We start from the raw sequence: 144,179 nt of genomic DNA on the forward strand, positions 1-144,179 counted from the left end.
GTCCCTTTGGGTTTGAAATTGTCTCAATCTGGTGGACGAGCTTCACATCAGCAAAATTATATATATATACCTTCTGCTCAAGTATAACTACAATGCAGTCCCGTCGAAGCCGCACACTGCGCACAGCCGACCTGAAACAGAGCTCACCGATGCAGCGGCTCTGATGGTCATCCCAAATTATGACCTTGTTTCGAGGATATTGTGGGTTATCTCCATTTCCAACAAAGACTAGTATATTGCTTCTGAAGAGCATCTCAACAATTCCAATACCACCTCCATTATCAAAGTATCGCCGGAACATCTCACAGAAAGGGTCACAGCTATAGACACTAATGCCACAATCGGTGCCAATGGCAAAACAGCTACCATTTTGATTGAAGGAAATGCGGTACAGAGTCGAGATTGATTTATTGATGAAGCCATTGCTAGGGGATGAATTAAGGTGACTTTGCTTAGGATCATTATCTACCTGTTCAACAGCAGCTTGCTGTGGCTGAAGCTGTTGTTTGTGTTCTTCTTCTACTTGCTCTAAGTAAGGTTGAAGCATTGGTGGCAAAAACTTTGGACTAGTATTTGGGTGCTGAAATTGTGGGGGGAAAGGGGAAACAGTGGCCATGGACAGGGATTAGGAATAAGTTTTAGAGATGTATAAAGCTGAAGTTCAAAGCTAAATGGGTAATGATTTCTATCTGATATTAACCACCACGTAGACGATCATCAATCTGCATCAGAAAGACATAAAATATAAAACTAGATGTACTATTATTAAACGGATAAGATATGATACTACACTTGATCTTAGCCAAAAGGCCAAGGAAGATATAATAATTAACAAACATCAAAAGGAAAAAAAAGAATCTTCAAAGGGAAATGCTAAAATCAAAATGAGTTGTCTTCATTATAATGTGCTAAATACACAATTGGTTATCCCGACTGATTGGCACACAATATCCTGGTTAATCGGGAATTGGACACTTATCCTATGGTACTGGTGAATTTGTAATTGGAGAATTTCAGTCTAGTTCCATCAAGTCGCGAATCACAATCAAGTTATGCACTACACTCAGTTAACACTGATTCACTGACCTTTATGGAAGTGATACCAGAACATGAATTACATATAAAGTATTTACTTAAGGGATTCAAATAATTTTGCTCTACTAAATAATACTTAAAATATTGGGGGACAAAGACACAAATACTCCGTCTGCACAAGTGAACGTCGCAGGGCACTTTTTTCTTCTTTATTCTTTCTGCAACATTTACCCGTTTGGCCATAAGAATTATTCACTTTTTCCGGAATTTTTTTCACTTTTTTCAAAAATTAGTGTTTGGCCATGAAAATTCCAAATACAACTTCAAGTTGTATTTGGAATTTGAAAAACAAGAAAAACTTGTTTTTCACTTTTTTCACAACCAAAACAAGTACATTTCAACCAAAAAATACAATTTCAAAAACTATGGCCAACTCCAACTCCAACTCCAAAATTCCAAAAAAAGTGAAAAAGTTTTTGGTTTCTATGGCCAAACGCCTACTTATACCATTGCGCCCAGTGAACCGTACAATCCCTCAACATCATAAACAAAATGGAAAAGAAAACAACAAATACACTAACACTATAAAAATTAGACTAATTTGATGAATAGATAAACCATTCCAACGTTGGTCACAGACAACTAGACCAGGTCATAGACAATTATATGATTAGCAGGGACAAAGCCAGAATCCCAGATACGAGTTCGGCCAAACCTAGTAACTTTTGCTCAAACAGTGTATTTGTGCTAATAAATTCATTAAATATGTACAAATATTAGATTCACAACTCAGTTATTAGCACTTGAAGTCGTCATTCTAAAATACAGAACCCATAAAGTTGAAATCTTGACTCCACGTCTGATGATTATAAACTCATAAAGCTTCAGCGATAACTTTTTGATAATTATACAAAAATAAAACTGTACTGTGATGAACATAATCAAAGAAAAATAAAAAATAAAAAAAATAAAAATTTGCTAGAATTAAATTACACCCAATTTAATAAAGCCATTGATCTCAACAACAGTAATTTTTAAAAAAAAAATAGAGACTAAACTTATTAAGCTTCTTCACAATAACTTTTTGATTATACAACAATAAAACAGTACTAGGTTGTCAGAATAAAAATGAAATTAAGAAGAAAATAATAATCAAAATCAAAATAATTTTTTTTTTTGGCTAGAAATACGTGACACCCAATTTAATACAGCCACTGATCTCAACAAAATAAATAAAATTAAATAAAAATAGTTACTGAACTCATTAACCTTCTTCAGCAATAACTTTTTGATTATACAAAAATAATACAGTACTGGGTTGTCGACAAAAATTGAAGTTAAGAAAAAAAAATCATAAATTTCCAGTATCCTGCTCACTGTTGATGAACATAATACAAAAAAAAAAAAAAAAGAAGCTAGATTTACGTGAAACCCAATTTAATAAACCCATTGGAGTACAAAAAAAAAAAGGAACATGAATGATAGAGTAAATAGCTAATAATACTTACATTGAAGACAAAAGAAATACAAAGAGAGATATTAATGAAGGACTGAACCGTATGATATAAAGGATGATGGAGAAAAGGTTATTAATTAAAACTTAAAAAGGGGGATTTGGGGTTTTGCAAAGAGAAATTTTCAGTTGCATTTGGAGTAAAAAGCGGCTTTTTATTTTTATTTTTATTTTTATTTTTATTTTTATTTTATAAGAATATTTGGATTGGGAGTGTCTTCCCACACAAGCACTTTTTAATACTCCGGTACTTAAAATTAATTAAAATTGATTACTCCCTCCGGATCAGAAAAAGTATTCACTTAGTTTTTTTTTTTTTTTGGCTTATTAAATCAAGAAAGAATTAATCTTTTTTTTTTTCAGATTTGTCTCTATTAAGTGTTACTCATCAAATTCCAATACTTATTTAATTAGGGGTAACTTAGTCAAATTATCTATTTTTATCGAGAAATTAGTATTTTCTTAAGGGGTGTGCAAATGACTAAGTTGACTCTTTTTTTTATCTTGAGGGAGTAGTAAAGTATATGTCTTTTGACACACTCCCTTTCGTCTAATTTACATGATACATTTTGAATTTCGAGATTCAAACAAGTCTTTTTATGATTGTTTCATATATCTTTTAAATTGACAATCATTGTGATATATAGTAGAATACTTTTTACTAATTTTTAAATATGTAAATTTTATTTCAAAAAATTTGAAGATTCTATTAACCTGAATTCATTGTCAAAATTAATCTTTTGGCTCTCGAAATCTAAACTGTGCCACATAAATTGAGACAGAAAAAAGTTATTTAATAAGGGAAAATAGTTAAAATATGTCGTGATATTATCCGAAATTACGTACTTCATTCTCAGTTAGACTTTTGGTTCATAAATACTCTTACCATTAGCAAATTATTTCGTATTTACCCTTGTGGTTTAGTAAGTCGTTTCATATTTGCTCTTATAGTCTAATAGTGCTTCACATCAAATGAGTGAACTTTATATGTTCAATTTTTTCAGAAATCTGAATTCACTCTTAAACTTTTGATAATGATTTAAATTTACCTTAATATCTATTCAAATCAAGAATAAAGACGAGATTTTTTTCTGTAAGAATAGGGATAAAATTAGACAAATGAATTTAACAGGGCCAAAATTTCTCAATTCCAGAAAGAGACCAAAAAAATTAAACAAGATGTAATGTCATTTTTTAAATTTCTTTTGTGGAAATAAGTATTATTCCATTTCTTTTGTTGTTGGTATTTTGGAGATATTGACTATTGTTATTTGTGCCTCAACAATAATGTCGTTTACTTGAGGATAAAGGACCACTAAAGTGGAGTACAAGACAAGTCAGCTTTGATGCTTGACTTGGCCATATCGCAAACAAAATATCAGAAATCCAATGTTCATAGTATATACACTTGTGTGCACGAATGCAATGTAAACTGAATTTTTTTATCTCATTTAATTTTCCTTCGGAAAAAGAGTCAAAGATTTCTCTTTACTACTCAAACAAAAGGGACAAGACATAAGTACTCCTCAAATATACTCGAAGTTACAGGACACGCCTTTTCTTTATGGGTTCTATTATCCTCCAGAATTATTTTAAATTGTAATAAACACAAATCTAAGGGGTCGTTTGGTATAATGGATAAGCAAAAATAATTTTGTGATAAAAATTTAGTTTCATCTTATCCCACGTTTGGTTGGGATAAAATCACAGGATAACTAATCCCGGAATTAGTTATCCCGATATTAGAATGTTATTTTATCCCACAAAAAAGGTGGAATAACAATCCCGAGTTAACTAATCCCAGGATTAGTTATTCCGGGATAACTTGTTCCCCAACCATACGAGCCCTAAGTACTGACGTGACATAGAAAACAAAAGTGTTAAGAGGTAGTGAAATACACTCGCTGCCTAAATCTAAGGGTGGCAAATGGGCCGTGTAGGCTAATGTTAGGCAAGTCAAGATGGGTTGAATCAATAGATACGTAACGTCAATGCCCAACCCTGCCCAAAGCTCAATTGGGCTAAGGTGGATTGGTTCAAGATGGGCTAAACGTTGGGTCATAACTCAACCCACCCAACTTAACGAGTCCGGAGCCTAAAGGGTATAAAAATACACGGTATAAACCAAAAGGGTAGCCTTTTTAGTTACATACCAAAACGGGTATAACGTGGAGCAGTCCACGTTATACCCCAATTTTTTTTTTACACTGTCAGATGATCACAGAAAAAATAAAAATAAAAAATTAAAAGGTATAACGTGGACTGATCCACATTATACAAAATTATTTGTATAACGTGGATCAGTCCACGTTATACCATTAATATATATTTTTCTCCCCAACGTTTTACAAAATAGTTTGTAAGACGTTGCCTCTATTTAAATCATATTCGGCTGTGTTTTTAATAAAAAAAAAATTATTGATTTTTTTAATTTTTAAAGCATATAGTTAATTTCAGTGATTAACTGAAATAAATATTTTAACACATGCAATAATTAAATATGTGTTATATATGCGAACATAAATAAAAAATAAAACATAAGTTAAATAAACGTCACACATTAACTGAGTAGTAAATGTTAAATTACATACTAACTATTAAACGACACAAGACATGTTATATATTCTTGGAAGATTACATAAGGAAACAACGATCGTACAACTTAAGAAAAAACATAAAAACCAACAAGCAACAACAACTACTGATTTCTGTCGGGACAACGATTCTTGTTATGACCTGTTTGCTTGCACGTACTACACTTTCTAGTCATGCGAGCATGAGCTATATCTATTTCATTCCTCCTTCTAGTTGTAGTCCGCCCTCCTGAACCCAAAGTAAGTTTTGTTTGAAAAAATTTAGTGTTTGACTGTAAGGTTATTTTAGTCAACTTTATATGTCGAGAAAATTAGTCAGCCTTATTTTCAAAAATTGAAACCGCAGAAGTGAAATTGACATTCACAGCTACATTACCCCGGGATTTTTACGTTGAAATCTATTGCGTATCATCATATTATAAGTAAATAAAACTGAAAATTTCACGCCAATTTGGGGGAAAATTGAAATTGAATGGGATAAAAGGTGTTTTTTTTTAAAATCGGCTCAGCCCAACCGAGCAGTTTGTCCTCATAGATCTCGGAAAAATACCCAAAATCAAAAAAAAAAAAATCGCGTAAATCGGACGTCCGGGCGCAAAGTTATGACCATCTAAAGTTTGACCACTTTACAACTAGTTTTTCTCCCTATATTTTTTAGAATTATATTTATAATCAAAATAAAGTTATGTCTTGATAAAAAAATAACACGCTTAAATCAAAATCTTAAAAAATAAAACACTTAAACCTTAAACAAAACTTACTTCGGGTACCTTTTCAACCCCCTAAAATGACTATCTGAGCATCTACGTATCCTTGATGTATTGAGCCTACATTATTGTACGCAGAAAAAATATCAGGTTCTATATAAAATATTAACGTTTCGGAGTCTTTACACACGACTAATCGTTGGTCAAAATATGGAAAAAACACTAAGTTTTTTCAAACAAAACTTACTTCGGGCACCTTTTCAACCCCTAAAATGTCTATCCGAACGTCTACGTATCCTTGATGTATTGGGCCTACATTATTGTACGCGGAAAAAAATATCAGGTTCTATATAACATATTGACATTTCGGAGTTTTGACACACGACTAATCATTGGTCAAAGTATGGAAAAAACACTAAGTTTTTTCAAATAAAACTTACTTCGGGCACCTTTTCAACCTCTAAAATGACGATCTGAACGTCTACGTATCCTTGATGTATTGAGCCTACATTATTGTACGCAGAAAAAAATATCAGGTTCTATATAAAATATTGACGTTTCGGCGTCTTGACACACCACTAATCATTAGTCAAAGTATGAAAAAACACACTAAGTGTTGCAAAAAAAAAAAGTTTACCAAAATGTTTTTTTAGTGCTCACTATAGCGCAGTAAATACTGCTCTATGCAAAAAAAAAAAAAAAACTTTAGCGCAGTATTTTAGTGCGCTAAAGGTATTTTGGTTCAAAATGATTTTTTGGGGGCATTTTGGTTCCGGACTCCTATTTTGTAAAACGTTGGGGAGAAAAATATATATTAATGGTATAACGTGAACTGATTCACGTTATACAATATATGTTGTAAAACGTGGATCAGTCCACGTTATACCTTTTAATTTTTTTTTTCTGTGGTCATCTTGACAATGGAAAATAAAATTTGGGGTATAACGTGGACTGCTCCACGTTATACCCGTTTTGGTATCTAACTAAAAGGCTACCCCCTTTTGGTTTATACCGTGTATTTTTATACCCTTTAGGCTCCGGACTCCAACTTAACCCGCTTTTAAAACATTTTGACAAATTAAAAATATTGATATTCTTTTATTGCAAATATTCTCTCGCTCATGCTTTTCCAAATAAACGGCGTTTTGAAAATCAAATCTAAATATTTTTGGAAGTAGATAAATAAATTTTAAAAAATGAAAAAAAAATATTCAAAAATTAAATAATGATTAAAAATAAGTTTATCATATTTTTTAGCTTTTATACTTTTGAATGGAGGACAGTTGATGGGTTTGTTTGAGCTGATGATTTGTGATAGTCAACTTGGGTCAGCCCATCTTCAAAATCCCTCTAACCCAAATTCATTAAAGCTTGGGCGGGTCAAATGAGTTCGAGCAAGTTTTGTCACCCCTATTTAAATCTATTTCATTTTCTTCATTTTTATTTACTTGTTAATTTCAAAATATGATGGAAATATCACTTTATATTTAGAAAAATGAAAAGGATAATTGTTATTGTTATTATTTTTGTATGAACTTGAAAAACAATTTGAGGTGCTGAACGAATTCAAAGGATTGTTGAAGTTTTAAAGTTGAGATTCAAGTGCTAAACGCATTCCAGATCCTTAGTTGCTGGTGAGATTCAAAAATGGAGAAAGAATTTCGAATCCACCATTGTTGAACCTTGAAAAAGCTTGAAGAACAAAAAAATGGGTTTGTCGAAATTCTTGATTTTGACCAAATTGATTACTAGAGTCTGGTGATAATGTTGTTGTGAAGTTGTAGTTGAAATTTGAGCTTGATTATTGTGGAATTTTATTGAGTTTTTGTTGAATTTTGAGACCCAAAAATGAAGAAGATGAAGAACATTGCCCTTTTTTTAAGTTATTGAAAATCAGCTTTTTATAATGTTAATTAGTTACATGTATTAATTAGTCATAAAATTGTCCAATTAAAAAAGGACATGTGTCCACATTATTCAGAAATTTAGCTCATTTTTCATCTCTCACATGCCTGCAAGAGAGTGAGTACACTCTCTGTGGCACCTCAACATCGAAGGATGTATTTATTACACTTTAAAATAATTTAGGGGGATAATAAAACTCCCGTAGTAAAGTGTGCCCCGGAACTTTGAGTATAATTCAGAGGCGTGCTTATGCCTTATCCCCTATTCAAAAAGAATTATTTATACCCTTTATTATACTATTTGTCCATTACGGCCCCAACGCTATAGTATTGATGCAAAAATGCCTCTCCACTGTTAGGGTCATGGCAATACATTGCATATGGCCTAATATTTCGCTGAGGTGGATATCATGCGGCATGCTACTCACCTCAACTCCATTTTATCCACTCTTATACTAGTATGTATTTCTTATCTTCCACCTCCACCTTCAGCCAATCACCGGCACCATCACTTTCTTCTTCACTGCATCCTATTTCCCGACACCGTTATATCACTAGTCTTGACCACCATCAAACAACCATTCCTCCTCATTTTTTGTTTTCAATTCACTGCCTCCATTGACAATCATCTTGAACACAGTCCATTCCACCTTTAATTTACTAGCTTTAATAAATCTATCTTTTTACGTTTTATTACGGTAACTCAATTATCTAACTGGATATTGATCTTGTTCACCATATGACACCTTATAGGGAGCCATTTGAATATTAAGTGGTAGTTGTTATTGTAGGAAAATTCCATCAAAGAAAAATACTCGTTTTAATAACCTCCAAAGCCAATAGCGCACACTCTGAGGATACATCCTCTAGAATCTAGATAGTCAGCTCAGGTTCATTGTCAGTCTATGGGTGAAAGGTTGTGTTAAGCTCCACTTGGATACTAATAAGCTGATGCACGAACTGTCAAAAAATGAGGCATGAATGATGGAAGTAGGCAACCCATGTAATTGAACTGTTTCTCGAATGTAGAATTGTTCCATTTTTTTTTTTCAAAAAGTAAGTAATCTGAACCGGTAGGAAATTAAATGCTCAAACTTAGTCAACCTGTCCATTTTTTTGCGCGGATTGCCCTTCTTTTGGGGTGGTCTTTAAATTTTGCCTCTCATATTTGTGGTCTTTAAGTTTTGCCCTTCGCTTGGAACGGTGGGCGCATACCTGAGGTTCTGAGATCAATCCCCTTGCTCAGGCATAAAATAAAAAAATAATTTCGCAATGCAGAGCTGGAGGGCGTGTATGCTAGATCCGGCAAACACGCCTTAAGGAAAAACTAAAGTTATGTCGGATTCAGCATAACTAAAAGTCTGTCCCATAAGACAGAACTTTTCCTTAAGGCATAGTTTAGTTATGCCTTATGGGCAGACTTTTAGTTAAGGCATAACTAAAGTATACCCATAAGGCAAACTTTTAGCTATGCCTTAAGGAAAAGTTCCGCCTTATGGGGCATACTTTTAGTTATGTCTTATGGGACACACTTTTAGTTAAGGCATAACTAAAAGTATGTCCATAAGGCGGAACTTTTCCTTAAGGCATAGCTAAAAGTTTGCCTTGAAAAGTAAAATATATATATATATATATATATATATATATATATATATATATATATATATATATGCCTCAAGGCAAAGTCTGTCGGAGGGGCAGAGCAAAATTCAAATTCTGTCTTGCGAATTTTTTTAAATTTTTTTACTGAACGAGGATTCGAATCCGGAATCCTTGGATTTTAGGCGAAGGTCAAACATTAAATACCATCAATTTGAGGGGCAAAAAGTTAAAGACCACCCAAAAGAAGGGCAATTCTGTGAACTGCCCCAACCTGTCTACAATAACTCATACTACATCAGACTTTCTCAAAATTCCCAGTAAGCACATCACAAAGTCCATAATGATTCTTTCCCACTTTCATTTTGATATAACCATGTGTTGCATCAACTCACCCTGATTTTGATGTTCATACTTAACCTATTAGGACTTTAGGCATAGCACATTCCCAATTATGTCTTTCTTAATCTTCCTACACCAGTAATGTAGTTTCAAACCTTGGGACTTTTTTCTATCTTTGTGTCATCCCTAATTAACAGCTTGTTTAAAATCTCATAAGAGTTTTTTTATTATTATAAGATAAGTGAATATAAAATGACGGATAAAAAGTTCTTGTACTAGGCTTGATTTTTAAACATGTTGAAGACTTTTGACCAAACTTTGTGCACCGTTTGCAAGATTGGAGCACATAAATGCTGCCCTACTTGGCCAAGTTGAACTTGAAAATATAAGGGATTGTTCCAACGTCCATCAGGTAAAGGAAAATAATGAAATTTATAACTATCTTAATGTTTTTTTAATTTTATTTTATTGCCCGAATATTCAGGAGCTAGCCTTAGGAAAAAGTGGCACATCAAAACAAGTTTCATTTTTCGGTTGATTGAAGTATTGAACCATTGATTTCCTAAAATTGAAATCGAATTCAATAACTAAAGATTTTAAATATTTTAAACATCGAACCGATAGAATAATTGAACACTCAATTTTTTTTGGTACGGTAGATTTTCTAGGGTTTTATTTTTATTTTTATTTTTTATTTTCCATTCGGTGTCCAGTAATCGTACTGGAGCCCGACTATTTCCGAATTTGTACCGCATAGGACCCCATTCGGGATGAAGCGCTCGCTACCAAAAAAATTTCATACCCAAGGCCAGAACCAAAGACCCTGGTTAAGGAAATTTTTTGGTGCGAATTGCCCTTCTTCTTCTGGGGTGGTCTTTAATTTTTGCCCCTCAAATTGGTGGTCTTTAATTTTTGTCCTTCGCCTAATACTCTGAGGTTCTGGGTTTGAGTCCCAGCTCAGTAAAAAAAAAGGAATTTCACAAGACAGAATTAGGCAGAATTTGCCTTTAAAATTCTGCCTTAAGAGAGAGATTTGTCCAAAACTCTACCTTAAGGTAGAGTTTGAAACTCTGCCTGAATCATACAAAATTCTGCCTCATGCAAAACTCTGTCTTGGACACTACCTTAAGGACGAACGTTGCCTTCAAAATTCTGCCTTAAGAGAGAGTTTTGTCCGAAACTCTGCCTGAATCATACAAAATTCTGCCTCATGCAAAACTCTATCTTGCGAATCCAAACTCTGCCTTGCAATTTTTTTTGAAATTTTTGACTGAGCGGGGGTTCGAACTCGAAACCAAGGGCTTCTAACTAAGGACAAAATTAAAGACCACTAATTTAATGGGCAAAAATTAAAGACCACCCCAAAATAAGGGCATTGCTGCGAATTGCCCGGTTAAAGAAGGAGCAGCCCCATGTACCACATCCTTTGAATTCTTGGATTTAGCCCCAGAGATTAATAAGTATAAACAATTACAATTTTTAGAAAATATAATCACAGTTTGATTGTACAGTAATCAATATATATTATAAAGCTAAGCATAAATAAGGTGATGTGGCACCTCTTTATGACCGTCATTCCTATTTATCTTTTTTCTCCTTTTTTTAAAATTTCTCCTATTTTTCTACACCTATGTGCTATTAAAAAATAATTCAAAACTTATTTTTAAAAATAATTAAAAATAATTCTCAATCTACGTAACTCATTTTTTGCAATTACTCAATTTTAACTATTGTTTATTGCATTTCACTCTCTTTAGTAACCATTAAGACCATGATTACCATTTCATGAGTTATAAAAAAATCTCCATCTATTTGCATTCTCTAATTAAATAACACGTCCCCTCAACTTTCTTTTACCTAAGTTTTTATGGTTTAATCTTCTATAAATAACAATAATAACCATGGACGACGGAGTTGTAATGCTAAAGTTGTTGACTACTTTAGAAGGCTGAACTACTATTTCTAATGTCATAATATGGCAACCAAAGACTTCCTTCAAAAAATCATTTTTGTTCTTCGCTTACCACACGATACTTTGTCAGTCCTTTTAACAATATTGTATACGGTAAAAACCGGATACGAGACAAACCGGAGGAACGAAGCCGGAGGAAGGAATGAGAATATGGTGGCGGTACCGTTCGCCCTTGACCGGGGTAATGCTTGGACCGGAGCTGGGCATGAGCACCGACAGGCCCGCCTTCGACATCGTTAGAACATCCAAGCCCGATGACCCGAGCGTTCGTGGCCGTTAATCCGAGTAGCCGTTGGTCCGTGTGACCGGTGTACGCGGACCACGCGCTAGTAGCATCCTGCCATAGTCAACTACCTACCTTGCGTGTGTCAGGCGGCGCCGTCAGTCCAATCCCACCAAATCCGTCCAGAGCTGTCCTAGTTGCTATTATTTTACTAATTCCCATTGTATGAGGACTCATGGAGGTGACACTATAAATATGGCATATCCTCCTCCTTGAAGGGGGTTGGCTCCTTTTATTTTCCAAGAACACTTGTAGTAGAAGAATTCATATATACAATCTCCTTCATTATTTGATTCGGCCAAGGCCACCTGTTATTATTATTATTGCATTCCATCCATCAAGTATCATACATTGTTCATAAACATTTGTATTACTAGCCAACTATCATCATCAGCCGTTTTACTAAGGAGCTCTCAAATATTTATTATCTTTATCTAACACACATAAAAAACAAAGCACATATCCTATACCCATTTACAAATTTAATTGGTTATCCGAATCCGGGGTAAACAGTTTGGCGCCCACCGTGGGGCTAGGATAATAGTGGTCTTTGGCCTTGATTTCTACCATATTCATCAAAACCAAAAGCGTCCCTACCCATCTCTGTGAAAACGATCCAAATGGCTGACGTCGAACAATCCGGTCATGTCAATAATACCGAGATCGTGGCGGAAAACGAAGGAAGCGGACTGCGGGCATTGCCGAAACCCGCTGATCCGAACCCCGTTGATTCAAGGGAAGGACTCAACTGGCAAAATACCGTAGATCAAGAGAACGCCGCCCTACCGGCCACCGATCCTCTGAACACTCACCATTCCGTTACGTTGTCCCGGGATCGGGGCCGGAGAGAACCGGACGCACCAAACGACGGCATTAACTTACGTTTAATTTTTGAAATGCTGCAGGAACATAGGGCGGCAATCGCCGAGCAAGGATTAACAATTGCCCAACTGCAGAGCGGAAAGGGTGAAGCAAGGCCGGTAAAGGCAAAGGGTACAGTCGAAACCGGAAGAAACGAAGCACGAATGGTTGAGAGCGACGGCTCCGGAGCCGGCTCCTCAACTGAGGTCCTAAAGATGCTCGAAACCTTGGCGAAACAGGTGGATTCGACCAAAAAGAGGGTCGAGACATACAATTCTCGAGTGGACCAGATACCGGGGGCTCCACCTTTACTGAAGGGGCCGAATTCGAAAAGGTACATCCAAAGACCTTTTCCACCGAGTGCGGCCCCGAAACTAATCCCGAAGAGGTTCAAAATGCCTGACATACAGAAGTATGACGGCACCACGGACCCGCACGAGCACGTGACCTCATATACTTGTGCCATAAAAGGCAATGATATGGAAGAAGATGAGATCGAGTCGGTATTGCTGAAGAAATTTGGGGAAACTCTGTCGAAGGGAGGGTTGACGTGGTATAACCATCTACCCGAGCACTCGATCACTTCTTTCGAAATGTTTGCCGATACCTTCGTAAAGGCACATGCCGGTGCAGGCCCGTAAGGCCGATATCTTCCGGATAACTCAAAGGGACGATGAGCTACTACGGGAGTTCGTCACCCGGTTCCAGAGGGAACGGATGGAACTCCCCCCGGTGCTAGAAGAATGGGCCGCACAAGCTTTCACAAAAGGGCTCAACATGCTAAGTCCAGTTGCCTCGGCCAAGTTGAAAGAAAATTTGTTGGAATACGAGGCCGTGACATGGGCCGATGTCTTCGGGTAGAGGATGATCAGTTCGAGCTCTCCCCGATAAAGTTAAAAGTGGACAGAGGATTCGAGAAGTCGAGGAAAGGTTATGAAGCGAAGTATGAATCATCAAAAGAAAGGTTTCGGCCATACTCCCACTCAGAGAGACCAAATTTCAGGTCGGAAAGGTCAATGGAAAGCCCAAACCACCTCTCCGGTCGGGGTGGCAAGCGGGTCGAGCGCCCGTCAAACAGCCGGGGACTCTCTTTCAGAAGCGACGCCGGAAGCTCCACCAACAATAAGGGTCCACCAAAGATTTCGGAGTACAACTTCAACGTCAATACCTCGGGCCTTGTATCGGCCGTGTCCCGGATGTGCGATGGCTGAAACCACTAAGGTCAGACCCAGGACAGCGGGATCCGAGCGTGGTGTGTGAATATCACGGAACCCATGGTCACAAAACGGAGGATTGCCGCCAGTTGAGAGAAGAGGTAGCCCGGTTATTAAAGAACGGCCACCTCCGAGATCTATTGAGCGAGCGTGCCAAAAATCACTACAAAGAAAGGGAAGCTCATCGGAGGGTCGAACCGATTGAACACCAGCATACAATCAACATGATAGTTGGGGGTATTGACGTCCCTTGGGGACCGGTAATGAAACGGACCAAGGTCTCAATTGTTCGTGAAAAACGCATCCGAGACCATTCGACCAGGGCTCTATTTTCTTCGATGACGAAGACGCGGAAGGCACCGTTCAACCGCACAACGACGCACTGGTAATTTCTGTACTTGTCTTTAAAACTAAGGTTAAACGTATTTTGGTTGACCCAGGTAGCTCGGCCAACATCATCCGATGGAGGGTGGTCGAACTGCTAGGGTTGCTCGATAGGATTGTACCTGTTACATCCCGTATTTTTGAACGTCGGATTAATTGTAAGTTGAGGTGGGGCCCACACGTCAAGATTTTTTTGGGACATGTGACAAATTATATGAATCACATATGTGAAGTTAAACACAACTCAAGAAGGGCCCTTGGGCCAAATCAAAGTGGAAGTCCTCCAAACGAATATTTTTAAGAAAACGTTTTCGGGTGACCTGACTTTGGGGGGAAAAAACTGTATTATAAGTTTGGCATTTGGAAAAATACCAAGAAATAGAAGTTGTAGATAATTGAATTAGCTTTCCATCCATAGGTCGTGGGTTCCCTGGTGACGTCGGTACATGGAGATATGGACGTTTTAAGGTCGAAAGGTCAGTGGGCTAGGCCAACTTCGGGACCAACCGGATTGGCCCAAAAAAATAAAAAAATAAAAATCAAGCCCAAGGGAGAGGGGTGGCCGGCCATCTTATGGCCCAAGCCCACAATTTTAATAATTTTCCATGTGCCAAATTAATATAAGGGGCCATATATGCATCATTTATCCATTAGAAACTTCAAGAACTAAAACAAAACAAGAAGAGCAAAAAAAATGAAGAGCAATTTCGGCCATAGCTAGGGGAATTTCACCCCTCAAAATCTTCCTCCAAAAATTATTAGCTTGTGGTATTTCCACTAATTCAAGGGTCCTTTACAACTTGGTGTAGTTGTTTTGGAAGAAGGAGCACTTATTTCTTCAAGTTGACAACTTGTTCAAGTGAAGAAATTTGTAGAAAAAGGTAAGAATCAATTCCTTTTTCTTATGTTATGAAGGTTTGTTTATGTTGTAGTATGTAAAAATGAGTGGAAATTATGGAAATATGAAAGTTTGCAAAGTGGGTATGTATGTGTGTAGAAGGATGAACCAATTTTATTTGTTATGTTAATTGTGTTGTTGAAGCCTTGTAATGGAAATGGAAGGAAATGGTTCAAGTTGGTATGGAAAATTGTTGAAAATGGTTATAGGAAATTATGTGATTTTAATGTAGTTTTTATGAAATTATGGAAGTGAAGTTCTAAATGTGAATTATTATGTTAGTTGGTGGATTTGGAGGGATGTAAGTCCATAATAGCATGAAAGATTGGTTGTTAAGTTGTTATGGGAAGTTTTGTGATTTTATGGTAGATTTATGTAATTGTGAAAATGAAGTCGTTAAGATGTAAATTATGATTATGGTTGATGAAATTGGAAGATGGAAATATGTTATGAATATGTAGATTGAAGATTAGAAGTTTTGGATGGATTATGGTTTTGGTGGAAAGTTTGTATATCTTGTGAATATTTTGCGGAAATGATATGAAATGCTTCCGAATTGTGTTGTAATGATCTTGGTTAGTAATGAATACAAGAATGTTGATATTGATTTGAAAATATGAAGTTGGAATGAAAGTTATTGCACTATGTTGGAAAGAGGACTAGTTATGCTATATTGTGTTGTGTAGTGATTGTTGTTGTTGTTGGTGTTGTTGGTGTTGTTGTTGGGTTGTTGTTGAATTATTTTGGCCGAGTTAAATTCTCGGGGATACTATATGTATAGGGGAGATGCTGCCCAAATTTCCGTAGACAAGTATGAATTAAGATTGAATTCTTAAAGGCTTGAAGTTGATATTTGGTAATTGTGACCAATTGTAGATTTTGAAGGAAACAGGAATTGAATTTGAACTAGCGTAAAGGGCGAAAAAGGTATGTAAAGCTATCCCGATTCTTCTTTTGGCATGTCCTAGGTGTACTAGGATCGGATTTGAGCCTCGGAAAATATTCTGTTCATCGGAATCCGCATTTGAAAATATCCATTTTTCATTCAATGGAATTGAACCCTATAAGTATGTTTTGATAAAGACTTGTGTAAATTTCCGCAAATTGTCTAGAAAGTTATGAAATGTCCTTAGAACCTCTATAGGTGACCCCATAAGCTTAATATACGTAATTTGAGCCCACCGCTTCGTTGTCCCGAGGTGGGCCCACTATTTTCGATTTTACCCTTTTTGTGTGTTTATAACTTAATTTCAAGCGGTTCTAAAGGAAACGCCTTAACTACTCTTCTAACTACCAATGATACCTATTCTAAATACTTTATTGAATCTAGTTAAGGTATGATATTTTGTGTCTCATTTAGTCTCCCACTATTCCTGCTTTGCCTTTTATTGTACTATTGCCTTATTTTCGAACAATATAAAATGAAACGTTTTAACTATCCTTTTAACTACTAAGGAAAATTGTTTTAATGATTCCCTCGAGTCTGGTAAACTATTTTGGAATATGAAAATGATCCCAGAAGGATTATTCTTCCGTAACTCATTATGACATACGACATACACTTACTATGATTCTGTCCGATTTCACTGGTTTGATTTGTCATTCGATATGCCTCATTGAGTCTCTGGAAATATATGGTATTTTTATTGCATTTAGTTTCTCACTACTCCATTCGTGGATGCCTCAATGTTTCCCACACTGAGCCCGGGCCAGGATATGTTCTCAAGCGACTTCCACTGCATTGTTCGCCGTGCCTCGATGTGAGGGGGCAGGTATATATGTACATGGGTTGTGGAGTATGCTGCGCCATGTACACACATTCTGATATGATATGATCTGATATGGCCATCTGATATGATATGTTATGTTACGGGGTTATCCTCTATTCTGCTCCTTATGTGTTGTGGCACCAGCGTCGGGGGGTGACCACGTTCTGTTTGCCGAGTCCCTTGGCAGGGGTCGGATATGATATGGTATATGTTTCTGTACACACTCCTCATGTTTTGAAAATATGCATTTGATACTTCGGATGTTACACTCACTCCTCTGTAAGTTCTGTTTCGGTTATGATCTTGTTCCGTGATGGGACCAGGTACGACATATGTTTTCAGCGAATACTATTTATGCTATATGATCAGCATTTTGCTAATCTGGATATTCAGTTCATTTTCTGTATCTTCTGCTTCGATTATGACTTTGTTTACTACGTTCCGTGCTTTACATACTCAGTACATATTTCGTACTGACCCCCTTCCTCCGGGGGCTGCGTTTTCATGCCGCGCAGGTACAGACGACAGATTTGTTGACTGCCTGCCTAGGATATCTATTCTGCTATTTTGGGAGTGCTCTTTTGTCCAGAGCCTATATGTTGGTACAGTTTGCTGTTATTGTATATATATATGCTATTCAGGGGTATGACGGGGCCCTGTCCCGTCTTATGATTCTGTTATGTTCTGTAGAGGTCTGTAGACATACTTGTGTGGGTTCTGTATATGTTTTGGGTTGATATGATCTGTGAAAGCCTTATCGGCTTCCACGTACTATATCTGTTCATCTATGATAACTAGTAACGCCAACTGACTTTTATATTGATACATTCTGCTAATATGTTGATTTGGGTTATTGGGTACGTATGGGTGTCCAGCACGGACACTAGTCGCGGCCTACGGGGTTGGGTCGTGACAGTACCGGTGGCTCGGGTACTCAGCGGGTTCAATATGGCCAGTGAAACCACGAAGGGAGAAATCTCGTTGCCCGTGAACGTGGATGGCACCATTCAGCAAACAATTTTCTATGTGATCGAAGGGGACATGAAATATAATGCGTTATTGGGCAGGCCTTGGATACATAGTATGAAGGCAGTTCCCTCAACACTGCATCAGTTGCTGAAATTCCCCACTCCGGAGGGGGTGAAAACCATCCGGGGCGAGCAGCCCGCAGCAAAGAAAATGTTCGCAGTAGAAGAGGCGACTCCCCGGCCTAAGGAGCCGGCTCAGGAAGAGAAGGGTACAACCGGAGGAGAGGTCCCCCAATAGCAACTAAAGTATACTGGACCGGATCCAGTGCATGAAAAGGATGACTTCGGGATGCCCAGATCCTTTGTCATGCCGGATGACTCGGACGCGACCAAGTCAACCGTGGAGGAACTGGAGCAGATCATCTTGTTCGAGGTCTTACCGGACAGAAAGGTATACCTGGGCACGGGGCTTACCCCGAAGCTCAGGCGTAAGTTAATTGAATTTCTTCAAGCTAACGCCGATTGCTTTGCATGGTCACATATAGACATGACAGGTATATCACCGGTAATAGCGTCACTCAAACTCAGCTTCGACGGAAAATTTCCCCCGGTGAAGCAAAAAAGAAGGCCCATGTCAGAGCAAAAACACGCCTTCCTAAAGGACGAGGTAACAAAGCTTTTGAATATAGGTTCCATCCGGGAGGTGAAATACCCGGATTAGCTTGCTAACGTGGTGGTGGTGCCCAAAAAAGGTAATAAACTGTGAATGTGTGTCGATTATAAGGATTTAAACAAGGCATTCCCGAAGGATTCATTTCCATTTCCTCACATCGACAGAATGATCGATGCGACGGCCGGGCATGAAATGTTAAGTTTTCTCGATGCTTACTCCGGGTACAACCAAATCTGGATGCACCCGGAGGATCAAGAGAAAACATCCTTCATCACCCGTTATGAGACTTACTGTTATAACGTCATGCCTTTCGGATTAAAAAATGCCGGTGCAACTTACCAACGCCTAGTTAATGGGATGTTCGAAGAACAAATAGGGAAAACAATGGAAGTTTATGTTGACGATATGGTTGTTAAGTCCCTGGAAACAGAGGACCATTTAAAGCATTTGCAGGAAACTTTCGATGTACTCCGCAGATACAAATGAAACTCAACCCGGAGAAGTGTGCCTTCGGCGTAAGGTCCGGTAAATTTCTGGGGTTCATGGTGTCAAACCGGGGAATTGAAATCAACCCGAACAAGATCAAGGCCATCGAGGACATCGAGGTCGTGAACAACATAAAGGGGGTACAGAAGCTCACCGGGCGAATAGCGGCGCTGAGTCGCTTCATTTAGAGGTCCTCTGACAAGAGTCACCGTTTCTTCTCTTTGTTCAGAAAGAAGAACGACTTCGTTTGGACACCGGAGTGCCAAGAAGCCCTAAGGGAGTTGAAGAAGTATCTGTCCAGCCCTCCGTTGCTGCACACACCGAAGACCGATGAACCACTTTTTCTCTACCTAGCAGTCTCCGAAATGGCGGTAAGCGGCGTCTTGGTCCGAGAAGAATCAGGTACGCAATTCCCTATCTATTATGTAAGTAGAACTTTGGGGGATGCAGAGACCCGTTATCCCCATTTGGAAAAACTGGCACTAGCATTGGTAAGCGCTTCCAGAAAGCTCAAACCTTATTTTCAATGCCACCCCATATGTGTAGTAACCACTTACCCTTTAAAAAACATCATGCATAAACCTGAGTTATCCGGTAGATTAACAAAATGGGTTGTAGAAATTAGCGGTTACGATATCGAGTACAAGCCTCGGACGGCCATCAAATCCCAAATCTTGGCCGATTTTGTGGCAGACTTTACCCCGGCCATGGTCCCCGAGGTCGAGAAGGAACTTTTGCTGACCTCGGGGAAGATCACGGGCGTTTGGTCTCTACATACGGACGGGGCCTCGAATCTTAGGGGTTCCGGACTAGGGATTGTCCTTAGGACCCCGGCCGGGGAGGTCATCCGACAGTCCGTTAGAACTGCTAGATTGACTATCAATGAAGCCGAGTATGAGGCTATGATTGCAGGTTTGGAATTAGCTCGGAGCATGGGGGCCGAAACAATCGAGGCAAAGTGCGACTCGCTTTTGGTCGTGAACCAGGTGAACAGCGTATTCGAGGTAAAGGACGAACGGATGCAGCGATACCTCAAAAAAACCCAAGTGGTACTTCATCAATTTAAAGAATGGATCATGCAGCACGTACCGAGGGAGCAGAACAGCGAAGCTGATGCATTAGCAAACTTGGGATCCTCGGTCGAGGGGGAGGAAATCAGCGTCGGGGCAACGGTGCACTTATCGAATACGACCATAGAAACAGGGCACGCCGAAATAGATACAATGGGCTTGACCTGGGATTGGCGCAACAAGTACATCGACTACTTGCGTGATGGTAAGCTCCCAAAAGACCCGAAGGAGTCACGATCGCTACGGACCAAGGCTGCCCGCTTTTGCTTGGTGGACGGCCAACTGTATCGACGCTCTTTCCTCGGCCCTCTGGCTAAGTGTTTGGGCCCCGGTGAAACGGAATACGTGATAAGAGAGGTACACGAGGGAACCTGCGGCAACCACTCCGGTGCAGAAGCTTTGGTTCGAAAAATTGTCAGGGACGGTTATTACTGGAACCGGATGGACGAGGACACGAAAAGTTTTGTCCGAAAATGTGACGGGTGTCAGAAGCATACTCCGATGATTCACCAGCCCGGGGAGTTGCTGCATTCGGTCATCTCACCTTGGCCTTTCATGAAGTGGGGAATGGACATTGTGGGTCCATTACCTCGGGCACCAGGTAAGGCCCGTTTCATTTTGTTTATGACTGACTATTTCTCTAAGTGGGTTGAAGCGCAGGCCTTCGAAAAGATAAGAGAGAAGGAAGTCATCGACTTCATATGGGATCACATCATCTGCCGTTCCGGCATCCCCTCTGAGATAACCTGTGATAATGGCCCCCAGTTTGTGGGTGGCAAGGTCAACAGTTTCCTTGAGGGGTTGAAGATCAAGAAAATTGTGTCGACCCCGTATCACCCATGTGCAAACGGACAGGCAGAATCAACGATCAAAACAATAATCCAAAATCTGAGGAAGAGACTTGAAGCATCGAAACATAATTGGAGGGAGATACTCCCGGAGGTGTTGTGGGCTTACAGAACCACATCCAAGTCGAGCACGGGGGAAACCCCGTTCTCATTGGTTTACGGAGCCGAAGCCCTCATCCTCGTGGAGGTTGGCGAACCGACCCTCCGTTCCAGGTATAGCACCGAAGAGTCAAATGGGGAGGCCATGGCCGTGAAGCTCAACCTCACGGATGAACTGCGCGAAAGAGCGTCAGTCCGCATAGCGGCCCAAAAACAAAGGATGGAAAGATATTACAACCGAAGAGCCAACTTTCGGCACTTCCAAGTTAGGGATTTAGTACTCCGAAAAGTTACCTTGCACACCAAGAACCCCAACGAGGGAAAGCTAGGTCCGAATTGGGAAGGCCCGTACAAGATAACCGGTATAACGGGCAAAGGGTCATATCAGTTGGAGTCCATGAACGAGCAGCATCTGTGAAATAACTTGAATGTGGCCCACCTAAAGAGATACTACTGCTAAGGTATGGTCTCCCCGTATCCTATTGTTAACTTTTCTCTTTTTGCAGGAGAGCAAGAGCGAGACAAAATTAGAACCCAAATCTGAAAACACGTGTTGCACTCTTTTCCTTAGTATGGTTTTGTCCCAAAATGGGTTTTCCGACAAGGTTTTTAACGAGGCAACGAGTACAACGTGTTACTTGACAAATATGAAGGGCAGTACCCGGATACCCGGTGTCGCATCCTCCGATTGGGGACATGATAGCACTCACCCAACCTTGGAGATCGGATAAGTGCTAGGGGAGTACTATGCCACACCAAGGACGACACCGATTAAAACAAACAGAGAAGCTCAACATTTGCTACGGCAAACTAAGGCCCGGCCATATCCTCTGATGTAAGGACCAAACGATCATAATGAATTGTGTCCCATTCAACATTTGCTACGGCAAAACTAAGGCCCGGCCACCGGCCATAGCCTCCGATGTAAGGACCAAACGATCATAATGAATCGTGTCCCATCTTATATTTGCTACGACTAAGGAAGAAAGAGTTAAAATTCTCATGTGTACAAATATTTTGCAAACACAAGCTATCAAAAGTTGGGATAACAGCTCTCTGTTAAATATGCTTTGCCCAGTCGATAACCATCGTATCTCGACACTGTCTCATTCGCATACCCTACGACGGGTACCTTGGTCGAAATTCGGCAAAGGCAACGAGATCACTACGATCCAAACCAAAATTTGGTAAGCCACAGGCCCCGAAATATCAGATAAAACCGGCGGACACAATGAATTAACGACTATGAGTCGACCGGCCCTAGAACGGACCAACAACTATAGAAAAAACAGTAAACGAGCATTCAAACGAAGAAGCAAGAAAGATGCACTTTTCATTTATACAACGGATGTCCCTTACATCAAAAGAAAAACAAAGCCCTACAAAGGCAAAAAACAAAAACAAAAAGCAAGGCACAAGCCCTCATACTATCCGGCATGACTAGAGGTGGTTGAATGCTCAGACTCAGTTCGTTCGGAGTCGTCTGACTCGTACCCGAGGGCACGATTGGCCTCTTCCTCCATCCTCTTGGCCTCGAGTATCAGGGCCGGAAGATCCGAGAGACCATGCTCGGCTTGCTCGAGGGTGATCCGCCGAGACTTCCACTTCTCATACTCGGCAACAATAGCAGTATGAGCCTCGGCGACCTCAACACTTCTCCATGTTTCTTCCAAGTCGGTCTCAGCCTTGGCCAGTTTTGTTTCCAGATCAGCCCGGTCCCCCTCAAGGACACCTATCCTACCAGTGGTCGCATCCAGTTCGGCCTTAAGGGCATCGTTGGCAAAAGTCGCCCCCTCGATCTCGGTTCTTAGGCCTTGGCATATCCGAGATCGCTCATCGGCTTTCTCTTCGAACACCCTCCTGCGCTCGTTGGACAAAGAAGCCTCGGACTCGAGCTGATGGTTCCTCTCGGCCAGGGTTGTTGCATCAACATTCACTAAGTCCAGCTCCCCCCGGAGTTGAGAAACCGTGGTATCCAGCTCATCTAGCCTCGAAGAAAACTGGCTTTATCCCGGCTAAGGCCGATCTTCTCGGCCTCAAGGATCCGGTTATAGTCGGTCATGGCGGCCAGTTCGCTCTTCAAACGACAGTTTTCGTCCTTAGCCGCATCGAGCTCAGGACGGAGGTTGGCCAGCACTGCAGCCCGGTCCAACTCTTCCTCCTTCTCCTGAAGGAGATGCCGGTATTTCTCCGTTTCTCGGCCTTGGGCATCCAAGTGGCCTTAAAGATCATCTATCTCATGTTGGGCACGGATGAAAGCTTCATTAACCAGCACCACACTCTGCAGGTAAAACAAGTCAGAAGGCATAGGCGAAGTAAGGATAAAATCCACAGATAAATTGTACAAGGATGACAGAAGAGCTTACCCGGTTGCTTGCATGCATACCGTCGTTGATGAGGCACTGCCAAGTGAGCCCAGTCATTTTGCGCTTGTCCGAGTCAGAGACAAGGGGCCGCAAATAGCTCGTTACGCCTACCGGGCGTGACAGAAAGCTGCAGTCCTCGGGTACGGTGACTACGGCCGATCTGGTTCTCCTTGGCTCCACGCTCGGGGCCGGGAAGATATTCACCAAGCTATCCCTGGCCCCTGAATCGGAGATCCGGTTAGCCGGCCTTGTGGCCCGAGGAATAGGCAGATGACCAAAGCCCGCTGCTTCTCCGGTAGCGGGGGGGGGGTGCTCGAGAACATATCGTCAAAGTCATCCACCCGCAGAGCCGGGGTAGATGAACTTGGAGCAGCCTCAATATTTTTGGCAAAGGCGGAGTGCTCCACAATTGTAGCAGGCTCGTCCCTGACTCCGACCTAGGGGCTACCGAGCCCTTAGGCAACCCTGAAAAGACAAGGTGTTAGCAAAGATCAAAGGATGAAACGAACAAAGGAGAATGCATCAGAACAAAAATAGAAGGCTACCGTGATTTTAGGCGATCCATCGGCCACGAGACAGGTGAGCCCATGTCCGATCGTCGTAGGGATACTGGGCGAGGAGCACGGTGACCCAATCGTTCAGGTTCCGGATGACCGGAGGAACGTACCCGTTGGCTGGCAAAAGTAAGAAAGAAATGGTGAGAAAGCAGAATCAAAATTTTGACGAAGCAATACCGGTGCAAATTGTTCGAGACTTCGGGCTTACGCTTGTTATTCCACTTCTCCGGAAAAGGCATGTGCTCGGCCGGAATTATGTCCTCGGTCCTCACCCGGACGTATCGCTCCAACCATCCCCGGCCTCTATCTTCATCCAGTTTTTAGAAGAATTGATTCCGGCTCCGCTTGGCCAGTTTCATTACGCCACCTCGGAACAGCCTCGGGGAGTAAAGGCGTATCAGATGGGCCAATGTGAACTCCTCCCCGGCGTTGTTGGCCAACATCCGGAGGCACGCTACAACCCTCCAAAAGTTTGGGCCGATCTGGGCCAGTGTAACACCGTATACCCGGCACATGTCTAGAATGACCGGGTCCACCGGGGGGTCGAGTTTGAGAGTGAAGGGGTATGTATAAACATACATGGGCCCTTCACGATGGTCGGTAACGGATTCATCTGGTCCGGGGGCGAAAACCTGAACCGGATGGGTGTCCCACCCGCAATCGGCCGGGACTATGTCGAGCCTCTCCTCGGTGATAGACGAGGGATACCGCCTCACGTCATATCCTCTGTCCGAAACGGGGGAGGGCTTCTCGATCTCGAGGTCTTTGTTAAAATTGAATTTAGCCGGTATGATATCCGAGGCCGTGGGCTCGAATTTAATCGGAGTCGCAGGCTCGGCCCCCGGGGACGATACCGGTGGAGAATCATGAGAAGTGGATTCAGACATCGTTATAACATGAAAGAAGGAAGGCCCAAGAGAGGGATTTTGAGAAAGATAAGGAGACTAGTAGCGACTAAAAGAAGGGGAAGCAGATTTGGTTCTTTTGCACACTGAGTGAATCAATGAACAAGCTGCAGATCAGATGAGAAATCGATTGTGTGTGGTGCAGGTAGAAAAAACGCAGAATTGAAGTAGGGTTGAAGAGGATCTAGAGCGTGAAAATGGTAAAATGAAGGGGTAAAGGGCCTTATATAGGCATGGGAGAGAAACGGTTACCGAGGACGACCAATCAGATGGCGCCACGTGCCCCATCATTAATGCAAAGCGACTCGAAACGACGTGAAAAAGGCGGTTGACAGAAGTGGGCCACCAGGGTTGAGACACGTGGCTGATAAAGGGGCATGCGTTACGCGATCGTTCCCGCCAAAATGTGAAGACAACGTCGGGATGACAGAGCCACCGGTTTAGGAACTTATCCACTCCCCGTTACTCCGATATATCGGAGATCCGGGGAGTGTGGGGGCTATCTGTATACGGTAAAAACCGGATAGGAGACAAACCGGAGGAACGAAGCCGGAGGAAGGAATGAGAATATGGTGGCGGTACCGTTCGCCCTTGACCGGGGTAATGCTTGGACCAGAGCTGGGCATGAGCACCGACAGGCCCGCCTTCGACATCGTTAGAACGTCCAAGCCCGATGACCCGAGCGTTCGTGGCCGTTAGTCCGAGTAGCCGTTGGTCCGTGTGACCGGTGTATGCGGGCCACGCGCTAGTAGCGTCCTGCCATAGTCAACTACCTACCTTGCGTGTGTCAAGCGGCGTCGTCAGTCCAATCCCACCAAATCCGTGCAGAGCTGTCCTAGTTGCTATTATTTTACTAATTCCCATTGTATGAGGACTCATGGAGGTGACACTATAAATATGGCATATCCTCCTCCTTGAAGGGGGTTGGCTCCTTTTATTTTCCAAGAACACTTGTAGTAGAAGAATTCATATATACAATCTCCTTCATTATTTGATTCGGCCAAGGCCACCTGTTATTATTATTATTGCATTCCATCCATCAAGTATCATACATTGTTCATAAACATTTGTATTACTAGCCAACTATCATCATCAGCCGTTTTACTAAGGAACTCTCAAATATTTATTTTCTTTATCTAACACACATGAAGAACAAAGCACATATCCTATACCCATTTACAAATTTAATTGGTTATCCGAATCCAGGGTAAACAAATATAACTAAATAGATTAATTGATGTGTTATTTATGTTTTTTGGTAATTCATTGATGTGTTATTTGATTGATAATTATGTTTCTGTTGATGTTGTTCTCTCTCTCTCTCTTTTTTTTTCCTGCTTTAGGATCTGGAAGTGGCATTTTCTATTTTGATCTTCATGGGTATGAGTTTTCTGACAGTGAAAGCAAGTTTATTCAAGGTATTATAATTTCAGCCGCCTCTCATTATATTTTTGTATCACAATATTCCTATTTTATATTTCTTTTATTTCCTCCGCATTTTTTTTTGTGTGTGTATTGTTTTTTTGTGTGTGCGCGCGCGTGTGATCAATATAACTAATAGATTAATTCTTTTTATTTGTTTAGATGGTTAATATTTTATTTCGAATGTTTTCTTCTTTCTTCTTCATTTAGTTTATCATAACAATACACTTAACTATATTTTATAATACTTCAATTCTTATTTGTTGAGAGTTATTAATTTATCTCATGAAATAATCTAAAACTGATCTCATCAGATCAAAGGCCTCCCTCCCGTATGATTGAACCAATGAAGTAAGAAAATAAGAAAGCCTTGAGGAAGTAGTTGGGAGAGGAAGATAAGAACTTCTATGTTTTGACCAAAGATGTTGTGAATTAAACATATACGTGATTCAGTTACAAAACAAACCATACAAATCAACTTTTATACAAGAATTTTTGGAGAGAAAATGGAATAAAATCTAGAGGATTTTGAAAAATATTCAAATACAAAATGAAAGTTGTTTTACTAGAGAAAAAATGAAAGAGAGAGTGGGATTGTATGTCTCCCAAGAGGATTCTGCTTTCAAAATTAAGTGATGAAATGCACACTAGAAGCTATTCACAGAAAGAAACACATTTCTTGAAATTCAGTATAGATTTTGGAGAGCGAATAAGGGTTATTTCAAGAAAAAGTTATAAGAGAGAAATTAAAAGATATTTGTAAGAACATGACCATTTGATTCCAGAAGGTGAAAAACTACAAATTTTAGTACCTTAGAGGAATTAAAATAAATCAAAGAAAAATGACGAAGGAAAAATATAGCACTATATGTAATAATACATTTATGTATCACTTCTTGATAGTATACATTTCCATATTTAATGTCAATATTGATAAAATATTAACAATTATTTATTAACTTACTACTAATGATGATAATAATTCTTAGACCAAACTCCTCTTTTTCTATTTTCTTTGATATATTAAAGATGGGAGAATGGAAAGAGAAAAAAAAAATAGGTAATATAAAAAATACAGAAGAGAGCCTTTAGTAAAATTATTATTGTCTTTCTCGATTGCGTGAAGTGTAGATAACTTCACTAATTCCTAGGTAATCCTAGCTCTAGTCCATCATGCACTTAATATTTTCTCTCGGGCCCACAAAACTATGGAAGTAGTCACTTTTCTAGACAAAGTTCATAAGTAATATTGCCTCTCCACCAATTTATTCTATACTTTTCGTTTTTCGAGCCAAATGAGTTATTTTTTAGCGTAATTTTTTATATGTTTTTTAAATATTTTAAATTATTAATTATTGTGACTTATAGTGTTTTTTATTGAATTTTTAAATAAGTAAATTTTATTTTAAAAAATTAAAGATTCTAACTCTAAATATAATAATAAAATTAAAAAATTTGGCTCTCAAAAATAAAAAAGTGTCAAACAAATTGGGAGGGAGTACATTTTTAGATGATGAATAAAGAATCTAAACAAATCTGGTAAAAAGAATCCTAAACAAATATAAATACTTACCTTCCACAAAGAATCAAAAGAGTGAGGACTCTTTTATCATCCTCATTTATACATTTACTCAAACTCCAGCGTTGACAACTCTGCTCTTCCCATATATATATATACACACACAAAAGAAAATTAACAGATCTCAGCAGAATTATCCTTTGTCTTTCTCTTCTCAATCATTCTTCCAAAAGGGTATGTTCTTTTTTTCAAAGTTTGGTTCTTTTTAGTATTAGACACTATAATATGTTTCATGTTACAGTTGAAGTGATAACTTGTTTGATTTGGTTGTATATTGTGATATTTCTGCTAAATTTTGATGAAAAAAAAAGGGTATGTTCCTTTTCCACTTTGCAATTCACCAAAGTTGACTTAAATGTTCATTGTTTTGATTATATTATTTTTGGGTACAATTCAGATAACCCCATCTGTTTAAAGTTTGGTTCTTTTTAGTATTAGACACTTTATAATCTTTTTTTTTTTTTTTGACAATTGAAGTGATAACTTGTTTGATTTGGTTGTATATTGGGATTTTTCTGTTGAGCTTTTTGAATATGTAGGTAGTTGCTGAAAGGGTATTTTTTTTTAACTTGGCAAAAATAGCATGTTCACATTTTCAAGAATCTAAATAGTTTGTTTCTAGGTGTTCATCTTTTTTTTTATTATTTGTACTCTTGGGTACAATCCAGATAACCTCATATTTTTCAAAGTTTGGTTCTTTTTAGTATTAGACACTTTATAAACTGCTTCTTGTTACAGTTGAAGTGATAACTTATGTGATTTGGTTGTATGTTGGGATTTTTCTGTTAAATTTTGATTTTAAAAAAATGGGTATTTTGGATTTTGAATTTGTAGGTAGTTGCTGAAAGGGTATTTTTTGTTTCACTTGACTTAACATGTTCACATTTTCAAGAATCTAAACAGTCTGTTTCTATGGGTGTTTCATCTTTTTGATAATTATACTCTTGGGTACAATTTAGATAACACCATCTTTCTAAAGTTTGGTTCTTTTTAGTATTAGACACTTTATAATCTGTTTTTTTTTTTCACTTGGCAAAATACCATGTTCACATTTTCAAGAATCTAAATAGTCTGTTTCTGGGTGTTCATTTTTTTGTTTTTTTATTATTATACTCTTGGGTACAATTCAGATTACCCCATTTTTCAAAATTTGGTTCTTTTTAGTACTTCATAATCTGATTTTTTGTTACAGTTGAAGTGATAACTTGTTTGATTTGGTTGTATATTGGGAACTTTCCTGCTAAATTTTGATGAAAAAATGGGTATATTGAGATTGTAGGTAGTTGCTGAAAGAGTATGTTCTTTTTCCACTTTGCCATTCATCAATTTTGACTTATAATGTTCACTGTTTGAATATGTATATAATTTCACCTTATTTATATCAAGAATCTATAGTCTTTTTTCTTGGTGTTTATCTTTTTGATTATTGTACTCTTGGGTACAATTCATATAACCCTATCTTTTCAAAGTTTGGTTCTTTTTAGTATTAGATAGTACTTGATAATGTGTTTCATGTTACAGTGAAGTGATAAATTGTTTGATTTTGTAGGTAGTTGCTGAAAGGGTATTTTTTTTTTTCACTTGGCAAATTCCTCAATATTGACTTAACATGTTCACTGTTTTAATATGTATAATTTCACCCTTTCTTTTCAAGAATCTAAACAGTCTTTTTCTGGTTGTTTATCTTTTTGATTATTATACTCTTGGGTACAATTCAGATTACCCCATTTTTTTCAAAGTTTTGTTCTTTTTGGTATTAGACACTTTATAATCTGTTTTTCCTGTTACAGTTGAAGTGATGACTTGTTTGATTTGGTTGTATTTTGCTGGAAAAATGGTTATTCTGGATTTTGAATTTGCAGGTAGTTGCTGAAGTTTGGAGGTCCAATGGCGATTGGTATGAAGCAGATGTCTATGATAATAGCAACCCTTGGTGTTTTATCCTTTATATTTGGAGTTATTGCTGAAAACAAGAAGGTTAGTTGATAAAATCAGATATAGGGAACTCTTCTGAATCCTCTACTTACCCTTTTGTCTGTTATCTTATGCCTTATCTATTGACTCTGTGAATTTCATACATCATGTTTGCCTAGTTCTTTTGTGTGTGTGTATGTGTGTGTTTTTTCCTTTTTTTGCTAAATGGATTTGATGGCAGTTGGTGCATCTTTTAATGTATATACATATTTATCAAAAAAAATCTGTAGAACCGATCTTTCATGTTATGTTGTATTATATGTTCTTTATAACAGCATTTCGCTACATCAGCCAAAATATATCGGGACAAATAGAGAGGTTTGACTGTATATGGTTTGAGTCTTTAGACAGTGGTGCACCCATATATGCTGGGTTGTGAGATTGTATAACTGTGTCACCAATAATCAGTATCATTAAGCACACCATAAACTAAAATGAAGAATCAATCTAAGCGATTGAAGCTTCCTTGGCAACCTGATCTGCCCTGTCATGCTGGCCTCATGTTGGATGAAGCATTGGTCGTGATCCTTCTCAGTTGTCCTAAGTAGTTATTTAATAGAGGAGTGGTAGTTGGTGTATACCATGGCAGACTTTTTTTAGACATTGTCAGCATTGTGAAAGAAAGTTTATTTGTTGGTGATTAATGTTTTCTTTTTCATGGTTTTCTAGTTCAAAGGCTTACCTTTCAGACTATAGAGTGATGTGCTGATGCTTAATGGCTTCAATTACTTTTATTCAAACTATACAGTGATTAATAATTTACTACTTGTGCCTATGTTCCTGTTTGGATTTCGGAGAGGTAGATATGAAACTTATGATGTTTGTGGAGGTCTTCTGTTTTGTGTATTCCTATCGGACTTGATGATCTTTCCAAGAACTAACATGGAACAGTTTCATGATTTTCTCCTTAACTATATGTAGTGTGTCAGGCATTTTGGCAGTTTCCAAGTAATATAACACTTAATGGATTTGTAGATTGTGAAAAATATTCTGTGTGAAACAAAGATGATGCTATTCCTTCTTAATTTTTTGCGAGAATAGTGATGATACTTGAGCATCACTGATGAGTAGATGCACAATATCAGTTAAGTATGTTTTTTTTTGTGATACTTCCTCCTCTCTTATTTCCGATTTTTTTGGATATTTTTCTTGCAGCCTGCAGCTGGGACTGCAATATCAGGAAAAGGCATTGTTATTTGTAAATACAAGTCTGATCCTACTGTTGCCTTGGGCTATTTGTCTTTTGCTTTTCTTGCTGCGTCTTCCGTGGCCGGTTTCCTTTCCTTGTTTTATCCGTATCAAGGGAAGTCAATTCCACAAGCTGCTTTGTTGAGAAACACTGGTTTCGTCGTGTTCCTCAATATTGCACTGTAAGTACTCTTCAACTCGTCATTTTCATTCTGTTTTTCAATGTCTTCATTTACCTTTTTCTTAAGGGAAATCGACATAAATAGCCATCCAGCAAAATAATAGTCAGCAAATGTATATTTTTGTACACTAATGTATAAATATACATATTTCATACCTAATGTTGTATATTTTTTGTATATTTGGCTAGCAAATGTAATTATTTTTGGCCAACCCGCCAAATATGTTACTTGCCCTTTTCTTAGAGCCTGTTTGGATTGGCTTATTCTATTTTCTGAATCTCATTGTTCTTTTTCGGGATTGTGCTGTTAAATTCAAAGGGGCACAACTGGTTTAGCAGCAGCATTGTTGTTGTGGCCTACAATCTCCGAGCAACTTCACATTACGCGCAACATTCATCACAACTTGCAGACCGATTGCCCAACAGCTAAGACAGGTCTTCTAGGCGGTGGCGCCTTCTTGTCTCTCGACTCTGCGCTCTTCTGGTTGGTGGCGTTGATGTTAGCTGACAATGCTCGCGAGGATTATTTCCAAGAAGCGGATGTCAAGGGCGAGTTGAAAGCAAGTTATGCAGATGATGAAATTATCAAGAGCAGTGCTTAAGTGAAATATACTATTCTACTTTCTCTTTGTTATGCCGCTGTTGCAAAGTGAACTTTTAGCACAAGCTGTGTATAAACATGATTTCCTGCCTTTCTATGTATAAAATATCATTGTGGATTCATTAAGTTAAAAAAAAAATAGGCTTAATGTCTATGCGACCCCCTAAACTTGCCCCAATTTTTCATTTTTGGCACCTCAACTAAGTGTTCTTCCTATTGAATCCTTGAATTTGTCCTCAGGTGTGTCTATCAAACTCCCCGAATCTGATTTTTATGAGAAGCATAAATTAAATTGGGAAAATGAAGGTGGAGTAATATTTCAGACATGTGGTAATCTCGTCTCAGTTAATATCATGCCTTTGTTATGACAAGAGTGTGTTACATTTGCATTTATTCCCCAACCAGACTGATTAACATGATTTGTTGTTACTGTATCACAAAGTTAATCAAGGATGTGCTGGTTTCTACTGTTTCTGCTCTTCCATTGCCAACTTAATTAAGAGCTACTCTTTTTTTCCTTTCAATTGATGCTAATCTTAGTTAAAGATGGCACAATTAAATTAGAATATATATTAACATGTTTTACGTTGAAGATGGAAAACTATGTATGTCGAATTGTGTTTGATAGACACACTGGAGGACGAGTTCTGGTGTTTAATAGGAACAATACAAACACAATAGACACAACGGAGAACGAGTTAAGGGGTTCAATAAGAACAACACTTGGTGGATGTGCCAAAATGAAAAAAAAGAGGCAAGTTTAGATGGCCGCATATGCATTAAGTCAAAAAAAATACTATTGTTATGACTGGGTTCCATTTCATTTCTTGAAAAGGGTCAAAATTTGACCTCGAATTATGTGAAATGCTCTAAAAACGTCTCAGTTAATATCATGCCTTCGTTATTACAAGAGTGTGTCACATTTGCCTTTATTCACTAACCAGACTGATTAACATGGTCAAAATTGCGAAATGGTTCAAATATGTGCTCTAATAATAGTTGGGGAATCATGCCCTTGTCATTATAAAAATTAATAACAAAAATTGGTATGTATCTGCCGTTATTGATTAAAGAAACTGATTGACCCGGTTTGTTGTTATCGTGTCAAAAAGTTAATAATGGTAAATGGTCAAATTTGCTTCTGAAATATGCAGCACGCCCGATATAATTTCACAATTGGGGTCTGGGAAAAATGGGGTATCCAGACCTTACCCTATCCTTGTAGGATAGAGAGGCTTCTGAACTATGCGAATTGGTGATGAAATGCTCTCCAATAATAATTGGGATCAATCATGCTCTTGTTATTATAAAAATGTATTATAGTCGCCTTGATTGATTAAACGAATCGATCTAACATAATTTGTTGTCACTGTGTCAAAAAGTTAATAACGGGAAAATTGTCAAATTTGTGCAGAACTATGCAAAATGATCCAAATATGCTTTTCGTTAATAGTTGGGGTCAAGCATGCCTTGTTGTTACAAAAAAATGAATTATATCCGCATTAATTGATTAACGGATTGATCAGCTTGGTTATTGTCATTGTGTCAGAGTTAATAAAATGGTCAAATTTGTCCCCAAAACTATGTATAATGGTTTAAACACGTTATATGCTAATAGTTGGGGTCAATGTCGTTGCTTTGCTGTTACAAAAGTGGATTGTATTTTCCCTTTATTGATTAATGATTTTGATCAATACTTTTCTTTTATCACAAGTATCAAAAAGTTAAAGATGAATAGGCTGGTTGGTCAAATTTTTTTTTTTAAAAGTACTTCTTTTTTCAATAAGTGCTTATTTTAAAAAAAAGTGAGGTATTTGGCCAAGCTTTTGAGAGAAAATAAGTGTTTTTGAGGAGTAGCAGAAGCAGTTTTTCAGAAGCTAAAAAAAATAGTTTCTGCCCAAAAGCACTATTTTGAAAAGTAATTTTGAGAAAAATACACATAGAAGCACTTTTTAAAAGCTTGGTCAAACACTAATTGCTGTTCAAAAGTATTTTTTAAATTAATTGGCCAAACACAAACTGTTTTTAGCCAAAAGTACTTTTTTGAAAAGTACTTTTGAAAAAAGTATTTTTTAAAATAAACTGTTTTTAGAAGCTTGACCAAACAAACTAGAAAACATGGTAGACATTATCCATAAACTATGCAAAAAAGAGACAGAATTGAACCTAAAGGCAATGGAACGCATTGCAACTACACTAGCTTGATTATCACCTAAAAGCATACATAAATGATACACACTTGTGATCGAATGAAGTCCATATATACGAAAAAAATTGATAATTTGGAAGAATGTACTAAAAGGAAATGGAGCTTTCCCTCCTGAAACATTTGAGTCGTGTGGTTTATAAAAGGTTATTTAAAAAAAAAAAAAAAAAAAACTTTAGCAAATTTCTGATGTACAAAAAAAGAATTGCACTATGTTGACAATGTCATCTCTTGTGGACGAATAAATAATTTTGTTCTTGCATCATTTTTTACAGTATATTAAAAGGAAACATATATAAATGCCTCCATAGAAGCCTTTACAACCTGTTGAAGGTATGGATTCGTAGTCAATTAGACATCATCTAATTGCCTCTATTATCTAAAATTGATTAAGAAGGGGGGAAAAGTTTTATATTCCCCACTATTATGCCTTTAACTTGTTTCTAGAAGGACATAAAATTCTTCTCTCTTTGAAATTGAAATGGTCAATAATATTTGAGGAAATTTAAACTGGCAAATCATAGTAGACAATAAACTCCTAAACATTATTTCATTAAAGTTCAAATATATTATAGTTATTTCAAGTTTTTCCAACACGGAATGTAGCATAACCTTTTCGAAAAGGAAATTCGATAAGATGTAGACTGGTTCGTCAATATTTGCTTTCCTTTTGGAAAGATTTTGTCCATTAGTTTGTAAGCCGGGGATGGTAACAAACTAGAAATAGCAACTTGTTTCCAAATTTCAAATTTAGCAGGTACTATACCTTAGAAAAATTTCAAGTTGTGCCAGCAATATAAATTTTTTACAATGTGTCCTTTAGAAAAATTCAAGTTGTCCAAGTAGATTCTATTGGATCCCACCTGTCAGCAATTAAGAAGAAAAAAACAACATGCCAAGGATAGAAATCCTATCAAATGTACACTCACGTGCTATAGGTTTCAGTATTTGAAAATCATGACGGTATGATGAAGTAATTCTTTTAATTGTAAACTCACTTAGAAAAGGACTCCAGAATGATAAAATCTTACCAGCGTCCCATATACATTAGATTAATAAATATGTGATGAATATTTCTATACGATTTTTTTTAATTAAATCATAAGTAATTGATGTATTAGATATTTCATTAAATTATTTAATCATAATAAATTAATATAATCTAATACTCCATAAAAATCAAATGTAGATAAATATTATGTAAACAGAATTCTGGATCCATTGAAAAGTCAAACGCCATAGCACACAGAAATTGAGAGATTAAGAAAAAGAATATTTAGATATAGACAGTTGAAATTTCCAAATTGAATCAGATAGGCACAAAAGGAAGAAACCAAAATATCTTGAAAAAACTCAGAAGAGATAAATTAATTTGAGCTACACCTAAAGGGTGGGGGATTGTATGTCTAATTACCGTGCCCCAATTAGCGAGACACTTCAATTGGTATAAAATCTTTAACAGAAAAAAAATTAAAAAAAATTCAATCTTACCATCAAAATAATATTTATATAACCATACATTCTAGAGGCGAAGCCAGAATTTGAAATTTATAGGTTTGATTTTCTAATTATTTAAAGTTACTGGGTTCTAAATCAATAATTTGTATATATTCAATGAATTTTTTTAATAAAAATACAGAGTTTGGACCAAAGCTACTGAATTCGGCCGAACCCGCGCCTGATACATTCTTATCTAATTGAGATCATAATAAAAAAAATTAATACTAACATGTATCATATAGATTAGGACAGAAAGAATACAAACACCAGAAATACAATTTTAAAAACATTTCTATAAACCCAACTAAATATTCCTTGGTCTCTTTTATCTAATTTTAAAAAATAAAATACATCATATAAATTAGGATTAATAAAGGAATAGAAGCCATTCTTGACTATAATGCGAATTGCCCTTCTTTTGGTTTGATCTTTAAATTTTGCCCCTCATATTTGTGGTCTTTAAATTTTGCCCCTCATATTTGTGGTCTTTAAATTTTGCCATTTGGCTATAATCCATGGGTTTCGGGTTTGAACCCCCGCTCAGTCAAAAATTTAAAACAAATTCGCAAAGCAGAGTTTGAATTTCGTTATGCCCCCTCTGACACACTTTTAGTTATGTTTAATTAAAAGTCTGTCGGAGGGGGTAGACTTTGTCTTGAGGCATATATTTTTTATTTATTTTTTTACTTTTCAAGGTAAACTTTTAGTTATATCTTAACTAAAAGTGTGCCCCATAAGACATAACTAAAAGTATGCCCCGTAAGGCAAAACTTTTCCTTTAAGGCATAACTAAAAGTTTGCCTTATAAGGCAAAGTCTATGCCTTAAGAAAAAGATCTTGCTTTATGGGCATACTTTTGGTTATGTCTTAACTAAAGTCTGCCCCATAAGGCATAACTAAATAATGTCTTAAGGAAAAGTTCTGCCTTATGGGGCAAACTTTTAGTTATGCCGGATCCGGCATAACTTTAGTTTTTCCTTTAGGATTGTATGCCGGATCCGGCATACACGCCCCTAGCCCTGTCTTTGTGAAATTATTTTTTTATTTTATACCTGAGCGGGGGTTCGAACCCAGAACCTCAGGTATTCGCCACCTTTCCAAGCCAAAGGTAAACTTAAAGACCACAAATATGAAGGGTAAAATTTAAAGACCACAAATATGAGGGGCAAAATTTAAAAACCACCCCAAAAGAAGGGCAATCCGCGCAAAAAAATGTAATTTGTCGGGTTGCATCTTTGACCCGTTTCAGACGGCAAGGCCCAAATTATAATTAAGTGTCCAAATCGAATAATCCAATCTGAACACTACATCTCAAATCCTGGAAAAAACATTTCATTTTTTTTTTTTTAAATAAAAATAAAATGCATCATATGAATTGAGAAAAAATAACACACTTATCATTCTTGACTAAAATTCTCTAACCCGTTTAGACGGCAAGGCCCACATTAGAATAAAGTGCCCAAATTGAATAATCCAATCTCAAATCCTAGAAAAAGCATTTCTTTTCTTTTTTTCTTCAAATAATTTTAAAAAAAAAAAAACAAGAAATATTTCGCTGGTTTTTCTATAAGTATTTCCTTTTGCGTAGATCGAAAGGCAGCATTTCACAATCGTTGTAAAATGGCAGGAAAATCGAGACCAAAGCCATTAAATGTTTACTTTTATATTCCAAATATCATCGGTCAGTTATTTCTCTTTTCGAATTCCTTTTTTATATTTTTGAACACTCATTGGTATATATTCAGCTCGAAAAAAGTATTATACTTGTCGATTTTGTTTTATTTTTATGAAATTTGATATATTGGAGAACGAAAATGATGTACTAAGAAGGAGAACGTCGTTTTGTGTTTATTTATTTCTATGTTTAGGCCTTGATTTTTTTTTTTTTGGAGATGATATTTATCTTTTTGTTCTATTTTTAGTAATAATTTTTGAAGTTTTTAATTTTGTTGGTAACTTTTACTTGTTGGAGTATACTCCTTTCTCTTTCAATTTATGTGATACAGTTCGGATTTCGAGAGTTAAACATTGACTTATTTTACTTTTTATGTAGTTTCTGAATAAGTATATTATTTTTCAAGGAAAACTTAAAGATTGTATGTTAGAATTCACGGTTCAAAATAAAGAAGTTTGACTCTCGAAATTCGAAATGTATCGCATAAATTATTGGGATAGAGGGAGTATAACTTTTGTTAGAATAATATTGTGTAATAATATGACTAGGAAATAGTTAGTTGATATTTGGTGGGAGGTAGCAGGTACCTGGTTGAATAAGAGGTGCGTGCAAGCTGGGCATGACACCGTTGTCATAAAAAATGACTAAAAGATTCGGATAAAAATTACGAATAGCCAGTTTTTAGCCTTTGTAATTGAAAGAATAGTTACTTTCATGGAGTTTCAAATTTCACAGTTGAAACTCCGGGACATTATCATGGAATTTGAAACTCAATGGCAATGGCTATTTTCAATGGACGGGGTTGAAAAGTGGCTAGCCCGTGCTATTACTACAAAAAAGTCACCATTGTGATGCTACGTGCTAGTGTTTTTGTGTGGAATACAAAACTATTCGAATTTATTGGAACTGAAATTGGCTCTCGTTTTTCTTAAACACCTCACTTCCCTTTAGTGTTTAATTCTCGTTTTTTTTTTTTACACCTCAAGTGTGTTTGATTCTCATTTGTTTATGTCAGAGATCCTTTTGCTGCACTGCAAGTTCTTGTGCTCTACTGAAATTAGGGAATTAGTTAATTCTTCTTTCCAATGAGGCTTTGCGGTGGTCTTATTGATCCCTCTGTTCCTTTTTACTTGTCCCATATACTAAAAATAGATAATCCTTTTTATTTGGTCATTTTAGCAAATCAAGAGAGATTATCATTAAATAACTACATAACGTAAGTAGCCAAACTTAGATTTCCACAGCATAATTAATAAGGGTGATTTAGTTAAACAAACCCCTAATAAATAGTTTCTTAAGGGAGTGCCCAGTCAACAAGGGGCAAGTAAAAAGGAACAAAGGGAGTAAGAAGCTCTACCTTATGCATTTCTATAAATACCAAAGCTCCGATGTCAAGTACTTAACTTCCACTATTTCTTTCTTGGGATTACATTTTTCCTTTATTTTTCTTGCACTATGTTGATTGGGCCTTTTTCCGTTGACATCCTTGCGTAATTCGGCCATAATGGATTGCTTCATTTTTTGTGTTTTACTTTCAACTTACTTGATCCAGACTGTATAAATAGTTTTCTTCCTCTTAGATTCATAAATGTTTTGATAGTTTAATCATGCATTTTTATTTTTTTTTGAAATGTATTCAGTATTGTATTTTGATTTGACTGCTTTTGGTTTGAGATCAATGTCAACTTTAATAGAACTCAGAAAAATAACTTTGTACAATCAAATGCCACTTAAGTAACTCTTCAGATGTTAGAGTGGGATATAGATATGTCGTGCTGAATTGGTTGTTACATATGTTGTTGGATGCAGGGTACCTGAGGATTTTGATGAATATTGTTGCATTTGCTGTGTGCTTTGTGGACAAAAAGCTATTTTCCCTTCTGTATTTTGTTAGGTGGATTCCCTTTGTTTATGTCTTTTTTTGGAGTGTATGGAAGTGGGGTTGTTGGCTAATTGAGTTTTTTGTTTTCAGTTTCGTCTGTGATGCTTTGGATGGTTGGTTTGCTCGTAAGTTCAATCAAGGTAAGAGTTTTCCTTGTTTTATGTTTGATCAGGTACCAGTTTATTATTGCTAATGACAGGAGTCGAAATGTCAAAGTGTTCTAATTTCTGTCTCAATTCGGACTAGGTTTTGCAAATTTTTGGAAGTAAAACTTATATATTTGGGAACTCCATAAATAGTACTGCAAAATACACTACCTGTATTTAAGAAATTTAGGGAATAGTTAATGAAAAATAGCTGACTCTCAAAATAGTAATATTGTCATATAAAATGTACAAATGGGGTTTTGGATTTGGTAAACCCACCCTCATGGCCTCACCATCATCATGGTTGGAAGTGTGCTAAGATGTGAAGAACATATGGAAGCAAGTTGTATTTTGAGCAAATAGACCATTCCTCATTCCTTCGTTGGTTCTCTGCCAGGGAGAACGGTTTTAAGAAAGAAAAAAATCAGAAATGAAACAGTTATTAGTACTGCGCATATTCTTGTCTATTTTGGGAGGGTGGTTGTCTAATTTGAGATATATCTTTCACCAAAAAACCAACTATTCGTATGTTACCTTATATGAGACGGAACACTGCTGGAAGTCTTATAGGCCAAAAGGGAAGTATGCCTTGATTCAATGGGTCGGCTGGATAAATCTTCTTTATCAATTGGTATCCTGTTCAAGCCACCAACATCTTTTACTACACCTCTTAACTCCCATTACCGTCCTCTGTATTATTCTCCATTTTGCTTTCACTTTTTCTCCCTTCTATCTCTATTCCATATTGTTTTTCTTCCTCTAAAACCACAACTTTCTCTTTTCCCAACTTTGGTTTTTCTCCTTCGCTTTTAATACTAGTAGCTACATGGAGCGGGTGAAAGAATTTGCCAGTAAGGGACATGAGTCACAGGATAATATTGCCATAAGAGCTTTTGAACAGAGCTGCACTTACCTTAAATATCATCTGCAAGGAGGACATCAAATTTGCTAAGCAGTGTTATTCTGAAATTGGCAATGGCATAAAAAGAAATGTAGATCTTGATGGAGCAATAGTAGGAGTGTAGCCAAACCCTGTAATGAGTTTGGTTCTACAATACTAGGGGCTTGGCTTAGTGGAGGTGTTGCAGTCTCTCTATTTTTTTTATTTTTTTTTTATTTTGAATAAGGTAACATTTGTATACCATCCAAAAGTATCAGCATTTTTATGCTGATGTGAAACTTTACTGGTAAAGCCACCAAAAAAAGAATTGAATATAGATTATGTGTTAGGGCAGCGGTGAATAAAGGCAACCCTCCTTTATTTGAGATTAGAACCGGCTACACTTCTCGAAGCTCAGTTAGGCGGAAATGGAAATATTCCTTAGATTAAGTTATCAAATTAAGGTATCAACCAATGGATCTATTTAAGGCTATATATTGCTGGTTTTTTTTTTTAGAACAAACATGAATGTTTGACATTCTGTTTACATATTTAAGTGTAACCAAACACAGAACCAGAAGGATAGTATTATTGGACAGTTGCTATATGCATTAAAGAACTTCTATCTACTCCATTCCTGCCCTTCTCCTTCACAATTTACACACACACCTCTTTAAAGAGAAAGTATTCGTGGACACCCCTTTGACAACTAAAACCTAAGTATTAAATCGAAGTACCTGCTTGAAGACTTGTGAGTTCATTTCCTAACAGAATATTTTCTGGATCTTAAGTTATTGATTACCGGTAACGTGTGCTCCAAAATTTTATACAGATTAATAACTTCATAAAGAAAAAAGAAAGTTACGGACGATAATAGTGTCTAGTTGTGAGTTTTATTTCCTGTTTTCTGGCTTTATAAAACTGTATCTGTGTCATATGTAAGACCCGCCATTTATTTGATTGTCAATTTTTCTCTCTGGATTCAGCTTCGACATTTGGGGCTGTTTTGGACATGGTGACAGATAGGTAGTGCCACATTTCTAACCCTCACTCTAACCCCCCGCCCCAAAACCCTTGTGGTTGAACATTTATGCATCTGCTCTTACTTTCATATTAGGACTCAGTTGTGCTTTCTTGTTTATGTGGGCTGGTATGATTTTTCAGGGTTAGCACTGCCTGTCTGCTGGTTATTCTTTCACAGGTTTACAGGTAGTTTCATTACTCGTCTGCGTAAGCTATTGGATTTTTAAAAGTTTTGCTATATTTAAGATTTATTTTCTCCTGTGTCCTCTTGCTTTCAGGCCTGGTTTTATTTTCTTGTCATTGCTTGCTCTAGATATTTCCAGCCATTGGTTGCAAATGTATAGGTAATTAACTTTCCAATAACACAGATATCTTTTAAGCAAAGATCGATTATGCTTTGAGTTTTCTGTAATAATGTGTTTAGACTTCTGATTGATCATGTTTTCTCAACCAATAAAAAATTCTTGCAGTACCTTCTTAGTAGGAAAGACAAGTCATAAAGATGTCAAAGACAGCAGTAGCTGGCTATTCAGGCTTTACTATGGAAATAGGATGTTTATGGGCTACTGTTGCGTGTCATGTGAGGTAACTATATCAATTTTGGAAAGCTGCAAGATTCTTCATGTGCACAAAATTGTTATCTGATTTTAGTTTTTATTTGCCAGGTTCTTTATATTACATTGTTCCTTCTTGCAAGGAACGAGACTGACAGTCTTATTGATGTAAGACCTCAGCTACTATAATCTTTTATATCTTCTATTTCTGCTACCTCGTGTTAAAAAGCGGATTCACATTTTCTGCATCTCATATTTAGGTTCTTGTAAATACTGCAACGACAAGTTGGATTTATCTCGTCTATCTTGCTCTTCTTGTTTTTGGATGGGCAATCAAGCAATTTGTTAATGTCATACAGGTAGATAACTACTATCTATGCTAGTTTTTGACAGCCTATAGAGGAATTGTGCATATGTAATAGTATCTTATTTGCCTTGTGTAAAATGCTGTTATCAATATGACAATTGTTTTCTGGTTTCAGATGAAAACCGCAGCTGATGCTTGCGTGCTGTATGACATCAACAAAAAACAGTAGCACTGATGTAAACGTAAAACAAGAGGCTTCTGCAATAATGCTTTTCTGGATAGTGCATTTTGTTTTTCTGGATACTGCTTTTGTTCACACATTCCGGTGGTCCTTCCAGGTAGCAGCTTCTTTTGGTGATGGCTTGAATTGGAAAGAGTTTTCTGATGCATACATTCTGTAGGAAATGATCTAAGATTTTCGGCTAACAACTGCTTATGGCCTAAGGCCTAATCATGCGTCATTTCTCCCTCATGGTTGTGCCTAAAGTTGGATATGATTCTAACAGTTCCTTTACTGTCGATTTTTTTGGGGGTTTGTTTAGTTGGAATGTACATACTCTTTGGCGAATCATAGGGATTTTGATGTTTGTTCTCATATTGTTGACGAATAGCCATTGGATTTTGTCCCCTCTCGGTTCATTAACTTTGATTTCAGTTCCATGATCAATATTTGATATATTGTAGTTCCGGTCTTATTGCTCCAATTTAAGTTGTTCCTCTTTAATAACTTTATAATCATTCTTGAATTGAAAGAAGAAAAATAACGTAAAATTGAACTCCTAATTCATTGAGCATACATCTCTGTATCGTGTTCTTGCAAGTTCAATTCAAAGATTTGGACCTGTTTGGCCATGAGAATTTATCACTTTATTTGAAAATCAGCATTTTGGCCGTGAAAATTTCAAATACAGCTTACCTAAATCCCTGTTTCACTTTTTTTTTTTTAAGTACATTCAAACAACCAAATATTCTTTGCAAAAACTATAACCAAACACACCCCTATCTTCAACCCCAACTTCAAATTCCAAATAAAGTGAAAAATATTCGTTTGTTTTTCATGGCCAAATGCGTACTTAGTTTTCACCTCTCTTTTGAGAATAATTTTTCACTTGGGTATATTGCGCAATTTTAGGATTATTATGCAATGTTGAAACCTTTCACGTAAACAACCAACACACACCTTACAATACCCAGAGGCGGCTCAAAACTGTTAGGGGCCTAAAGCAAGCCTCAATGAGGGCCTTAACTTTTTTTTTTTTTTAGGGAAAAGGGTCAAATATACTCCTCTACTTTATTTTATTAATTAAATATACCTTTTGTTAGTAAAAGTTAATAAAAATACCCCGACGTCTTCAAATTTCACACTTATGCCCTTATTTGGATGGAAACCCCCAAATCCTCTCAAATTACCCAATTTCAAAAAAGAAAAAAAAATCTCAAATCTACGCAGGAAAAAGCTCAGATCTACGCTGGAAAAAAGCTCAGTTCGGATTTTTCGCTGTATTTACCTTGTATACAACGTTTTTTTCGCTTGTATTTGTCGTAGACATACTGGAATTTTTCAAATCTGATCGGAAATTTTTTCAGATCTATGTATACATACAGTGATACACTGGTATACAATATTTTTTGCGTTTTCGAAGATCTTTGTTGTATACAAATTAATACAGTGAATTTGAAGTGTATACAAATGAATACAGTCAATTTTATTTCTTGTATTCAGTATTTGAATGTATTCATTAATTTTTTGGTGTACCTATGTTGTATACAATGTTAATTTTTTGGTGTATCTGTGTTGTATGCCTTGTATTTGTTGTATACATACCGGAAAATATGATTTTGTTAATTTTTTGTGTGTATATATGTTTTTTGTATTCATTTGTTACTCGTCGTATTTATGAATACAACAAGTCAATTCATGAATACATATAGTCATTTTCATGAATACAGTGAAAAAACGGGGGGGAGGGGGAATTGTTGTATACAAATCAGAATTTGTATACACGCGCATGGAAGTTGATTGTTCCTATAAAATTTAATTAGTGAAACATATGCTATGTGGCTTGAGTTAAGCCCAAATCTTTGTCATTTATGTAGTTTGCCCAAAATAACTCATTAAAAAAAAACAGGCTTTACGCACATATTATGTGCGTAAAAGGACCAAATTGTAGTTTTACACTTAAGTCCTTTTACGGACAGAATCTGTGCGTAAAAGCTCTTAAATATACGGGGCCTCCTTCTTCCCCACCACTGGTCCCCCACGATCAAAAGGAAAAAAAAAATCAGCCATTAAAGGTGCATTTTCGAGGTCCCACGAAATCAAAAACATCGTTTTCTTGTTGATTTCCAACTCAAAAGTCAATATTTTTGGTATATTGAAGTCTAGGAACAAGTTTCTTTGCAATAAAGCGGCGTATAATGCAATTCAAAAACTCAAAATCAAAGCTTCAATTTAGGTATTTTACTGCGATTTTTTTATTACATTATTAACTTAAGCATTACTATTGTACAAAAAAAAACTTTTACGCACTTTTTTTTGTGCGCAAAATGGGCTGTTTCTACCCCTTTTTTTTTTTTTTTTTTAATTTGCTTGTTAATTTGTTAATTGTTTATTTAGTATTTGTTAATTGTTAGATTAGTTATTTCAATTGTTAGACTAGCTAATTATTTATTTAGTTTTTGTTAAGCCAATTGTTTATTTGTTAATAATTTGTTAATTATTTGATTAGTTAGTTAATCGTTTATTTTATGCTAATTGTTTGCTAGCTAATTGTTAATTTTTTGATTTGTTAATTATTAATCTTTATATCTTTAATTGTTAATTTATTTATTTGCTAATTAGAAATTGAAAATCCTTAGTTTAGGATTCAATCCTTTGTATAATTTCTCGGTAAAATATTACATAACTAATACTACGTATTAAAGATTAAAAAAAATGATTAATTTAAAATGCATAAAAAATATACCACTTTAATCCTTACTTCAGGTATTAATGATTAATTTAAAATTCCTAAAATAGATAGGACACCTCTATGGAGCCGGGGCCCTTCGACAACAGAGGGGTACTTTATCTACAGCGTGAGCATAGGTCCCAGTATGTATGGGATGCACCGGTATCTTCTCGTAGAGTGGTCCGTACCCGTTCGGGGGAGTCAGCATGGGATATTCTAGAGGCTATTCCCCTACATCATCGTGTCATAGATATACTGCGTCGGGGCAGTATCTACCGGTGCATCGAGGTTGGTTGGCTTGTGCACGATAGGGCTCTAGTGACGGCCATGATTGAGCGCTGGCGACCGGAGACCCATACATTTCATCTCCGCACTGCCGAGGCTACCATCACCCTGCAGGATGTCGAGGTGATTTATGGTCTACATATTGATGGATAGGCATTGTATAGAGTGGAGCCTCTACACCTGTCGTATCCCCGGAAATTGACTAGGCTCACTGGTTTCGTGCCTCATCAGAGGGATATGCGTGGACGAAGTCGGTTGTTGCGGTCCTCCCTCCATGCTTACTTGCGCCTCGTACATCTGCATCATTCGATTGGCGAGGCGACGCCTCAGGTTGATGTTGACCGACGTGCTCGCTTATATCTTCTCATTATATTCGGGGGCATCATGTTCCCGAACACGTCGGGTGCGGATACAAGCATGAGGTATCTGCTCTTTATTGAGGATCTAGACCAACTGGGATGTTACAGTTGGGGCGCCGCTGTCCTGGCTTACATGTACAGAGAATTTGATCGAGCCTCTATGGGCGAGAGGCTTGAGGTCGCTGCATTTAGCCCTCTTCTTTAGGTAATATATTTAAGTGTGTGTAATAAAACACTAAATATATTTTTCGAAATGACGACTGATAAATATTTTTTTTGATGACTATGACAAATATGGGTGTGGACTAGGTTGAGACCTTTTCAGCCCATAGCTGCTCACCCTCCCGATGACTATGTTGCTGAGGATATGCCATACACGCGGAGATGGTCGCGAGGCCGTACCAGAGGTGTGGAGACGCACCATGTCATTCTCCCGTTTAGGGATCAGTTAGACCGCATGACGGCGCCCGAGGTAAGTTTTTTTTATTTAACATTAGTTTGTTATTTTTGTTAGTCTTTTATTGCTAACTGGTTGAATTCCTTTTATAGGCTTCATATGGACGCCGTATGATCAGATTTTGGGTCAGCTGTCCACGTTTTGTAGGGCTGGTGAGCACATTTGGATGGCACGATGTCCATTGATCCATATAGACATCGTTGAGCATCACGCTCCCGACCGCCAGTTACGGCAGTTTGGGCATGTACATAACACACCCGCGACTACACGTTGGGAGCACACCCACTATACCAGGGACGAGCGTTCGATCGACAATGCAACATAACGGGCGCGTATGCACCAGGAAGTCGATGCATGGAACGCGAGGATGACGACTCTAGCGGCGGTCGGACATGACACTTCGGTCCATAAGTACATGACGTGGTACATGCATATCACTCGCTCCTTGATTGCCAACCCCTCAACGCCTCGTCCTGATGACCGAGGATATGCATCACTCTCAGGAGCGTATGAGGCACTGGTGAGTTTTATTAGTCTTAACCTTAATCCATCGTCTTATTATGTATTACTTTACAAATTTATTCAATTCTTAAAATTTGCAAATATATGTAGCTACGGATGACTCTGATGATACGCCATGAGAGCATTCCCCGTACGGAGTCCACCGACCCCGGGATAGCGGCATATGCAGCACGGATAGTTCAGCTTACCGACACTGGTATGACACGAGCACATGAGTGGCATCGTGTTGATGAGGATGTTCCAGAGCCTGCTCCAGAGCCTGTACCAGAGGGTGTTTCAGAGGGTGGTAGGGCTGATAGAGGGGGTCGGGCTGATAGAGATGGTCGGGCTGGCAGAGGTCTAGTAGATGAGCCTGACGATATAGCCCGTCAGCCTCCGTCGGCTACAGATATCCCGTCGACTTCTTCTTCCAGGGCATCGACTTCACAGAGACCTGGATATACGCCAGAGGTGTTCCCATATTATGATCCTTGGTCATCATTTCCACAACTGCCAGTTAGTGATCTACATATGGGAGACGGAGATGAGGACATAAACTTGGATATTATTTTCGATGACTACTTTCTTCATTCTACAGCCAGGCCTATGGCACCATCTGCATCTCCGGATCCGCGGGCCGCTCAAGAGCCCTCTCACATGCCATCTCAGGAGCCCGTCGACACACAGGTTTGTTTTTTTACAATAAAATAATGTATTAATTAATTATTTTATTAATCTAAACTAAATTATTTACATGTATTATAGGTTCATTCTCCTGCGCCTGTGGACCCGTCTCCTCTTGTTCAGATTGACCCGTCTCCACCTCCAGTTACAGCTCCGGATGGTGCTCAGGAGACCGTTGAGGAGCCAGCTAAGGAGCCCTCTGACCAGCCATCTCAAGAGGTCGTCGACACACAGGTTTATTTTTTTTTACAAAAAATAATTTATTAAATAATTATTTATATGTTATTTCATGTTTAGTTTATGAAACATTAAATTGTTTATATGTTATTTCAGGTTCATTCTTCTGCTCCTGTGGTCCAGTCTCCTTCGATTGAGTCATCTCCTGAGGCATCTAATGAGGCTACTCAGGTTTCGACCGCCGCCGTCTCCTACAGAAAGCATATTTTCACCCAGGGCCTGAAGAAGGGAAGAAAGGATGATCATGGCATAAATCATCTTGTCATTAAGAGGAGGAGAGAGGATCCCGATGATAGTGAGGGTGGTGGAGTTAGGAGGATCCTTAAGCCTTAGGAGATTGTGTATTTGTAAATAAAATGTACATTTTATGTTAATATTATATATATTTTTGGGCATTATTTTTTTAATGATAATTAATTATTTTAGTTTTTATTATCGATTAATAATAACTCGTGCGACGTCCTATATTAATTAGAACCCTATAAAATATGACAATTAAACTTAAAGATATCAAGTTTCCAAACTTACTTCGGAGCACTTTACAATCCCTAAAACGACAGTCCAAACATATATGTATACTTGATGTAACGAAACGACATTATTGTACGCTAAAAAAAATATTAAGTTCTATATAAAATATTTATATTCTGGTGTTTTGAAACGTGATTAATTTTCTATCAAAGTATGAAAAAAAAATTAATTTTCGATTTAATTTTCAAAGAATAAAGGCTGAAGCCTACTTTGGTTCTTGAAAAGTCTTGGGCTCCTCATGGACACATTACACTGTCAATGACAAATTGCGTGTGTTTAGTCAAATATGAGCACGTGCAAGCTTTAATAATTCCATTTTATTCTTGTTTAACATTGGCTTATTCTAACTATTTAGAAGCACGAGTTGGGGCCATTTTGGTCGTCAACAAACTAAAAAAAAAAAAGTGTGGGTCCTAACTAAATCAAGCAATATTAAAAAAATAAATTTCATATTAAAAAAACAAATAATGTAAAAAAAAATGCATCTCATATTAAAAAAACAAATAATATTTATGTAATTTTCAAAGTATCTCATTAAATCAATAATGATGGATTCATTGCCACATGCGTATCAATCCATTAGTGGGAGCAAATAAAATTATTGTACAACAACATACTTAAAATACTTATATATTAAAATAAGATAGAATTAATTACTTTCATAAATGTGAAAAGAGATTAATGTCATAAAAGAAAAAATAATATTAAATAGAGATCAAATAATTAATAAGGTAAATTAGTGAAATTATAATTCTAATTGATGTTTCCTTAAAAAACTATGCAAAAGAAAACATGACAAGTAAAATGAGTTAAACCAAAAATATTTACCAAAAATTAAAAAATAGTAGTTCTTCATTTAAATAGAAAATCAATTTTCTACTTTGTTTCATTTTAAACATGTAAAATTAATATAATAATTTGAATTAAAATTATCCAAATCAAAATTTGATAAAAAATAATAGGTATTGTTTAGGCCCAATCTACATACATTAACAATAGAATATTTTACACTTTTAAATTAATCGAATTAAAATTCAAAGTATCAACGGTTTCCTTTTGAATAAGTCTATTAGTAAATTTTTGTCAACTTTGTATTCGTAGCAAATACTAATTTAATAAAGTTTTGGATACGAAGCACAAACTACAATGTTATATTAATCGTGTTTTGAACAATATATATATATATATATATATATATATATATATATATATATATATATATATATATATATATATATATATATATACTTTACTACTATATAGAAGAGCCAGTTTATAAGCAAGATCGTCGTCCGTCCTTTGGTCCCATTTTTTTATTTAAGGGCAAAAAAATCCTTTGTGGTCCCACCCACTTTTTTATTTAAGGCCAAAAAAATGACATTTTATACTTTATATTACCAACTCTTTTAAAAAGTAGATAGAAATACTTTATTATATTTCTATTTTTCTACTATATAGAAGCATCGGTTTACCCATGCTTTGTCGTCAGTCACTCTTAAAAAAAAATGCTTCTATAAAAAAAGTGCTTCTATATAGTTAAAAAAAAAAAAAGAAATCCCACCCTCTCCAAACTCATTAAAAAAAAGATTGATCCCGTCCTCTCCAAACTCATAAAAAAAGTGGATCCCATATTAAAAAAAAAATAATGTCAAAAAAAAAATACGTGCACCCCATATATTAAAAAATCAAACAATATTCATGTAATTCCCAAAGCATCCCCATCAAGTCAATAATAGTGGATTCATTGTTACATGCGTATTAACCCATTAGTGGGAGCAAATGAAATTATTGCACACCAAAAAACATGGACCCCGTATTATTGTTTTTCTTCAAAAAGTTTAGTAGGCAAATACATACAATTTTCTTTCTTTTCTTATATTAGCCTGAGATCTAATCAAGATATATAATTGTTGTATTTGCTATTCCGCCATGTCATTTATTTGTTATGATTACTAAAATAAATATACTTAAAATATTTATATTTTAAAATAAGATAGAATTTAATTACTTTTTCATTTTTATTCTTACTCTAATAAATGTGAAAAGAGATTAATATCAAATGGAGATCAAATAATGAATAAGGTAAATTAGTCAAACTATAATTCTAATTCACGTTTCCTTAAAAAACCATGCAAAAAACAACATGACAAATAAAATAAACTAAACTGAGAATATTTACCAAAAATAAAAAAAATAGCATTTCTTCGTTTAAATAGAAAATAAATTTCTACTTTGTTTCGTTTCAAACATGTAAAATTAATTTAATAATTTGAATTAGAATTATCCAAATCAAAATTTGATAAAAAATAATAAGTATTTTACATTAATCAAATTAAAATTGAAAGTATCAATTGATGCTTAAATATTGCTATTGTTTTATCTCAAAGAGAAGAAAATAGTTTTCTTTTAAACAATTCTTCTCTTTTAAAAAGTATTAATAAATTTTCGTAGCAAACACGAATATAATAACGTTTTAGATACGGAGCACAAAACCCATGCTTCGTGTGTGTGTATATATATATATATATATATATATATATATATATATATATATATATATATATATATATATATATATAATCACTATCTAAATACAACTACATATACATAGATATATTATAATCTAAAGTGTTGGGCCCGTGCGCAGCACGGGCATAGACCATCTAGTTTTTTTATAAAAGCGGACCACACTTCCTTTCACCCCTTTGTCCCGCTACTGCATCTACGACACCATAACCCACAATCTTTGAACCTCTACATAAATAATACTTTAGCCATGTAGATATAAAGGAGTCTGGAACCAAAATAACCTCAAAAAAAAGGGTATGAGCAAAAATACCCCAGAAAAAAAAACGGGTACAAAAGTACCTTTAACGCATGAAAATCATGCATTAAAGGACTTAACGCAGATGAAGCTGTTAAGTCCTTTAACGCATGATTTTCATGCGTTAAAGGTGTCCCTTTTTTGTCAAATTTTTTGATAACCTTTAACGCATGATTTTCATGCGTTAAAGGTTTATCCTTTTTTTAAAAAAAAAATCTTTCTTTCTTTTCTTTCTTTCTTTCCTTCTTCCTTTCTTTCACACTTTTTTACATACTTTAGATATAGATTAATCATGCTTCGAGACTCCAAAACTTGAATATTTTATATAGAACCCTATTTATTTTTGTGCGATTAATAAGGTAGGCTCAACACATCAAGGATACACAAAACTTCGGATTGTCGTTTTAGTGGTTGAAAAGTGCTCGAAATCCATTTATGTTTGAAGACTTGTTGTCATTAACTTTAAGTTATTTATGTTTTAGGGTTACACATTACTTTTATATTAATGCGTAACTTTATTTTTAGTGATTATAATTTTATTTTTATAATCAATTAACAAAATATTAATTCATGATCAATTATTTAGGTGTTTTTTTTTTTTTTTGCTTTATACCCTTCAACCCCCAACTAATTGGAGTCTGCAACTTAAATAACCCAAAAAGTGAATTTGGGTACCAAAATAACCCATTAAAAAACCTTTTGCGCACTAATTTATTTGTAAGTTGGTGAAATTTTAAATGGTCATAAATTTGTGCTCGGATGTCCATTTGATGCGATTTTTTTTTATTTTGGGTATTTTTTCCAGATCTATGCGTCTGAACTGCCGCAAGGCTGTTCGGCCGCCCCAATTTTTTGAAAAACGTCAGTTATCCCATTCAATTTCAATTTTCCCCCAAATTAGTGTGCAATTTTCATTTATTTCTTTTTTAAATATAATGGCGAAAAATATATTTCAATTCCATAATCCCGTGATAATGATGTTTTCAATGTCAATTTCAAGTTTCCAAATTCAATTTAAGAAAACAAGTTAGATAGCATTAGTGAACATACAAAATAATAAAAAGTGTCTACATTGTTACTTTAACCAACTTGGCATGGTGGTAAAGCCTTTGGCTTTTGACTTTTTTTAATCTCATCCACCAGGGATCAAACCTCAGCAGGAGCGTTGAGAAGATATTATTAGTTAAAAAATGAACTAATTTATTTAACGATTGACATGGGATAAACAAGTAAATAACATGGGAAAAACAATTTCAGAAATAAATATATTAACAATGACATAATTAACAAATATTAACAATGCCATAATTAACAAATAATTAACGGAGATCCATGGAGGTGTCGTATTTGTAAATACTAAATTATTCATTATTCTTGAAATTAACTAAAAAAAATCTCTAATTAGAACTTACTTAACTAGGATAAGTTATGGAGGATTTAATTAGTTATTTTGAATAATCCATGATATTGTATTGTCGATTATAATTTACTTAACTCATCTAGTTAAAGTAATAACGAACAAAATTTTATATTAACTAACTAATCCTTCATCAAAAAATTATGTTAACTAACTAATCCTTTTCGGAAATTTTGTTAATGATGTTCAATCTAAAACTAAGGATTTAGCTTATCGTTTGTTATTCAGGATTTAGTTTATCGTTCGTTATTCGGGATTTAGTTTATTATTTGTTATTCAGGATTTAACTTATTGTTCGTTATTCGTTAATGGATTATTTTGGTACCCAAACCCACTTTTGAAGTTATTTACGTTGCGGACTCCAATTAGTTGGGTGTTGAAGGGTATAACGCAAAAATAAATAAAAAATTACACATAAATAATTGATCATGAATTGATATTTTGTTAATTGATTATAAAAATAAAGTTATAATCACTAAAAATAAAGTTACGCATTAATATAAAAATAATGTGTAACCCTAAAACATAAATAACTTAAAGCTAATGACAACAAGTCTTCAAACAAAAATGGATTTCGAGCACTTTTCAACCACTAAAACGACAATCCGAAATTTTGTGTATCCTTGATGTGTTGAGCCTACCTTATTAATCGCACAAAAATAAATAGGGTTCTATATAAAATATTCAAGTTTTGGAGTCTCGAAGCATGATTAATCTATGTCTAAAGTATGTCAAAAAGTGTGAAAGAAAGGAAGAAAGAAAGAAAGAAAGAAAGAAAGAAAGAAAGAAAAGAAAGAAAGATTTTTTTTTTTAAAAAAAAGGGATAAACCTTTAACGCATGAAAATTATGCGTTAAAGGTCATCAAAAAATTTGACAAAAAAAGGGACACCTTTAATGCATGAAAATCATGCGTTAAAGGACTTAACGGCTCCGTCTGCGTTAAGTCCTTTAACGCATGATTTTCATGCGTTAAAGGTACTTTTGTACCCGTTTTGTTTTTTTGGGGTATTTTGGTTCATACCTTTTTTTTGGGTTATTTTGGTTCCGGACTCGATATAAAGAGAGAGGATAGATTATATATTTTTTGTGCAACAGATAATGGTGTTTGAGACAAAAAAAAAAAACAAATGCATATTAAAAGGAGTGGATTGCAATTGAAAAATGGGGGAAAAAAAGGCAAAATGAAAAAAAAAAAAAAAGTGAAGGGTGGGTTGAAAACTGACAAAATAGTATGCGGAACCGAAACCAAATTGAATTTTAATTAATTTTTCTTCGATCGGTTTCGGATTTTAAAAAAATTATTACTTATGGGAATTTGAGTTTGAGTGTTTACCACTTTTAAGCTTTCTCAGGTTTCGAATTTAAAAAATTATTACTTATGGGAGTTGGAGTTTGAGTGTTTATCACTTTCAACCTTTCTTACTATCTATTTGTATTAAAATATAAAATGACTCATTCTCAATCTTTAGGTTATGAACATGTATTTATGTACTTTTAAATATTGTGTTTTCAAAGTTTTATCGTGACTTATATATATATTTTTTTAAAGAGATCTAGCATGATTACTTCTCATTCTCTATAATATTTGTTCTTTGTCGCCATTCAAATATAACTATTCGATTATGTTAATTAGCTTATATGACGCAACCGAATAACCAAACCGGAAAAACAGAGCCGAAAAGAGAAAAGCCGAAACAAACCAAACTTATTTTGGTTTGAATTGGGTTGTACTTTTTAGAAACCGAATACCGAAAAACTGAAACCAAATAATGAACTGAAAAAGCGAATGCACACCCCTAAATTGGTGTATGGAGGATTGAAAACTTTGCTGTTAAGGGCTTCACCTGCCCCACCCTGTTTGCCACGCTACTTGCCATCTAGGCTGCTTTTCCAAACATCATCAAACCCCTCCATAGGCAAACATGAGTTAAAAATAGGGAGTAGGAAGAGTGATATACCAAAGGATAGTGAATGCTACCCAGTCCATTTCATAGCAAAAACTACCACTAAAAAATACATCACCTAAAATATTGAAGATAAACAAATGAAACGCCAGATTCCGGTTAATACAGGCTAAAACCCAAAAATTGGCTGATGATAATAGCAAGGCCTAAACCAATTGCAATAAGGGAAGAAGCCCAAGTAAGCTTCTCAGTAATTCTAGGTATCCTATCCTTCAATGCCTGACTACATGAGCCTATAAACACAGTATAGCTTCCCATCGCCATAACAGTTCCAACCAAAAACATACCCAAGAAGGCTGCACCAGCCAACCGAGAAGGCAAAGCAAGCGCCGGAAGGATAATCAACAGTGCATCAGGTTGTAGCCCGTGGACAATGCCAGTCGCAAAAGTTGCAAATCCCACTTTCTTTTTCTTCCCGATAACCGGAATATCAATGCCTTCACCATTTTCCAGGGCAAAGGCTGAATGAACTTCAGACGCTTCCTTAATTCCCATTGCTCCAATAACAAGAAGGGTGAAGCCTACCACCCTTGTTCCCCATGTACGAATAACTTCAATGTGGAGTCGGTCCTTTAAGAGCAGAAACAACAGGCCAAAAATCAACTGTCCAGCATCATGACCACAGCCCCAGAGGGCTCCCACTGCTGCACTCTCCATCCTTGTGCGGCCTATTGATAAAGGAGCCAAAGCAGCAAGATGGTCAGGACCTGATAGGGTGTGTAGGCAACCAGCAAAGAAACCAGTCCATGCACTGCTTAGTAGTTCGTTACGAACAAATCGACTCCCCAGTGCTGCTGCAGCCGGCCCTCCAGCATTAGCAAAACTAGCAAAAGCTGGTGAAACAATGACCGGATGGATGAGCATAAGAAACACGGCTGACAGAAGAACTATGGTACTTGCAGAAAGGACCTGAATGGAATCATATAAAACACAAGATATGCTGAGGAAAAAAAAAACTGAGTGTCATGTAGAAGCAAATTGTAATGCATGGACCATCAATGGCCTTTACTAGTCAGTGACCTCAATGTATGCTATGCAGCTGAATAATTAATTGAAAAACTATATACAGTCAGACCTCTCTATAATAGTCATCCTCTATAACAACATTTCACTAAAACAACCATGCTCTTTTTTGGAATTGATCTTTCATGTTATGTCATATTATATGTTCTCTATAACATCATTCTCTATAGTAGCCAAAATATATTAGAACAAAACGATGCCGTCATAGAGAAGTTTGACTGTACTAAAAATTGCTATGTTACACCACGGCAAGGTGAACCTCTCTGTAAACCCCGGGCCCAACTTCCTAGTGGTTATCCGACAGGTTTGACAAATGTGTTTGCTGATTATGCTAAAAGCTCTCTAATATTGGCATCATCTTGATGTCAATATTGCAGTTTCATAGAGTTGTTAACTGTTTCTAACTTTCATATAAACGAAGAAGGTGTGTTTCTATTGGAACAGAAGGCCGTTGAACATAAACTATTTCCATATAGAGATGAATAGCTACTCGTAAATCAATCAATACTCTCATAAGATAAGAACACCATCCAATAAATTATTGAAGAGACAGCAACTTCGTTCTTTTCTATAAGCAACTATCCAATCCTCAATGCTACGATATTTGAGATTATCTTTCTTCTTTTATATTACCGAAGATTATTTTTCTTCTCGCTTTCAATGTTGAGAAACAGTCTGAAAAAAGCTATGCTACATATCCATTTCTACAAATCATTCAAGTGACATTCTTCTATCAAAAAAACCGTCACGTTGTTGCAACTTGAAGGTCTAGTAATTTAACACGTCGACATACATATCTCCAAGTATTCTATTTAAAACTTATTGAGGTAAACTTGCAAAATATGTTCCATGACTTTTGATTTGGTATTATCCTCTTTTTTGCTATTGTTTTACAAATAATTTGATCGGTTTTATTTGGACAATGGTATAGATTGAGTTCTTGACATTCTGTAAGCTAAGACCTTAAGATTGACATATTTGGAAAGAATATCTCTGTTTTACTGTTTCAAATAGTAGAACAAAATTTCATAGAGTAAATATAAACGGCAAACAAGTAGAGGAATAATTCGGTAAACTTTTCATTGTTTTTCATTATTTAAGAATAAAATTCCAATGTTGAATTTATTGCTAGTTGCTGCACCTTTACAGTACTTCTTTACAACTTAATCTGGCAAAAGGATATAAGCCAAAGTCAGATGCTTTATGTGATCAATATATGGAAAGTTAAAAGAGTATGAGCCCGTTTGCATTGGCTTATAAGTTGCTTATAAGCTGTTTTCAGTTTTTTTGAGTGTTTGGCTGGCCAACTTAAAGTCATTTTGTGATTAAAATAAGCTCAAAAAAATAATTGGGCCCATTTGACTTAGCTTATCTAAAGCAGCTTATAAACTGAAAATAGCTTATAAGTCAAAAAAATAAGTTAGACTATTTTTTTTTAGCTTATAAGCTGTTTGCAGCTTATAGGCATAAACCCATCCAAACCGGCTCTATGTCCAAAATGCTAATTTGTTCTTCTATTTATACTACATCAGAAAATGTTTCCATGGTAAAACTCAAGAATTAAAGCATTCAAAGACAATCCAATCATTTGGTTTGTATTGCAAAAAGACTATAGGATCTTTACACAAATAGCCTTCCGGATTCATCGTTTACTTTTCCTAACCCGTATACATAAATTATACATGAATTATACATACATTATTCATTCGCCGACCATTTTGAAATATACCTTGTTTTGGTGAGATATCTTTTCTGCAATCTGCTTGAGAAAATGGGTCTTGTCAGACCCGGATCCATATGTTAAACCCGGAAATGCAAACGGGTTTTTCTCACACCCATTTTGGGTTTTAGATGAAGAAGATGATGAATCACTGAGGCACTTGAATGAGAGCGAATTGACACGACGCGAAGGGAGTTTAAAATCAACGTGGCGAATTCTAGTGGGAAGAAGAGAATGAGAGGGCTGCCGGAGTTTACAAGGAAATGGAGTTGTTGAATACATAAGTTTCTCCATAACAATGCCTGCTTGATTTATGGGCTTTAACTCTTCTTCTCCCCCTATCTCTAGTTTTACAGATTTTGCAGGAGAGATGGGAGAGACAAAGTTAGTTGTTTGAGTTAGGTAAGAGGATAAGTTAGCTACTCCTATTTTGAATTTTCGAATCCTTTTTTTTTTTTTTGTTTGGTTTTACATTTTGCTTCATTTGTATTATATTTTTATTTATATTTTGTTGTATTATTTTCCTTGCAATCTTGCGTCTGCTACGTTTCTTTTGAGTCGAGTATCTATCGAAAACAGTCTCTCTAACCCACAAAGGTAAATGTAAGGTCTGCTTACATCTCATCCTTCTCCTAAGACTCAATTTGTGGAATTACAAGGAGTATGTTGTCGTTGGTTTGGTTTTAGATTTTAGAAACTTTAATTATGTAGTTTAATTTTATTTTATTTAAAAATTGAAGAGAATAATCAAATTAAATCAAACTGATAAATTATGTAATATATTAATTTTTATATTATTTACCTTTTCATTAGAATGAAGTTGATTAAACAAATCGATATTTGTTAGGTTTGGTTAGATTCGGTTTTAAATTTTAGAAAATCAATAATATTTGCTATAATTTAAATTTTATTTAAAAAACAACTGAATCTAGGCAAAAGAATAGGGGATCTTTACGTAAATAGCCGTCCAGATTCACTGCTTACTTTTTCTAGTCGATATACGTAAATTATATACTGATTATACATATTTATGCAAATAATATACGTGAATTATACATATATTATATATCCGCCGACTATTTTAATTTAAGTGGTTGGGTGGGTGACTATTTAGGTTTATTTTATTTTATTTTTTTAATGAGACAAATCATGAAGGGAGCTTAAGTGGGAGTTTAGAAGGAAATGGAGTGGTTGAATAGATGAGTTTCTCCATAACAATGACTGCTTGTTTTATTATTCTTTTTCACTCTTATTATTTTCTCCTTCCCTCTGTGTAGTTTTACAGATTTTGTAGGAGAGAGAGAGAGAGCAATGGGAGTGGAGAGAGACAAAGTTGGTTGTTTGAGTTGGTAAGAGAATAAGTTGGCTATTTTGAAATTTCAAATTCATATTTTATTGGTTTGGTTTTACATTTAGAAAATTATCAATATTTATTTTGATTACATTTACTTAAAATGAAGATAAAAATCATATAGCAACAGACAATTTTTATTTTATATATAATAGTATTAATTTTATAAATAGTTTTAAATATTTTACGTACGTTTTCATTTAAAAAATTGATTAAACAAACCAATATGACTTCTGAAACCCCTTTCACGTGGTTTATATTCACATAGGGCACTCATAAGAAGAAGAATTTCAACTCCCTAAAACACGTGTAATTGAGAGAGTCAATCACTTTTTGCCTAGTTTGATTTGATTTTAAATTTTAAAAAATAAATAAGATTTGATTATTTTTATTTTACTAAAAAATATCGAGCCAATATATATATATATATTGTTAACACAATTAAATATTTTATATACCTTTTCATCGAAATTTTATTTGTTTCATTAATTTTATTTCTATTATGGGTCATTAAGTTGTTCATAAGGTCCAAGTATGATAAGGTTTCAAATTTCTAAATTACAAACCAAATACGGTAATTCTATACAGAAATAATTTACTACCCCGAATAGATTTGCTTCCATCTCATCCCGGGTTAGTCAATCTTGGTTGTTGATGATCCGACCCGAAGTAAATTCAAAACCCTAGCGACCTTATAGTCACTAAAACCCTCACTAAAACCCCGCCCTCCGTTTTCAGTACGTTAACACACACTCTCTCTTAGCTCCTCTCCAAACGCAGTGGAAAATGACGCTTGGAGAAAGGCAAGGAGATGAGAAAAATGACTCCAAATACTGTGGTGTTGAAACGGAGTTCAATGATGATATCCCTCAACTTCTCTCCCTCAATATTCACGGTGGTTTCGACTTCGTCGTCGCCCCATTGGTTAGTAACCCTAAACCAGCTCGGACTATTAACTTTATATTTAACTCTATTTGGATATTGTTCGATATTATTGATTTTATTTGAAATTGTGATTAATGGTGACCAATTAGCCTGGGATTGCCCATTTTGCTATATGTGAATGATCAGTATGTCGCCGACTGTGACATGAATGGTGTTATTTATTGGTCACTGTCGCTCAGGCTGTTGTCATGACATTTCCCTTTTAAATATTACGACTTGCTTATTCTAGTTGAATATGATTGGGTAGACCTGATTTTGAGGAATGGAAGAATTCACGGGGGGCTTCGACTTCATTGTCATACCATTGGTTAGTAAGCCCGTAATCCTAAACCCCAAACCCTACACATAGTTTTTCATTTCAGTGTAATACAAGTCTATGTTCTTTTATTTTGATCAATAAAAGAAACACACATTTACCATGAATTCTTTTCAACCCATTTGTTTTTCCTTTTAATTTTTTTTTTTGGACTTAGAGAGCCTGTTTGGAGTGGCTTATTTTAGGTGCTTTTAAGGCAAAATAGCTTTTAAGTACTTTTCTAGTGTTTGGGTAAGATAAAAAAGTGCTTTGAAGCACTGTGTAATTAATGATGACCAATCAACTTCTCTCTGTCTACATTCACTGTGGATTCGACTTCGTTGTCGCACCATTGGTTAGTAAACCGTAATCCTAAACCCTCAACATACGTTTCATTTCACTGTAATAGAAGTCTCTATTCGTTTATTTTGATCATTAATGAAAACACACATTTACGAAGAATTCATTAGCCCATTTATTTCTCTTTAATTTTTGTTTAGCTTAATCAGTTACTCCCTGTCCGCTTTTTTTTTTTTGGTAAAGTAATAAAATTCATTAGTAAAACATCAAGAAGATGCAAGGTTACAGATGGGAAAAGCTGGCAGGCTTGGCAAAACCTGTAGAACAATCTAAAGATATCCTATCTCTACTGAACTAGAGAAAAGGAGCTGATAAAATCTAGAAAGTTACCCACATTGTTTACAGGGGCAAAAAAATGCCAACTAAAAAGACTAACTAAACACCTAGACTTTAGAGAGCAAATAGGAGTTGAGATTCCTTCAAAGCATCTGTTGTTTCTCTCCTTCCATAGGGTCCAAAAAATTACTGCTGGGATCATTCTCCAAATTCTTTTAATGGATTTGTCAACTCTCCAGAGTATCCAGCTAGCATATGCATCTTTGATGTTGAAGGGCATTACCCATTGTAGACCAAGCATAGAGTAGAAGAAAAACCAGAGGCTAGCTGCTGCAGGGCAGTGCAAAAATAGATGGTTGACACTTTCATTGGTCTGCTTGCACATGGTACACATGTTAACAACTATTACACCTCTCCTTCTAAGATTGTCTTGTGTTAGGCATGCTTCCTTCAGTGCAGTCCAAGTGAAGCAAGTAACTCTGAGAGGCTGTCTGGTTCTCCATACAAGCTTCCAAGGCCAAACCTCTAAAAGGCTATTTTGAGAGCACCAGTTGTTGTAACATTCCTTCACAGTGAAAATCTTTTCCTTAGAATTGCCCCAGAGTATTCTGTCCTGAAAATCTGCCACCAAAGTACTTTGTCCCAAACTTTCTAATAGAGAAAGAAAATCATCAACTTCCCAATCCTGTAAGTTTCTCCTTAAAATTGGTGTCCAACAGTTGTTAACTCTATATTGAGCTAATGTTGCTTCTTTGTTAGAAGCTATCAGAAATAGTGAGGGAAATAAATCTTTTACTAAAGTGTCCCCAAGCCATTTGTCCTGCCAAAATCTGATCTTGAGCCCATTTCCAGCCTTGAATGAGACAGCCTGGAAGAATTCCTCTTGGAGACTACTGATGTGTTTCCATACTCCAACACCATGTGGTTCATTGCTTTTCTTTGCAGTCCAGTGGTCTTGAATACCATATTTAGCTTTGATGATTTCCTTCCAGTACCCTGCCTCATTTTGACCATATCTCCAAAGCCACTTCATGAGTAGGCTGTTGTTATGAAACTTAAGATTTCTAATCCCCAGCCCCCCTTGGCCTTTGGGTTGAATAACTGATTGCCATTTGACCAAAGAGAATTTATGAGTAACACTGTTACCTTCCCATAGGAATTTCCTTCTAAGCCTGTCAATTTGCTTTAGAACTGAGGTTGGCATAGGGAAGAGTGACATAAAGTAAGTGGGAATGCTGTCTAGGACACTTTTGATGAGGGTGAGCCTGCCACCCAATGAGAGATATTGCATCTTCCAAGTGGCTAGTCTTTTCTCCATTCTTTCAATGACCCCACTCCATATCCCAGATGATTTGAATTTAGCACCCAAAGGAAGTCCCAAATAGGTGGTGGGAAAGGAGCCTGTTTTGCAGCTAAGAATATCAGCAAGAGCTTCTAGGTTGGTCACTTCATTCACTGGATATATAGTGCTCTTACGCATGTTGATATGAAGTCCAGAGATGGCCTCAAAGATCATGAGGGTAGTGTTGAGATTAGAGACCTGCTGACAATCAGCTCCACAAAATATAAGGGTGTCATCTGCATAGAGTAGATGAGAGACTGAGACTGAGGTGGAAGGATTTCTGCCCACTTGGAACCCTTGAATCCATTGAAGTTCTTTGGCCTTTGCTAACAGCTGAGATAATCCTTCCATCGCAATGATAAAGAGGAAAGGGGACAATGGATCCCCCTGCCTGAGTCCCTTTTGAGAAGAGAAAAACCCAACTGGACTTCTGTTCACCAGAATTGAAAACTTCACTGTCGAAATACAGAAATAAATCCACCTTATCCACCTTTCCCCGAAACCCATTTGCTTCAAAATGTTGACTAAATAAGCCCAGTTAAGCTGATCAAAAGCTTTCTCAATATCTAATTTGCATAGGATCCCAGTCTCACCACTTTTAATTTTCCAGTCTAGCACTTCATTGGCAATCATAGATGCATCAGTGATCTGTCTATTCTTCAGAAAAGCACTCTGTTGTCCAGAAACTAAGGAATCCACCACTTTTCCGAGCCTCTTAGCTAAAATTTTGGCCAGCAATTTGTAGACACTGCCTATAAGATTTATAGGCCTATAATCTCTAAGCTCTGCGGCCCCTTTCTTCTTTGGGATAAGAGCAATGAAAGAGGCATTGCATGATCTCACCATTTGGCAGTTCTGATGAAAGAAATTAAAAGCTGCTAGCAGGTCTGCTTTGATGAAGTTCCATGATTTTTGAAAGAAAGCCATAGTGAAACCATCAGGGCCTGGAGCTTTGTCAGGGGCACAAGTCATGAGAGCTTCTAAAATCTCCATTTCGGTGAAAGGAAGTTCAAGGTCCTCTTTATCCACTGTGTTGAGACTTGACAGACCTTCAAAGACAGCTGAGGGTCTCCAAGATTCAGTTTCTTTGTAAATTTGTTGATAGTACTCCAGAATACCATCCTTGATCCTTCCTTTGTCTTCAATTACTTCATCCCCTATTTTGAGTCTGTCAATGGTATTGCCCTTTCTATGAGAGTTGGCCATTCTTTGGAAAAACTTTGTATTCTTATCCCCCTCTTTCAACCATAAACATCTTGATTTTTGTCTCCATGAGATCTCTTCAGCGGTTGTTATTTGCTGAATTTCAAGTTTGAGATTCAATGTCTGACCTTTCTCTTCTGTAGAGAGAGCTCTGAGCTCAGCTAACTGGTCCAGCTTCCAAAGTTCTTTGAGTGCCTTGTTCCTTTGAGTCTCGATTGTTCCATAGACCTCCGTATTCCATTTAGTAATGTCTTTCTTGAGATTCCTTAGTTTCTGCATTAGCACAAAGTCTGGGGTGCCTAATACAGTGTAAGAAATCCACCATCCTTCTATCATGTCCATGAAACCCTCAGCTTGAAGCCACATGTTTTCAAATTTGAAATAAGAAGGTGTGGTCTCCCAATCTCCACTTTCCAGGATAATTGGTTTATGATCAGAAAAAACTCTAGGCAAGGGGTACTGTTTGATAGTATTGAACATCTCGCTCCATTCTGTTGAGATAAGGAACCTGTCAATTCTAGAGGCTTGGAGAGACTCCTCCCCTCTTGACCAGGTAAATTGTGCTCCCTGAAGTGGAGGGTCAATCAAATCCAGGTCTAGAATAGTGTTGGAGAAGCCCAGCATCGCCCTTGATCTTCTAACGCAGTTCAATCTTTCCCCCACAAATCTGCACACATTGAAATCCCCTCCTATGACCCATAGGTCAGACCACAATCCCCTGATAGATGCTAACTCGAGCCAAAGATCCTCCCTTTCTGGATTGGTATGAGGGCCATAAACACTAGTAAAAACCCATTTGAAATCCTCAGCAAGACTTTCGAATCTACATGATAAAGAAAAGGCTCCTGCTTCAAAATCAACACATTTCCAAGCTCTTTTGTCCCACATTATTAATATCCCACCTTTGGTACCAATTGCTTTGACTTCTGCCCAAGAGATCCATCTGTTTCCCCAAATTTGCCTGATTAGAGATGGATTCCATGTCTCTATTTTGGTTTCCTGCAGGCAAATAATATCAACTCCCCACTTGTGAATAAGAGATTTCAAAGTGCTTCTCTTGTCTTTATTGTTGAGACCCTGCACATTCCAGCTGAGTGTTTTAACTCTCATCTGGAATGAGCCTTTTGAGACCTGCCCCTCTCTTTCTTCCCACTCCCGTCCTGGAGACCCCAATCCAATCTTTTAAGTTCAGTAACTGCTTTGCTTTTCCCTTTCTTTAATTCTCCTGTTTTATTTTTTTGCTCAAGAATCTGCACTTTTCTTTTTTCCTCCATTCTCAGAATAATTCCCAGAAGTTCGTGTTCAAACCCAGCAACATTTACCCCCAACACTTTGCAAGCCTTCATCATTGTCAACTTCGTCCATTTTGAGGTTTCCACCACATCAGGGATATCAACAGTTTGAATTTGTGGATCATGCCAAGGCAAAGGAAGAAAACTGTTGTAGGACTGAGATGAGATACCAGAGTCAGATTCATTTGAAACTGACAGTGCTGAGAATATCGGTTTGGGTATATGTGGGTCCATCGAGTGCCCTGCGTGAACCGCTTCATCATCTGCTTCAGGCTCGGACAGTGTCCCCTCCATGAGTTCTAAATCCCTGAGACTAGAAGCTTGAATTTCTAGTTCAAAAGGATCAAAAGAGAATGAAGCATTCAAGGAAGATGAAGCTCTGAAGCAGCATGGGTCCAGCTTTGGTACAGATGATCTCCACACTTGCTTCTTTTTGTGTTGCTTGAAGTGTTTGCTTGTAAGTGGGCCTTTAGTGTAGTAACCGTTGTTCAAAGCTAATGAAGTTCTCCCTTTGTAGTGTTTCTTACTACCCTGACTATTAGAAGAGAATAAGGCCGGCCCATTTGTGTTTAAATCCTTCGAATTCCTTCTTTTCTCCACAGGTTCTTCCACACGTGTGTCACGTGAATCATTAATGGTATTAGCACGTGGAGCTGAGAGAGAATTTGATCCCATCTTATTACCAACCTCGGGCAAACCAGTTGAAGGACTAGCATGTAAAGAAAAAGACCGGATTTCCTTAATTATTGGCAATTCGAAGATCCTATCATCAAATTCAAAATTCAAACTTGCCGGAAACTTCATAGCTGATTTTTTGACGCAGATGCGAGCCCAGATCAGGTGGGTTCTGTTCTTCGTATCTTCATCAACACCGACATAACCCCCGCAACGAGCCCCTATATGTTCAAAAGTATCCATTGACCAAGCATTTAGAGGGATTCCAAAAACTTTCAACCATATGTTTTCCGAGCAGTTACCAGATTGCAATGAGAAAATGTCATGCGACCACCAAGATAAAGAAAGATGTCTTCCGTTCCAGAACCAATTCCCTGCCTTTACCCTTATTGCCTCTTGCCTGGAAGGAAGCTCAAAGAGGAACTGATTGTGGTCTAAAGGTATGACTTTGATGCCAGCAGTAACTCTCCATCTACTAATGAACCATTTCTGAATAGTTTCGGGATTGGGACTGTGATGAAATGGATCATTGAAGGTGCCAACCAAGCTTCTGTGCAAAGGATGTTTTCCATTCAATTCTCCTTTGTTGGTTCCTTGACTTATATCTGGCCATCTGTCAATGCTAGCAGCTGCACGATAAGATTTTGTCAATGGGGGAGGAGGAAGCAGTGGCTCTGCTTCGCTGAATTCTTTCAGAAATTGAAGGATTTTCTTTGCAATATCTGACCATCCACTGTTGAGGCTGATCTCAGGGATTATCACTGCTGCTTTAGATGAACCATGCCAAACCTCTATGCGAACAAATCTACCATAAACATTGAAATTTTGGTAAACTCTGAAAAGATTGTGTTGTTGTTTTCTACCCCACCTTCTATATAGTCGACCAGTGCCTTTTGATGCTTGAATAAGCGCTTCGCACACCCATCTCAGGTTCTGAATATCCATATTGATCTTGCTTGTATATCTCTTACCCCTTTCTATTAATGAAAACCAGTTATAATATTTATCCACTGTATTCCTGAGTTCAAAGGATTTATCCCCACTGATGAAAAAAAGGTGTGAGCCCTGCATGTTTCTAATGAAAGTCACTGAAACTGAAGGAGTTTTATGTTGATTGATGTGGTCGCCGTCACTGTCAGATTTCACCGGTGATTCTGCCGACAGCAACTCAGGTCGCCGGAGTTTTTTTTTTTTTTTTTTCTCCGGCACTGACAGGTCGCCGGAAAAATTATCCGGCACTATCAGAGGTCGCTGATGTCGACAGAGGGTAGATCTGAAAAGATTTGGAGGAGAGAGAAAGCAAAAGAACTAGAAAAAGCTGTAGATGGAGACTATGGAGGAGAGAGAAAAAGCTGTAGATGGAGGCTATGGAGGAGAGAGAGAGCTGGAGTCATGCTGGAGTGAGGGCTGTGATGGTGGTCTGAGGAGAGAGAATCAGATCTGGATCTATTTTGCTTACCTGGGAATCTGTGTCTGGGAGCATTTTTTTTAGAAAGAGAATTTTTTGGAGTAGTCCCTCTCTAATTAGGTTCTGAATAGATTATCCTTCCCATTTGCTTCTCTCATACTTACACCTCCATGGGCAGAATAATGGTACCTAAAAAATTCTGGTTCTCATTTCTTGGTGATCCTGTGGGATGGCATCAATCATTCGTTTCTTTTTGCAGTTTTCTCAATTGGGTATGTTAAAAAACTTGAACTTTTTTGGCTGTACAATCAGAAAATTGCTATAGATCTTGGGATAGTAATTTCTTTGTTATAAAATGCAGTTTCTTTTCTTCAGAAGTTGTGAAGATGTTGTTCAGAACTCCCTGTCCGCTTTTACTTGTTCACTATACTAAAAATGCATGTCTATTTTTACTTGTCCAGTTTAGCAAACCAAGACAGAATTTATCATTTAGTTCCTAATTTACCCTTGTTATTAACCATAATCATTTCCCAAAACATTGAGTTGATTATACTCAACTCCTCTCTGTCAGCATTCACGGTGGTTTCCACTTTGTTGTCGCACCTTTGGTTAGTAATCCCTAATCAAAAGCAATTGGCACTATAAACTTTTTTTTTAACTGTACTTGGAGATTGATGATACAATTGATTTAAGGCTTAATACATTTGCAACTCCTTAGTAGGTAGTTGAACATTGTCCTAGTTACCCTTTCGTATTAGTAGTCGTAGTATTATTCTTGTAGTTTCTTGTCCATCGATTTTATCATATTAATATGTGGTGGTTACGACCCCTTTTTTGGAACAGTTTTATCATGCTTTGTTTTTAGTATTTTGCCATTGCTTTGAGTTGCTTGTCCTTGTGCTGAGTGTCTACTGGAAATAACCTCTCTACCTCCTAAGGTATAGATAAGGTCCACGTACGCTCTACCCTCCCCAGACCCCACTCTGTGAGATTTCATTGGGTATGTTGTTGTTGTTGTTAAACAACAACAACAACAACAACAACAACAACAACAACCCAGTGAAATCCCACATCGTGGGGTTTGGGGAGGGTAGAGTGTACGCAGACCTTACTCCTACCAAGGTAGGACGGCTGTTTCCGAAAGACCCTCGGTTCAATAAAAGCATAAAAAGAAGTCAGATAAGGTTAAGAGAGTCAAAGCGATATGAAATGAAATATTGCAAGCGACACAGATAACACAGGATAATCAAAGCACAGGAAATAACAGATAATAGCAGAAATCTGAGCAGAAGAAATTATATTGCGATAATGCGACTACTAATAAGAACGGAAAACGAGACTATCTACTAGCCTTCTACCCTAATTTGGGTCCTCCAAACCCTCCTATCTACTAGCCTTCTACCCTAATTTGTTGTTGTTAAAGTTGCCAACAAATTTCAATTAGACGCTAAAACTACGACATGTTCCAATTGAGCACCTGAACATATGATAAAGTGTTCCTGTTAGACACTTTCAATTCAAATTTTGATTTTTTTTTTGTGCGTGGACTCAAATGCCTATTACGTAGATACGTTAACCACTTAAAATATGTCACCTCCTTTAATTATACGCATTTGCCTCGATAAACCGTAAAAACACGGACATTTTCTAATTGAGGCTGATGTGTATTATTAAAGGAGATTGACATATTTTATGTGGATAAATCAACTATCTAATAGACGTTTGAGAACATGCGCAAATTTTTTAAAAAAATTTGAACTGAAAGTGTCTAATAGGACACTTTATCATGTGTTCAGGTGCTCAATTGGAACAAGCCATAGTTTGAGTGTCTAAATGAACTTTGCTGTCAACTTTAAGGGGCTAATGTATTAAGCCTTGATTTAATTTGCAAATGTGATTAATGGTGACCAATTAGCCAGTCACATACGGGCCTGGATTGCCCATTTTGCTATGTGTGAATGGTCAGTATGTCACCGACAGTAACATGAATGGTGTTATCTAGCCCCTTTTTTGGGTGAACTGTGATCTTTGTCACTTTCGCTCGGGCTGTTGACATTTCCTTTTCAATGATAGGACTTTTGTTTTCAAACTGAATAATTATTGGCTAGACATGTGATTTTGAGAAATGGAAGAACTTAACAGTTGCAATTTACTAAGCTAATGGCAAAGGTCCTGTCATCTTTTGTAAGAATAATTTGAGGAATAGTCTAACTCCATTTTTTGGCTTGGTAATTCAAGTCATCTAGTCCAGCAAAGCAGAAAATAACCACTATTGACTTCTCGACATGGGTTTTGGAAGGGGTGGGGTTTGATAAGAATAAATTTTTGGGTTAGACAGGAGAAATTAGTAGCTAACATCGACCTTTGTATGCCAAAAACATTCGACATTATCCATTGTTTGACTTGCTATGTGGTTGTGTAGCAACAGATGATTCACATCCTCTGGTAATTGACATAAATACCAGCTGGCATAGCTTATCCGTTTTTTATAATTTTCAGCTATATATTATAGTCCCTGTTGCAATTGACCAGGTGAATAGATAAACCTTCCCAGCTGCTCTAGGAACCATATTGTTATGTATGGGAACATGTGTCTTCTCTTCTGAGTAGTATTGAGAAAGTCCGGTCTCCTTCTACACTAATTCATGGCATACCTGTATTTTGCAACAATTATGCTCTTCCACAAACATACTGGCACATTATTATTTACCTTCTTAAAAAAAACACAAACACACTGGCACATATTTTCACGTTAACCTACCTAAGGATATATGAGCTTAGATGGTGCTAAATGGTCAATGAAGATCCATATAGTCGATCTCAACTTGCTTGGGATCGAGGCTTTTTAGTTGTTGTTGTACTTATCTAACAATGTATTATCGAGCTAGTGCGGGTTACCTCTTCTGTGTGGTTTGCGAGCCATTGCACAGGAGCTGGGTTTACCCTGTGCGCCCGAAGGGTAGCGGCTGCGGGTTCCCATGTCATCAAAAATAAAATAAAATATGTCACTCGTTAAAGTGTCTTATACTAAAGTGATGTCGAGTGGTAAAGCGGTATATAAGGCTTGGACTGCTATAGTTAGGGAAGCCTTAGTCTATGAAATGGAAATAGCGTTCTATAAATTTCATTTTAAGCAATATAGCTTTGCTTAATCCTTGATTTTTGATGCAGATGGATCCTGCTTATAGGCCTAGCTTACTGGTGAGTAGCAATGGTGGATCTGGGGTGCTTCCATTTGCTGGGTCGGACTTGGTGCTAAGCCCTTCCCAATGGAGTAGTCATGTAGTTGGTAGAGCTTCTTTCTGTTCATTCTTAGATTTAATTTATATTTGTTGAGCTGAGTGTTGTATATTATTTTGCACGGCGAGTGTCTTCCCAATCCTCCCTATCGGTTTGAAACCCTTAATAGGATTCCCCTTGTTAGTCTCTTAATGTTTAATTTACACATTTACTGTTTGTTTTTCATGTGAAGTATTGACACATTTTTCATTGCACTGCAAAAAAAAAAAAAAAAGGGAACAAGTTTATTCTCTTTGGGTCTTCTCCTCAGTAAATTAGTTGCAGACTGGGTCCTTTTTATCTAATTGGGGAGATCATAGTCAAATTGGATCATTACATGGATCCTGAGCAGATAGGTGAAAGAATCCAATTTTTGTTTTGTGATGCTAATATGTTTGTTGTTGAGAGGATTTACATTGTAATATCCACGGTTGACCTATCATTGTAAAACAAATTGTTTGTTAGTTGTCACCCAGATAGTCCTTACCATAAAATCTATTCATGAAGGTCTAAAATAGTGATTGATTTATTAGTGGATCATTCTTCACATTCATCTCAATTTTATTATTTCCTGGCACATGTGATCTAGGTAAAATTAGCTCATGGCTTGACTTGGATTCTGAAGATGAGATTCTTCGGAGGGATTCTGAGATTACTTTAAAACAAGAAATAGCTTGGGCTTCTCACCTTTCACTGCAGGTGAGACTTTTGCAACATTCTATGTTGTGCCACATGAATGGAAAGTGATCTGCGAACATTTTCCGTTCTCATTATGTTTATTATCTCCAGATTTTTATAGTTTCTTGCAGTTTAGTGTTTATATATGCATCTGTGGCTCTGTCTTTTCTTCCTACAGTATACATGGTTGACACCCACTTTATGCCCAATTCAATACAAGTCCTTTGTACTTATCCAACATACAAAAGTGTGTTTCATTCACATAAAAGTGTATCGACATGAACAAGAATATCGGATAAACTTCTAATAACAACTTTCCCTTTCTACAGCAAAATGTCTTTAGGGATGTAAGAAATGTGCTGCTATGATTTGTTTCTCTCCATCAGATTCTTCTTAGCTGCCTTAAATGTTGTTGAAAGTTTGACCAAAAGCACCATGTTGATTTGACATGACAATATACCAATGGTGTGAAGATGGTATGCGGATTTTGTCAAATCTGATCTTAGGCTTTGACTTTGAGTCATAGATTAAGAAGACGGAGGACAGCAAGCAAGAACCTCATGCTACTGTTTCTCTTACTTCTTCTCTGTCTATTACTTGCTCTTTTTCCTGTATGTGATATGAAAGAATGTCGTTGAGACTAATTTGTTTAGTCTTTTGAAAGCAAGGTGTATTGCCAATTTGTTTAGTTGGACCAAATTGGTCCCTGTAGGTAAGGCAAAACAACTTTTGGATTTTACTAGCTCATTAGTTTTGGCTTAGATAGTTGTTGTACAGCCAGCCAGTCTTTTTTTGTAAGCTCAAATGCTATATCTTGTAATTCTTGCATCTTCTTGATGCCTTTGATTAATACCACTTCATCCAAAAAAAAAAAAAAAAAAGAATGTCGCTGAGACTAGTTAGGCTGAAAGCGAGCATGTTTATAACCAGTGAAATTAAAAGAAGATTTTAACACTTTGGATATATATATATACACATTATAGAGAGAGAGAGAGAGGTTGCACTTGGAGACCAGGGGTTAAATCCTAACCGAGACAAAACACACTAGATGATTTCTTCTTATCTGCCTAAGCCTTGTTGGACAGAGTTACTCGGTACTCGTGCTGGTGGGAAGTAGTAGGTAGCTGGTAGAGTAGTCAAGGTGTGTGCAAGCTGGTCTGGACACCGCCATTATGCCCTTAAACTCATTGTCTATACATTTGCTTTAATTAGCCACTAGATTTTCCTTGGGCAGACGCCTGCTAAAGATAACTCAAATTCTAGCATTATTTGTTTATTTGTGAAGGCCAACAACTCCTCGGGCAGACAACTGCTAGAGATAACTTGAGTTCTTGCATTATTGTTTACTCCCTCTGTTCACTTTTACTTGTCCACTATACTAAAAATAGATTTTCACTTTTACTTGTCACTTTTAGCATATTAAGAGAAGACAATTTCTTTTTTCCTGTTTTACCCATAGTATTAATTACTCATTTTAAATCATTGTTCAAGTTCATTAAAACTATGCGCCAATTAATATGGGTATTATGGTAAATTATGCACTTCATTTATTATTTCTTAAGGGGTGTGCAAAGTTCATAGTGGACAAGTAAAAGTGAACGGATGGAGTATTTGTCAAGGCCTATCGATGGGTGTGGCCTAACTGTGGATGAAGCTAGAATAAAGACCTCGTAAGGCTAGTGTCTAAATACTACCCAACCTTGGTGGATAGAATTAAATGGTATGTGTAGGTATCTTATGGAACAGTTGAGGCATGCAAGTTGATCCGAACGCCTCTTTTATGGTATATGAAAAAAGAGTACTAGCTGTGGATGCTTTTGTTGGGTTGGCACCTTTTGCATGCCTCTCCATATTTGCCTCCATCAAAGAATGCGGAAAAATGGGGAGGGCATTGATTGTGTAACAGTGTTATCAAAGGCGCGCTTAAGCCCTGAAGCAAGGCTCAATACGTGTTGAGCGCTTCTCCTCGCTTAATGTGCGCTTTACTGTAGTCATAAAGGCTTTAAGACTTACTTTTCCTTGCCAATGAGAATATCCTGAAGAAGCGACACTAAACAATTGATATTTTACTTTTATTTTAGATTTTTTTCAATATCTTTGTCCATATATTTGTAATTCATGCTTATAATTATTAGTCTTGGGACTAAACATATATCTTTGTATATATTCTCCACGTGCGCCTTTTTTTTTCTTCAAAAAGCCCACTCTTTATTTGCTCTTAAAGCCCCAACGGACCTTAGAGCTTTTTTGCGCTTTTCGCTTTTGATAACACTGTTGTGTAAATGCAGTTACTTCTCTTTTGGCCCTCGCTAGTGTGTGTGCAACCTTTATTTTCTTGAATTAAGCAACATTATTGTTCATTGCTTACACATTTTCTGTTCCTGCAGGCCTGTCTTCTTCCTGCTCCCAAGGGAGTGACCTGTGCTAACTATGCTAGATGTGTGAATCAAATTTTACAGAATCTAAGCAATATGCAGGTGTTAATCTTGTCTATGTTTTGGTTTGGTTATTTTTCCTCTGTTTTTTGTTCACATTAAAATCTCGTTCCTGCATTATTTATTTTCTGTTTCATATTCTCACTCTAATTTTATGTGGCTTGAAGTTATGGCTAAGAATTCCATTGGAGAAATCTGATGATGATGATGATGATGATGGAGATAGAAGTCCTAACTCTATGGTGAGTAATTGCTGCATGATTGCTTAGTGAAGATCTATAACTTTATTTTCCCGTTGCTGTCAGACTGGTCATTATTGAATACTCGGTGCCAATGTCAAATGTTATAACATTCATCAAAAGTTTAATGGTCAATTTTGGTGGACCATATGGAGAGAATTTAATGGAATTGAGAATGATTTCATATATTTGAGGAGTAACCTCTTATCCCTTATTTCTTTTTGGTGCAACCATGAGATTCCTGTTGGTATAGAAGATTGGGTGTCATTTGTAGAAAATTATATCTTTTTGTAAGATTTGTTTCTTTTATATACTTCTTTTTCACGGGTATTTTTGGCCTATTGTTATTAAATTTTTACTTGATAAAAATGATCAATTTGGTGGCATTTTCTGTGCTACACTTGGATCCTTCTGGTTGAGTCATTGACCATTGGGCTGTCCTAGTAGAAGTGAATGGAGTGCCTATCACTTTGTATTGGCTGCATTTAGTTTTAAGTCTAGTTATTAATTATTGGACCTGATTAAACTCCCGAAAGCTTCTCTTTTTAAATTTTTCATTAATGTTACCTGAGCTATGACACAATGATCAAATTTAATAGGTAAGTTCAAAACTAGTACTTTAGTTTGATGATGGATTTCTTTATACCAAGCAGGGTGAAGAACATAGAGATTCATGGGAAATGTGGAACTCATTCCGTACTCTCGGTGAACACCACAGTCAGCTCTCAGTTGCACTTGATGTTCTGTACGTATGTAAATTTTTGAAGTGCAGTTATTTTAAATTTAATGGATTCTAGGTGATAAACTTTGAGGAGAATTCTTTGTCGTGGTTATGTCAGAATACTTACATGCGGTTTACTTGCTGTGTAGATCCTCATTACCCTCTATGAATTCACTTGCGCGGTGGTTTGGGGAGCCTGTTAGAGCTGCTATAATTAACTCCAATGTAAGAAATGCTAGGGGTTGCCCCCTTTTTCCCCTGAGTGCTTGATACTCCTTTTGTTCTAAGTAAGAAAATGTTACTGTGCTGATTTGCCAGACTTTTCTTACCAACGCCCGTGGCTACCCTTGTCTGTCAAAACGGCACCAAAATCTAGTGACGGGGTTTTTTAACAACTCAATTCAGGTAGCACATTCTCCTCCTCATCTCTATTTTATGGAGTTCTCCATTAACACATGCTGAGTTATCTGTTGAATTATTGTCTGCATTTGACTCTTCTACGAACTAATTGTCTTGTTGGATAAATCATGTGATGTTCATCGTTTTTGGGATCTTACCACGAACTTTCTCTTGCAAATGTCTCCTGCAGATAGTGATTTCGGGACAACAAATGCAGAATCTCCCCACGGGAACTTCAGGGTCAAATTCTCATAGTAATAATCAAAGTGAAGGTGTTGAAGGTATGACATTGAACTGGATCTGAGATTTATTTTGATAACCAGAAAGTCACAATAATATATTTTAAGCTGCCTTAGTTTCTCCCCGATCTTTTGGTATGTTCTAGTTGGCGGTTTCTATTTCCATTGTAACCGGTAATACGCATGATATGTTAGTTATCCATAAAACCACCATTTTGATTGTCTAGCCTGGCTAAAGTGCAACAAAAGATGACCTGTATCCTCTACATATTCCATGAAACACTAATTCACACATTCACCTCCATCTCCTTTAATTACTTGCCATTAATCTTCGGTGCTTTGGTGCCACACAATTTTTCTCCACCGCTCTCGTCTCCTTCTCTTAACTCTATATAATTGTATCTCACCATAAAAGATTTCGTCCCTATCTATTTCAAACCATGCAGTCTTCCTCCATTCCCCCATCAGGCAAAATTCTTCAATCTTGTCCTATTTGTGTCTGTGGCCTTACAAAATTTGTATCCTTCGTGAACCCCTTGCTATCCATATAAAACAATCGACGAGACGACGACCACAGCCACTTTCTCGATCACCAGAGCATGCGCCTACTGGAATGCAAGCATTAGGTTATCTATTCCTTTATGTCCAGTCTTGTTGTTGGCAAGCTTGCTTTAGTTTGTATTAACATTGTTCAGGCATGCAGCGACATCCGCTAAGGTCATACCTGGACTACATTGCTTATTTGTACCAGAAGATGGATCCACTTCCTGATCAAGAACGTTTTGAGGTAGTGTATCTCCTGTGCGTTGGGGGGTGTTGTCAACCTGGTGGTTCATTTCTATTAAGTCTCAATGACACTCCCACTTTTTTCTTATTCAGCTTGGTTATAGAGATTACTTGCAGTCTCCCTTACAGGTGCGTGTTTTATTTTCTATCTTCACAATTTTCTTCTACAAGTATATGGTAGTTGAATTTTCGTTTTATTGATTTCTTTCCTTCAGCCTCTCATGGACAATTTGGAGGCCCAAACTTATGAAACATTTGAGAAAGACACGACCAAGTACATACAGGTACGTGCAAGCTGATTGTCAATTATAGCAGTAAAACTCAAACTAAACTTAGTCAGGGGCTTGTTTGTAGTTGCTATAGTTTAGAATGTTCTGAAGTACTAAGCAATGTGGATTTTATTAAAAAAATTAAAAAACTGAGATACTTCTGGAATTGTAATATGCTTGCTGTGTGCTCCTTTCTGTTGAAAAGAAAAATGTCCATTACAATTTAATCTGTAATCATCTATTGTTCCTTTTGGGAGAAACAAGAGGCTGCCCCATTAAGGAGGTGTACAGATGTGGACAACACGGTGTCAGCACTTTGGTTTTAAATATCACCTACTGAATAGCACGAGAGCTGACTCTTTCATTGTGCTTGTTCTCTTAGCTTTTCCTCAAATTTTTCTTGTGAGGCTGTTTGAGGAATCTCTTAAATTTATCCAAATGCAGACTGCAATTCAGATGCTTGCTCAACTTGGAGTTAGAAACTATGAATTGATCTGATAATGGGCAACATCCTTCTAAACTGTACCTTATAATCCTACTAAAGCAAAGGTTTATTTAAATTCGCTATCCTAATAATTCATTCTTTTGCGTTTTGAAGACACTGAGTGATGGTTGCCCTTTCTCTATCTTGCATCCTTAACCTGTAAAAGCCAAAGAGTACAACAAATTTTTCCTATCTGAACAAGAAAACAGTAGGCTATTTTCCGGGTTTGGTATTAAATGTTTGCCTGATTCATCATATAGTTGAAAACTATAGCTGCCTGATTGCATTACTTTTCATATTTTTATGATCCTTCTCAAAGACATACTTGAATATACACACATGATATACCTTATTTTTCTCTCTTTCACTGAATTCCTTTACCTAGTCCTTTAATTATTCACAATTTCCTTTCCCTACATGATGAGGAAGAGTCAATGGTTTAATTAGTATTGTGCCTCAACTATATTGCTTTACTAGTATAATTGTATTCCCTGATCACTGTTGATTCCTATTCTGGCAGTATCAAAAAGCGGTTGCGAAAGCTTTAGTGGACAGGGTTCCAGATGAAAAGGCATCTACAATCACTTCTGTAAGGGTTTTCTCTTGAGAATTATCTTTCTTGCTTTTGATGTTAACTTATTCTCATTTAAACAGCTCGAGATGTTGTCTTGAGTTTACTTTTAGTTGCATCCTCAGGTGCTAATGCGACTTCTTGAAATGCTTGTTGCAGGTTTTGATGGTTGTTGGAGCTGGACGTGGACCTCTTGTCAGAGCTTCACTGCAGGTTTAAATATCTTCCTGTAGAGAATGTCAAAACAAGGAAGAAAATGGAGGATATGCATTTGACCTATGCCAATATATCATCTTATGTTTTTTATTTACCGTGTCGCTGACAGGCTGCTGAAGAAACTGGCCGCAAGCTGAGAGTTTATGCTGTCGAGAAAAATCCGAATGCGATCGTCACCCTACATGTAATCAATTCACCGTTGTCTTTTGTGATTTAGTTTCATGAACTTTTGATGCATGGCTATTGTTGGTATTCCTTTTCTTTAGTCTAGAATGTGTTTAGTTCTCATGAACCTCAGTAGCTTTTCTAAGCTAGCTGAAAAAGGAAAATACGGAAATAGCTGAATTTTAAAATTTTGGGCTTTTAAGATGCTAATTTGAGTTATATTTAAATTATCTGAGGATAATGGAAGAAAATATTGAAGTAATAGTCAGAATAATATTCAAGAGAAAACATCAAATCAAAATTTGAAAGTTGAATAATTTAATGAATGGGGTCAAACATGTTGAGATGTCCCAAAATGTAAAGTTTGTTAAGAGACATTACATATATGATATACCTGATGGTTATAAAAATGTTGCATATACCTGATATGTGTAATTGGAGAAAATCATAATTCGCATATTAGAAAAAAATTAATTTCTTGCAGCTAAACCTGCAAGGTTTGAGTTGGCCTCTTTGGCCATGTATACAATTCTATGTAAGCCCATATCAAATCTCGTTTTCACATATTGGAAAAATTCTGATTTCTTGCAGCTAAACCTGCTAGGTTTGAGTTGGCCTCTTTGGCCATATATACAATTCTATGTAAGCCCATATCAAATTTATCAAAAGCTCAAAGATATGTCCTTATCTTCTTTCTTACTGGAGTAGACTGTACTCCACTTGGTCTTCTAACAAAAAAGCGAGGACTCTGCTTGAATTAAGAATTTTACTAGTTGGTGGTCCTGGGACAGTCTAGACTGGATTAAGGAATAACTAGTTGAACTGGACTGAATCCACAGAAGTTTCCTTAGTTCTGTGCAGTGACATCACTTATAGAGTCGGGGTCTTTATTGACCTCAAATTTGATGGAAAATCCAAATTGTCAATTGATGTTTTCATTCTCTTTCCATAAACCCTTTGTTGGAAGATTTGGCAGCCAACTGACTTCTACTTTACTATTTTAGCTGACTCTCACTAACTTTTTCTTTACTTTTTTGGTGAATGCTATTTATTTGAGACAGAGCTTACTAAAGATTGAGGGCTGGGAAAAAATTGTCACCATAGTTTCAAGTGACATGCGCTGCTGGGATGCTCCGGAGAAAGCTGACATTTTGGTATTAAACTGACTCTTCAGATGAAGAAACAAACCATTTTACTCAAAAAATATAATCTTTGATCTTTCATTTGCAAATTGTCATTTGAATTCCTCTCATCATTTATTTTTAACTAATACAGGTTAGTGAATTACTTGGGTCATTTGGTGACAATGAGCTGTCACCCGAGTGTCTTGATGGTGCTCAAAGATTCCTGAAAGAAGACGGAATTTCAATCCCATCATCGTATGTATTCAGATACCTATAGTCCTTTGCTTTTCATGTTCAAGGATATACACTGGTTTTACATGACCCACAGAGTTCTGTCTCTGGTGGTGAAGATTAAATATGAGTAGGGGTTAATGTCTGCTCATTTGCAAGCATCTGCTGTAGAAATGTACAAATTAGTTCACATGTCTGATAATATTAGATTTGTGTGGTTTTGCTTGAACTAATCTGGGGAGGTACAGTGATTCCAAGAGTACTGAATTACCTTTTTGTGACATAATCACATAAAATTGGAACTTGTCTCCTTGAGAAATGATCTCTTTCTTCTCACTTTTCCCGGTAGTTTCAATCTTTTATATCTCCTTGGCTGCAAATTTCGCTGTCGATCTAAAAATGGAATATTTTCCTATATACCTAGAAACTTCCACTAGTCTGCCGTGATATTAAATTACTTTGCTTATCTCAGGTATACAAGTTTTTTCCAGCCTGTGACTGCTTCGAAATTATACAATGATGTAAGCCCCTGTCTTTTTTTTATATTATATGGGTTCATTGACCTCACCTTAAGTTTGCATTTTCTCTTTATCTATTTTATCTGTTACATGGATTTATCTATTATCACAGATCAAATCTCACAAAGATCTTGTGCACTTCGAAACTGCTTATGTTGTCAAGCTCCACCGTGTAGCGAGGCTTACTTCTCCTCAACCGGTAAGTTCATTTACGTAACAAGCATCCTGATTTAAGTCCTATAAGTTTTCAGAATTGAGATCAGAAAATAAGTTTATACACTGTTGTAACAATTAAGCATTGCAAAGTGTTCCAACACTCATAAGAGTTGCTTGTACTGCTGACCCTAGGGAATAAAGAATCATAAGGTTATCTTTGTTATCTCCCTTGAAAATATTGCAACTGGGATTGGGAAAAGACAAAAAGAGCTTAGTACAGAAACATAATGAAATTTGTACAAATAATTTAATCTACTCCATTTGTTGCACGAACTACAAAGTCAGTGACATGAATCAGACATATCACCCCTCTTTTCCACAAGAGCAGGAAAGAAAAGAACGCAAATTAATGATGTATGTAAATCTCTTGAGTTAATAAGTAAAAGTGATTTTGGAATGTGATGCATTCCATTTTCAACCTCACTGTTGTAAATCGCATCATATGACACACTGCTTCTTGCACTAGAATTTGAAGAAGGAAAATCACACAAAAAATGAATAGAATGAAAAAGGAAAGAAAGCATAGGTTCCATTGGTATTCCTTGATGCAATTTATTCTCGTATGTCATTTTGGAGGAGCTATTATTGTAACTTACATTCGGTTATTCTATGTTTTGTCAGGTCTTTACATTCAATCATCCAGAGGACTCAACTAAGAAAAGCAATCATCGGTATAAGAAGCTACGATTTGAGATACCCGCTGACACTGGATCAGCCCTGGTTCATGGTATTTGTCATACTCATACTAATTTCACGTGCTTTACTTTTTATGTAAGTGCCATAAATATGATGAATGGTATTTGTAGTTACTAGTTAGCTACAGATTCAGAAATTTGTGATGAAGCGTGACAAAGACGCACTTCCCATCGTGAAAATGTTGCTGGATAATATAGTCCAACTAATGCCTTAGTCTTTAGTGAAGGATGGTGTAAAGATAGATACACTAAAGAAAATGGGGACATTTTAGAGATACTTATTGAACCCAGTCTAACATCAATCCAAAACATTACGTCCTATGTTACTAGTTTCACAATAGACTCAACTGTTGAACCATAGTTTTATTAATCTTTGTGCGCTGGGCTAGTGGTTTAACCTTTTCGTCGGCGCATACGACATATATTATCTTGGATGGATAGCCGGGCACATCTGCATTTCAACTCTGGTTGTGTTTCCTGGTTCTGCCCCTACAATAAATCTGTTTGTGCCACTGTGTTCTATTTATTCAACAGTTTCCAATATACCTTTTGACCTGACCCCAGTAAGACCTCTTTTAAGAAATTATAAGCATTGATTTTGTGCTAAATAAAATTGAAATAGATATAGAACCAAAGTTGATGAATGTATAGTGAAAAATCCTTTTTATTCATTTGATTTGGATAAGCACGAATATGCCGTAACATCTAGCAATTAAAGGTCTTTTTGTGCTCCTGTGAGTTCATCTTTTTCTTCTCCCAAAACTCTGCCGGGACTGTAAGATTAGTGTTGGATACAGGCATATGTGAATGTTTTCTGCGATGTGGATTGGGTTCAACCCTCTTGATCTAAACAGGTCCATTTCATTTATCCAAATGGAGCCAAATGAATTTTTATAGCTGTCCCAAACTAGCTTGGGGTTGCATAATGGTTTTGACAAGTTGGGGTTGGTTTCACCAGTACCTCGTTTAGAAGGAATATGTTACTTATGCTCAATTGTTTCCCTGTCTGTTTTTCCTATAAGTGAGAAGAAGTCGTTCATCCTTGTGACTTCATTTTATTGATGCCAATGACAATCTATCTAGGAGCATATAGAAAAAAGGGTTTCTCTTTTAGTGTTTAATGCTGTCAAGTGTCAAGTATATCATCTAGTTTAAATCCAGCATGTGGAACTCATCTTATTCCCATGAGGGTGAGCAAGGAGTACATAGTTCTGGGGAATATTTTGAACTGATTTGATGTTAGATTGTTCGTTTTACCAATGCTCGGCTTACTAAAGCTTTATACAAGAATAGTTTCTGTTTACTCCTCGACTTCTCATTGATTTTACCTATGAATAACAGGATTTGCAGGCTATTTTGATTCTGTACTTTACAAGGACGTTCATCTCGGTATTGAACCATCAACAGCAACTCCGAACATGTTCAGCTGGTATGCTAATATTTTATTCTGGGTTCTGTTTTCTAGGGGCTTGTAGAAGCATTTGTCCTATCTTCTTTTAATTGTCTAACCTTGGTGTAGATAGAGAGTAACTCTCTTTCTTATAACACATCAGTTTGGTTAGCCCAACTAGTTACCAACAAAATCATTAGGAGACCTTGATCAAAAGTGATATTTGCGTATTCAAACACCATTTTATAACTATATTTTTGGTCGTGGACTAAAGAGTATTCTTACTCCTTATCAGGTTCCCTATATTTTTCCCATTGCGAACACCTATGTGTGTTCAACCGGGCATTCCTCTAGAAGTTCACATTTGGCGTTGTTGTGGTACTTCAAAGGTAATTACTTCCATGCATGTTTGTATATTATTCCATTCTGGCATTCTGTATCACCTAGAGTAATGATTTTGATAATAAAAACATGGAGCAATTTGGATAAATATAAAAATGAAATTCAAATGAAATGAGTACAAACCGTGAAAAAAAACATTCATATCACAACAAAGACATTGTTAGATTTGTGTTTCTTTAATTTCAAAAATGATTTTGTATAATTTCGGGCAGAAGCGAGAATTTTCCATGTGATGATTGAAGCATCATATGTTGTAGAAGCAAATTCCCTTGTTCCCTCTGAAAAAAAAAAACAGAGTCCATGTCCATAATACGAGTCTCCATACTCAAAACTGAAGAACCCAGATAGTAAAAGTTTACCTAAGTATGAATGTGCTCCCAACTTCATTGATATTTGTTGAATGCCAATCTGTGAACTTTTTGCTTGATGAAAAATAGGTTTGGTACGAGTGGGGCGTGACTTCTCCCAGCTCATCTCCTATACACAACTGCAATGGTCGCTCATACTGGGTTGGCTTGTAAGGTTTTTCTTCATGTGGTCTGGGCTTCCGAGACAGCATGGTGTAATGTTGATTTTTAATTGAATTACAAGTCTTAATGTTACTTGTTAATGGCATAATCATGCCTCCAAATCGCTGATCTCGCAAAAGCTGCTGGAGATGCCAACAGGTGCTCAGCACCCAAATCAATTCTGTGCTCTTCATGAATTAAAGTTCAGTAGAAATTTTGTAGAGTTAGGTTCAGATACCTTAAACCATTGTTGTCAAATAATCTTTTCCTTTTCTTTTGGATGTATTTTGGGTCGTCCGATATGTGATCTTTCTTGTGTAAAATCCTACCGTTGCTCTACACTTGTAATAGCGAGATCAGTGACCGAATGATGGTGATTTGGAGGTGGGGAGGGTGGAGAGAAATCAACGTGGAATGTCACATATGAAACTTGTTTTACGTTTTGGGAAAGTAATTTTTCTTATTTTTAAGGAACTTGTTTTTAAAAATATTTTTTCTTCGTAACGTACTTTCAACAGTATTACCTTGATACTGTTTCCTTTAATAAGTACTTTCTCCGTTTCAATTTATATGAATTCATTTGACTGGGCATGACATTTAAGAAAGAGGGAAGATTTTTGAAACTTGTGGTTCAAATTAAGTCTTGAAAATTTGTGTGGCTGCAAATCATTCATAAAGTGAATTTGTTTTCAAATTAGAAAAGAGGTCATTCATTTTGGTACAGACTAAAAAAAGAAAATATGTTCAAACAAATTGAAATAGAGGGTTAGTGATTTGATATATAAATAAATTGTGGTTAGTGATTTTACGACATCTACGTGAGTAATATGATATATATAAACCGTGGATGTTTCTTTAATATGTTGTGTTCTAGAACAAGTAGCATAAGTCAACTATACTTGATTATACATAGAAGGAACTTATAATGCCATTGACATAGTAAATAAGAGAAGGGATTCAGTAAAGCAACATTGGTCGCCGAATACTTGTTGGACCTTTGTGAGAACATTTAAGTGTGTGGACACAAAAAATCCACTCAATATCCAAGTAGGCAATAAGAGAGGAAGTAGAATAGTCCAGTCACCATACTATAACAATTGCGAAGGTAGAATTTTCATTAAGAGGGTCCATCAAGCAAAGAGGATTCAAATGAACCCCCTCCATCCCTCTAGCTCCACCTTTATATGTAAGATACTTTCTAGAAGAGGATATATTAGTAAGGCTGAATAGCCAAATATACACCCGTAGTTGCACCAAATTGTGTTCCTCGACGCCAATTTGGCTATTAGTAACTGTATAATGTGAAGATGTTTATACCGACATAGTTAAAAGACATATCCTGTCGTGTAAAGTACTTGAAATAAAGTATCGACGAGCTTTTTGGGGAGATCAGTGTGTATCTAAAGGTCGAAGTACCTAAATTAAGGTAAATATTGTTATAAAATAAAACTATGAAGTAAATACACAGAAGAAATATGTAGAGAGATTTCAGATTATATTACTTCTGCTCTTTCAACATTGTATCTGTGCATCCTATTTATAGGAGCAACATACAAATGAGATATTTTGGGATATTTTGGGATATTTGGGATATTTGGGATATTTTGGATATTTTGGGATATTTCCAAATTAATGGATATCCACCAAGTTGGGATATTTACAACACTCCCCCTTGGATGTCCATTAATAGATGATGTACCTCGTTAAAACCTTATTAAAAAAAAAAAAAATCCCTGTGGGAAAAAGTCCTAATGAAGGAAAAAGAGTGTACATATCTAGAAATACGCTTTGAGAGCTGTCTCATTAAAAACCTTACCAAGAAAACCCAATGGGACAAAACTTGGTTAAGGAAAAAAGAGTACAACGCGTATTTCACTCCCCCTGACGAAGACCAAGATTCAGATGTCGGAGTCTTCGTATTCCAATCTTGAATATCATCTTCTCAAGAGTTGAAGTTGACAAAGATTTAGTGAACAAATCTGCAGGATTGTCACTTGAACGGATTTGTTGCACATCAATATCACCATTCTTCTGGAGATCATGTGTGAAAAATAACTTTGGTGAAATGTGCTTTGTTCTATCTCCTTTTATGAAACCTCCTTTTAATTGAGCCATGCATGCAGCATTATCTTCATATAATACTGTGGGTATTTTTGTATCACACTTCAAGCCACATCTTTCTTTGATGAAATGTATCACTGATCTCAACCACACACATTCTCTACTTGCTTCATGAATAGCGATTATCTCAGCATGATTTGAAGAAGTAGCAACAATGGACTGCTTGGTCGATCACCATGATATAGCAGTACCTCCGCATGTAAACAGATAGCCCGTTTGAGATCGAGCTTTATGTGGATCAGATAAATAACCTGCATCTGCATAACCAACAAGATCTGTACTACCTTTGTTAGTATAAAACAGACCCATATCGCTAGTTCCCTTCAGATATCGCAATATATGCTTAATCCCATTCCAATGCCTCCGTGTAGGAGAAGAGCTATATCTTGCTAGCAAATTAACAGAAAATGCTATGTCAGGTCTTGTAGCATTAGCAAGATACATAAGTGCACCTATTGCGCTAAGATATGGTACTTCAGGACCAAGTAGCTCTTCGTTTTCTTCCTGAGGTCGGAACGGATCTTTGCTCACTTCAAGTGAGCGAACAACCATAGGAGTACTTAAATGATGCGAATTGTCCATGTAAAACTGATTTAAAACTTTCTCAGTATAGGCAGATTGATGGATAAATATCCCTTTTGCGAAATGTTCAATTTGCAGACCAAGACAGAGTTTTGTCTTTCCGAGATCTTTCATCTCAAATTCTTTCTTCAAATATTCAATCGCCTTTTGGAGCTCTTCTGGAGTTCCAATGAGGTTTATGTCATCAACATAAACAGCAAGTATTATGAACCCTGATTTTGTTTTCTTAATAAAAATACATGGACAAATGGCATCATTTATATATCCTTCATTTATCAAGTACTCACTTAGGCGATTATACCACATACGCCCTGATTGTTTTAAACCATCTAATGATCTTTGTAATTTGATTGAATACATTTCCCGAGACTTTAAACCAAATGCTTCAGGCATTTTATATCCTTCAGGAATTTTCATATAAATTTCATCAAGTAAGCCACATAGGCCGTGACAGCATCCATCAGTATAAATAATGTGACATCTTCTGTTGTTTGGACTGCTGGCCCAATAAACATTACGTCTACCAAGATGCATCATTTTACTTGGTAATTATTCTACGTCAACATGCCTTAAGAGACGTAGAAATCAAATCCTCACAACCTTATACAATATTGCGCGCTATATTGTATATTGTCGAGAAGATATCATGTTGTATCGGTTCGCAATTCGACATAACTTACTGAGATCTCATCACTTCATTATTTTCAGGTACCTGAACCTCCCATAAGGTTTATGAAGTGTTATGTCGTAGCTCTTCAAGAGCACATTGCCTCCTTATTATGATCATTTGTTCCTCCCTTTTTCAAGGATTATTATATTTGGAACCGATTGGTCTACCATGCTCCATGCACGTTGTAGACTTTGTCCTTCAGGGACATTAAGAGCATATTTTGCAGATGAAATATGAAATAGTTGGGTCAGGAGGCATCCAATGCCAAACCAACTTCGATATAAACCAGCATTATCAAGATGATTGTCTTGATTACATATTCTGAAAATTGTGCTTCCAACTCAATTATTTTGAGCAAGCAACTTTGTAAATGTCAAACTGCCAGTTGACAATAAACATACATGTGACCGTCTCATAGATGCATCTATTTAAGACATCACATTGCAGGTGAAGGGGCCCACACTCACCTTTTATATTTTTCAGAATTTTGGGGATTCAGTCCCAACATTAGCTGGTGTAATCAACTTATCATGAGAACAAGCAACACAAACAAATTCTTGAAGAATCTTCTAGTTCTTCAATATGTTTTTAATACTCAATTAGCACATCAGATTTAAATCAGGACGATCAAAATGGTCTTGTCAACTGATAAAATTATCTGTACCCGTAAACTTCAAGTTTACTATGAAGAGTGCTATTTCTTTTAATAAACTTCTGGTTTACTGTTGCATGAAATTTTATGTCAAAACTTCTGGTTTATTGTGACATGCGATCTCATCATGCTCGGGTAACGCTTTTACACACGCGACCCTACCCGTAATAAGTTGGAGATATTCAATCTTCCAATCATCTGTAGTCTCAATATGATGACCATTTTTCTCGCTAGTAAACTTCAGGTTTACTATAATTTATTTTCCGATTGAAATAATTATGATCTGAGATGAATGGTACTATCATATATAAGCTCTTCGAGAGACATTAATTTGTTCACCATAATCATATATTATTTGGACACTGCTAGTGTCATGATACTTGTAAATAAATAATTAGCTCTTCTGGAGCCTTTGATCATTAATTTCTATTACCAAAAATTGTATTAATATTTCCCCTTTTTCTACGCAAGTAAGAAAAGTATTTCTCATCTTTGAATATAGCATGGGTTGTTCCACTATCAATTACACAAATATCTTCATGATTGGTCATTGATCCAAATAATATTTGAGGATTTTCCATATATTCTTCAAAACGAAAGAATAGGCAAAGTAAACACCGAAGTAGATATTTTGATTAGACAAAGTATTACACACACTTTATTACATATATATGGAAACATAACCACAATAGCTAATACAAACGACATGTATGAAATATCTAAGTTAATACAGATCCATCACCGATCAGATGATCTATTTTTCCTTCAGGGAATTCAAAGAAATCTGCCACATCTAGATGCATAGGTTCAACATTATCTTCAGAAATAAAATTTGCTTCGGCATCCTTTTCTGCCCTTTTGAGGGAGGCTTGATATAACTCAACAAGGTGCTTTGGCGTACGACAGGTACGTGACCAGTGCCCTTTTCCTCCACATCGGAAGCAATTATTTTCTGAATTTTTCTTTTGCACAACTACATGATTTTCATCCTTCCTTTTACACTGCTGGTGGTCAAGGGCATTATATGGTGCAAAACGAGAATCATGATTAAAATCCCTTCCTCGATCACGACCATGACCATGACCACGACTGGGGCCACGACCTCTTCCACGCCTAGAATGGCGAAAATTTGCCTCATTCACTTCAGGGAATGGGGCAGTACCAGTGGGTCGGCTTTCATGATTTTTCATCAGTAATTCATTATGTTGTTCGGCCACTAGAAGATGTGAGATTAAATCAGAATATTTTTTGAACTTCATCTCTCGGTATTGCTGCTGCAGGAGCATACTCGAGGCAGGAAAAGTGGAGAATGTTTTCTCCAGCATATCAAGATCAGTAATATTTTCACCACATAATTTCAATTGAGAAATAATTTTAAACATAGTAGAATTGTATGCCTTAACAGATTTAAAATCTTGGAACCTTAAATGGAGCCAATCAAAACGTGCTTGTGGAAGTATGACCATCTTCAGGTGATCATATCTATCTTTCAGATCATTCCACAGCGTAAGAGGATTTTTAACCGTGAGATATTCCATTTTTAAATTCTCATCAAGATGATGGCGGAGGAATATCATTGCCTTAGCACGGTTTTGGTTTGATGCCTCATTTTTATCTTTGATGGTGTCTTCCAGACCCATCGCATTAAGGTGAATCTCGGCATCAAGAATCCAAGACATATAGCTATTGCCAGATATATCTAAGGCTACAAATTCACGTCTAGAAAGATTTGCCATTAGTAATGGAAAACAAAGAAATCAATACCTTCGAGGCTTGTAAAGTATTTGCTCAAGATGACAGAGTCTCGTGCTGATAACGTGTTATAAAATAAAACTATGAAGTAAATACACAGAAGAAATATGTAGAGAGAATATGTAGAGAGATTTCAGATTATATTACTTCTGCTCTTTCAACATTGTATCTGTGCATCCTATTTATAGGAGCAACATACAAATGAGATATTTTGGGATATTTTGGGATATTTGGGATATTTGGGATATTTTGGATATTTTGGGATATTTCCAAATTAATGGATATCCACCAAGTTGGGATATTTACAACAAATATATTATTTTCATGGAGACAAATTATTTTCTTTACAAAGAAGAAAGAGCAACCTCAAATTCTTAAACTTATTTGACAACTATATGAAGCATATATTTTATCTTAAGAGTTAGCAAGTACATATGAACGAGTTCGCCTCAATCAATCTCTCTAAGTTCCTACTATTACTATTACTAAATAGCACTTTTGATATTCAATTATAGAAATAATTCCATTTTAAACAAGTAGCACGGGGTGAGTAGACGTAGAGGCTCCTATGGAGATCCAGGGGCGGAGATACAACCGTAGTTACGAATTTGACTGAACTAAATTATTAGCACTTAAAGTCGTTCTAAAATTTAAAATCTTGAACACATAAAGTTGAAATTCTATTCCAATTGAACCCCTTCCTTTAGCCTAACTCCGCCATGCACTCTTAAGGACAAATTAATTTTCATTATTGTAGAAATAATTTCCAGACATATGAAGTGAAGTGATTCTCGAGTGGAATCACGAAGACAGTTGTCAAAAACAACATATTCAGTTTAATTTCGTATGTGGGGTCTGGAGAGGATAGAATGTACGCAAACCTTACTCCTACCTTGTGGTAGTAGAGACTAGAGAGGCTGTGTTTCCAAAGACCCTCGACTCAAGACTCAAGTAACACATATCAAAGCAGTTTAAAAAATAAAATACATAAGTAAAGCAAACATAACAAATAATAGAGAAATAAATACATAGCATTCACAAAAATGGAACAGTAACAACAACAAAATAATGTAATAACCAAAGCAAAGAGACATCGGGTAGTAACAGAAATTGAGGGACAAAACGAGACTAGTACTATGCTACTCGTATGCAAGGAGACAATACTCAACTATCTATTAACCTTCTATCCTAATCCTCGACCTCTATATCCTCGGTAAACTAAAAAAATGACATGTCGTATCTAATCACCTCTCCTAAAGAGAGATGGGAAGTCTAAGTTCTGTTTATGTTAGGTTCTTAGCAAGTTGCACGAAAAAAGAATCAATATGTCGTAATTATAGCCAGCTTGAGGACCTCCTCTTTGGACCTTCTTAGAAGATGTAAAAGAGACAAAACGCTCATTGATTATGACGATAATGACTGTAGATTGTTTCTACAGAGTCCATCCCTATTAATTTGTGTTCCCTAGAAATCTATGTTCATCTTTGGACATGTTAAAAAGAAACACCATAAGCTGGCGCCTGGCGGTATCTTTATTCTTTTGTGCTGTAATAATTATAATGGAAATATATATATAAATATATGCCATGTTGGTTTCAAAGTAAAAATTACATAGTTTTTGCTCAAATTCTATATATTCATAAAATCTCACTAAATATTCATAAATATTTGACTGTGAATCCAGTTATTATTATATATTAACTTGAGGTCGATATAGAAACCCATAAAATTTTAAATTAGATCTGCCTTTGTATATGCATCATTTATATTTGTATAATTTATAAACAAGATAACTTATTAAAATAAACAAACTATTATCATCATGGATATATCCGACAGTCTGCATGTTGCGTGTGAACCAACGTGGCATATTTTACTCTCGTGTATGTACGCAATTTCTTGAAATTTTACTTCCTCTTTCCTAATTTTTGTGTGGCATAATATAAGTGAATATAAATTTTCATAAAAAGGAAATGAACTTTTGACATAAGTTGATATGCATAAAAATATCTTATTAAGATTTAAGAGTAAAACGAAAACGAAAACATAAATATTACTAGCAATTTCCAGTTATGTAAAATTAAAATGTCAAATCTTGTAAGTATATCTTATAAACTTTAACTGAAAAGTTCTCAAAAAATAATTCTGGAAATCTCTTTAGCTGAGAAGTGTCTTAGACACTTTTCTGTAAAGAAAATATAATTTTTTGTGACACAAATTTTACTCCAAAATTATTTCTCTAGAAAGAGTATCTAAACACCAAATTAAAAATTCTGCATCTCTCAGAGTTGAAAATCTCAACCAATTAATGAATTGGCTTTCTCTGATAAAGTAACTGCAGAGCTTAAGATGATAAAATCTTGTCTTGCTCTGACATGTATTTGCTATCCATTTGGATTGAGCTGGCTGATAATTTATAATACGATGCACTGAATATTGTTCTTTGGACAAGGTATGGGACAGTTTATGGGATGGCTAATCGAGCTTTTCGTCAATACCCATCGGCCCTTCAAGGCATACGTGCTACTGATGAGGGGGCAGTGGATCCTAAGGAGTACGAAGCTATGATGCGGCAAGTTGCCCGGCCCAGCTAACACTTAATGCCTTGGAAGCCAGGATGTTGGGTATGCAGGACCAAATAGACAGCTTACTCAATTCCGGGGCATTTCCGATACCCCCGTATCTTGGGGATGCTCGTAGGTCATAGCCCCCCAACCCCACCTCCCCACATTGCCAAGGTAGACGACATAGGTCACGGGCTAACGTAAATCATGCTCTTGTCGGTAAGTCTAGTGGGGAGGATACAGATCATGTCTCTAACACCCAACATTGACCTTTTTGATTCGTGTACTTTTAGATTCTAATTTTGCCATGTTTTGTTGGATATGTATATGATGTTTAAGTGTTTGAATATAGTTTTAATTCGAATTAGAAGTACTTTGAAGGTGAATTTGATTGTAGAATGTAGTTTATTGTTGTTTGAATATGAAGTTTAAGCGTTTGAATGTAGAATGTGTAAGTGTTTGAACATAGTTTATGGTTTGTTATGTTGCCTTGTTGCCTTGTTGATGAATTGGATGCGTTGGATGTTGTAGAATGTTGATTTCGTATTTTGGCAGGTGGACTGCTCTAAATGCAGCCAAATGCTGAAACAAAATAATCCAGATTTTCGACCTCAGATATTGCTAATTGTTTCCCTCATGAGGTCGAAATTGTACCCAAAAAAATACAATTTTGACCTCATGTGATCGAAATTTAGCAATAATGTTACCAGATTTCGACCACACGTGGTCGAAATTCTGGGTAGCATTTCCAATTCCGACCACATGAGGTCGAAATCTGACAACAATATTACTAAATTTTGACCACATGCGATCGAAATTGTGTAAATAATTTTTTTATTTTATATTTAGATTTATTTTTGATCTCATGTGGTCGAAAACATTAAATAATATTTAAAGATAAATATTTTTTTCGACCCCATGTGATCGAAAACAGTTTCTCTCTTAATTTAGGTAGAATTTTTTTTCGACCTCATGAGGTCGAAAAAAATTTCGACCAAGGTATTAGCGATCTGCGCGTGTGGTCGATATATTGGATGTTTCGACCTCGTGTGGTCGAAATTTTTGATCGAAAATTCCTATTTTTTAGTAGTGTAATTTGCAGATAATCTGACATTTTCCTTTTTTGGTGGATTTGATAAAGAAGTTAGACGAGGGAATACTTTCTAATGGAACTAAAATTTTAAATATATGAATGATGCACAAAGGATAAATTTTAAATTTAAATGATGCTTCACAGTTTATTTTAGGTAAATTCTATACCGGAATATTTATGAAAGTTTAATTAGGGGCTATGTAATTAAGGGCAAGTTAGGATAAGTCGCCTTATAGGTTAAGCTCCCAAGGGGGGACAAAACCGTGAGACTCAAACGTCCTGAGGTAACCTAAAGAAGAGAAAAAAGCGAACAATACCTTGATGGTTGGACAGGGCCGTCCAATAAAATTGAGGGCTTAAAGTCAAACTTTAAAGAAAGGCCTTAATTTATTTTTTTTATAGAGAAAGATGGTCATATATAGTTTTATTTAAAGTCTACTTTTGTAGTTTTTTTTTTAGATGCGAAACCATTAATTACTATTTTATAATCGTCAAGAACAATGAAAAGTCAACTGACAATATAACTAATCAATCACGCGGCTAAAAAAATTTCTTCTCTTTTTTTTCCTTTATAAATATTGTGCACTCCCTCTGTCTCAATTTTTGTGACAATTTGACTTTCAAGAGTCTAACTTCTTTATTTTTATCGTGAATTCAGACAAACAATCTTTACGTTTTTTGAAAAATAATTTACGTATTTAGAAACTACATAAAAGTACCACAAGTTACAATAATTTTTTAAACAAATTAGCATAAAACTTAATAAAAAATGGGGCCTCAAAGCCATTGTCTTAGTGGCTTTGGCCTTAGACCAGCCCTGTGGTTGGATCTTGATCATTTTTTTTCGCGGATTGCCCTTCTTTTAGGGTAGACTTTAAATTTTGCCCCTCATATTTGTGGTCTTTAAATTTTGCCCCCCATATTGCCGGTCTTTAATTTTTGCCCTTCGCGTTGCAATCCTGAGCTTCGCGCAGAAATCATGAGGTTCTGGGTTCGAACTCCCGCTCAAGCATAAATTAGAAAAAAAAATCACAAGGCAAGGTTTGGGTCGCGTGTATGCCGGACTCGACATACACTTGTTAAGGAATAACCAATGTTATGCCGGACCCGGTATACTCATGCCTTATGGGAAGACTTGGCATAAGTATGTCGGGTCCAACATAACTTTGGTTATTCCTTAACAAGTGTATGTCGGGTCCAGCATACTTATGGATAGACTTTTAGTTAGGCCTTAACTAAAAGTCTTTTCCTAGTTATGCCTTATAAGGCGGAACTTATAGTTATGCCGGGTCTGGCATAACTTTAGTTATTCCTTAAGGAAAAGTTCCGCCTTATGAGGCATACTTTTAGTTATGTATTATGGGGCGCACTTTTAGTTAAAGCATAACTAAAAGTTTACCTTAAAAAGTAAAAATAAATAAATATATGCCTCAAGGCAAAGCCTGCCCCCCATCGGCAGACTTTTGGTTAAACATAACTAAAATTCTTCCGGTGGGGGCATAGCGAAATTTAAACTATGCTTTGCGATTTTTTTAAAATTTTTTGACTGAGTGGGGGTTCGAACCTGGAACCCATGGGTTTTAGCCAAAGGGCAAAATTTAAAGATTACAAATATGAGGGGCAAAATTTAAAGACCACCCCAAAAGAATGGCAATTCTGCGAATTGCCCGATCTTGATTGCAACATGAGGTATCAAAGTGAGTACTTGTACTATGGTGGAGATAACCTTAGTGAGGACGTTGAATTCTTAATGAAGGGGGTGACTATAGCAGCCCATAGTCCATTGGTGCAGGGGTGGCTCAAGCATATTTGTGGCCTAAAGCCACTACTGATGAGAGACCTCAGATTTTGTTTAAAACGACTTAAACGTTAAGAGAGCATTTAAACTCTATTTTCCTAACGTTTATTTCTCCAATAATCTTTTTAGGGGTTGTATTATAATTTTAATTTATAAAAATTTTGAATAACCAGATTTATATTGTTGACATATTTACGTTATTGTAACACCTCGTACCTTTAACTTAAGCTTTGACCATGACCCTAGACTTAGAAAACCAGATAAAGAATGTGGCAATTAGAATTTCCTCTTCAGTTGTAAGATGGCGGTTTACGCCCATGAACAGTGACCGTATTTCAGTATACGACCCGTATTTCAAGTCGTAAACTGGTATTTCTGAGCATTCTGGAATTTGACATTTGGAGGCTACATTGTTAAACAAGGACCATATTTCAAAACGTATTTGGAATTTGGGAAAACTTCCTTGATGAAAGTTGTAGAGCTTTGAAATACATTTCCAACGGTATATTATGGGGGTCAAACGGACATCTGTGCAAAGAGTTATGACCATTTTACTGAAGAGACGCAGTGCAGTCCATAAGGAATACGGACCGTATTTCAAAATACGGCCCATATTTCAAAATACGGCCTGTATTTTGCTGGACGTAAAATTCAATTTTCCAGAACAGTATGTATTCGTCCATATCAGTTCAAATCATTATTTTTCATTCCTTCAAGCCCTAGAACGACCTCCTACCCTCCTCCATCATCAAGAACACCAAGGTAAACCTACTCTTAATTATTTCAAGTCAATTCTAACATATACTCTAATAATCTAAACAAGAAATCATCATTCTTAACTAGGGTTTTCAAGAAAACCCATCTTAAGGTTCAAGAATTCAAGATTTTGAAAATCTTCTTCAAAGCTCAAGTCTTTGATTAAAGGTTTGGAGCGACTAAGGTATGTAGAGTTACTATCTACGTGTGGGAACATCATTGTTCTTCCCCACACCTCATAATCCAGAAAATTATGATTCTCTACTAAAACTAGGGTTTCAATACCATGCTCATGATAATCCTAGGTCCATGTCCATGATTATATTATGTATGAATTGTTATAATTCCATCATTGAGTTCTTAATATTTCTTTATGATTATTAAGAATCCGTCCTAATCCATGAAAACCCATATCTTGTATTCCATGGGTTCTTGCATGCATGTTTTTAAATAAAATGATTATTTCATGAATATCTTACATACATACTAAATACAAGTTATTTCATGAAACCATATTTACAAGTTATTTCATGAAACCATGTTTACAAGTTATTTCGTGAAATCATGATTACAAGACAAGTACAAGTTAATTCACGAAAATCATGGGCTTCTTAGCCAACCGTATTATGTTCATGTTTTTGTGAGTTGCACGAATTACCGAGAAGGCTCAGATAGCCTGAAACTACGTAGCCACCGTAGGACAAGGATCGCTCCGCCCAGATAGAACGATACCTTAATTTTACACTGAATGGATCCATCAGGCACGTTACCACCTTATACCCTGGCAAGGTATGAGGGCTCTGCTGGTCCGGCAAGGTACCAGACTCCACGTACCCACGTGGTGATATCACATGTCGGTTTATGAAATGCTCTCCCTACTTATTATGTTTTGCTTATATCATATTTATATATGTACCCATGCTCATGCTCATGTTCATGTCCAGGTTTTCAGTTTCAGTTCTTATTATGTTATTCCATGTCCCATGTTATTTCTTTCAGTTGTTTTCCATACTAGTACATTCAATGTGCTGACGTCCCCTTTTATTGCCCGGGGGCCTGCATTTCACGATGCAGGTACTGATATACAGGACGACACATCTGCTCAGTAGGACAACATTCGTATCAGCTTATTGATGAGCCCCATCTCATTCGGGGTTTAGTTAACTTTTGTTTTATGATTAGTTATGCATCTTAGGTATGCTGAGGGGCCTTGTACCAGTAAGTATGTTTTCCAGTCAGACTCATGATAGAGGTTTCATAGACTAGACAAGTCAGTTATGTTATGTCAAACATTCGGAGTCGTATAGCCATTTTGGCTCATTCATGTTATTTCCGCACTCATGTTTAAACAAGTATTTTTATTAAGTATTATGACTTACTACGTTTTATAAAGGCTCATCATGCATTCACATTATATTCCGCTCATGTTATGCCTCATGATGATTCAGCAAGCCATGTGGTTCGCTCGGTCACATGCAGTAAGGCACCGAGTGCCGTGTTTCGCCTAGGCTATGGTTCGGGGCGTGACAGTTATAATATAATAAATGATTGAAAAGATAATATACCATCATAAAGTGAAAATAACAAAAATAATAAAAATAACAAATATTAAAAAATAAAACGAAAATTATAATAATAGAATGATCCAAAAATTTGATGAGTTGATTGCTAAATTTTTTTTTTTGGTGCTTTAGTAACTCTTCCCAATGCTTGAAACACGAGGAAAAAAGAGAAAAGAGAGCGCACTATATATATTTTATCAATATAGTACTCTTAAGTTATGATTTTTCAGAAAATGTATATAACTTATCATATGCACTTGAACTGGGAAAGGCAATAAAAGAGAATATAAAAGTGCATAAATATTATATGAGAGATAGAGTCTAGACTCTTCACTAACAAATAGAGAGTGAATAATGTAAAAGTATAATTTACTATTCTAAATGTGTTCTGATTGAAAAAATGGTAAGGAATGCAATAAAATAATTTCACTTATAAGATTTTTTATTCACAGGCAAATGGTTTGGAATTGTGATTCATATTTACCAAAGTTTTACACATACAAAGTTTGGAAGAGTGATTCATATTTATAAAATGTTTACTTAAATTGTCACACACATAAAAATTATTTTCCCTTTTATATTTAAAAATTAACCTATGTAGCTTATTAGTAAGGGGAAAGGACACAAATGACTGCTGGGCCATAAATAATCTCATGCGCTGACCCATCCATTCCCAAATCCAAAAGTTAGCCCATAAACTATTCCCATCCGGTAGCCAAAATCTGTAGCAAGCCTTTTGTGGAGACTAAAAGTCGCCACAAAAGATTTAAAAAGTCGCCACTAAAGGCTGGCCGGTCCAACAGCCCAATAGTTTTTTTTTTGTCAGACTTTTTGGCGACTAAAAGTCGCCACGAAAGGGCTGCTACAGAAAAATCAGGCTTTTTAGTGGCAATTAAAAAGGTCGCCACTAAAGGTTAAATATCCCAAAACATGTATAATATGTGTATATTTAGTAAGAAATATCCCAAAAAACTCTGAGGCGATTTTTGTATATAATATGTATCGTTTGTGTATAAAAATATGTATCAGTACCTATCTGTAATATATAGAAACTGTATAAAATATGAATCACTAAGGTATGTATCATTTTTGTATATAATATGTATCATTTGTGTATATAATGTGTATTATAGAATAGAAAATTGTATCATTTTTGTATATAATATGTATCATTTTTGTATAGAAAGTGTATATATAATTCCAGCATGTGTATATAAACTATATTAGTCTTGTATAGAAAGTGTATCATACGTATAAAAAATGTATCATAGAAACCGTATCATTGTGGTATATAATATGTATCATTATTGTATATGTTAAAAATAAATATCATATCATTATTGTATAATATGTGTCTAATAAATGTATAATTAACGTATAATTTATGTAAGATTAATTCCAGCATATGTCTATAAAATGTATAATTCTTGTATATAAGGTGTATAATTCCAACATATGTATATATGTTGTAGCAGCCCTTTAGTGGCGACTTAGTCGCCACAAAAAGTCTTTTTTTTTAAGCGATGGGCTGTTGAGCCGGCCAGCCTTGGCATTATTTTGGGCCGACCGGCCATTTTTTGGCATTAATTTGGGCCGACCGGACACCTAGTGGGATTAAGCCCAACAATAGTTAAATGTGAGATTAGTTTGGCTGAGTGGACACACAGTGTCCTTTTCCCTATTAGTAATTAAGAAAAATGGGCCCCCAAATGTAGGGGCCCAAAGCACAAGTTTTAGGGACTTCACGCTGAAGTCGGCCTTGTATTGGTGGCTGAACTTGAAAGGTGATTATTATGCAATTTATCTTAGACAAATTCCATGTTGGAATGATGAGAGAAGAAAGTTAATATATATTATATTAAAAGTGTGAAGGGCTTTAGAAATGTTGATTGGATTTTTTGCCCTTCATTAAATGGCTCCGCAATAGATAATATAGTCATTTACTAATTAGATAGAAACCCTAATATTTAACACTTTGAAATCAATTAAAACTTACCTTATTAAAAATAATTAAAAAACATCTTATTAAATCATTCCTTATTTGACATAGGTAGAAACCCTAATATTTAACGCTTTGAAATCAATTAAAACTTACCATGTATAAAATTTTCCACCGCCTATTGCTCTTCTATATATAGAGTTCATTGGCATATTGCATTCTCATCTTAGTTAGTGACGCATGGTCCTAATGTCTTCTTCCTTTTTGTATATATATATTTCTTCTCATTCTTATATGTGTAGGATGCTTATTCATTTATGCATATGATCAAATTAATTGAATATAAGATGCAACTTTATTTCTTTGGGTTTCGATTTAATTAGTTTTTTCCTTGTAATGTGATTTATTAAAGTTGTTAATTGTTCTTTAATGTTGCAAATGATCGTGATCTTCTTTGGTTCCTCATTAAAGTTGTTAATTGATCTTTAATGTTGCAGATGATCATATTTTTCTTTGGTCCCTCTTTTATATTACTATTGCAGGTAATATAATCTCTTTACCGAAAATTCATTACATTGTATTATATTTTTTCCTTTCGTAAGTCTAAAAGTTCTTCAATTATGTAATTCACAACACAGTGTTGTTCTTGTACAAAGATGATGTTTAGAAAGATCTGTAATCTACTTTATTTTGTGTTTATATTTTATTTTTCTTAAAAGACTTAATAATACCTTAGATAAAATTGTAATATTTAGACCTTTACCTAATAATTAAGACCTGAAATTAACTAAAGCTTTGCTCATTTAGAATTATGTAGTAGGAATATGTCTATTTTTTAGACTTGCAATATTTAGACCTTTACCTAATAATTAAGACTTGGAATGCACTAAAGCTTTGCTCATTTAGAATAATGTTAGTAGGAATTTGTCTAATAATTAATATTTCAGATCGATTAAATCTTTGTCCACTTTAGATTAGTATTACTAGCAGTTCAATCGCAAATAAATACCTAATGACTGTGGAGTTTGAGTCGCAATCTAAAATTGAATTTAAGACATATATATGTTCGTCTTTTTTACCCTTTGTAAGAACACTAATAATATATATTTTCTGCAAAAATAAAAGATAACCATTATTTTTGGCAAATAGAAGCTGATGTAGGAGTCCTTTCTTTGTTCTAACTCTAATTATAGTATATTTTTGAAAAAATAAAGAACTTCCTTTATTTTTGGCAAAATAAAACCCGATGTATGAGTCCTTACTTTGTTCTAACACTAATAATATATATTTTTTGAGAAATAAAGACTGAAAATTATGGCAAACTTTTACCTTCGTCTGTATCCTAATTCGTTTATATTCAAATTCATTCCGAGGAGTTTTTGACTCCTATCCTAATTTTTTTTTTTTTGGAGAGCAATGATATTTTTCAATTTGTATGGAATTTAAATTCCTTCATGAATTCACAGAGAAAAAGAATAAATCTAATACTTTTATAAAGAAGCTATTTTTCCACATTATTTATCATAAATTGCTTTGCGATTATTGGAAATAAATTGCGACTGTCAACATTTTGATAGGTATTACAACGACTCATATCTATCATTGTATTCACTTTAATTAAATGCTCTCTGATCCATAAATCTTTTGATTTTTTTTTGTTTGGAAAATGCAATTTTTTTAAGTAAATTTTTTAATTTTCTTACCAGGGTGGAGTTGTGAGTTTTTGCATTGAATTGTGATTACAGCGTGTATTTTCTATTAAACAGTTTATCTGAATACACAATTACATTAAGCATTACATACACGAATTTTTTTCAAAAATTAAGGCAAACTCTTTGATGCCAAGGATGGATAAATCATAGAGTGTTTTCTTCTTTTTTCAACTGCTTAGTTTTCATGTGATTGTGGTGTATTTTTAACAATGAGGTGTTGGAAGGTTTGAGTCAATTAATACATGGATTGAAGCCTGAAGGTATAGTTGCTTTGATTTCACTATTATTTTTACTCTTCTAGCTTTTTCGTTTTTGGTATTTAATTTTTGTGTTAAAAGTTTGGATTGTTAGTGTATGAGTAACTTCCTACAACGAAGTATGTTGGTTAATTAATATATATGCAAATCTCCTTTAGGTAAAACTGCTTAAGTTTTTGTTTTGCTTTTGATTCAGAACACTTTCAAGTCATTAATGTATTTTTTGAAGTAATAAAAACTTTTTTTTGTATTTAGTTACATTTTCTGTAAAATTATATATTTACATCTTTACTTAAAAACGAAGTGGCAAAAGAGAACACGCTAAAATATTGTAAGTACATATTAGGTGCCCGAAATATGGCAACATGACCTATATGTGTCACATATTTTATTAAATATATTCACCTATGAAAATCAAGATTAGAAGTCCTTTAGTGAAATATCATTGCCTTTTAAAACAACAACAATAACAACATATCCGGTGTAATCCCACAAGTGTGATCTGGGGAGGATAGTCATTAACTAATCTTTCACTTAAAATAACCTTCTAAGCTTTATAACATTTCCCCTAATATATGAAATAAACATTTTTAATTAACTTTCTATAATTTTGGACTTCTTCCATACCAGTCAAGGACTCCTTTTTCTCAGCCCACTTTCAATTCTTCTTAGATTTAGGATTCCTTTCCCTTATCATATGATATTTTACTATTTTAACATAGTTGGATTTCGAACTTTTTCAAATTTATTAGGATAAGAAAACTCCACTGTAAATTAAATTTTGTATATTATTGATTTTAATAGTTGCCTCATTAAATAGAATATATAATGACAGTTACATATTTTTCTATTCAAACTTTCTGCAGATATTTTATATATTAAATTATTTGCGGAAAAATTCACTCAACATTAGTCATTTTAGACTTTACGTTATCACTTATTCGTTTCTTTTTTAGGCAATTACGAATTTCTTCATTCCAAATCTCTAAGGAAGAAAAAATATTTTTCAAAACATGGACCACAATACACACACTGTGGTCCATATGTTTTGGCTACCTATAACTTTTTAATCATTCTGGCCATCTAAAATTATGAGTATTAAGAATATTCTTAAAAGCCAATCTACCCAAAAAAAAATAAAAAAAATTAGCACCTTAAATGAATTAAGATTTTATTTTATAAAAGCTATAATTTCTTTTGTGATTTTCCATTTTGTATTCGAGGTTGATTTGAGGAAAATGCACCCATCAATCATATTATTGAGAAACTTGAATGTTAAAATGCTTATGTAATATTACAAATATGGTAGAAAACCATTTTCACGACGACGTTATACATCCAAAATAATAATAGGCCAATCAGTCTCCAAACACGTGTTGAACCTCAAGATTCAACTTTAGCCTATAAAGGATTCCATTTAAAATTCATTTAAAATGATTTTTAATATGTTTGTGATATGAAACGATAATAAATAAAGCATATTGGCAAACAATTTCAGAAATTGAGTTATTTTTGCCGCAAGGTGACTTTTATATATGAACAATTATATGTTACATTTGAAATAACACATATTTTTGCCATTTAAATGAATATAATGTTGCATATTCAATTGTTATGTTATATATGTAGACGATCTTTTATATTGACGTGATAGACACGTGCAACGCACATACGCTAAAACTAGTGTCTATATAAAAGCGAATTCAAAATTCTAACTTCAAACGCTTTTTGGGTTAAACTCTTTAGGGGACATAATAGTAAGGCTCCAAAGCCTTAAGGTGACCCACATATGTCAGATCAAAGCCAACAATGTTGAATCTAAATGTAATTTTTACTTAACACAGCTTACTATGTTACATATTTATGGAACATAACTATGCTTTTTAATAATTAAGTTTAGTAACTATAATATTATATTTTTACAACTTATAGCTACCCAATTTTCTACCAATTAACTTACCACTCCCTACACCCCTATTTTTTAGCTGCACACTTTCTCTCTCTCCCCTTTTCCTAAATATACACGTTTCTAACTCCCCATCTCCCCTAATTTCGTGCTTTTCAAATCAGTTTCTGATTTCTTTCACTTCCTTTTTTTACTTTGTATTAACTGCTCATTAATTTCAACCTTTTACCCCCAAAATTCAACTCTATTTCCTAAAATATGTAAGATTCTCTGTTATCTTTGCGTTTTAAACGACGAATATATATTTGAATTCATCTGTTGAAATATCGAATTCAAGTTGAGTTCATAATTGAGGTAACAACGTTTTCACCGCAACTTTTTATTTTATTTTATTTTTCTGAAATTTTGAAAAATATATGAAAAATATATCTGAACAGAAACCAGAATAAGTAATATTGAACATATTAATCAAAATATAATTAAAAAATATAGCCAAAATATAGTCATAATTGAGTTCATAATTGAGGTAGCAACGTTTTCACTGCAACTTTTTTTTTTCTGAAATTTTTCTAAATATATGAAAAATATATCTTAAATATAGTCAACAGAAACCAGAATAAGTAATATTGAACATAATAATCAAAATACAATTAAAAATATAGCCAAAATATATATATATATGAAAAACAACTAAAAAGTTCAGAAAAATAAAAAAAAATAAAAAAGTTGCAATTACACGGTGAAATGTGTAATTCAGTTGATGAACAAATCAAGCTTTGCATGATTTATGGAACATTAAAAAGAGATTTTTTTAGTTATATTTTTGGAAAAAATATGAAGAGAGTTTTTGAATTCAAATTTTATGTGAATGATTAGATGTTGAATGAGATATGTGATTAGATATGGAAGAGAATAAGATTTGCGTGATTTATGGAACATTAAAAACAGATTTCTGTTTAGTTTGAAAAAGTTTTTTTTTCCTTAAATAGAGGCATTATTTGCTCAACAGTTCCGTGTATTTAGTCTATATTTTGGCTATATTTATGCGACGCGTCCAGGACCTAAATATAGGAAAAACCAGTTACGAATTGTAAATAATGAACTTGTAGTTATAGCTTGTTAGAAGCAGCTAAAAGATAGCTATTTGTGAAAATTTTACAATCTAAATTGTGATAATTGCGCATCTAGTTTTAATTATTATCAATAAATCATTAAAGTTTACGGTTAGTGGTCACTACTAGAAATAGAGGTTTTCTTACCGATGTTGAGTGCGAAATTTGTATTATAAAATATGATTTTTCTCACCTCATTCTCATCGAACCAATACTATTTTTTTCTTACTGATTCTATCAAAATATATGTGAGAATAACCACTAAACATTTATCAGTAGAAAATTTCAGTAGGAAAATAATGATATTTAAGTAGTGGGTGCCTTGTGGAAATCTTCGATTCAATAAGTGCAAATTCAAATTTAACTTTCCGGCCTGCTTTCATGCATCCCCTTTCCTGATCTCCCAATATAAAAGATTTTTTAAAACAAAAAAAATTATTGTTGGTCATAAAGAAAAAATATATGGTCAAAATGGATTTGACCAGGACATGCACCACTAGGTCCAACTACACGTCACATAAGATAAAAGGCAAAACCAATGAACTTAGAAGGTACACCAGCTGTATCTCTGTTCTCTTGAGTTGTACACATCTTCCACAGTGTGGTAAAGTGATACAATGTCATGACAATGGTACATAGTGAGGTTAGTTGGTCCTAGGTTGTTCATGAATTATATGTGTACTTTCCTAATAATTGGTCCTACATTGCAAGACTTTAATCTTGTCTAGTAATTGGGACCAACCAAAACACAATAAGCTAATCAATAAAAACGTTAAAGTTGCTTGTTCTAGTGAAATAGTAGTATGTACTACTTTAATTTTACAGGTGTGATTAGGAGTACTTCTGGTTTAGCACAAACATAAGTTTATCACTTTATTCACTCGATATTTTTTAAAGACGGTTTCAGTCAGTTGGGTGCATTTCAACTATTTTGTCGAATACCTATTATCTTCCCCTCAACACATATGTCGAGTAACTCTACTTACTAATAGATGCAGAGGCAGAGTAGAAATTACAAGTTTAGCAGAATCCAGTAACTTTTGATCCCAATCCTGTATTTGTCTTCAAATCTTGATCCACCTCTGCGCGCTAAAACTTAGACAAATCGCTTAGTTTGTCACCCCACTTGACTTATGACTAGGAAAAGGGCAAGAAAATAATATGAATTGAAAAGTATCATATAGTTCATATTGATCATTTGAGTTTTCAAAACTATAAACCGCAATAACTTCTTTTTTAGTCGTTAACAGAAAGAGATGTTTCCGTAAGAAGCAAACCTTGAGGCTAGAGCTATGAGTTTTTTCTTTAACTAATCATTTCTATCTTGTGGACGCCCTAAGGGAAGGAAAAAAGTCTTAGGGTACGAAAGGCAAAAAAGTAAAATAATATATATCATCAATCGATGTAATATCAGAGTTAAGTGATGACTATATACCAAACAATCATAGTTAAGTAAGTCAAGGCGAATATAAGGTTACATGGAATGGGTCCGACCTTTATGTTTTTATCATATGCCACTTCGGATTGGGATGAGATTTCTCAACTCCTAAGTCTTTATATGACTTGGGCAATTCTCATCCCTTTGAGCTAGCTTTCGGGATGTGAGTTAGCCCTAAGATCCATTCAACATGGTATCAGAGTCAGACCTCTGATGTTGGGCCCCCAAGATAGATTGTTCACGCTCTAGTCCGAACAGTGTCCGGGCGTTGCGTGTGTGTGTGGGGGGGGGGGGGGGGGGGGGGGGAGGATCCCACATCGGAGATGGATGGGTTCATTAGACTCTTTATTATGGCTTGGTCAACCCCCACCCTTTGAGCTTAGCTTTTGGAGTGTGAGTTTGGCCCAAGATCCATTTTATCAGAATCTATTACTACACTTTTGAAATTATAATTCAGAATCTAATACTTTGTTAAATATTTTGATAATTTTCACATATAATTCATACGTGGATAATGGATTCGATATAAACATTAGGTATGAGTAGATTTTTCCAGACGCAAGTAAGATGTGTAGAAAGTACTAACTAGAAACCACGGGATTAGCAAGTGGTTAGAAACTGCTAGCTACATGTGATAATGCTTTTATATCTCAAATTAAGAAATTAAGATGTTAGGAGAATGCATACCCTTACTTAAATAAGAGTTACTAATAAAGCGTCCTTTCATTTATGTAAAATTGGGATTATGTACTATGCCTGTAAAACTCTAGTGAGATACCATTACACTATCGCTTTCTGACTTGTGCTACCTGACTTTGATTTTGAGTTTCATTCGCGTATTTATAGTAATTGATAATTACATAAAAATGATATTTAATATGATATATTACATTTAAACATACGCTGATAATATAACAAATCTATACAAAATTAGTGTATATAAGTTGAATTCATCTTGATTTATCAAGTGAGTTTCACATGATCATGACACCACAATGGCGCACATATGAGATCATGTAACTTCCCAAAACCAACTAGAAGTGAAACTTATGTAATTACTTTCTTTTTCAACACATATTCCATTACTCACAAAAAAGAGAAAGAATTGAATTATAGTAACTAAACGAATCATTTGATTAGGTAAACTCCAAAAGGAAACGACTCACTGCTGATGGAGCAAAAAGATATTTTGTTACAAAGTAGGACCCTCATATCTCAATCACTAATATAAGGAAGACAAAAGCCATATGGTATCATATACATATAGCCCACCACCGGTGATAATTGTGGTGGAGTGGTAAATACTCCTTCGTCTTTAACTAGAGGCTTGGATTTGAGCTTTACTGGGTACCAAGTCGCTTTTGTTATGGAGCGCTTTATTCCCCAATGTGGAACTTCCCGACGCGAATATAAATTTAGAGGGACCCCAAAACGGATATTAGATACTGAATGAAAAACTAAAAAATATATACATAGCCCACTGGTTTTGTAGAATTACGTGTTATAATTAATAATTAGCTGGAATAAGAAAAAGCCACCACTGCATGCTCTTGAATCTGATCATTAATTAACAGATCAAGAAATTCAAAACCCAACTTGTGTAATTCTTATAAGTTTCATCAGAAACCTCCAAAATCTTGGCTGTGTTTTATGCATAGAGCCAAAGGTAATACCATAATGGCACATGGGTGCCTACAATTTCTCCATTTTGTGAGTATATATGTTAACACCAAAATAATTAATAAAAGTATGGAAAATTCTACTTTTGGATAATTTTTTATGTGATGGTATGATTTTGATTTGGTCTCCCTCATCACTCTTAGAACACTTGGGCATCCATGTACTGCAAACAATTAAAAAGTAGTGTACTAGTATTCTTAATTGATAGCAGAGTTAATAAAAAAATTATCATATTCTAAGTAACTTTGATGAATTAGCCCTTTATTTATTATCTTCCCAAAACCACATAAAACTACACATTACAAATTTTGCAATTAACTTAACCTTAAAACTGCAGTATAGTAATAAGAGCGCATCATGTGATATGTAGGTAATTAGATACACGTCACGAGTTTGAACCCTATCACAAAAAAAAAAAAAAAAAAAAAAAAACTTGTATTTATTTAAATGGAGGATTGATAGAGGAGCGAGCCCGTTTGTCCACCGAATTTTGGATCATGTGTCAACCTGACCTTGGAATTATTCTTGGCTATAAAAGAATTGCAACTAACCTGGCCCGGTGTATAACTCCTCATTCCCAATCCTAACGAAGAACTTGAATTTGCAATACCTTGTAGGAAGAGAGTTTAAATTTTATACACTAACAATATAAAATGAATAAAAATTTCTTAAATGTAAGTTATATATAAGTTAAATCCATGGATGATAAATGACATCAAATCTTTTGAGACTATACCTAGAGAGGAGGGTTAAGCCTCAAAAGTGACAAAATTGTAATTTCACTCCGAATAACTAAAACTAGCTTGTTTAGTATAAAATGAAAGGTTAAGTATGTTAAACAAAAGTGAAAAAATTTGTAATTGCACTTAGAATAACTAAAACTAACTTGTTTTGAGTAAATGAAGGTTAACTATATATGTTACATGATAAAATAAGAACAAAATAAGAAAATCCAGCAGTACATATGGATTGAGACTGAACACCAAAATAAAAAAAACAAAAAAAAACCGTAACCTCATTAAATTAGGATAAATAACAATATCTCACCACTATAAATACCTCCATCCATTCTCAAATATTGCACTCACCATTTCAACAACAAAACCAATTGTTGAAGTCAAGAAAACATTATTTTTAAAAAAAAAAAAATGGCTTCCAAGAAGGTTTTCTCTACTCTTGCTCTTTTCCTTTCCCTTAACCTAATTTTCTTCACATTTGTCTCAAGTTGTGGTACTTGCCCTAAACCAAAACCACCCCCAAAGCCAAAGCCATCATGCCCTCCACCACCATATGTTCCAACAAAGGAAACTTGCCCTATTGATACCTTAAAGTTAGGTGTTTGTGCCAATGTTCTTGGATTAGTTAATGTTGTTGTTGGTTCACCACCAGTGAAACCTTGTTGTAGCCTTATTTCTGGACTTGCTGATGTTGAAGCTGCTCTTTGTCTTTGCACTGCTATTAAGGCTAATGTTTTGGGAATTAACCTTAATGTTCCTATCTCATTGAGCTTGCTTCTTAATGTTTGCTCCAAGAAAGTCCCCTCTGGGTTCCAGTGCCCTAGCTAATTAATTAGTTGAAATATTTACTTTAAAATTTCAGTTTCCTTTTTCATTGTTTGTATTATGCTGGAGGGATATTTTTTTTTTTGGTTTTGGGAGCTCGAATATCCCTGATTCTGGAAGGCACATGAGTCTGAACGCTGGGGGATGAGGGCTACATTTAAATGGAATTTGTGGGGTGTGTTTAATTGTATTGGTAAGTGTCTCATTTACCAATTGAAGTTGCTTATTGTTGAGAATATTGTATGCAAGTTTATGTTGTTGGAAAAAAATAATTCCAGTTTCTATTCTGCATATCATATTGTTTCAATGTGTTATTTGAGTTGAGAGGTTTTTCATTTGAGTATAAGCATTATATACTGATGATGTAATTTTTTTTACACCATTACATCACTTAACAAAAGGTAAATATAAAGAATTCTCTATACAAATATTAATTGTCAATATTAAAAAAAAAAAGGCTTTTATAATATATCATAATATCGTATTTACTCTTTATATCTCAAACTATCGAAAGATTCATCATATATTACTCCTAGATTACTCCAGTAAATAGCAGAATTTTGGCTAGATATAATAACGACCTACTCAATTTATTATAAGAAAAATTGCGATCAATGATTGAACCATGCAAACTAAAAATGCTTTTTCATGGCTAAACAAATAGATTATTCGATCTATTTATATATCGCTTATGATCGGTGGAACATCTAGAGTATAATTTATGGGTTCACAAAAACTAGTAGTTTTTGCGCAGACCCGATATTAAAATCACGAAATTCATTAAATATCTATACATATGTGACTTGTTAACCCAAATATCATTCGATATATTAACTTGAGGTTATTGTAAGAACCCATAAACTTTAAATATAATCATGAATGCGCCTATGTTCATGATATCTAGGGGCGGAGCCACATACGGACCCCCTTCGGGGGAGATTATACTGTTTATACATGATTAAAATTATTTTTTATGTATAGATAATAGATGTTGAACCCCCTTGGACTTTTTCGTGTGTTTGCTTCTTCATATTTTAAACTCTCGTATCGCAAATCCTGGCTCCGCCACTGATGATATCTACCGTTAGTATTTTTTTTAACAGTATCAGTACGTATAAATTAAACTCTCTTTATTTTTCTTCAATAAGTAAAGGTTATTGCTACGTGGCACTTCACAATTCAGTTGGTTTGCTTCTTATAGTTGGTTTGTTTCTTATGCATCATTTTGGATTCTTGGACTCATTTCTTCCGTAACATCATCATATTTGTTTATTTAAGTACTTGATTCTAACGTACGTGTAGGATCATAAATTAATCTTGGTGTTCTTTCAGTTTCAGAATTTGAGATCTTATTTTTACTAAAAATAAGTGGGCCATATCATTGTAAGGATTTCATATTAAGTAGTCTGTTCTGTATTGAATTTTTTTAGGAATAATTTGTTTATTCTTTTAAGTTTGTTAAGCTTGGAAGTATACAAGAATGTATCAGAGAAAGTAAATAATTATTCTCATGTATTAAAGAGAAAATGTTTCCATAAAGGATGTTCAAATAGATTACGTACATCTACGAGTTCATTCATTTGTTAAATATTGACTAATGAAATAAATTATCTATAAATAAATTTAATATGAATGGATTGATGGGTATTATTCTAAATTGTAACACCAAGATAACTCTCACTAGGAAAACATGTAAGGGGTCGTTTGGTTCAAAAACAAATTACCCTGGGATAAGTTATGCTGGGATTAATTATGTTGGGATAAGTTATGCTGGAATTAGTTATTCTGAAGTTATTTTTTATTGACTGTTTGGTATGTTGGACTAAAAGTATTATACATTGGATAATTTCTAAAAAGAAGAGGTTTCTTCCTTATCTCGGGATAACTTATCCGGGATAACTTATTCCACTCTATGGTAGGTATAAGTTATCTCAGCACTATTTTTACTCTTGGGATAACTTATACCATGATTACTAACCAAACAAGGGATAAGGAATTGTTAAATTCTTATCCCAGGACTATTTATGTTTATCCTTCGTACCAAACGATTCCTTATCCCTTGTTTGGTTAGTAATCATGGGATAAGTTATCCCAGGAGTAAAAATAGTGCCGGAATAACTTATATCTGCCATAGGGTGGAATAATTTATCCGGGATAAGGAAGAAACCTCTTCTTTTTAGAAATTATCCAATGTATAATACTTTTAGTCCAACATACCAAACAGTCAATAAAAAATAACTCCAGAATAACTAATCCCAGCATAACTTATCCCAACATAATTAATCCCAGCATAACTTATCCCAGGGTAATTTGTTTTTGAACCAAATGACCCCTTACATGTTTTCCTAGTGAGAGTTATCTTGGTGTTACAATTTAGAATAATACCAATCAATCCATTCATATTAAATATATTTATAGATAATTTATTTCATTAGTAAATATTCAACAAATGAATGAACTCGTAGATGTACGTAATCTATTTGAACATCCTTTATAGAAACATTTTCTCTTTAATACATGAGAATAATTATTTAATTTCTCTGATACATTCTTATATACTTCCAAGCTTAAAAAACTTAAAAGAATAAACACATTAACAGAATTAAGCTAGGAATTCCGGAAAAGAGTAGATGGAAAAGATAAATATAGAAAAGACAAGAGAGTTTATATATATGCCACGGATACGTTTCTAAGCTTGCCAAATTATCTTAATTTGAGAGGAAAAATAAAAAGTTTCATTTGTGAAAAGAAAAAAGTTAAGATGTCATAAATAAATAACTTAAAAGGTTGTCTTGTGCCACAATGTGAATTACTCCTCCGTCTATTTTTAGTTGTTCATGTTTGAATTGACACATTCATTAAGAAGTAATTAGTAAAATGATAAGTTTACTACTATATCACCAACAAGAAGAAGAAGAACTTACCCAGTGTAGTTCCACAGCTACACAAGTGGGATGTGAGGAGTATGATTTATGCTGACCTTACCTCTACCATTATGGGGTAGGGAGACTGTTTCTGATAGGCCCTTGGTTCAAAAAAGAAGTTTTCAAAGTAGAAGCATGAAAATGCTTAGGAAAATTCAATAAATTATATCACTCTTTGAGTATAATAAATTCAATATTTTGAGAAATGCATTTGTGAAATTAATAGTACTTAATACTAAGTGTAAATAGGTATAAGAAGGTAAATTAACTCTTAGTTTTTCAAATTGTACAAGTAAAAATGGACATATATTTTTAATATAGCCGACAAGTAAAAGTGGATGGAGGGATTAAGTTTCTCTATTAGAAATACATTTTGTTCACATTGTAATACTAAATGATTCCGCTGTAGCTCTGGCAATTTCATCTAGAACATCAGAATCCGGGTTCAAAACCCGGCAGCGGAATTTCTATTTCATTTGTCTAATTTTGTCTTTTTGAACCTTTCAATAAATGACATTCTCAACAGTATAGACAATTGCAAACACTTTAACTTTTTCTTTTGTCAAATCTAAACAAACAAAAACAATGGGTTCCACACATCTAAATTAGAGTGGGATTAGTTATACGTCGCTTTTTTTAGCAAAATTAAAAGAAAATTAAGGAAAAAGAAAATGAAAATCATTAAACAAAAAGCAAAGAGAGAAGAAACACATACCTGATACCTGCCATACTTCTTCAAGTTTACCAAATAATCTTAATTTGAGAGGAAAAAAGAATAATAGTTTCATCTTAGTCCAAAAAACATTTTGAGGTTATGTTAATATATTTAAGGGAAAAAGTCTAAATTTACTTCTCTACTTTAAAAAATTATTTATGTATAACCTCTATCATACTTTGTGAATAAAACCACCCATATCGTTATCATTCTTATCACATATACTTACATGCCTAACGGAGGTCCACCATAGCTAAAAGATTCCGCTGTAGCACTGGCAATTCCCTTGATCATAGAGACATCATTTGAATCCGGGTTCAAGCCCCGATAGCGGAAAAAGTTTTTCACATTTCTTTAATATTATTTGAATTGGTTTTATCATTTTATTTTCCATAAATATCCTTGGAAATATAGGTAATATAAGCGGTCGGAGCAGTGATACGAAATTAAGAGTAGAAATAGTTTGGAAGAAAATTATTTTTCCGCATAGTTAGGAAAATCATTTTATTCCTTGGAAAATATTTTCTTTTAAACAAGTAAAATATTTTATGATAATCAAACACTGAAAATATTACATGAGGACTTAGTTTGCAATTTGCTCACTAATTCCATCGCAAAATTTTCAAGTAATTGCACGTTTTTTCCTTCAAATGAATTGGTCTTTAATTTTGACCTTCAAATGGGCTGGTCTTTAATCTTTTCCCCTCAAGATCAAATTTATGACTAGTGAGACATAGTTCTTTAAAGACGCTGATATAACTTGTGGATGGGTAAAAATTAAAGACCAGTCCATTTGAAGGACAAATATTAAAGACCAGCACAAAATAGGGACAAAAGTGCAAATGAGGCAGTTCACTAAAGATAGCGAGCCTTCAATTCGGTTAAGGGTCATTTGCACGATTGTCCTTCAAATGCCTTGATCTTTAATTTTTGTCCTTCGCCTAATATCCTGAGGTTCTACGTTCGAATCTCGACTCAATAAAAAAAAAATATCGCACGGCAGAGGTTTGTAGCAAAATTAGACCTATTCGGAGCAAACTTCTGCCTGAATATAATATCACTCTTTGATTATAATAAATTCATATTTTGAGAAATGCATTGTCAAATGACTAGTAGTACTTAATACTAGGGTTGGACATAAACACCGAAAATCTAAAAACCGGACCGAATCGAATTAATTCGGTTTCATGTTTTTTATTTTTTATAACAAATCCGGTGTTCGGTTCCGGGTCAGTGATTCTTCGGTATTTCGGTTTAATCGAAGATTTACGATATGAATATAGTTTTTTTTACAACACTCAAATCACACATGATCAGAGTCCACTCTCTTAAGAACAAATTAATTTATTCAAGCCCATCCCTATATACCCACCCTAATTTCATTTCACCTAACCTAAGCCCTAACTTCATTTCCTCACTTCCTCTCCTCGGTCCTTACAAACCTAACCAACAGTGACCTAGGCTTACTCTCAGGCACCAGCGGCGGTCGGAGTTCGCAGTCTCACAAACCTCACTTCACTTTCTTCCTCACTTCTTAATTTCTTAATTAAGGTAATTTCATTTTCTCCTTATAACTTCTTAGTTTTAGCACTTACATTGATGGTATTAACTGATAAAAACGTCCACCCCTATTTTACAAGCAGGAATTAGCCCATTTCAGGCCCATGTTGAAAAAAACCGAATTAGCAAAATCAAAACTGAACCGAACTAATTCGGTTCGGTGTTCGGTATCCATTTTCAAAAAAATCGAACCGAAGAACCGAACGCCCACTCCTACTTAATACTAAGTATAAATAGGTATAAAAAGGTAAATTATCTCTTGATTTTTAAACTGTACAAGTAAAAGTGGACATCTATTTTTAATATAACAACAAGTAAAAGTGGACGGAGGAGTAAGTTTCTCTATTAGAAATATATTTTGTTCACATTGTAATACTAAATGATTCAGCTGTAGCACTGGCAACTCCATCTTGAATATCGGAATCCGGGTTCAAATCTCGGGAGCGGAACATTTTTTTGTGATATATTTTTCTATATCATTTGTCTAATTTTGTCTTTTTGAACCTTTCAATAAATGACATTCTCAACGGTATAGACAATTGCAAACACTCAACTTGTTCTTTTGTCAAATCTAAACAAACAAAGACAATGAGTTCCACACATCTAAATTTGAGTGGGATCAGTTATACGTCGCTTTATTTAGCAAAATTAAGAAAATACTGAGGAAAAAGAAAATGAAAACCATTAAACAAAAAGCAAAGAGAGAAGAAACACATACCTGCCATACTTTTTCAAGTTTACCAAATAATCTTAATTTGAGAGGAAAAAAGAATAATAGTTTTAGTCCAAAATACACTTTGAGGTTATGTTAATATATTTAAGGGAAATAGACTAAATTTACTCCTCTACTTTAAATTTTCGGAAAAGGGCCAAAATTACCCCTGAACTTTGAAAAATAGTTCATCCATATCCTTCGTTATACTTTAGGGCCAATTATACCCTTACAGTTATGCTATGGGGTCAATTATACCCTTCTGTCTAACTGTTGCCACGTGGCATCATCCTAGCCCTTCAAAATTATTTTACCCTCAAATAATTTTTTACTCACTAAAATAACTCAATCCGACCCGAATTTTTTTTTTCAGCAAAAATAATACGGATAATTTTTCCAGAAAAAAATATAAAAATTATCCTTATTATTTTTGCTGAAAAAAAAAATTCGGGTCGGATTGAGTTATTTTAGTGAATAAAAAAATATTTGAGGGTAAAATAATTTTGAAGGGCTGGGATGATGCCACATGGCAACAGTTAGACAGAAGGGTATAATTGACCCCATAGTATAACTGTAAGGGTATAATTGGCCCTAAAGTATAACGAAGGGTATGTATGAACTATTTTTCAAAGTTCAGGGATAATTTTGACCTTTTTCCGTTAATTTTTTTTTTTTATGTATAACCTCTATCATACTTTGTGAATAAAACCACACACGTCGTTATCATTCTTATCACATATACTCACAAGTCACATGTCTAACGGAGGTCCACCAAAGCTAGGACCAAATTTAAATATATTTTGTTCCTAATACAAGACTAAAAGACTCCGCTGTAGCACTGGCAATTCCCTTGATCATAATGACGATCATTCGAATCCGGGTTCAAGCCCCGGCAGCGGAAAAAGTTTTTGACATTTTTTTTTTTTATTATTATTATTATTTGAATTGCTTTTATCATTTTAGTTTTCCCCATAAATATCCATGGAAATATAGGTAATATAAGGGGTCGGAGCAGTGATACGAAATTAAGAGTAGAAACAGTTTGGAAAAAAATTACTTTTGCGCAAAGTTAGGAAAATCATTTTATTCCTTGGAAAATATTCTTCAAGAAATATTTAAACAAGAAAAATATTTTATGATAACCAAACACCGAAAAATATTACATGAGGACTTAGTTCGCAATTTGCTCATTAATTCCATCGCAAAATTTTCAAGTAACTGCACGGTTTTCCCTTCAAATGGACTGGTCTTTAATTTTGACCTTCAAATGGGTCGGTCTTTAATCTTTTCCCTTCAAAATCAAACCTATGACTAGTGGAGCATAGTTCTTTAAGGACGCATGTATAACTTGTGGATGGGTAAAGATTAAAGACCAGCCCATTTGAAGGACAAAAATTAAAGACCAGCACAAAATAGGGACAAAAGTGCAAATGACACGGTTCATTAAAGATTGTGAGCCTTCAATTCGGTGAAGGGTCATTTGCAAGATTGTCCTTCAAAGGCACTGGTCTTTAATTTTTGCCCTTCGCCTAATACTCCGAGATTCTAGGTTCGAACCTCGGCTCAATAAAAATAAATAAATTCGCAAGACAGAGATTTGTAGCAAAATTAGGCCTATTTAGGCAGAGGTGTGGCTAAAGGCAAAGTTTTATAAGACCTAACTTTTCGGGAAAAGTTAGGCCTAATTTTGCTACAAACCTCTGGCTTGTTATTTTTTTTTTAATATTTAACTGAGTGGAGTTAGAACCCGGAACCCATAGATTTTTAGGCGAAGGACAAAATTAAAAATTTCAAATTTGATGGACAAAAATTAAAGACCAGTGCCTTCGAAGGGCGTTCCGCACAAAAAAAAAAAAAAAAAAAAGCTCGGTTAAGCCTAGACTATAGTGAGGACGGATACTCGATTTTATCTTAGTCATTTAATTAGTGTCCCTTTTTTTCCGCACGTGTGTCCATTTTTGGACAACTTCTGACATACGTTTTTGAAGTTAGTCTAAACAAAGTCTAGCATCAAACATTGTGTCTAAAACGTCTAATGTTCAAGTATATCTGATTAAAGTTCAGTTATTTTTGCCTCTCTTCGACATTTTTGTTTGAACTATGATCTTGTATAGTTGAAGTTCAAGGATTGATCTCAACCATATAAGACAAAAGTTCACTAATATTTATATAAACTTCGAACAGATAGGGCTGAAGTCAGTAAAAATGATTGAACTTAAGTTATATGTAGCTTTAAATATAGTGTTTAAAGTTTGATTTTGTCAAGCCTAACTTTAGACACTGCATGTCTGAAGTTAGTATATATGCACAAGTACAACTTTATAAAAAGCGAGTAAATATTAAATGAAGGTGTCAGAACATACCTCCTCATGAAATTTTAATGAATATTCATATACAAATCTTGAAGATTGGCTTTAAAAAAAAATTGGCTTTTCCATTCACCTGGTATAGAAGATGCATTTAGATAATGAAATCGGGTGACAAAATAGGACATGTATTAAGACATGAAAAATTCTCATCATTCTTTTAGTGAGTGAGTATTACATTATCACACAAATAAGAAAACAAAGAGAATATTGAGATGCAAAAGGTTTCATAATATATGTTTTACATAAAAAATCATAAAGTAGTCTTCTACATTAGAAAATTTTGAATAGGCATATTCGTGAGTTAAGCTAAGATAACTTAATGGTAATATGAAAAAATATTGCAAATATTTTAAGATGAGAAAATACTTAAAAGAAATATATTTATTAATGCCAGGCTGCCAGCAAAATAAATACAATACTAGGTCGTGTAATTATAGTGTGTAAAGTGGTTAGGGAATTTTAAATTTGAATTTCAGAAAATTTTAAAAAGGGAAAAAGCTAAAAAGTATAAAAGAAAACAAATTGCTAATACCAACTTTGGTGGCCACTTCTCTTTGACATTAACCTTTGGGACCACCAACGTGGGTTGTGGTGGGATGGTTATGATCCCTCCACCCTTAATTAGAGGTCTCGTTTCGCCTTATAAGATTGAAAAAAATTCTGTAAGGAGCGTTGTCCTCAAAATGGGCCTTGCAACATGTAATCCAAATTCAGTTAGGCTCCAATTCAGATATCTGAACACCAACTGAAAAATAAAATTTTAAAAAAACTTTGGGACCAATTTCCATAAACCCGTGACCCTCCCACCTAATCCACTTCCCCACTTGATTTCATTTTCAGTTCATATGTCATGAACTTCATTCTCTTGCAAAAGACCCCAGTATGAGTACTTAAATAAATTCCTACTTTATTGTATCTTCGTTTCCAAGTGTGAATTTTAGAATTTGATTTTTATAGGTACAAATTCGTCATTTATTTAGTTTATTTGATTCGAAATAAATTATTTTAAATATTCAGTGAATTAATGTAACGTTATACACGGTCCCAATCAAAGCTATGGTCTACATCCATTCATGATAGTTAATGTGTGATTAGCCTATTCTTTCTTAGTTTTATTTTCTTTTAATTAAGACGCTAATAATTGAAATCACAGTCTATAAGTAGAATAAAATAAGTGCTCTCATGTAACTTTCTTTTTTATACCTCCTATGTCTTATTTCATGTGGCATATCATTTTAAGTTGCTTAAAAAAGGATATGTTTTACATTTAAAAATAATTTAATTTTAAACTGTTAATTTTATCTTTACCAACATAATTTTATAGTCATAAAAATATAGGAAAAGTCACATAAATACAACTTTTAAAAATGGTAATGAAAAAGATTACAACTACTTTCTAAAAATTACTTAAATACAATTTATTTCAAATTTTAACTTTTTAATTACACAAATACAACTTTTTACATTCCTAAAATATCTATATAGAGGAAATATTATATTGATGCACATAATATACTATATATATGTTTTGAAATTTTCATCAAAGGTATTTTTATATTAATGCATTGCATAAAATATATAGTATATCGATGGACTTATATGCTTAACGTAACTTAAATAATATCAATGCACATATATGCATATATATAGTATATTATGTTCAATATATGTTATATTGACACTGTCTATGTTTGAAGGCTAAATTCAAAAGGAAAGTGAAAAAATCTTCAAAAGAAGATAATGTAGAGTATTTGTAACGTCCGTTTGGTGCAATATTTCCAGGGTTTGATGATAACGTTTCCTTATTGATACGTAGAAAGGGAGAATTTATAGAAACAAACTACTTAAATGAAGAAAAATTATAACTTATCCATTTAATTACCTCATTTATACGAAGATTCCATATTTAAAGATTTTCTTCTTTACTCATTTATAGGGTATATATTATAAATTCTGTAAATTAAAAAATAGTTGTAGATTATATAATTTAATACTTATTTACTAGTAATTGTGTAAGTTTTCCAAAAATATATGACCTATTTTAAATTACAAGTTTTAATTTTTTTTTTTGTTTTATCTTCTTAAACATTAATGTCCAATCCAATACCATTGTGACATAACACATGACAGATGGAGTAACTATTTGATATGATTCCACTAAGGGTGTGTTCGGTATGGAGGAAAACATTTTCTGGAAAAAAAAAGTTAATATTTTTGAAAAAAAAGTTTTGACAATTTTTTTGGTTGTTTGCACCCCCCAACCCCCACCCCACCCTGCACCCTACCCCCCCCCCCTACACCACAAAAAATATTTTTTTTGAAAAAAAAAAAATTTGACGTTGGGGTTAGGGTTGGGGGGGGGGGGTGTTGGTGTGGTATGGGTTCCACGCAAGGGGGGAGGGAGTGATGGGGGATGTGATCGTGTAGAAAATTTAGAAAAAAAAATTAAAAACTTCAAAAAAAATGTTGTGGGTGGGGGGTGGGGGTGGGAGTGGGGGGTAGGGTGCGGGGGGAGGGGGTGGTGTATGGGCTAAGGGAGTGGTTGGTGGTGGGGGTGCAAAAAATAATAAAAAATGGAGGGAGGGGGGTGGGGGTCGGGTGGGTGGGAGTGGGGTGTGGGTGGGGTTGGGGGTATGGGGTTGGTGAGGATTGGATGAGTATTTTCCGGAAAACATTTTCTATCAACCAAACGAACATGAGAAAATAAATAAGAAATTCACTTATTTTTAACTACCCAAACGAACATGAGAAAATAAGTGGAAATTCACTTATTTTCTAGGAAAATATTTTCCAGGAAAACATTTTCCTCCGTACCGAACACACCCTAAATCAGATTCGCAATATTAAAACTCATTAATGAGAAAGCGCTACCTACGGTTGCTCTCATATAACTTGTATTTATATGTGTGAGATGCAATATTTGTACAAAAGAAATACATTCTTCCAAGTCTCTCAACTCCTATTTCTCAACCACCCTTTTTGACCATTATTGTTAATTCCGCCACTTTAATTTTGCTTTCACACAACAACCACCTTGACTCATTATTGGTTTCTCATTTTTTAATACTCCTCCCTCCATGCATTTTTATTTATCCGTTTAATTTGGCACATTTGTAAGAAGTAATTCATAAAATGATAATTTTGCTATGTCACTCTTTTTGTAAATTCAATATTTGAGAAATGATTATAGTTAATAAGAACAGTAAATTAGGAACTAAGTGATATTTTGTCTTGATTTTGCAAACTGAATAAGTAAAAGTGGACATTTATTTTTGATATAGTGGATAAGTAAAATTTGACGGAGGGAGTATAAATAAGAAATCCATGCCAACCTCATATATACCTCATATTTCCTTGATCATAGCTATTAGTTCCTTTAGCTTTAATGGAGTCACCAATATCAGTATCACTAGAACTTATTAATGATGATAAGCCTCAAGTGGAAGAAGAACTAATTTCTTTATCTTCATCTATGGCTGAGACAAGTACAAGACCTCTTTCAAGAAGTACAACTGGTCATCATTTTGTTATGGGGAAACATCGTATGGCTGCTGCTATTACTTCTCTCGATCAGCAAATCCAATTTATTCAGGTTTTATTTAAAAAAAAAAGTATTTTCCCTTATTTCTTTTACATTTTTCAGCTTTTAAATTCTTGGTTCATTAAGTTATGTGCAGAAGCAAAGCTAGAAGTTTGAATTTATGGGCTCTGAATTCTAAAAATAATAATTTACTAGATTCTTAATAAGTTGTTTATACATAATTAATGAATTCTTAAATACAAATATAGAATTTGAACCAGAACTACTAAGCGGAACTGTTGCTCGGCCCTGAATGTTTTTTTTTTCTTTTTCTAAATTTAAATTTTCCTCATTTTCTTTTAAACTCCCAGCTTTGAAAATTCTTGGTTCATAAGCTCATATCCTTTCAGAAATATCCATTACATCTGTTTTTTTCTTTTCTTTTAAATTTATGGATTTAATTATATACGTTGAAGGTATAATGATATCTTTATATTATCAGCATAATGTATGGAATAGCAGGTCAATTAGCAGTTTTGCGAGTTTACTAATAACCTAATGTTTATCATAAAAAATTTACGCGCAATTACTTTGTAAATGATCTGATTAAGTAAATATTTATTACATCGTCATTATACAGAACTTTTTTTTTTTTTTTTATATATAATTCAAATTTGATTTGTGTATGGTAATGCAGGAAGAATTGGACAAGCTTGAATCATATGGAGAGGCCTCCATAGTCTGCAAAGAGTAAGTTTTAAAGTATTCATGTCTTCATCACTTTTTTTTTTTTTTTTTTTTTTTTTTTTTTATCTCAAGGGTTTTTTTCTTTCCTGTTTGTCATATTGGTATTCCTAGATGGAATTATTCTCCAAAAGTACATAATAGGAAACATAATTCTGGAACGTTAATGGAAAAATGCAAATTATTTGTAAAAGTAAGTTATGCAAAATGTAGAAAATGAATATTTATATCAATTTCTTTATCGATTTTTCCAAAAGACTAACAACCTTATTTTTCCTTTATTTCTATTTTCCCTTCCAAATTCCTTCATGTGACAATAAGTACCATGTGCTACCTAGTACCTACTTTAGTCAACTGAAGGGTTCATTTGATTTAATTTTGTGAACTTTTTTGTTATTTTATTTTGTGAGTGATTATCATATACTTGGGAGTGTGTAAGGTAAAATACACCATTTTAAGCTTTTTATTTCAGAATATAAGAAAAAAATCTGTTATTCTAAATGACTGGAGCCTGCTTTCTTTTTCTTTCTATTTATTGCAGATTTCTTTCAGTCGTAGAAGCCAAACCAGATGCTCTGCTTCCAGTGTAAGAATTATCACAAATTTACACTTTTTATGAGTGTTGTTTTATAATTTTTTTATTTTCTATTTCAGCTGCCTCTATAAGCAAATATTACTCCTCCATCCCAATTTATTTGATACTATTTTCTTATTAATAATTTTTAAAAAATAGTGACACAATTCTTTATTTGGAAATAGTATAAAAGAGCAGAATATAGTGCTGCCGGCAGATTTCTTTTTTTGATAATCAGAGGGCTGTAGGTCCAATTTGAATGGATCGGTTTAAATATCAAGCTTTCGACTTACGATTCGAAAATCGAAATCATGATTTCTGTAAGAACTAACATCGTTATCTTTAAATTTGTATTATTTCACCTAGAAACTTAGAAACATGGGCGAAGCTAGAGTGTAGGAAATGAGCCTGGCGGAATTTCGTAATTTAGATTAAACCTTATATTTTTTTATAAGAAGTTTATTTAATATATATAAATTACTAATTTAGAATTCAGCAAATCAAAAGAACTAAAATCTCATATCCATAAATTTCAAATCCTAACTCCATCTCTATTTAGACATCATTTCAGCCATAATTGTAGTTCTCTTATGGGCTCCGCAGACTTTGAAACGTTAATGATGGAAAACAAGAAGTTAATAAAATTGCTTCGAGATGAAAATTTCCCGTGTCTCTTGTTTGGTTTTGCAAGTTAAGAAAAAAGACATATTTAGCACAAAGAGGTTTTAAAAATTATACTTTATTTTGGAAATTTGCCTTAAGTATTTTTAACTTAATTTTTTTTTTATCACGATCTAAAAGAGTGGCCTTAATAAAAGGGACTAGTAGTCCCAAGGGCTTTGATCTAATGGCAAGATTGTATTATGTGATTTGTCTGTTAGACGCAACTCGCAGATTCGAGTCTGTCGTAGATAAAATCATAGTACTTAAGTGAAGAGATGTAGAAGAATGAATATGTTATCCACAGATCGAGTGAATGAATTTGTTATCCATGGATCGAGTTTCAAAGTGTACACCACTATGTATCGAGAATTTCTCGATTTAAAAAGAAGGGAACAATAGCAAACTAGAATAAGAAAAAGGAAATGTTCACAGAAATGTTGGAGATGCAAGAACCACCCGTTGGATCGACCAACATATGATAAGCCAGAGAGATAAACGCATTCGACTAATTAGTGTTTTTGGGATCTCTATAGAAGAAGCCGAAAGAATTCACGATTTACTTCTTACACGTATATATAGATTATACACTGATAATACACAATTATTCACATATTATATACGAATTATACATTTATTACAAATCCATCAGCTATTTTTAATTTAAGCGGTTGAGTAGATGACTATTAGGTCAATTATTCTTCTTGCATGATAGCCAAACAGCGTAAAGTGATTTGGTCTGGTTTTGCAGGACCAAAGGACCATCAGATGTTAAATGGGATAGATGGTTTCAAGGAGCCAATGGGTCAAGACGTAACAGACGCTGGATCTGAATTCCTAATTGTCTCATCGAAATATCAAAGATATTTAATAAAACATCTGGATTATCCTTCTTATATATATACAATCTCAGAAAATTTTATTTGTATATTTTCTTTTTACAATGTTGTATCAGGTGTCATGTCAAAAGAAAAGGCACAAAAAAAAAAAAAAAAAGCGATCCCAATTAGGCCAAGAGTCAAGGCTGTTCAAATTGGTTCTTACAATATTATATCGAAGTGCTAGTTATATAATTTTGAAAAGCCAAAGAATGTTGTAAATGAAAGAGATATTGCTTTTGCTAATTCAAATTGAAGGGGTGATATCAAATCAGTTTATTTTCAATAAAAATATGGGCTCGTGTAAGTAGAAAATAAAAAAAAATATCTATTCTAGTTCTATCAGCAGTGAAGAGTGTGTTAATCGGCGCCTGACCATGAGATTTGAATCACTCAAGGTTTTCATACTAATGTAGTAGTATATGAACTATTCCGATTTCAGTGAAGTTACGAATTAGAAGAACTCGAGATGCTACAATCAACAAAGTTTTCATTTCCTTTTTTGAAGTCATAAATTAGATAAATCGTACAATCTAATATTACAATTACGCTTTAATCCCAAATCGGCAATATAAATTCTCACTTGGACTACTTTTTTTAAAAGTTCAAAAATGGGTTTAAGGATCTAATCCATGATTTGACTACTAATAGCCTGTTTGACCAAGCTTTTAAAATCAGCTTATTTTAAACGGAAAAGGGCCAAAAATACCCTCAAACTATTGAAAATGGAGCAAAAATACCCTCCATCCACCTTTCAACCCTCAAATACCCTTACCATCCACCTATTGGGTCTAAAATACCCTTATTGCTAACAAAATATTCTCATTAAACACGTGGCATGTTTTTATTGGTTGGCTTATAAAATTAATTAAACTAATTAACTTTTGCAATATTGACCAGATATTGCCCCCCACCCCCGACCCGACCCCCCCGTGAAAAAAAATATTTTTTTTGAAAAAAAAAAATTGACTTTTTTTGGCACCCCCCGCACCCTACCTCGCACCCCTACCCCCCCCCCCCCCGACGCAAAAAAAAATTAATATTTTTGAAAAAAAAAATTGACGTTTTTTTGGGTTGTTTTAGCTGGGAGGGGATGGGGGGCGTAGGGTGTGGGGTTTGGGGGTTGGGGGGAGGGGGAGGGTGCGGGATGGAAAAAAGTCAACTTTTTTTTTTTTCAGCTGGGAGGGGAGGGGGGCGTAGGGTGAAATGTCTTGATAAATTAAAATGTCTAATGTAATTGCACCCCACCCCGCACCCTACACCTCCCCCGCACCCCTACCCCCCCCCCCCCCCCCCCCCCCGACGCAAAAAAAAAAATTAATATTTTTGAAAAACAAAGTTTTGACGTTTTTTTTGGGTTTTTTGCACCGCCCCCCCTCAAACCCCGCACCCTCCCACTACCCCCACCCCCCAAACCCCGCACCATACGCCCCCTCCCCTCCCAGCTAAAAAAACCCAAAAAACAACGTCAAAACTTTTTTTTTCAAAAATATTAATTGTTTTTACGTCGGGGGGGGGGGGGGTAGGGGTGCGGGGGAGGGGTAGGGTGCGGAGTGGGGTGCAAAAAAAAGTCAACTTTTTTTTCAAAAAACATATTTTTTTTCACGGGGGGGGGGGGGGGGGTCGGGTCGGGGGGTGGGGGGCAATATCTGGTCAATATTGTAAAAGTTAATTAGTTTAATTAATTTTATAAGCCAACCAATAGAAAAATGACACGTGTTTAATGAAAAGATTCTGTTAGTGATAAGGGTATTTTAGACCCAATAGGTGGTGATAAGGGTATTTTAGACCCAATAGGTGGATGATAAGGGTATTTGGGAGCTGAAAGGTGGATGGAGGGTATTTTTGCTCCATTTTCAATAGTTTGAGGGTATTTTTGGCCCTTTTCCGTATTTTAAAAAGTACTTTTCAAAAAAGCACTTTTGACGAAAAACAGTTTGTGTTTGGCCAATTGATTAAAAAAGCACTTTTGAACAACAATTAGTGTTTGGTCAAACTTTTAAAAAGTGTTCTATTTATATTTTTCTCAAAAGTACTTTTAAAAAAAAGTGCTTATAGGCAAAATCAGTTTTTTTTAGCTTCTGAAAAACTGCTTCTGCTACTCTACAGAAGCACTTATTTTCTCCCAAAAGCTTGGTCAAACACCTCACTTTTTTTCAAATAAGCACTTATTGAAAAAAAATAAGTACTTTTGGGGGAAAAATAAGTTTGGCCAAACAGGCTATAAATATACGGTTTAGAGGTACTAGCGGAAATAACAGAAATTCAACTAATCTTATTGTCCCTTCTTTCTGTTTATCCAATGTAATGGATCTTTTATTTTTCTAACAAAATCCAATGGTTTGGGAGGGTGGAGTTTGTGGAACCGAATACGATCTACATCTGACAGCATCTGATAATTTTAATCTTCCTTTACACATACTTAAGATCCTTAGTATAATCATATTCCTATAGAGAATTTTATAAATATGATAGAATTGATAATAGAATGACCAAATCTTTTGATGATGCACAGAACTAAAAACAATATGAGGAATAAATGACATTTTTGAAAAAATAATTAAAAACGGTCCTGGCCTGTTCGCCAGACTGACCAACATAGCCATACCTCACCCTCCCGCCAAGTAACTTGTCTGGTCCAGGCTCCGACCCCGAGGTTTAGACTTTAGATTAATGACCTCATTTATTCTATACGGTATTATCATAATGCTTTATGATTATAACCGCATGTTCATCAAATCACACTCATTTAATTTATCTACTTGATTCGAAATCCAGCTAAACTGACGAGATTCTAGATGCTCAGTGTTATATTAATGTTAGGTGCGCGTTGCAAATTGGATGGTCATGAATATGCCGGTACTTAAATTTAGTTATATGATCATTATTTAACATGATCTCAAGGGGAGGCTCAACGAAGTTGGTGACCTAAAAGGCTAAAACCAAAATATTAAAAGATCCTTAAACTTATTTCTTAAAATTCATACAATAATGAGACATAAAAGAAACCTTCAGGACTTTCGTCTAGTGGTAACAACATAGTGTGTAATGTGTGGATTAGACACAAATAATTATTTTGAACTCCCTCGACCCTCGTTAATAAAAGCATGGTATTAAGTGGAGAAGGGTAGAAGAATGGGTCTATTATTCACCGAGTTTCATACCGAATAATTTACAATTTGCACCCTAATGTATACACCATTTTGTGATTTGCACCTTATCCTATTATTAGTGTCATTCGGCCCGTGCTAACCAACGTTAAAATTAAATTATAATTTTTTATATTTGTCTTGCCCTTACTTTTTTTTTTTGTAACGTCAGTTGGACCCTTTCTAAAGATTTCTAAAATCTTAAAATACAAAAAGATATCTAAAAGTTAAAAGAGAATAAAGTTTTATGAGTTTGAAATTATAAAAGAAGGTTCCAAAAAAGCTTCACTAACGTGAAGTTGAAAAAAAACAACTAAGTGTAAGAAAAACCCTCCTTTTTGAGAAAGTAGACAGAAGAAAAAAAAAAAAACGCTTTAGTCACGACAACAGGCTTTCTGTTTCTGTCAGAAACTCATCATTCTCTGATTAGTGAAGGTCCTATCTCAAGATTGCTTGTCTAATGCTTTATGAACCCTTAATGTTGATAGTTTTGTACGTGGATTATTCTCAAATAGATCCCTCCCCCTCCCGCGGTTGCTCTTCGTGCTGTTTCTCAAAGACCCTTGTATGACCTTTCTGTTGTTTCTTTTTTCTTTTTTGGGAAAAGGGTCAAATTTGCTCCTCTACTATGCGAAAATAATCAATTTTATCCTCCGTTATATTTTTGGTACAAAAATCCACTTACCGTTACTTAAGTGGCTCAAATATACCCCTCCCCCTTTAGGGCTGTCCAAGGTGGACGCCCAATTCCACGTGGCACTGAATTTTTGATGAGGTGGATGTTAGGTCCAAGGTTTCACCTATTAATTTTGATGTTATATAACAAACCAACATAATTATTAATAAAAGAACATTTACTTATGGAAAATTTATTTTTGGTACAGGTTTATTTGATTAAGAAGGATTTGGTGAAGATCTAATCAAGTATGGAAAAAAAGATATTACGAGATGGAATTACGGAAGAAGATGTGGAAGAAAAGACTTATTCAAATTGCAAGAATTATGAAAAGAATATTTACTACGATCCTATGGAAGGGAAATATTCTACAAAAGGAAAAGATCAAAATCATTTTGATACTTATTTCAGAAGGAGCATTATTTATGGAGTAAATTTGGAAGAGTAATACTCTCATGGACATACTACATTGATTTATAATCAATGGTTCGAAGGAAATAAAATTCCTTATGCAAAAGGAAAGTCCACAAGACAAGGAGACCATAAATGAATTTAAATCTAGTACGTGAATCTGTAGTGGGTTGCTAGAAGAAGTCCAAAGTTTGATTCAAAATGCCAAGTATCTCTGCAATAAAAAATCCCACTCTTTGGCCAACCATATAGATCATTGGAAGGAAAAATAATATTTACTCAAGATTTGATTGAAGATTGATTAGCAAATGGTTCAAAAATCCCAAAGTGAAGGATGATGAAATTTACAGGGACCCACGTGACAAAAAATAAGAATGTTATTTGATGCTAAGTTAATACAGCAGGTGGTACAAGGTTACCTAAAGCAAGAAATTAATGTGAGTCCGGCGCCAGAATGACACCTTTTTTGACCTTGAATATAATGCAATTTTTTTTTTTTTTTTGGTGCCGGACTCAAATTAATGTTGGTACAAGGCTATACAAGGAATGAGATCAAAAGTTCAAGTCACAAAAGATTCCAAATTCTCAATAAGGCGCGAAGACTAACGTTGAAGTGAATCCCACGACAATCAAAGAAGGATCGAGCACCAGGTTTGAAAAAGGAAAATTGTATCAAACAAGCAATCAAAGGAAATCAGTCCAAATCACTATATGTGAACATCAAAGATCTCAACAACTGACAGAAATAAATATGGAAGAATCACCAACAGCTTCATAGAAGATTGAGGAAAAATCTTCGAAAATCCCTTGGGTTATGCAATAGCCAGAACAAGTTGAAAGGCTATAAATACGAGCTCTTAAAAGAAGAAAAACACGCAGCCACTTATACTTTCGTCTCAACCTTCTCAAGTTCTTTGCTCTACTTAGGACACTCATTCCACTGACCAACCACACCATTTACAAAAGTTCCAATCATAGAATTTAGAAGGGTCACACAACACATCCCGTATGATCGAAATTTTAGAACAATTTTTCCATAAGTGGCATCCTCCACAAAGTTCACAAAAATCATTTAAACATGAAGACCCAACGTTCGATAAATTTTCGTTCCAAGATGCCATGTCAAGAAGAATACCAGAATATTAAACAAAAAATAAAACTTGAATAGACAAAAAGAAAAGTCTAATCTAGATAAACAATTAGTTTCTAAGTCCTCGGCAACGGTGCCAAAAACTTGTTTCTCCCAAACACACACGCAAGTATACGCGGTCGTACAAGTAATAGAGGATTTTTAAGTCCAGATATCGTACCCACAGAGACTTATGATTAACTGTTTACTAAATTAAACGATACTAATTATCTACACAAGAAGAAAAATCCAAAGTTATAGTTATAAACTAACTAAAAATAAAGTAAAAATAATTAATGAACTTCAACCAAGAAAGAAAGGATTTTTATCGGAGGAGAGAAAGATCTAGGGCTATGACCACTAACATTCCAGTTGAGTCTTCAAATCGTTCTATCTATGGGTTACTAGTTGACGGGTTAATTGTAACTTTATGATATTCTCTCAAACTACTCACAAGCCAGTAGATGCTACTATAATGCCTATATCTCTATGGTCGTCAGAGGTAACAATAACACATTTATTTTTCCGTATTCAACTAAGTAGGGCTAAAGGGTATATCTCTATCCTCATTAGCGAAACGATTAAATCGAACAAACTCTATTTATTCTTATTATGTACGTGAATTCCCTCTCTCAAGTCCAATTCACGCACCACTAATAGTGTCTAGTTAGTGATCAAGTAATTAAACAATTAAGCACAAGAATAAATAAGCAACCCAAAAATATGAAAATTTAATAGATAGAAGCGAAAATCAAATGTCAACTTTTATGTTTGAGCTAAAACCCTAGAACTAAAGAGCTTAGCTCCACATAGACATGGAAGAAAAATAACAAATCATCCGAATAAAAACGTAAAAATAAGTATTACAGAGAAGAGAAAATAAAACCCTGTAACTACAACCTTCATGGCGGCTCTAAGGTCTCTCTAAGTCAAAAGTTTGAATTAAGGGTTTCAAGTCACAATTGAAGCCTCAACCTCTTTTTTTCCACAAATTTTGTTGCCTGCATCTTGTGCCACGTTTACACTTCAGCCAATTATTGCACCTTTAATGTTTCAATCATTGCACCATGAATTGAGGTCTCAATTTTGTCTTCTATTGTTAGTGCTCCACTTGCTGCTCCCAGTATTTAATTCTTCACGTAGAAAACTTCAACTCCTTCCTTTCTTTATTAACATCATTAATAATACAATAACAACAACCCAGTGAAATCCCACCACGTGGGGTCTGGGGATGGTAGAGTGTACGCAGACCTTACTCCTAACAAGGTAGGACGGCTGTTTCCGAAAGACCCTCGGAACATCATTAATAATAATTGTCACAAATTGGTTTTGCTCCTTTTCCAATTACCACTTCACGTTTTTTATCTAATTTTTTTTTGCTCCAAAATTCTCAATCTTGTACCACATTATTCCTACACATTAAAAATATAATATTAAGCAAGAAGCAATATAATAATACTCAAAAGTCGATTAAAAGTATTAGAATGTGAGGCAACAATGACTAAATATATGCATTTTTTGCCGAACATCCGTGATGAATATGCATTTATATATATATATACAGTCTTATGAGGCCCGGGCTTAAATTCAAGATATAAAAGTAGACATTGTAATTGAAGAAATATAATTAAGTTACACTTTTTTACTGTATAATATTAAAATTTCAAATAAGTAAATTTGTAATATATGAAAGCAAAACTTTCATTTCACTCCTTTAATATTTTAACTTTTCTTGTTAAAATTATTTACTTTAAATCAGATGAGTCAGGATTTAAAGTTTATGAGTTCTGAATTCTAATCTTTTAAGTTATTCGATTCTAAATTAACAATCAATACATATTCAATGAATTTTTAAAACAAATGCATAGTTTAAACCAAAATTTCCGGACCCGACCAAAGTCATAGCCAACACTCTAAATTCGGCCTGCTTCAAACTCATTTTGTGTTTATCTTAAACTCATTTAAGATTTTAATAATGTATTTTATTTTCACTTGTATTAACAAAAGTACTTATGTTTTCATCTTCTAGAATCATCTAACACAATACATTTTTTAAACAACTCCCAATTTATAGTACTACAATATTTACAACTTTAGTTTCGAGTTTCTACACAAATTAACCTAATTGTCTTACAAGAATACTAATAAATGATAACTAAAGTAAATGAATAAAGTACAAAAATTTAAAACTATACCTGAAAATAAATTAAGGACCTCTATAAGCACATATGAGCTCACTATAGACAAATTATGGAAAGTTTAAGGATAAAAAAATATAGTAAGACCTAATGAATGCTTCAGTTGTTAAAAAAAAAAAAAGGCTTCAAAGTAACTTAAATTTAACTAGAACGTATAGGACAAATAATACCGTCTCAAAATATTTGTCACGTTTAGTTTTTGAAAGGTAATTTAACTAATTTTTAGAGCTAAATTGAATTAGATTAATTCAATATTCTAAAATTTAAATTTAGATAGTCAAAATTACACGAAAAATATATCAATGTAGTGATTTGTTAAAAAGATCTATTGGTTAAAATTTATGTAATTTGATCCTCGAAAAGTGAAACAAAATAGACATTTGATGATGGAGTAAAAATAATTAAGGAAAAAATATCACAAAAAGTTATTACTCCAATATTGACCAATAACAAAGGCCCATGTGGCCTGTGGGTCTTAAGAAAGGAACAATGGCAAAAGTAAACATTTGCAGGAAAAAGCAAGCAAGCCCACGTGGCAAAATCACACAAATGGATTGTGGTACGTGAGGACGACAAAAGCTCTATATCCTTGCTTATATATAATACTAGTTGGAGAAGGCTCGTGCTAAGCTCGGGCCCAAACTCATGAGATAAGAGTAGTAACTTTAATTAAGGAAGTGTAATTTTTGTCATATTTTTTTGTTATAATTAATTTAATGTAGTGACATGTTAATTTTGTCTTATTGATAAGTCTTCACAATTATTAAAATTTCTTAGTTACATAATTTTTATCTTTAAAGTTGTGACGAAATGGTAAGTGCTCTTTTATTCTTAACAAGAGGCCTAGGGTTCGAGCCCTTGGGATAGAGTCGTTTTGGTAGGGAGTGTTTTACCCGCAAAGCAAAGACCTTCCGATGCGAATCCGAATTAGTTGGGCCCCAAAGCATATACCGGACACCGGATAAGAAATTAAAAAAATAATTTAAAGATTTTTTTTAGGAAGCAAGCTTGGTATAGAATTAGCAAACACCAAATTAAAGACACAAGTTTCGATATTTAATAAACTAACATTATTTTGTAGAAAAACAAAGTTCACTTGGCGAAGCTCATAAATTTAAAAATATGTTGGCATTTTATGATTTTATGAGCATATAATTCTTTCGTTGTTCATAGAAGTAAACTCTTTTGGTATTTATAACTTCCTCTATTCCTTTTTATTTCATTTTAAGGAATTTTTATTTATTCCAAAATAATTAATTTTTTAAAAAAGGTGTTAATAATTTCTTTCTAAAGTTACCCTTTTTAATAGATGATTTAAACTAACTTTCTAAAAAGTCTTTGCTTCTTTCTATGAGTAAATTTGAAAAGAGTTAAAGGTTAATATAGTCATAACATTCTTAACTAATATTCCAAATAACTTTCTTAATATGTGGTGCAAACAACTAAAAAAATCAAATAATACTCAACGGGGACCGCGGGGTTGGGGGTGGGGGGGGGGGGTAAAATTTCATGTGGCAAGAGTTTATGCTAGTTATATATGATGATCTAACCTTAATTTTAGACGAAATTTAAAAAAAAAAAAATTAAATTCATTAATTATTAAAATGAACCTCAAGAAATAATTTAGTTCTTCGAATATATTTTATGATTAAAAAGATTACTTGATCGGTTAATCAAATTAGAGGTTTTTAAGATAATTTAATTGTTGACTTATAACGGCTTCATTTTCAATTCTATAAGGAATTGCTCGTTAATGATTTCTGCTTTCATTATTTATTATACATCATTAGGTATTTGAAAAGAAATGAGTGAAATAACAAGTAACAATTACACGTAATAACAAAAATTTCAAAATGTATGTTTCCAAATAAATCTAATAATTTTATAAGTATAATAATAATAATAATTCAAGAAACTTATAAAATAATTTTCTTTTTGAAATTATGCTAGAAAATGATTCAAGAGAGATCTCCACAAGCACATGTATGGATTGAAAATAATAAAAAAAAGCCTCAAAAACATGTATGGATGACGTGAGATATATTTAACCTACAATGAGATTTGATAAAGGTTCAGTTAGAAAAAAAGACTGGTAACATTGCCTAAATTTACGATAATGTAAAAGGATAAACAAAGTAAAATGTTTATTCTATTATGTGTCATCTTTATTAATGACAAAATTTTACTAAGGGTGAAATGGAAAAAAATAATTAATTTTACTTTGAATTTCTAAAATAATAAATAATTTGAAACAATTATTTTAATAGCCATGACAAATAATTTGAAACGGAGATGTAACAAAATAAGGGGCGGATCTACAAAAAGTTACAGTATACCAATAACAAAGGTCCAAATGGAAGTGGTCTTAATTAACAAAGAGACTCAGTTGTGTGAGGGTCCCTCTGCGTGACAAGTGTCCATTGTGGGCCATACAGGTTTCACATTGTGGTTTCGTTACTGAAGATTCACCGGGAACGAAGAAAGAGGACAAACAAATTGGGTATTGGGACCCACTTCCAGCCATGTGTAGCCACAGGATTGCATTAAAGAATAAACCAAAATTACGATCCCACCCCTGTGAGGAAGACTAAAAACCCAATATCAGCGTTTATATATAGTAGTAATATAAGTAACTAGACGGCTTAGGCCCGTGACACTTTAGATTATAGTGCATCTATGTGAATGTAATTATCTTTAAATAGTGATTATATATATATATATATATTTATATATATATATATATATATATATATATATAAATATATATTATGTTCAAAATACGATTAATATAACATTGTAGTTTATGCTCCGTATCTAAAATTTTGTTATATTAATGTTTGCTATGAATACAAAATCGGCAAATTTATTAATATTTTTTAAAAGAGAAGACTTGTTTAAAAGGAAACTATTTTCCTCTCTTTGAGATAAAACAATAGCAATATTTAAGCATCAGTTGATATTTTCAATTTTAATTCGATTAATTTAAAGGTGTAAAATACTTATTATTTTTTATCAAATTTTGATTTGGATAATTCTAATTCAAATTATTAAATTAATTTTACATGTTTAAAACGAAACAAAGTCTTTTGCATGGTTTTTTAAGAAAACGTCGATTAGAATTATAATTTGACTAATTTACCTTATTCATTATTTGATCTCTATTTGATATATTGTTTTTACCACATTAATCTCTTTTCACATTATTCTATCTTATTTTAAAATAAAAATATTTTAAGTATATTTATTTTAGTGAACATAACAAATAAATGACATGGCGAAATAGCAAATACAACAGTTTAATAGTTAGATTAGATCTCAAGCTAATATAAAAAAAGAAAGAAAACTGTATGGTTTGACTACTTAACTTTTTAAAGAAAAACAGTTTCATTTGCTCCCACTAATGGATTGATACGCACGTGGCATTGAATCCATCATTATTGACTTAATGAGATACTTTGAAAATTAATGTTTACTACAAATACAAAGTCTGTTTTTTTTTTTTTTGTCATGTTGTCTTTTGCATGGTTTTTTAAGAAAACGTCAATTAGAATTATAATTTGACTAATTTACCTTATTCATTATTTGATCTCTATTTGCTATTTTTTTTTACCACATTAATCTCTTTTCACATTATTCTATCTTATTTTAAAATAGAAATATTTTAAGTATATTTATTTTAGTGAACATAACAAATAAATGACATGGCGGAATAGCAAATACAACAGTTTAATAGTTAGATTAGATCTCAAACTAATATAAAAAAAGAAAGAAAACTGTATGGTTAGACTACTTAACTTTTTGAAGAAAAACAGTTTCATTTGCTCCCACTAATGGATTGATACGCACGTGACATTGAATCCATCATTATTGACTTAATGAGATACTTTGGAAATTAATGTTTACTACAAATACAAAGTCTATTTTTTTTTTTGACATTATATTTTTTTTTAATATGGGGTTCACTTTTTTTTTTTTTTAATATTGCTTGATTTTGTTAATATGGGCCATTTTTTTTTATATTGCTTGGTGTTATTTAGTATGGAGCCCACCCTTTTGGACATTATTAGTTTGCACTATTTTTATGTATATATATATATACTATGTTCAAAACACGATTAATATAACATTATAATTTGTGCTCCGTATCTAAAACTTTATTATATTAGTGTTTGCTACGAATATAAAGTCTGCACGTTTTTTTTTTGACATTATTTATTTTTTTAATATGGGATTCACTTTTTTTATATTGCTTGATTTTGTTAATATGGGGTCCACTTTTTTTTTCCGTGAGTTTGGAAATAGTGGGTTCCACTTTTTTTACCTTTTTATTTTTTTTAATGTTCAAAACACGATTAATATAACATTGTAGTTTGTGCTCCGTATCTAAAAATTTATTATATTAGTGTTTGTTACGAATACAAAGTCTGCACGTTTGTTTTTTGACATTGTTTGCTTTTTTAATATGGATTCACTTTTTTTTTATATTGCTTGATTTATTTAATATAGGGTCCACTTTTTTTTCCCCGTGAGTTTGGAGATGGTGGGTTTCACTTTTTTTACTTTTTTTTTAAATATTGGTTGGTTTGTGTTTAATATGGGGAGCACACTTTTTTTTTTAATATTGGTTGGTTTGTGTTTAATATGTGGGCCCACAATTAACATTGTAGTTTGTGCTCCGTATCTAAAACTTTATTATATAAGTGTTTGCTACGGATACAAAGTCTGCACGTTTTTTTTTTATATGAGATTCACTTTTTTTTTTTTTATATTGCTTGATTTTGTTAATATGGGGCCCACTTTTTTTTTCGCCATGAGTTTAGAGATGGCGGGTTCCACTTTTTTTACTTTTTTTTTTTAAATATTCAAAACACGATTAATATAACATTGTAGTTTGTGCTCCGTATCTAAAAATTTATTATATTAGTGTTTGCAACGAATACAAAGTCTCCACGTTTTTTTTTGATGTTATTTGTTTTTTTTAATATGGGATTCACTTTTTTTTTATATTGCTTGATTTTGTTAATATAGGGTCCACTTTGTTTTTCTCCGTGAGTTTGGAGATGGTGGGTTCTACTTTTTTTACCTTTTTTTATTTTTAATATTGGTTGGTTTGTGTTTAATATGTGGGCCCACAATTTTTTTTTGGGCCCACAAACGAACGACGAAAAAGTGCCCTACTATGTTCAAAACACGATTAATATAACATTGTAGTTTGTGCTTCGTATCTAAAACTTTATTATATTAGTGTTTGCTACGAATACAAAGTCTGCACTTTTTTTTTTGACATTGTTTGTTTTTTTAATATGGGATTCGTTTTTTTTTTTTTTTATATTGTTTGATTTTGTTAATATGGGGTCCAACTTTTTTTCCCCGTGAGTTTGGAGATAGTGGGTTCCACTTTTTTTTTTTTAATGTTCAAAACACGATTAATATTAACATTGTAGTTTGTGCTCCGTATATAAAACTTTATTATATTAGTGTTTGCTACGAATACAAAGTCTGCACGTTTTTTTTTTTTGACATTGTTTGTCTTTTTAATATGAGATTCACTTTTTTTTTATATTGCTTGATTTTGTTAATATGGGGTCCACTTTTTTTTCCTCGTGAGTTTGGAGATGGTGGGTTCCACTTTTTTTACTTTTTTTTTTTTTTAATATTGGTTGGTTTGTGTTTAATATGGGGACCACACTTTTTTTTTTTAATATTGGTTGGTTTGTGTTTAATATGTGGGCCCACAATTAACATTGTAGTTTGTGCTCCGTATCTAAAACTTTATTATATAAGTGTTTGCTACGGATACAAAGTCTGCACGTTTTTTTTTTATATGAGATTCACTTTTTTTTTTTTTATATTGCTTGATTTTGTTAATATGGGGCCCACTTTTTTTCCCGTGAGTTTGGAGATGGCGGGTTCCACTTTTTTTACTTTTTTTTTTAATGTTCAAAACACGATTAATATAACATTGCAGTTTGTGCTCCGTATCTAAAAACTTTATTATATTAGTGTTTGCTACGAATACAAAGTCTGCAAGTTTTTTTTTTTTTTTTTTAACATTGTTTGTTTTTTTAATATGAGATTCACTTTTGTTTTTTAATTTGCTTGATTTTGTTAATATGGGGTCCACTTTTTTTTCTCCATGAGTTTGAAGATGGTGGGTTCTACTTTTTTTTTAAAAATATTGATTGATATGTGTTTAATATGTGGGCCTACAATTTTTTTTTTTGCCCATAAACGGACGACGAAAAAGTGCACCAACTGGTGCTTCTATATAGTAGTAATATATATAGGTCCAACTTTCTCATCACCACATGCTGGTCTTGGATAATAAATCACGTGCACATTTCCTGTTGCATATTTGACACTCTATAAATCTAAACTCAAATGCTTACAAAGATTACATACTTTCATTCCAATATACATTTCAGAGATCACTTTCATCATACATTACTCTTCCTTTTATCGAATAGGACATTTGACATACAGTATGCAAATTTCAATAATACATAACAAGCCGAAATTAGTAGTTCCACCAAGAGTAACACCTCGTGAGACTAAACATCTTTCTGAAATAGATGACCAAGGGCTTAATCGTTTCCAACTTTTCGTACTAATGTTTTACAAATATAATGCTTCAATGAAAGGGAAAGATCCTGCAAAAATCCTAGAAAATGGATTGTCTAAAGCAATAGTGTTTTACTATCCATTAGCTGGTAGGCTCACTGAAGGGCCTAATAAGAAGCTTATGGTGAATTGCAATGGTGATGGAGTCTTGTTTATTGAAGCTGATGCAAATGTGGAGCTTGAGAAATTAGGTGAATCCATTAAACCACCATGTCCATACTTGGATTTACTACTGCACAATGTTCCTGGCTCTGATGGAATCATTGGTTGCCCTCTTTTGGTAGTTCAGGTAAATAACCAATATATATCCTGCCTTTTTTTTTTTTCAAAACTTCCTTTATATAATATAAGGGATAATTGGGAATTAAATGATTATCTTTTTCATAGAAAAAGTTCAAATAGAACCAACTTGAATTTGAGATCGCTATCCGAAATCTTAAGAAAATGGAAAGGAAATGAAAAGGTGGGATCAAACCCCCACACATATATGGTGTAGGATAGTTCTGCTCAGTGACGGAGTCAAACATCCTAACAAAGGGATCCAGAAAAAATGCAACAACGCAACATCTAGAATTTAATCTATGACCTTATGTAATTCTTTAACCCCCTTTACCACAATATTTAAGCCTTTCTTATGTCAGGGGGTTTCAAAAACTTGTATACACATATTTAAACAATTATTTTTACCCTCTTTACAAGTTGAGATTTTCAAACGAAATTCAATTGAGCCCCGTTGCTTGAATTTAACTCAGCAACTACTTGTCGATACGCAAGAAAAGAATTACCTGCACTTAGGATTTTAAACAAGAAAAAATGAATGCATGACTTATGTTAGTAAATCAACTATAAGGGAGTAACAGGTCAAGTTTAAGTGTGGTTGAAAATTCAAAAAAAAAAAAAGAAGGTTGAAGGGATATTTATGTATCATCTCATTTAGCTAATATGCACTTATAATGTAAAGAATATTTACAAAGCTTGCAACCTTCCTTTTGTTTCAAGTTAATAATCTTACTCTTTTATAAACACTAATTGTAGTTATTTGTTAGGTGAACTTTACATGATTAATATATAAAAGTAAAATTCTTAAACTAATATACCTCTATACATAGGTGACCCGTTTTAGCTGTCGTGGATTTGCTGTTGGATTCAAAGTTAATCACACTATGATGGATGCCTATGGCTTTAAAATGTTTCTAAATGCATAAGTGAATTAATCCAAGGAGCTTCTGCACCTTCTATGTTACCTGTATGGCAAAGGCATCTCCTAAGTGCTAGATCATCACCATATATTGCATGTACTCACCATGAATTTGATGAGCAAATTGAATCAAGAATTGCATGGGAATCTATGGAGGACAATTTAATACAACAATCATTTTTCTTTGGAAATAAGGAGATGGAAACGATTAAAAATCAGGTTTCTCCAAATTGCGAAAGTTCAAAATTTGACTTGTTAGTGGCATTTTTATGAAAATGTCGTACCATTGCTCTCGATTTGCACCCTGAAGAAATTGTTCGTTTCACGTACGTTATTAACATACGTGGAAAATCACTAAAATTTGAACTTCCATCTGGATATTATGGGAATGTGTTCATTACTCCAGCTGCAGTATCAAAAAGCGGACTGTTATGTTCAAATCCACTAACGTATGCAGTTGAATTGGTCAAGAAACTTAAAGATCATATGAATGAAGAATACATAAAATCAGTAACAAATTTAATGGTGATTAAAGGGCGAACAGAATTCACAAAATCTTGGAATTTTGTTGTCTCGGATAATAGATATGCTGGATTTGATGAATTCGATTTTGGATGGGGAAAGCCCATTTTTGGAGGGATTCCAAAAGCTTTTTCTTTCATTAGTGTAGGTGTTCCTGTTAAAAATGACAAGCGAGAAAAAGGTATTTTAGTAGTGATATTTGGCACAAATATCATGTTTTGTGTCGTATTACAACTTCTTCTTATGACTTTTATCGCTTAATTCATGAGGTAACCGTCGTATTTGAACTTATGTCGTTGCATTTCATGTCTATAGGTACGATGACAACAAACGATGGAAAATGTGCTTAAAATGATTGAAAGTCGTAGCAGATGTCGATCGGCTGAGGCGACAAGTCGATTACCGCAAAGGATGAACTAACGGAAGAGTAATCATTTACAGAACCTCGCTTTCCTTACGCATCGCGGAAGGATCGCGAGAAGCTTCAGAACTTCAGGCCATCGACCCGCATCGCGTGAAGAAAGCGGAACAACCAAACTCAGTCATCAGACTCCGCGATCGACTCGCATCGCGGGGAAAAAGCGAATAGCTGCAGAACCTTGCGCTTTCCTTCCGCATCGCGGAAGGAAAGCGGAACTCTGCGGGTGTTTTCCCGATTAGACTAGGATTTGGATTCCTTAATTATTAATTTTACCCTAGCCTATATATAGACGTTTTTATAGCTGAGAACGGTATTCTGGGATTATTCAAGGATTTGTAAGCCACCGTTCTCCTTTTTCTTTTTCTAGGTTACTTTATTTTTCATCTTTTTCAACCCTAGTTTATTCATGGCTTCTTTTGTCTATGATCGAACCATGAGTAGCTAATCTCCTAATTCTAGGGTTGTGGCGAAAAAACTTGAAAGTTGATGTGATGACAATTATTATCTATTGATTTTCCACATTGTGGGTTGCTTATTTATTCTTGGTTTTAATTGTTTGATTATCTGGCCAATAGTTAGACACTATCTGTGGTGCGGGGATTGAACTTGAGAAAGGGAATTCACGTACGTAATAAGAATAAATAGAGTTTGTTCGATTTAATCGTTTTGCTACTGAGGATAGAGATATACCCGTTAGCCCTACTTAGTTGAATACGGTGGAATAAAGGCGTTCTTGTTACATCTGATGACCATAGAGATATAGGCATTAAGGTAACATCTACAGGCTTGTGAGTAGTTCGAGAGAATATCATAAAGCATAGTCAACCCGTCAACTAGTAACCCCGGAAATAAAATAGGTGGAATTGTCTGAAGATCAACTGGATTGTCGAAAGCCATAACCCTAGATCTTTCTCTCATCTGAAAATTCTTACAATCTTTATCAAGATAGTCTCAGTCACAAAAACACCCATCACAAATTGTTTACTTTTCAGTTTTAGTTTAGTACAACAAACATCTTGATTTTCACTTTCTTGAATAGTTTCATTCGAATTTGAATTAGTTTAACAGTAGAATCTAAGTCTCTGTGGGATCGATATCTGGACTTAACAGTCTATATTACTTGTACGACCACGTATACTTGCGTGTGCGTTTGGGAGCAACAAGTAGCTATAAGTTTGCCTCCACTGGCCATGAAAAAATTTCAAGTTGTATACAAGATGACTTTCTGAAATGTGGAAGGAGTCAACATAATTTCAAAGATGTAAGGGGTTTTTTGCCTTTAGTTCCACCTCATCAATGCTTGTTTTGGGAGTGATTGATTCAGAATTATGGTGCTTGTAATATTCCATACTTTTCCTATTTAGTACTTTTCCACCATGGATGATATTTATATATCAAGTATCCATTCCAATTTATGTGACAGTATGCTGAAAAAAATAAAGAACTGCTTGTTTCTCTTCAACTTTGCAGACAAACAATGGTGACTTGATGAGTTGAATAGAATTATACTTACGATAGAAAGTATAATTTACGTATGAATCAGCTGAATACCATTTAAAAACTTTACATAAATTGACATATATATTTGGATAGTACAAAGGACAAAAAACTTGAAGTAAATACGGATCTTCATTTCAAGCAAAGATCGTATGAAGACTTAGGATTCCATAATGATCATATCTCTTGAAAACAGAGACAACAATGCATACAAGTTAGTGAGAACTACAGCTCAGAAAACTCAAACCTTATGTATATGAATGTATTTGGTAAAATTCATCATTCTAAACAAACTAGATGGCGTATGCCTGTGCGCACTTTGGTATGTATCTATGTGTATGTAGTTGTGTTTGGGTAGTAATAATATATATATATATTTTATATTGCTAATAAGCATATACTCCCTCTGTTTCAATTTGTTTGAACCTATTTCCTTTTTAGTCCGTGCCAAAATGAATGACCTCTTTCATAATTTGGAAACAAATTCACTTTATGAATGATTTACAGCCACACAAATTTTCAAGGCTTATTTTGAACCACAAGTTTCAAAAGTCTTCCCTCTTTCTTAATGTCGTGCCCAGTCAAATGGGTTCATATAAATTGAAACGGAGGGAGTATAAGTTTGCACTGTTTTTATGCATATATATATACTATGTTCAAAACACGATTAATATAATATTGTAGTTTGTGCTCCGTATCCAAAACTTTAATAAATTAATGTTTGCTACGAATACAAAGTTTGCAAAAATTTATTAATACTTTTAAAAGAGAAGACTTATTTAAAAGGAAACTATTTTCCTCTCTTTGAGACAAAATAATAGCAATATTTAAGCATCAGTTGATAGTTTGAATTTTAATTCGATTAATTTAAAGGTGTAAAATATTCTATTGTTAATGTATATAGATTGGACCTAAACAATACTTATTATTTTTTTTATCAAATTTTGATTTGGATAATTCTAATTCAAATTATTAAATTAATTTTACATGTTTAAAACGAAACAAAGTGAAAATTTAATTTTCTATTTAAATGAAGAACTACTATTTTTTAATTTTTGGTGAATATTCTTGGTTTAGCTCATTTTACTTGTCGTGTTGTCTTTTGCATATTTTTTTTAAGGAAACGTCAATTAAAATTATAATTTGACTTATTTACCTTATTTATTATATGATCTCCATTTAATATTATTTTTTCTTTTACGACATTAATCTCTTTTCACTTTTATTAGAGTAAGAATAAAAATGAAAAAGTAATTAAATTCTATCGTATTTTAAAATATAAATGACATGGCGGAATAGCAAATACAATAGTTAAATATCTAGATTAGATCTCAATCTAATATAAGTAGGCGTTTGGCCATGAATTTTCAAACCATGGTTTCAAACCAGCGTTTGGACATGAGTTTGAAAGCAAGGTTTGAAACCATGGTTTCAACTTTTTAAAATATAAAATTTAACCCATAAGTTTATATTTTGTAAAAAAGACCCATAAGTTGGTAGATATTTTTAACAATTACCCCCATCAATCATTTACCAATCTCATTAACTTCCACCAAATTTTATTTATGTCTACCAACCTTTTAATTTTGTAAAAAAAGACCCACAGTTTAATTTTATTTATTAAACTAAATTTGATCAATTGATGTTGTATTTTTAGAAAGGTCTTCTAGTATTAATTTTGAGCTGGTTGTTATGAATTAGCGTATTAATTTTGTTATGAACTATAACTTGCTCATTTGGTAAGATTGTATAAGAATTGAGAATGTTTTGATAGTTTCGCAACTTGTGGAGTTTTTATGTCTATAAGAGAAAATACTCCTTAAAATATTCAAATTGTATGTCCAAACATGGTTTCAAACCATGTCCAAACGGGGCCTAAGAAAAGAAAGAAAATTGTATGATTTGACTACTTAACCTTCTGAAGAAAAGCAATAATATGGGGTCCACGTTTTTTGCTGTATAATGATTTCATTTGCTCCCACTACTGGGTTGATACACATGTGACAATGAATCAACCATTATTAACTTATTGGGGATACTTTGGAAATTACATGAATATATTTTAATTTTTTAATATGGGGTCCATGTTTTTTTTTATGTATTGCTTGTTATTTTAATATGTGGTCCATTTTTTTTTTTACATGAGTTTGAAAGTGGTGGGGTTCATTTTTTTTTTTTGTTTTGTACATGAGTTGGAGGACGGACGCCGATCCTCCTCCAAACTCATGTTTCTATAATAGTGAAAATAAACCATATAAGTTTTACCCCAAGAATGTAGAAACTATACAATCTTGACTTGTTCCATTCATTCACCAAGAGAGAATTATATATAGGATACAATCTTGAACCCTAGTGAAACAAGGAAACTAATATCCTAGTGAAACAAGGAAACTAACTAATAGATGGTAATTAGTGAAACAAGGAAACTAACTAATAGATGGTAATTAGTGAAACAAGGAAACTAACTAATATATGGTAATTATCTCCCTACAAATATGCTACCAAATAATATAAAGATATTATACCGCAAAACCCTCCCTCAAGTTGGAGCATGGGAATAAAAAATGCCCAACTTGGAAAGCAAGAAGTCAAACTGAGTTTTGCCGAGAGCTTTGGTAAAAATGTCTGCCAATTGTGAAGATGTTGAAACGTGTGACGGAGAAATCAAACCTTCATTAATTGCATCACGAACAAAGTGACAATCTATCTCAATGTGCTTTGTTCGTTCATGGAAAACCAGATTTTTTGCGATGTGCAAAGCTGACTGACTATCACAAAACAATTTGATCGCCTTGGGATGTTGTATACCTAAACTCAACAACAGACCTCTCAGCCACTTCAACTCACAAGTGACCGCAGCCATGGACCTCTATTCAGCCTCTGCAGAAGATCTAGAAACTGTGTGCTGCTTCTTTGTCTTCCAAGAGATGGGAGATTGACCTAGAAATACAAGCCAACGACGAGTAAGCGGACAAGATGCCCAATCAGAATCACACTATCCCTGCAAAGTCAACTCACTGTCAGCACGTAACAAAATACCCTGTCCTGGTGTGCCTTTTAAATAACGGACCACTCGTAAGGCCGCTTCCCAATGTTCAATACAGGGTTCTTGCATGAATTGAGACAAAATATGAACAGAATATGCCAAGTCCGGTCGAGTGACCCCCAAATAAATCAAACGCCCGACTAATCTACGGTAGACCTCCGGATCCGACAACAAATCTCCATTTGCAAGGCCAAGTTTATGATTTTTCTCAATAGGGAACCCACTTGGCGACCGGAGCAAAAATTTCATTGTAGTCAATCCCCGCTTGTTGATGATTTCCCAACACAACCAAGCGCGATTTGAGCCGTTCCACATCTCCATTTGACAAAAACTTGGTCTTGTACACCCACTGATTACCAAGTGCTTTCTTACCCGGAGAAAGATGTTTCAAAGTCCATGTACCATTGTGTTCCAATGCACGTATCTCTTGTTTCATTAAATGTCTCCAATTTTCGTGTTTCATGGCTTCTTTGAAGGTCTTAGGATCCTTACTCGAAATAATAGCTGCAAGAAACTTACGATAATTTACAGAAAAATTGTCACAATTAATATAGTGTGCCAAAGGATAGGGAGTACCTGAGGATTGATTGTTAACAGGAGTTGTAGGGGACAGACTATTAGCAAAAACTGAGTGTGTCACATAATCACGAAGCACAACAGAGGAAAATTTCTCCCGAAAACCACGCCCCAAGCCACTTTCCACATTCGTGACTGGGGTATGATGTTGCTGCCCCCCCTCGCTGCCAGCGGGCGCTGGGTTCCCAGCAGGCTGTGCAGTGGCTGTTGGCAGCCGCTCAGCCTCGCTGCCAGCTGGCGCTGGGTTCCCAGCGGGCTGGACAGTGGCCGCTGGCTGCAGCTCGGTCTGGCTGCCAGCAGGCGCTGGTTGGGCAGTGGTTTGCGGCTGCTGCTCGGCAGCCTCCGAACTATCAACTTTGCCCCCTAATTCATCCCCGTACACCATAAAATTACGATAAATTTCAGCACCCTCATAAAAAAAACGAAACGAAATATTAACATCTTCTGGACAAGCAAAAGGAAACACATCCTCCACAAACTTTACATCACGAGAGACAAAAAATTCCTTCGTATCAAGATCAAACAACCGCCACCCCTTCTTACCAAATGGATATCCCACAAACAAACACTTTCTGCTCCGACTAGCAAATTTGTCAGCCTGAGTTTTTTGATTATGAGCAAAGCACAAACACCCAAAAGTACGAATAGCATAAAAAAAAGGAGGTTTATTGAATAAAATTTCAAAAGGTGTTTTATTTTCCAATTTGGGTGTGGGGGTACGATTTATGAGATGAGATGCAGCAAAAACACATTCACCCCAGAAAAAAATAGGCAAATTGGCCTGAAATCTGAGAGCCCTCGCAACATTCAACACATGTTTATGCTTCCTCTCTACCATCCCATTCTGTTGCGGAGTACCCACAAGAGGTTTGAAACAAAATACCAGTGGCGGAAAAATAATCGATCAAACAATTAAATTCTGTACCATTATCACTTTGTACAACTTTAATTGTTTGATTAAATTGTCGATCAACCATAGCAACAAAAGCCATAAACATCGGAAACACTTCTGTTTTATCAACCAACAAGTAAATCCAAATAGCTCGGGAAAAATCATCAACAATTGTTAAAACATAACGAGTTCCACACGA

At 34.9% G+C, this 144,179-nt stretch overlaps 8 protein-coding genes and 2 pseudogenes across 8 annotated transcripts in view; 7 read left to right on the plus strand and 3 right to left on the minus strand.

Annotated features, from left to right (window-relative positions):
• LOC132609568 (autophagy-related protein 18a-like) overlaps nt 1-2,708 on the minus strand; it is an 8,098-nt gene extending 5,390 nt beyond the window's left edge. Inside the window, exons 1-2 of the mRNA XM_060323616.1 lie at nt 2,544-2,708; nt 1-722 (exon numbers count right to left, since the gene is read on the minus strand). The exon at nt 1-722 is cut by the window's left edge and continues 233 nt beyond it. Of these exons, the coding sequence (XP_060179599.1) occupies nt 1-616 (616 nt within the window). The 5' untranslated portion in view covers nt 617-722; nt 2,544-2,708. The remainder of the gene's footprint in view (nt 723-2,543) is intronic.
• On the minus strand, nt 656-823 carry LOC132612373 (U2 spliceosomal RNA; annotated as a pseudogene).
• A 25,355-nt stretch (nt 2,709-28,063) lies between the features above and the next one.
• On the plus strand, nt 28,064-32,087 carry LOC132609569 (uncharacterized). Its single transcript, XM_060323617.1, has 4 exons — nt 28,064-28,222; nt 29,911-30,025; nt 31,178-31,392; nt 31,711-32,087. Exons 2-4 carry the CDS (start codon nt 29,936-29,938, stop codon nt 31,991-31,993), a joined length of 588 nt encoding a protein of 195 aa, XP_060179600.1. The 5' UTR covers nt 28,064-28,222; nt 29,911-29,935; the 3' UTR covers nt 31,994-32,087.
• A 5,122-nt stretch (nt 32,088-37,209) lies between these two features.
• On the plus strand, nt 37,210-42,858 carry LOC132609570 (probable CDP-diacylglycerol--inositol 3-phosphatidyltransferase 2). The gene is made up of 10 exons (XM_060323618.1): nt 37,210-37,379; nt 39,183-39,267; nt 39,346-39,395; nt 41,268-41,307; nt 41,446-41,490; nt 41,583-41,648; nt 41,775-41,889; nt 41,970-42,026; nt 42,119-42,217; nt 42,341-42,858. Exons 1-10 carry the CDS (start codon nt 37,319-37,321, stop codon nt 42,392-42,394), a joined length of 672 nt encoding a protein of 223 aa, XP_060179601.1. The 5' UTR covers nt 37,210-37,318; the 3' UTR covers nt 42,395-42,858.
• A 3,195-nt stretch (nt 42,859-46,053) lies between these two features.
• Nucleotides 46,054-47,972, plus strand: LOC132612224 (uncharacterized). The gene is made up of 5 exons (XM_060326541.1): nt 46,054-46,232; nt 46,310-46,737; nt 46,830-47,405; nt 47,484-47,636; nt 47,736-47,972. Exons 2-5 carry the CDS (start codon nt 46,552-46,554, stop codon nt 47,970-47,972), a joined length of 1,152 nt encoding a protein of 383 aa, XP_060182524.1. The 5' UTR covers nt 46,054-46,232; nt 46,310-46,551.
• A 6,337-nt stretch (nt 47,973-54,309) lies between these two features.
• Nucleotides 54,310-57,529, minus strand: LOC132609571 (chloroplast protein FOR GROWTH AND FERTILITY 2-like). Its single transcript, XM_060323620.1, has 2 exons — nt 57,129-57,529; nt 54,310-55,285 (listed from the first exon to the last, which is right to left on the minus strand). The coding sequence occupies exons 1-2, from the start codon at nt 57,411-57,413 to the stop codon at nt 54,476-54,478; spliced, it is 1,095 nt and encodes a 364-aa protein (XP_060179603.1). The 5' UTR covers nt 57,414-57,529; the 3' UTR covers nt 54,310-54,475.
• A 1,545-nt stretch (nt 57,530-59,074) lies between these two features.
• LOC132609572 (protein arginine N-methyltransferase 1.5) lies at nt 59,075-82,302 on the plus strand. The gene is made up of 23 exons (XM_060323621.1): nt 59,075-59,394; nt 69,438-69,555; nt 70,135-70,244; nt 72,611-72,700; nt 72,826-72,900; nt 73,551-73,642; nt 73,768-73,843; nt 73,937-74,023; nt 74,208-74,298; nt 74,952-75,043; nt 75,136-75,171; nt 75,258-75,326; nt 76,316-76,384; nt 76,526-76,579; nt 76,692-76,766; nt 77,809-77,901; nt 78,023-78,126; nt 78,575-78,623; nt 78,733-78,819; nt 79,458-79,563; nt 80,873-80,960; nt 81,217-81,310; nt 81,761-82,302. Exons 1-23 carry the CDS (start codon nt 59,257-59,259, stop codon nt 81,842-81,844), a joined length of 1,977 nt encoding a protein of 658 aa, XP_060179604.1. The 5' UTR covers nt 59,075-59,256; the 3' UTR covers nt 81,845-82,302.
• Nucleotides 82,303-106,493: 24,191 nt separating this feature from the next.
• On the plus strand, nt 106,494-107,279 carry LOC132609573 (14 kDa proline-rich protein DC2.15-like). The gene has a single exon (XM_060323622.1). The coding sequence runs from the start codon at nt 106,575-106,577 to the stop codon at nt 106,989-106,991; it is 417 nt and encodes a 138-aa protein (XP_060179605.1). The 5' UTR covers nt 106,494-106,574; the 3' UTR covers nt 106,992-107,279.
• Nucleotides 107,280-118,331: 11,052 nt separating this feature from the next.
• Nucleotides 118,332-121,706, plus strand: LOC132609574 (guanine nucleotide-binding protein subunit gamma 2-like). Its single transcript, XM_060323623.1, has 4 exons — nt 118,332-118,860; nt 119,486-119,538; nt 120,074-120,118; nt 121,518-121,706. The coding sequence occupies exons 1-4, from the start codon at nt 118,654-118,656 to the stop codon at nt 121,597-121,599; spliced, it is 387 nt and encodes a 128-aa protein (XP_060179606.1). The 5' UTR covers nt 118,332-118,653; the 3' UTR covers nt 121,600-121,706.
• A 13,835-nt stretch (nt 121,707-135,541) lies between these two features.
• Nucleotides 135,542-139,401, plus strand: LOC132612225 (methanol O-anthraniloyltransferase-like; annotated as a pseudogene).
• Nucleotides 139,402-144,179: the final 4,778 nt, after the last annotated feature.

Source organism: Lycium barbarum, chromosome 9 (assembly GCF_019175385.1).
Source record: "Lycium barbarum isolate Lr01 chromosome 9, ASM1917538v2, whole genome shotgun sequence".
In the NCBI taxonomy this organism is placed as follows: Eukaryota; Viridiplantae; Streptophyta; class Magnoliopsida; order Solanales; family Solanaceae; genus Lycium; species Lycium barbarum.

What these genes read in the sequence shown, in the direction of transcription:
- LOC132609572 (XM_060323621.1), top strand. Translation starts at nt 59,257, where the DNA reads ATGACGCTTGGAGAAAGGCAAGGAGATGAGAAAAATGACTCCAAATAC. An exon ending in ATAGAAGTCCTAACTCTATG is followed by an intron (nt 72,901 to 73,550) that starts GTGAGTAATTGC and finishes TATACCAAGCAG; the next exon opens with GGTGAAGAACATAGAGATTC. An exon ending in CGGAGAAAGCTGACATTTTG is followed by an intron (nt 77,902 to 78,022) that starts GTATTAAACTGA and finishes TAACTAATACAG; the next exon opens with GTTAGTGAATTACTTGGGTC.
- LOC132609569 (XM_060323617.1), top strand. Translation starts at nt 29,936, where the DNA reads ATGGCGATTGGTATGAAGCAGATGTCTATGATAATAGCAACCCTTGGT. An exon ending in TTATTGCTGAAAACAAGAAG is followed by an intron (nt 30,026 to 31,177) that starts GTTAGTTGATAA and finishes TTTTTCTTGCAG; the next exon opens with CCTGCAGCTGGGACTGCAAT. An exon ending in GTGTTCCTCAATATTGCACT is followed by an intron (nt 31,393 to 31,710) that starts GTAAGTACTCTT and finishes TTAAATTCAAAG; the next exon opens with GGGCACAACTGGTTTAGCAG.
- LOC132609570 (XM_060323618.1), top strand. Translation starts at nt 37,319, where the DNA reads ATGGCAGGAAAATCGAGACCAAAGCCATTAAATGTTTACTTTTATATT. An exon ending in TGCTCGTAAGTTCAATCAAG is followed by an intron (nt 39,396 to 41,267) that starts GTAAGAGTTTTC and finishes CTCTGGATTCAG; the next exon opens with CTTCGACATTTGGGGCTGTT. An exon ending in ATTCTTTCACAGGTTTACAG is followed by an intron (nt 41,491 to 41,582) that starts GTAGTTTCATTA and finishes TCTTGCTTTCAG; the next exon opens with GCCTGGTTTTATTTTCTTGT.
- LOC132609573 (XM_060323622.1), top strand. Translation starts at nt 106,575, where the DNA reads ATGGCTTCCAAGAAGGTTTTCTCTACTCTTGCTCTTTTCCTTTCCCTT.
- LOC132612224 (XM_060326541.1), top strand. Translation starts at nt 46,552, where the DNA reads ATGCACCAGGAAGTCGATGCATGGAACGCGAGGATGACGACTCTAGCG. An exon ending in AGGAGCCCGTCGACACACAG is followed by an intron (nt 47,406 to 47,483) that starts GTTTGTTTTTTT and finishes CATGTATTATAG; the next exon opens with GTTCATTCTCCTGCGCCTGT. An exon ending in AAGAGGTCGTCGACACACAG is followed by an intron (nt 47,637 to 47,735) that starts GTTTATTTTTTT and finishes ATGTTATTTCAG; the next exon opens with GTTCATTCTTCTGCTCCTGT.
- LOC132609571 (XM_060323620.1), bottom strand. Translation starts at nt 57,413, where the DNA reads ATGGAGAAACTTATGTATTCAACAACTCCATTTCCTTGTAAACTCCGG. An exon ending in AGATATCTCACCAAAACAAG is followed by an intron (nt 55,286 to 57,128) that starts GTATATTTCAAA and finishes GATTCCATTCAG; the next exon opens with GTCCTTTCTGCAAGTACCAT.
- LOC132609574 (XM_060323623.1), top strand. Translation starts at nt 118,654, where the DNA reads ATGGAGTCACCAATATCAGTATCACTAGAACTTATTAATGATGATAAG. An exon ending in GCCTCCATAGTCTGCAAAGA is followed by an intron (nt 119,539 to 120,073) that starts GTAAGTTTTAAA and finishes TATTTATTGCAG; the next exon opens with ATTTCTTTCAGTCGTAGAAG. An exon ending in CCAGATGCTCTGCTTCCAGT is followed by an intron (nt 120,119 to 121,517) that starts GTAAGAATTATC and finishes CTGGTTTTGCAG; the next exon opens with GACCAAAGGACCATCAGATG.